The 144,179-nt window shown below is 45.1% G+C and overlaps 1 pseudogene; it reads right to left on the bottom strand.

Moving 5' to 3' along the window:
• Positions 1-30,915: 30,915 nt before the first annotated feature.
• Positions 30,916-34,128, bottom strand: LOC147665069 (uncharacterized; annotated as a pseudogene).
• Between the last annotated feature and the right edge of the window lie 110,051 nt (positions 34,129-144,179).

Genomic DNA, 144,179 nt, shown 5'->3' with positions numbered 1-144,179 from the left:
CTAAAGTCTAGATATCCTGAGAGACGTTATGTACCCTCCAAAAAAGGCTTTATAGGCATCCCATACAATTCCTATTGAAGCACTATCTTGATTAATTGCAAACAAATCTTGTATCTCTGTACTCAACTTCTCAATCACTTCTAATAAAATAGCATGGTCTGGAGTTCACCTATTATATATTGGCCTAACTGCTAGATCTAATACTACATTTATTGCAGAGTGGTCCGAAAGATGTGCCCCCAGATGCTTAGCATCTTTAACCCATCTTTTCAAATCTTGGTTAACTAAAAAGATATCCAGTCTTGATTTATATCCATACTTTCTATTAAAGGTATATCCCCTTCTGTTTCCCATTTTGGCTCTCCATATATCCACCCATCCGAACTGCATCCTAGAAGCCTTTATTATTGACCTTATCTTGCAATTTGATGTTGCTCTGCTTTTTAGTGAGCAATCCCAAGTCGGATCTAAAACCACATTAATGTCTGCAGCAAGTATTTATAGGATCCCAAAATGCTAACAGCTCCATAAGCAAGCCTCTAAAAGGGCCAGGGTCATCTATGTCTGGCCCATAGTATCCCATCACCCTGAATTTATCAAATCAATCAATCAGGTGAACAATATCAACTGTGGCTCTTCTGTTTCTGTTTCTGCCCGACTTAGGCACTCACGTTGGACTGCCCACCTCGGAACTTCTTGACGCTCGTTCTCCAACTTCCGGTCCCGGCTTCCCAGAGCGGTGCAAACGCTATACTAGCCGTGCCTTCACCCGCCGCAACCGCCGCCTTCACCCCCGCGGATCCAAAGCCGAATTTCATTGGCATTTGAGCGGCAAGTTCGGAAGCCGCGTTGTATTGCCTGGCGCCCGTACCCCCCTGTGGGGGGACTTGGAAAACGGCACGCTGATTGAGATTGCCGCGGGTGAAGCGCCAAGGAAGGCTATAATCATGCAAGGGATGGAGTGTGGGCTGGACAGTCCGAGTCAGCAAGAAGGGGACTGCTGGTGTGAAACCCGTTATGCTTGGTGTGAAACCCGTTATGCACACATAACAGAGAGGCGGGTGATGTTGGAAGTAAAGCCACGAATTACCTGGAGAGGAGAGTACTGCCATTAAAGTAGTAAAGGTGCCTGGATTTCGAATGGTGAGGTGAGGAGGGAGTGTGGGCTCACAGAAACAGAGGTAAGTGAAAGGGGCAACCCCCACTAATTTGACTACTTTGCTCTAAAAAGTAAATAATAAAGGGAAGTTAACTGGGGGTGAGGGTTGTTGCACATACCTTCCAGTGTAACAAAGCACCCTTGCACCCTCGGCCACGTAGTTAAGAAAGAACTGGAAAAGACAAATGGCCTTAGGGAAAACAAAACCACGTAAGGCCCAGAAAAACTCCAAAAAAGCAGGAAATAAATCTGGAATGGTGGATGTGACCAATGTATCGAAAAGCTTGGAGAACGTAAATAAAGATATGGCAACACCAACCGGTAGCAGAATAATGGTTAATGGAGAAACTACACCCCCGAGTTCAACCCCTTTGCCAGCGCTTGAATCCTCTAAGTCAGCTGGCGCAAAAGGGGGGTCAGCGGTATCAAAATCCATTAAGGATTTTATCGGGAAACATTTTAAAGGGAAAGAGACAATATGTAAGGAGAAAAGTGTATTAGAGATCCCGCAAACCATCGAAGACTCGGTAGAATCCAGCACGGAACTCCTGAACCAGTCCGATTTCAATATCGCTGAGAAACCATTGGAACCTTGACTGTCCTCCTCACCAAGGATGTGGCAGTCACTATTCACCCAGGATATAGGAGTAGAGGCGGTGAACGAAGATATAATAATCAGTAGCAATCACTTGGGCGAAGGGAATCCTGTTGAGCGGGATTTTAGTTTTAATGGTCAACAAAGTGTAAAGAGCCCAAATGCTATCGGCCTCAATGCTACAGGGGTGCCTTTATGCAGTTTGGAGGTGACTGGACCAACCATCTTATCCATGCTTCAAAAGACTTTGCAGGGTATTTTAGAGGTTTCAGTCCTGAATAATGATATTATAAAAAGACAAGGTGACCAATCCAAGGATATAATTCAAGAATTGGTACAGATTAAAAATGTGATGCCCGCATTAGTAAGACCAGTAGAAGCCCAGGAAGAGAATACAGTGGATAGGGAGGAAGTAGCGAGAGGGGCAAGTAGCCATTCGAAGGATGTACCCATAGAATATATATCCTATCGCCCAATGTTAATAAAAAGGTATGGGGGAAGGAGCTATAGAATGCAAAAAACAACAAAGCAAAAGAGGGGAAAAAAGGCTCCAGCTAATTGCAACCCCGAAAAGCAACAGGAGTATGGGAGTGGGGCCCCTCCAGCCCATATGACAAAGGATAAGGAGTTAAGGCAAGGAGCCAAAAAACTAAACTTCGCTGAAATAAGTGCAAGTAGTAATAACTCTGACGATCTAAGCAGGAGGATAACAAGGAATAGCTTGGGAAAAGGTGAAAAGGCTAACAGGAGGACCCAACCAGGGGTTAAAGAGAGTACAGTAGTAGATTGGGGGAGGGACACGTCTGTAAGTGCGGGGCCCTCAAACCCAAGCCAGTTGAAGGGGGCTAGAGACAGAGTTAGAGAAGAAGCAAGCAGGCTTACTTGGGGAGAGATGTCAGATGGTATATTACAACATCGGCAGCCAGAACTGCCTACAGACAACTGGGTTTTTGTAGAACCATTAGGACAGGAAAAAGGGGGGAAAAGAACTAGGAAATTAATCCCTTTAAAACGCTCACAACTCCTATCAACCTTTGCAAACTGTCACAGCTTAAGATATGTCAGTACTGCAGATCTAAAAGTGAATAGTACGGGGGAGGAAATAACTAAGGTCCTACTCCACTCAGCCTTAATAAAGGATGCAATAGAAAAGGCAGAGTCTGAGATGCTTTGGGAAGGAATTAGAATTCAATTAAGGGAAGAGGTGTTACTGAATAAAACAGGGAACTCTTTTCTTAGGAACCATGCAGCCCTAGGTGAAAGACAAATAAAAATGATCAGCCTGGGAGAGGCAAGAAAGATGCCCTTGAAATTACAATAAAACCAAAAGATCAGAGGTGGGATGTGGAAGATGTCCTTGCGGGGAATAGATATAGAGAACTAGCATACATGAATGGTGAGGAAGATGGCTACATGAGCAACATTGACTAGGAAGCAGGGTCGTTGCACAGCCTATCCATTCTGTTCTGTCCTGAATGTAAATGGATACAATAGAATAATGTCACAGGAAGATTTCAAAAACATCTTGAAGAAAAATGACATTGTATGCCTCCAGGAAACATGGCTGTGCGACGAACCCCTGTCACGGAAGGCTTCACTCACCACGTAAAGCCAGCAAAAAAGAACTTATCAGGTAGACCATCTGGTGGCCAGATGACGCTGGTCTCAACAAGGATAGCCAAAGACATGGACTCCCTTGAACTCAAGTGTAATTGGGCTTTGGGTAGTAGAGTATGTACCCCAAACAATGTGTTGGGGGCTGAAAATCTATGTATTGCAAATGTGTACATACAGAAAGGGAAAACGAATATATGAATGATCTAGAATGTTTAAAATCAGACCTGGAATACTTATGCCATCGCTATCCAAGAGATGTGTTAATGATACTGGGGGACTTCAATCATAGATTAAATGCCATTAAAACGGACCCCTGGTTGAGGGATATGCTGGGAATATATAAAATAGAGCCCGCACATTTTCCCCGCTGTGAGTTCTCTACTCAAGATGATGAGCTTGGGCAATTGCTAGGGGCTATGGGTCTGGTCTGTATAAATGGAAGAAAGGAAGCAGACCGGCCCGCTAATCGTACTTTTAAGGTAGGACAACAATTGTGCCCAATAGATTATGCATCTATTCAGGCCTGGAATTTTTATCTAATTAAACAATTTGAAATTCTCAGACTGGAGGGTAGTGATCATTATCCACTGCAGGTAGACCTCCAGGTACTTAGCTCCCCACATAGACAAAAAGTGCTATCGGTAGAAGTGGAATACCCCAAACACCAGTTAACTCTGAAATTAGATAATCTAGCACCAGAGGAGGGCATAACCTGGTATGAGGATACAATAAGGGATATGGTGGAATGACTCAGGATAAAACTAAAACGCGGTAATCGTAAAGTAGTAAATAATGTGAATTCATACCACAGTAGTAACATCCATTGGTTCGATGATGAATGTCGGAAGGCAAAGGCTAGTATCAGAAAACAGGAGAGATACCTAAGTGTAAATTATAGTGATGAAGCGGTAATAGAACATAAGAAACTAAAAATAAAATATAAGTCCACTATTAGAGATAAAAAAAGGACTTTTAAGGACAAATGTTGGGGGAATTTACTTGAGACAATTGAAGAAAAGAATGTGAGAGGCTTTTGGAAGTTAATTCAGGAATGTACGGGGAAAGTCTCAAGAACCCTACACTGCTCGGTGCAAGAGGCCAAGTGTGTAACATATCTGGAAGAAATGTATGGCATATGGCCTGACAGGGAGGGAAAAACGGCCAATGACTGGCCTGGAATATGGGAAGAAATTAAAGTACACTTCTCCCCTGAGGCCATTAGAGGTATAATAAAGAGACTAAACCTAACACGGGCTGCAGGACCTGATAATTTACCAGCAATTATAATAAAAACGAATATAGATTGGTGGGTAGAGTTTTTCTCTAATATGTTCCAAGAAATCCTAAACACAGGCAAGTTCCCAGATAATTGGAAAGGGGCAATTGTCAGGCCAATACATAAGAAAGGCGATGTAAACTCCCCAAAAAACTACTGCCTAATAAATCTGTTGGATATAGGAGAAAAGGTTTTTTCTAAAGCAATTTTGGGTATATTAAAGATCTGGGTCGACAACAAACACATAGTACCTCCAGAACAGGGGGGGTTCAAAGAAGGCCACTCAACGGTTGACTACTAATTTGCTCTTTGGTCCATTGCACGGAAGTCGATCGATCAGGGGGGAAAACTATTCACCTGTTTCGTGGACTTCCGTGCAGCTTTCGATCTGGTGGACCGGGAACAACTGTGGTCAACATCGGTCGGGTATGAAATACAGGGCGACCTGCTAGCTCTAATTAAAGAACTGCATACAGAAAACTGGGCACAGATAATTCTGGATAAGGAGGGAGGATTGACGAAGAGAATACCAATTGGGAACGGATTAAGACAGGGATGTGTACTTGCCCCCCTACTATTTTCTCTGTTTTTAGCTGACCTACCCCAAAAACTAAGAGAGGTTAGAGGGGCAAACCCAAAATTAGGAGGAAACCAGATATCATGCCTCCTTTACGCTGATGATCTGGTAAATATGGATAACACGGAGATTGGGCTCTAAAGAAAATTAAATCGATTCAAAGAATACTGTACTACCAAAAAACTTGTAGTAAACATGGAGAAAACAAAAGTTGTTTGCTTTGGCAGGAGAAAAACAAAGATTTTTTGGTACTTGGGTACGGTATTGCTTGAGAGGGTAGCTGATTACAGATATCTGGGAATGTGGTTCTCTGATACCCTAAAATGGTACACTCATTTGCAAGCTTTAAAAATGAGGGCATTGGCTTCAGTGAAAGGTCTAAAAAGATTCAACAATACTTATGGAGAAATGTCGGATAGACCGGTCCTGAAAGCCTATCAAGCAATGTTGCCCCCTCAATTCTTGTATGGAGCCGAAGTAATTTATTTAAGCGGTAAGACCTCCTGGGATAGAGAGGAGGGCAATATATTAAAAAGCCTATTTGTACTGCCCAAATCTTCTATGGTACAGGCGGCCAGACTTGAGTTGGGAATTACCTTGTGGGAGATAACCGCCTGTATGGCCCTTGTACGGTTCTGGCAGCGATTGGGAGCAGATGAGCTCCTCAAAATCTCCCAGTGGACCAAAGTGGAAATTACAAAGAGTGAATTACCCTGGGCCAAAGACACAAGAGCATCAATAAGGAATGCTTACAGGGTGCTCGATGTAAAGGCCTGCCCGCTACAAGATCATACAATAATAGGTAAGAAAGAATTAAGGCTTCAAGGAACCGATATGTCCCGCACTTATGACCGGGAGTACCTTTCACAAAAAAGCTTGGTAGCCCACATGACAGCTGCATGGGAGCTTGACCAACATTTTCCTTATGTGGACCGACTACCAAGTCATGACTTAAGGCGGGAAGTCCTAAAAATGAGAATTGGAATAAGCTAAGGTTATGCTAATAATGGAGCTCGAAATCAAATGATAAGTTGTAACGGGATCTGCACCTGCACTTTAAGGCACTACCTGTAATATTATACACATTTTACTGGATTGTATATGGTTTTTAGATCTACGAAAGGAGTTTTTATGCCCGATTTTTAAAAATTATAATATTACAAATAGGATGCAAGCCGCTAAATTGTTGATGGAAATGGAGAACTTAGATATAGCCTGTGCTTTGGGGAAATACAAGAAAAAAGTTAAGGTGTCCCTCAATTGCACAGAGTAAGATCTAACAAGATAAGTCCTCGAAATTAAATAAGTGTGAAATAACTAGTGTTTAAAAAAGTGCTGCACGATTATGGAGGTGTTGTATAGGTATGAAATAAGTGTTTTTAATTAAATTAATTGTTATAATACTCCAATTTTAAAATGATAGTTAAAGTATACGTATATCAAGTGATAAGATGCTATTGACACCGCCGTGCTATGTATTATTGTGTTTTTATTTTCTGTTGTTTAGTAAGATAAGAAGTAAATTGTACTTTTATGGTTGTAACAAACCAAAAAAAGTTGTTTTGACTGACTGACAATCAGGTGTTTATTAAGCGTGACTACTCACCTGTAAGGGTCTCAAGGCACTGGAGGGGGTCGCATGTTCCAGTCCATCAAGGACCGGGTCAGTCGAAGAGCCAGATTTTGAGGTTTCTTGCGAACATGGGGAGCGAGGTTGTCTGTCTGGGGTGGAGCGGAAGATCGTTCCTGGCTCTGTCTATGCGAAAGAAGAAGGAGCGGCCTCCCGATCTGGTCTTTCTGGTGCGGGGGACCATGGCGTAGGAAAGCTGGGCTGATCGTAGGGTCCTTTGGGGTGTGTGGAATTTGAGTGAGCTGTTCAGATATGCTGGTCCGGTGTCGTGATCCTTGTGAGCGAGGGTTAGCATCTTGAAGGTTACTCTAGCTTCGATGGGGAGCTAGTGTAGTGTGCACAGGTGCTGGAAGATGTGGCAGTGTCTTGGCAGGTTGAGTACCAGTCTTGCTGCGGCGTTTTGGAAGTTCTGTAGCTAGCGGGTGAGAATAACATTTGATCTTGACTATGGCCCATCTCCCCATTTTATCAACTCTGCTATTTTCTACAATGATGTACGGATTTATTTAAATTAGGATTGCCGCTCCTTTTGTTGTTATTCGCTGAGTGGCACAAATAAGGTCCTGGACCCAGCTTGGAGATTTAACTAGGTTTATCATTTCTGTATCGATTATATGTGTTTCCTGTAATATGAAAACCTGTTTTGGAGCATCATTTAGATATTTTAAAATCTTTTCCCTCCTATACTTTAATCTTAGTCCATTCACCTTCCCTGACAGAACCCTAACCAACACACTTTGATCACTTGTCTATTGTGTCATATCCCCTTTACCAAAAAAGTATTAAATGTCATACAAAGGTGAATTGGACACATTTATTAACATTTTCTTCCACTGCTCCCCACCCATTACACCCTACCTCCACCCCCCCTTACCCCTCTGTTCACCCCACCCTGGAAAACCCTCCCTTCCTTCCTTCATGGCCCTATGCTGCCCTATTGGGCCCCCCTCCTAGAGTCAGAAGAATATTAATTTCATGTTTAAACTGTTCAATGCTCCTTTCCCATCATTATTTGTTACCTTGGCTAAAGAGAGAGAAGGCATTTTTTATGTCCACCAGCTTACCCCTCCCTCTGACATAGAATATAGGACATTTTCTGCGTCTTCTACCCACCTGAAGACTTGCATTTTGTTGTTAGGCATCCCCTTTAATGTTGCAGGGAATTTTAATTGTGCAGTAGCACCCTGTTTCCTCTGAGGGTCAAGGAGCGTTCACAGCTCAGATTGTTTAGTTTAGGCCTGGGTGGTAAATTCCATTCCTCTTGCGGAATTTGCGGAATTTGGGTAATTTAGCGTTCCGTGGAGAACACGAAATTGCCCAAAATGCTCCGTTCCGCAACTTCACAAAATGTTTACTTGTTCTCGTTCTCAAAATGTGTGTTCGCAAGATATTTCCCCACGAGCACACAAACAGCGATTGCGAACAGTAAAAAAGCATTGCGAACAAGCAATTCCGCGTTTTCGCAGAATTTCAGCTTGTTCGCAGAGATTTTTCACTATTTCGCTGAGATTTACTTAACGCGATTACGCAAATTCCACCCACCCCTAGTTTAGTTGCAGTAATCGATGAAATTGCAGTAATCGATGAAACATCAGAACTTTTTCAAAAGTTGTTCCATCTGCTATTAGTTAATTCATCTTGAGAGCTTTATTCATAATCTCTTCCTTTAGTTTATACGTCAAAAAATGGGCCTTGCTTTATTCGGAGTTCACCTAAACGGGTCTCTATGAACTAAGCAGGTCTAAATGAACCCCCTGGATATTGGCCATAACAGCTAGCTCAGTAATGTCAATGTGTGTACCTTGTCTGATCAATTGGACTACATACTCTTTGAGATTATTCCCTTCGGCCCCCTCTGGAATCTTTAGCAACCATATATTGTTTCTCCTTTGAAAATTTTCAAGATATTCAAGCTTTTCTTGAATACCCACTTCTTTTTCTTTTATCCAAATTATCTCTTTTGTATTTTCTTCTGTTTGGGTGACTAACGCTATCATAGTGGATTCCAAGGCTGCTGTTCTAGCCGTTAAAGAGTCTAACTTCTCTTTCATCTTTTTACAGGTCAGCATAATATCAGCTTAATTTTTTCGATACTTCGAATCTATTTCTAATTCTATTGTCAGCAATTGTACCAATCTGAGACTGATTGGGAGGCTGCCTGGTCTGATGGTTTGTTCCGCTGATCCAACATTGGTACTAGACCAAGGCCATTTTCACTTATTTCTGTGTCCCTCCAGACCCCTGCTTCCCCTTGAATCGGCAAGGGACTCAAAACTACATCTTTATTTTTGTTATCCACCATCGGAATTTCCCCAGTACTTTGCTCTGATAGCCTAGAGTCACCTGCAAGCACTTGAACTCTATTGGGGCTAAGAATATCTTCAGGTTATTTAAATGTCCAGGGGGTACTGTTAGGAATGGAAGTAGGTTTTAGTGTTAAGATTCTGGGCATAAACTTGAAGAAACTCCTTAACGAGGGGGTAATTTGTACCTTAAGTTTTATCTGAGGGGTGCAGGGGTTGCCTTCCTTGATTTTCTTTTTTTAGGGTTAACCCACTCCTCCACCTCAGCTACTGGCTGGGAAGGCCGGGCGATTATATATTTTTGCTCTATTAGGGTTTCCTGCTTCTCAGCTAAGTCAGAGTTGTTTTCACAAAGTTGGCAGTCTATTTTTGAAAAGTCTTTATGCTACCTTGAGCCAGTACTCCACAGGGCATATCTCTTTTGCTGCCCCATACCTCTGATGCTAACTCTCAATTTCTCCAGAAATCACCTCTAGTGCTAAAATCCCTTCTTTGCCCCCGTGATAATCTTTCCTCCCTACTTGCTTCAGTTTCCATGCAAGCGGGGACCCTTCCTTAAGCCCTTGTACTTCCTGGATTTTCTCTCGGCTCCTGTGTGGAGCTGACTGTGTTTGTACTGCCTCTGCAGCCCTGGACGGGGATCCGAGCCACAGCTCTCCTCGCTCAATCCAACTTGATTGCTGAGTGGTACCAAAACAGCTCCTGGGTGTCCCGGACATACCCCTCCACGGCCATCGCCTCAAACTCCTCCGACCCTGCCACCATCGCAGCAAGGGGAAAGAACAAGTACACAGAGGAGCCTTCCTATGTAAGCCTTCCCAAAAAGTATTACTTTGCCTAGCGCTGTCCACACAAAACAGTTTAGAGCATTTTAGGGCATGTTTGGAGCATTTTGAGGTGAAATAAGACTCCCTACTCCTGGAGCCTCTGCGACCTGTTACTCACTGGCCACCATGTTCTCCCATTTTTGCTATGGCGTGCATTTATTCAGTAGAATGTATTTATGAGGAGTTTAGTTATGTGGCAGTGAGTGGTGATATTTTGAGTGTAATTATGTTGTGTGCAGCCCAATTGAGTGGCATTCAATTGTGTGGTGTGTGAAATTATGTGGGGTGGTTTGGGGTATTATGTGGTATGGTGTGGAGTAGTATTATATGCTGTGGAATTATGTGGCATGTTGCGCAGTTGAATTTATTTTGTGCAATGCTAAAGGTTTTGCATTTGGGAGAGTTAGAGCTATTGGCATTGCAAGTTACATTGTAATTTACCCATGTGTTGTAGAGTGAAGTGGATGTATAAGTTGTGGAGTGCAATTTGTGAGTTGGATTACAATTGTTAGTTGTGGAAATGTGTTGTGTGGTGTGGAGTGGAATTATGTGACATGGTGTACAATGGAATTATGTGCATAATAATTGTGTTGTTTTGAGTGAATGGGAATTATGTGGTGTGGTATTGTGTGTTCAAAAGACTGGAGCAGCTGGGGCAGTGTTAGTGGAAGAGCTAACCCTGCTTGATGTACAACTCACTCCCACTGTTAAAGGCAAAAGCTATGGTGCGTTTTAGTAAAAGTAAAAAATCCCATGTTACTTTGTTGGATGTAGTAGAAGGGCTTGGACCGTGTTAGTGGCACAGGAAGTCCTGCTTAAATTGTATGCTATTAGGTCAAACTCATGTTTTGTATTTGTACAGCTGACCTCATGCAGTCACATATTTGAAGGTGCTCCCTTCTGTGACAGTGAACAATAAAGAAGGCTCAGCAAAATAAAGGATCATTCCTTCCTAGGGACGTTTGCGACTTTACTTGCTTCCTCCGCTGTTTGTTTTTGTGAGCTCGGATCCCAGAAGCCCAGGCTTCGTCAACCTCTGAGCAAATAACTTGTTGTACAACAGTGTCAAGCCTGCCTGTGTTGGTGGGTTGCATGAGAAATGCAATGGCCATGAGTCCACTCTGACCTCATTCTCTTGCACAAGGATTGCGGCTGACTCTGGCCCCGCTGTGTCAGTGCCACTAGGTCCTACATGTTAAGTGGTGTAGAGATACTCCCTGACCACCTTTGGTCAGGGCTGACCTGGCATTGCTTGGATGATGGGAGCCAGATCCACTCCACACATCTGTCCAACAAGAGAGTTTAGATTCCAGCTGTCCAGGGTTCTGTGTGCTTCAGCTTGTTTTCAGCCTTCCCCCTCCCGATGGACCACTGTTTCACCTCACTTTCACTCTGCCGTCCCACTCCCCCATCCTTCTAAGTGCAGTTCTCACAGGTTTTTAATTACAATTGAAATGAATAAAGAACCAAAGAAGGGACAGAGAAGGGACAGGGCAGAAAAACTCACCATCCGAGTTTGATGTATTCTTCTCTTAACTTCCCACATTTGCCTTGCTGCACCCCATCAGTTGGAAGCCGGCCCACCAGCTGCTGAGTGAAGACTGTGGCTCAAACTAATGGCCTCAGGATTTCCCTCTCCGTTGATGTGTTCTCAAGAAGGGCTGTGGACTGAAGCGGGTAAGCAGGCGAGTTACCATGCTTCCTGCTGCCACCTTCAGTGTGTGGGACTGAAAAGCAGTGACAGAGGTGCTAACAGAGGTAGGGGGGAGGTTAGAGGATGGGGTGAGAAGACCTAGTTTGAACACTCAATGTAATTATGTAACCAGATCAAGGCAGAAGGCTGCTGAAACTGAGGGGTAAAAAGTTCAAACCCATGCAGAAAGTTTAGTGGAAAAGGCAAACGAGTATGCTTACCTGTGCTTAACCACCTCTAATCTGCCCTTAAAAATACATCAAATGCTGGTAGAGCAAACCAGCTGAAACATTAGATGTAATCAAATCGAGGTAGGTTGCTTTAGAAAACTAAACATTTGCAATGCAATATTTGTCGCATTTACGTGAGACCTATTGCATTGCAAATGGTTGGCATCACTGACAATAGGAGGGAGGGAGGGCGGGCGGAGGAGGAGGCACGAATAACGGGAGGGGTATGGTGGGCGGGAATATTTTGATGACGCAAATAATGGGAGGGAGGGTGCGGTGGACGAGAGACGGCACAGACAACAGGAGGGAGGGCTGGGGGAAAAGAAGGCACCAAAGTATGTTGTGCTGCAGTAGGAGAAACCCATTAAAGAAAATAGTGCTCACAGTCTAAAAAAGGCATACAGTGCAACTTCTGACGTAAAAGTGCCAGTCACCATGGGAGGTGACAGATGAAGACAAGGCAGTACTAAGTAGAGACTAACAAGCATCTTTACGAATCAGACACCAGTATTTACGTAGGACACTGACACAAGCCAATGACAAATCTGGGTGGCGGAGAGTGGGCAGGGCTTCTATCACGTACTTCACTACAACAAGTCTCCCAGAGCAGAGCATGTGCGTTGACTCTAGGCTCGACCTAAAAACAAGGAGAAATAAAGATGCTTTTCCTTGTTATGCCTCACCCAAGGAGGCATAAGGATTTTGCGCTTCTCCATGTGTACATGATTTTGTGAATCTAGTGCAGGGTGAAAATCCATGGGTGTGCATGGAAACACCCACCGCAATACCTCCCAAGCGCTGAGTAATTTGATGCAGCAATTTGCGCTGCATTGCCTTCCTCAAGATTTATGAGGCCACTCAAAGCCACGCAGGGTGACTTTGCACAGCTTCATAAATCTGGTTCAGAGTCCTACATCACGCACGTACCACATTCATGGTGCAAAAGGGGTGCAAGGCTCTCATAAATGAGCCCCCTAGTCTCCATTCTTTGGCTAGGCATGCACATTGTTTATTTACCTTGGAGTTTATCTCCTTTACTCAGACTGACAGTAGAGTACTTGGGGATTGAAGTATTACCAAGACTTCTTCAATCCAAAGTGTTGAAAAGGAGGATTTGACATTGATTCCTCCCCAAAAGAAATGTGGGTTCCTACCTTTGCATGAAAAACGTTGTCAATGTGGTTGGAGAATCTGAGTCTGTGTTTCCAAACCATCATTCCAATGTTGTTTGTTGGTGCTTCAGCTTTACCGATATTGGTTTAAATATGAATAGGACAGTGATATTTATTGTATTGCTTACTACCCGCAAGTATTTGAAGAATTCCACTTCTTTCAATTTGGTACAATTTCTGTGGTGGTACTTCGGTTTTCCTGAGTCATGAGTTTTTTTTCCTGCAATATTTTTTATTTTATTTGCTCTACAGTATTATTCCCTAGCTGACAATTTAGCCTGAAGACCATGTGCAGGCTTGTAGATAAAGATTGAATCAACTGCATTTAAAAGATCCAGGATTTTAAAGCCATTTATCACAGGGACATGCGTGTAGCCATTCCTACTTCCTTAGGAATGAAGAGAGAAGTGGTATTTAGTAGAAAGTGCTTATCTGCAAAAAACTCAAGAATGTCCCATTTGCATTTACAATTTTTTTCTTTCTAATTTTGCACTATGCAATGCTGGTCAAACGTAACCCCTTCGCTGCTAGGCCTCCCCCCTCCCTGTGCTAAGCCTTTTCTTTGCTATTTGGGGTGGTTTGCGCTTAGGTGCCTGTAAATTTAGTTCACATAAGGAGGCCATGCCAAATTATTAGTGGAGGGTTTAAAAAAATGTATTCCCACTCAAGTGCAACAGTAGGGAGAAAGTTCTGCAGAAGAAGCATGTGTTTTGTTCCTTGCAAATGACATCAACAAAGGGATTATGGTGTTGAAATCACCATCCTCTCAGCTTTCAGAGACAGGTAGACATTGGTATGTGGTGAATTGGGATAATCCACTGCTCCGTAACTTTCACGCAATGAACAAGAATATGAAGGAGTCATTTTTAAAAACATGTACAAACAAAGCTTTGAATAATTTGTTCTTTTTCTTGAAGAAAGAGAAACATGGTTTACAGTTCAGCCTCACAGCCTTTAATAGGCTTCTTGCAGAAGCTGCTTGGACAGAAGGAAACAAGGTGTCCTTAATTTCCAGGGGCTTGAATTTACTCCAAAAGTACAGTTAGTGAGCAGCACTGTATAGTAAATGTTGTAGTACTGCAATATCACTACAAACATACTACAAAGTGTAGTTTTTGAATTAGGCCCAGAGAAGGTAAGTTTATAGGTAAATATAAATTTACTATTTGTACCTCTACATACACTGAATCTACATATCCCTCTCTCTATCTTATTGTACAGGAGGTATTTTTACATAAGAAGTCAAACTGTCATAAGAGTATAATACTGGAATATTGAGATTCTAATAGTGTGCCCTTATTATAGATTGAATTTTTATCTAAAAATCCTCATGTACACTAATGACAACAAAGATGTTTTTATCTTACACTATTATTTTATTTTTGGGCATGTGTAAAGTAGCATACATGTTACCAGTGCTACAACATCAAAGTCTAGTTCAGCAATTCCATTTACATTACTTGTCTCTTTTCTTACACTTCTTCAGGTCAAAGGCTAATATTATTGAACGGCGAATGGCAGACAAGAATTCTGCAGTAAAGAATTTGAGTTCATTAGATGATTTCCTGATTGTGGGATTCTCAGATCTCCCACGGATGCAAGTACCACTTTTTGTGATATTTTCCCTGATGTACCTGATGTCACTTGCAGGGAATCTCATTATTATGGCAACAATATACTCCAGTGCACAACTTCAGACTCCAATGTATTTCTTCCTCACAAATTTGTCCTTCCTCGACATAAGTTACACCACTGCCATTTTCCCATAAATGCTATCCCACTTGCTTAAGCAAAGCTTGCACATCTCTCTTACGGAATGCATGCTACAGATGTATTTTTTCATGATGTTCATAACTTCAGAATTTTTCCGTCTCACAGTTATGGCATATGATCGGTATATGGCCATTTGCAACCCATTACAATATGTGACCATTATGAATAGGACTTTTTGTATGCAGCTGTCCTCTGGGATCTGGACACTTAGCTTCCTGGTCCCACTTCCACACACTGTGGTAATGTCTAAGCTCACCTTCTGTCAACCCCATAGACTCAACCACTTCTTTTGTGATGTGGTAGCTCTCCTGAAGATTTCCTGCAGCAGCACTGACACAATTGACTTAATGACCTACACTTTCGCATCTCCATTATTGCTGATGTCATTTTTATTAATCATCACATCTTACACCAAAATCACTATGTCTATCCTGAATATTAAGTCTAAAAGTGGTAGACAGAAAGCCTTCTCCACATGTGCCTCCCACCTCACAGTGGTAATTGTATTCTATGGATCTCTTTCTTTTACGTATGTCCGACCTTCATCAACAAGCGCATTGACGAATAACAAAGTCATGTCTTTATTGTACATTGCCTTAACACCTCTTTGTAATCCTATTATATATGGCATACGAAATACAGACTTTAAAAATGCTCTCCGGAAAACAAGGAACAGTCTATAGACCAAAGGCTCAATGACATGGACTGTGGGATGAAAAGGACAACATTGTTTCTTGACCCTTTGAGCTGTCAGATGGCATCCATGCAATAAACAAAACTAAAAGTTGGCTTTGATTCAAAAAGGAGGTAACCATCATTCACTGTAAAATCACAGCAGACTTAATCAGCCAAAACATATTTCGCCAAAGGCACAGTTCTCCATTTCCAACAATGTGAATGCCACCTCAGTGCTGCCACACTGATGTTTCTTAAGCATTCCTACATCTTGACTTGATGTGCAGAACTCAGAAACTCCTCTTGTTTCTCTGGTGGTGCCTGATGACACTAGAAAATGCCTGTCCTGGGATCACCAATGAAAACTGAATGGTACAGCCATAGATGCAGAGTCCAGTGACAGTACATTCATGCACAAATATCATAGAATTACAAACTGAGGGGCCTATTTATGAGCCAGTTTGAGTCGCTCTAGCACCACACATCACGGTGCAAGAGCGACGTAAACCCTATATGTGATTTATGAACTCACATAAGGCCACTTTTAGTGGCCCTGCGTGGCTTCATAAATCTTGAGTAAGACAAGGCAGCACAACTCACTGCATTGTCTTACCCTACCCTGAGAAGGCACTCCATGGGCGTTGCATGGGTGTTCCCATGCAAGTCTCGTTATTTTTATGCATTCCTACGTTTACCAGTTCTGGTGATATAACACCTTACCAGTATTATATTCCCGGGTTGGACCCCTGTAGCAAAGCAACTTATTTCCTACATTGTCCTCACAAATAACATTTCCAACCTGTGACCTTTTGCATACATTTACATTCACAACAATGTTGAATTTGTTTCTCTGAAATTAAATTACATTTCTTTTACATCCAGCTTCACACATCATTATCACAATGCTGTGAACTTCATCTACAAGTTCTCGTTCCTTGCCACATACAAATGTCATCACCATCTTCATACATGGGGCAACAGAGTTATCTACATATCTTCAACATCACTAATATATGCATACATAGCAAAGCTGCTCTCTATTATAAAAGATGAGCAGCCAATAGATTAGCAGAGGAGGTACTTCTGCTGACACCGAGAGATCGTGTATGCTGATAGATCACCATGCAGCGGCCTGATATCTTGTGAGGGGTGTCCATCTCATGACCAAGACACATGGTCCTTCACTCTTTTTCATCAGGCAATGGAGTTGGATCGTCCCTTGGGGGATTCTTAGCTCTACACCTACACACACTCTTGGTACACTTAAAGTAGGGTTCACATAGTTTGCCTGATTACTGCTTTGATTATATACCTGCATATACATTGTTTTAGCACCATGGTGGAACTCTACCTACTATTAATGCTTTATAGCTTGTAATCACGTTTAGCTGATTCTGTCTACTAATCTTTGCAGCACACATATTTTATGCAAGAATAATGTTGGTTCAATACATTTCATTGAAATCAACCATCTGTGTATTCTGGTCCAAGGCTGACAAAAGGGTGCCAAAAGGTTGCCAGCGCATGGGAAAAGGCAGGAATGTGCTGTGCTGCCTTAAATACAGCATATTCATGCCTTTCCCTGTAATGCAGACCAGCAAGGTGACTTGCTAGGCAGCTCTGCATGAGATTCTTGTAAATAGGCTCATAAATACTTGCTAAACAACCGATTGATTTTAAAAGGATGCAACAATCCACTCATCTTGGTTACTTACTCTCTGTCTCTCAAAAAGTAACCTGAATCACATTTAACTACTTAGCAGACACTACTGGTATTTGATGACTGTTGTTTCAAATGTTGTCAAAAGTTGGAGTGCATGTTCTCGAGCAATAAAAAGAAGATTCCATTGCATACATACTCAAATAATTATCATAAAGAAATGAGATAATACATCTCCACCATAAAAGAAAACAAACAAGCACCTCCCCAAGTAATAGCAAAATATAAACCTCCAACACAGGTTAACATACAAAACCACATTGACAATGTTCCTCTTATTATTCCTCAGCTATTTTAACTCCTTAGCTGCTAAGTCTTTCAAATCCCAGAGCTACCCCTTTTTTGATGATTTGGGTGCTTTGTGCTTAAGCCTTTACAACTATTTTTTCATAAGTTCTGTTAGATTTGCGGGTCTCTAGTTGACTAGACTATGAAAGACGTATCATGGAACTTCTTTCCATTGTAGAACATTATCGAAAGGCACCAATGTCAGAATGGACCAAACTATTAGGTAGCTTAAAGAGTCTCTTGTCCCAAGCTCAAAACAACAGCTGGATAACAGACAAAGAACATAGGTTTCTATTAAATGAAAAAGCAATCATTCCAGCAATATACGGACTACCGAAAGTCCATACAAATTTAACTAACCCACCCCTTAGACCAATCATCAGTTGCATAAACTCTTGCCTAGAACCGCTGAGTCATTTTGGACACGTTCCTCAAGCCTTTGGTTCAAGATTTGAGATCCTACATTAAAGACTCGTCCCATTTGATAAGTACAGTAGAAGGCAGAGATTACAATTGTAATACACAGATTTTGGTGACCTTAGACATCGAAGCCCTCTACACCAACATACCCCAGGATGCGACCATTGACACCATCTGGAGCATCTTGGGGTCTGTTGGATGTAGAGGAGCAAATATAGAGTTCATCATGTCATGCCTAGACTTGGTTCTGAAGAGGAATTTATTCCTCTTTAAAGATCAACTTTACTTACAATGTAAGGGTACCAGTATGGGGGCTACTTGTGCCCTCAGTCTGGCTTGTCTTTATGTGGGACAATTTGAGTGTGTACATGTGTTCAATGAATCTGCTCCATTGGTATACAACCGTTACAACGCAACTTTTACAACGGACTCCTTTTACAACACAACTACTACAACGCAGGATCCTTTACAACGAATGCCATTACAACGCATGACATTACATAGCAGATGCTATTACAACGGATGCCATTACAAAGTAAGTATAGGTAAGTATATCATTAAACATTTATTTAATTCCAAAAAAGTATTTAATTAATTTAATAAATATTACAAATGAATTAAATACATTAATTTAAGTAATTTTAAAAAGTAAGTATGAGCATAGGAGTATATGTTTTGGGGTACTGAGGTATATGTTTTGGGGTGTTTGGGTATTTTAAGGGTTCAGATATAGTTTTGGGTTATGTGGTACAGGGGTAGTTTTAGGGTTTAGGGATAGGTTTGGGTTTTGGGGTACAGGGGTATTTTTAGGGTTTAGGGCTAGGTTTGGGTTATGGGGTACAGGGGTATTTTTAGGGTTCAGGGCTAGGTTTGGGTTATGGGGTACAGGGGTATTTTTAGGGTTCAGGGCTAGGTTTGGGTTATGGGGTACAGGGGTATTTTTAGGGTTCAGGGCTAGGTTTAGGTTATGGGGTACAGGGGTATTTTTAGGGTTCGGGGCTAGGTTTGGGTTTTGGGGTACAGGGGTATTTTTAGGGTTCAAGGCTAGGTTTGGGTTTTGGGGTACAGGTAACTCCCCATGGAGTTAGAATATTATTTTAAAACACCTACACTATTTTTACACTAACTGGAGTTAGAATATTAATTTAAAACACCTACACTATTTTTAAAATATATATATATATATATTTACAAATATATTAATAAAAAATTAATTTCATAAATAAAATTAAGTAAATATTTATTAATTACATTTAAAAAAAAATAATATACTTACCTAGACTTACGTTGTAATGGCATGCGTTGTAATAGCATCTGCTATGTAATGTCATGCGTTGTAAAGGCATTCGTTTTAAAGGATCCTGCGTTGTAAAAATTGCATTGTAATGGTGTGCATTGTTAATGTATGCGTTGTAACGTCATACATCCGCTCCATTCTATGAAAACATTACCTTATGGAGCAGATTCATTGACGACATCTTCTTCATCTGGGAGGGGCCCGAGTATCTCCTTCAAGAGTTTTTGGAATGGCTCAACTTGGGTGATGTTAACCTAAAGTTTACATCAGAATATAGTAGAAAGAATGTCCATTTGTTAGATCTGAACATTAGGGACATGGGTGGAAAACTGGGAGTTGAACTATTCTGCAAGCCCACGGATAAAAATACCCTACTGCACTGCTCCAGTTTCCACCCCAAATCCCAAAGGGATAACATCCCCTTTGGGCAGTTTCTGCGCATCCGCAGAAACTGCTCCAACTTGGATGATTTCTACAAACACTCAGAGAACTTAAAGTCCAAGTTGAGGGACAGAGGGTACCCTAAAAAACTAATCTCTAACTCATTCAAGAGGGCCAGATTCTATAACAGGAAAGTATGCTGACCAAGAGTAAATCCAACATTGGGGACAATAAATCCAATTCTAAGATTAGATTAGTGTTTGTGAGCCAATACTCGAATTTGAGTAACAAAATCAAAAACATTGTTAACTCAAATTGGAGTCTACTTAATGACAATACACTCAGCAAACTAGATAAACCTTTGTTTGCGTTCAAAAGAAACAAGAATATTAAAAAAATGTGGTTCACACATATAGAGATGGCTCCAAACAACAACAGTTGACGATCACTGGCACCATGGCAGTGGGCAAATACAGGTGCGGTATTTGCCTAATGTGTGACCAATGTATTCAGGGAAAGGAATTTGTACATAAGGGACACACATTTCAACCCAGAACATTAAACAACAGCAGGACGAAAAATGTGGTGTACCTCATAGTTTGCCCCTGTAACCTGGTATACATTGGTGAGACAGGACGCGAGATCAGATTGCGACTATTGGAACATAGATCGGCCATCAAAACGCAGAAAATGAATGCCCCATTGGTATGTGGTAAATTAAATATTACCCTGTCATATTTTCTATACTTAAACAAAGGGTCATGCATATAATGAGAGGCAGAGTCTGTGGTGTCCGATTCAAAAGGGCTTTATTTCAGTAACTCGAGTTAAGGGAGAATCGGGTTCCGTCACCACTAAGGTTCAGGAAGGATCTTCTGAACTTTATTCACGGAGTACAATATTTATACATTGAATATACATTGAATTGCATAGAGAAGGAGGAGCGCTCCAGGCAGAGCAAGAGAAAGAGAGAGATAAGAGCATGTGGGCGTGCAAGAGGGCGTACATGTGGGCGTTCCTTGAGGAGTCATAGGTGAGTCATAGGTGGGTGGTTACATGGAGGGGGTCTGCATGGCCAGCTGGAACCTTTGCCCTACTTGTGTGCGCATCTTGGTCATGACGTGCAACTAACGTGTAACTGGGGGGAAGCTGGGGGGAGCTGACTTTCGATCTAGTAGAGAGGCCTTCAGTGTCAGGACGACCTGCTCGTCTGGTATTATCTGATAACTTGGATCCGGGGATGTATTATCTGAAGTAAAGGTCGCTCAAGCAAAGATTGTTCATCACCAAGAGCCGGTGTGGGCATATATTTCTTCGTGCATTGCGTGGGGGCCATGGGCTTTCTATGGATGCAAGCTCTGTAAATCACTTAAACGGAGACAGAAAGGCTAGGCCCTATCTCTGCAGAAGGGTTCTGTTTACCTTCTTCACTAGGCAGGAATGTGTTTTCTGTGGAGCAGGCAGATAACCGTGTGCAAAATACTTTCTTGGCACCCCGGGCTGGGCCCCTGTCGGCTGAGCCAGAAGTATGCGAGAGGTCAGGGATACGTAGCTGCAGCCCTCAGAGTGTCTGGAGGCATGAAAAATCTTAATTCGGGAACTGGCTCAGACTGAGCCACAAAACGGGTTCATCTCGACTTTTAAACGTGCACCATGCAAATACATTGGCAACATAGGCCTCAGTGCAGAATTAACGTTTCTTTCATGAAAGGCTGGGTAACTGACATTCTAATGTGGGACGGAAATGCAGAGGCATCATTATTGCAGACATGAGAGGGAAAGATGCATGGGTGTCATGCACATGCACTAAACGTGGGGTACAAGCAGGGTACACATTGGCCATGTAAAATTTCTATTTCCTCATTCCCTCCTTGTCCCCTACTTTACCCTTCAGGACACATCTATATTCACGAGACAGTATATCTGATCATACAGCATCATTTGTTCGTCTTTTCTCTTTTTTATACGTGGATGGGAAATACAGGCAGTGGCACACAGGCCGCAAATCGCCGGGCCACATTGCAGACAGAGACAGCAGCCGAATATCATAAGCAGTATCATTCCTAGGAACGACAATACTTTCCATCCCCATGCCGATATTACACCCCAGAGCCAACCGGACCAAGTCCATGTGCCTGGGTCTTGATGTATCTCGTGAGCTATCTTGTGGAGCCTTGTTATTGCTGCATACACAGATGGCGCGTTATTCGGAATAAAAACGCAACAACTGGAGCCGATCACTCTACAAGCCCCGCCCCTATCTGCCAGGATGACGTCAAGAACAAGGCGATTCTGAAGAACAACAAGTTTAATGGCAGACTGTTCCTGGGTCAAGTTAGCTAGGGCAGATGCAGTCTCATTTACTACTGCTTCTAGAGTTCTTGTTAACCTGCGTATGAGTTTACTGTTTTGGACGGGACCTATGAAGAAAAAGAATCCTCTATTGAAATCTGTATATTGTTCCCAAGCTGTCTCAGTCTGATCAATCACGGAGGAATCGGTCTCTCTCCGGTGTCTAACATGCACTAGTCGTGAATCTCGATGATAATGGGATGGGGCTAGAAAGACAGGTGGCAACAGAAACGCTATATAACATGTCCCACCCCAGTCTAAGGGCAGATGTACATAGGCTGTCTGACCGCAAATGAAATAGGTATGGCGAGATGCTTTGAAAGAAGATTTTCCTTTATCATTAAACTCGACTACAGCATTACACTCGCTGTGTCCCATATGTACTGATCCTTTCTTTCTAACGCACAGATCACCTTTTACTGGAAGGACTGATATAATCCATGGACTTGTATTTTGCTTGGGCTGAACATTCAGAATCATAAAGCTAAGGGAAGCATTTCCTTGCTCGTACTCTTCATTTTCTAGATCGGTCCCCTTCCTTTGGGGAAGACCGTCATCGTCTGGAAAACAAGCCTCATTCATTACTTTATTCAAATCTCCCCATATCCAGTCGCCCTGGGAAACTGTGGACTTTCTGTCTAGTGATGTCATTAAAGCAAACCATGCTCCGCACGAACCATTGTGCGAGAACGGAAAAGGGAAGAAGGGCAGTACTCCCTCCGTCTTTTGATAAGGTGGAAGTTGGCCACATACCCAGCAATCTGTTGCATTGCTAGTCTGATGACAACGGTGCAACATTCGAATAAAAGTATTGTTGCGCAGGGCTAGTCGATATGACAGTTCATGGGGAGGCAGATCACTGAATGTATGCTCTACAGTGTCATAAAAGGAAAAGTATATATGTGAGGCAATAGGAGGAAAGAAAACATGTAGTGTCAAGCTGATACATATTATAGTGATGCACAGAAGAGACATAAAAATCAGAGTTACTATACATCTACTGCGTATTATCTTGCAGTATTTCTCTCTCATCTTGCTCTTTTTGCTATTCTGGTCTACGATCCTATACATGTCAGGAACCTGTCTAACCGATTCACCACCTAGTGGACTTAAACAATTAAACGCTGCCTGACTTACTAGACCGTAACTTGGACCTGTATTCTTGTTGTGAAGTCTTTTCTAGCAAAGGGGGCTTAGAGTCCGTACTATCGGTACTGTCTTTCGTCTTTATCAAGGTTCCAGAATCTCCAAAGAATTTCTTGCAATGTTGGGCATGAAGCCATCCTTTACGTCCTTCGACCTTGACGGCAGTCCTTGTGGTGAGCAATACTAATTTCGGTGTCTTCCAGCGTGGCTCAAGGGGGCTTGATCGATCAAAGTTCCTCACATATACGTAGTCACCAAGGACGATGGCGTGTTCCTTGACCTGGGTGTTGTCAGGGAAGGCGGCGGCAACCTGTGAACGACAAGAGAGTAGTGCAGACATCAAGGAAGCCAGGTAATCTGTCAGCATGTTACTGTCAACATCAGTTATTTTCTTAGGCATAGGCGTACCCCACATATTCGGTGGTCTACCAAAAACCACTTCATAAGGAGATAGGCCTGTTCTGGAATGAGCTACCATACGCATGTAAAAGAGGGCAACCGGCAAGGCTACCATCCAATCCACGCCTTTTTCTGCACAGATTTTTGCTAATGTTGTCTTAAGTGTCTGGTTATGGCGCTCTACGAGTCCTGCTGCTACAGGGTGTCGTACACAATGAAACTTCCACTGGTATCCTAACAGAAGGGACACATGTTTCATTAATTCAGAAGAAAAAGGCTGACCGTTGTCTGAGTACAAGACACGTGGCAATCCATACCGTGGGAAGAATTCACGCACCAATTGCCTGGCTGTGGTCACAGCAGTATAGTCTGGGACTGGATACGCTTCTGTCCATGTAGATAGTGCACACACAACTTCCAGGACATACTTGTAACCTCTACATCTATCCATTTGGATATAATCCATCTGGAGGACCTCAAAAGGATGGTCAGGAGGATGAAATCCGCCTTGTTCCACCGGAATGCCTTTGCCTGGATTGAACTGGCAACAGATCATACAGGTACGTACTTTCTGTTTCGCTGCTGCACGTAGGTGCTTGTTAAACCAGATATTCTGTAAGCTGTCTAACATTGCCTTCTCTCCCAAGTGTGCTGGACTATGTGCTGTGTTTATGATCACTTGTACCATAGAGTCTGGGAGAAACCATGTAGCTTTGCCTTTAGTCATCCAACCTTGGTCAGTCTGGACCCCTCCTTGTTCAGTCCATTTCTTTATTTCATCTGGAGTGGCATGTGTCTGTATGTCGAGTACATCTTGTGAAGGATCCCTGACTCTCATGCTTTTTGTCAGTAATGGTACTTCTGTCTTTATCGCGTCTGTTGGTGTCTGGGCTGTAAGTTTAGCTGTTCGGTCTGCCAGGTCATTACCCTGGGAAATGGTGTCTGTAACTTTGGTGTGTGCTTTGCATTTCAGGATGGCTATGGCTGTAGGTAAATGTATTGCTTCTAACAGAGCCTGAATAAGCGGACCATGCTGAATTTTAGCCCCATGAGAGGTCAAGAAACCTCTCTCCCTCCATAACACTCCGAAATCATGAACAACACCGAATGCATACTGTGAATCTGTATAAATGTTCACTTTCAAGTTCTTGGCTCCTATGCAGGCTTGCGTCAGAGCGATGAGCTCTGCTGCTTGTGCTGACAGTGTATCTATTCTTTGTGTCTCTATGACTTCAGTAGCAGTGGTCACGGCATATGCGGCCACTAACTCTCCTGTACTCGTTCTCATGCATGAACCATCTACATAAAGTGTCAGGTCAGGGTCTGGCAATGCAATATCTGTCAGGTCTTGTCTTGGTTTCGTTACTGTATTCATTATTTCCACACAGTCATGTGGTGCAGTGTCTACTGTATTTGAGGGCAAAAGTGTAGCAGGGTTGAGAATATTGCATCGTCTAATTTCTATGTGTGGCTGAAATAATGTCAGTTCATATCCTGTCAGTCTCGCTACAGTCAAGTGCTGTGTCTGTGTCCTGTTCAAGAGAACTTCCACTGCGTGTGGTACCTGTACTGTCAAGGGATGTCCCAGCACAATGGAGTCACTTTGTCTTATGGCTAGGGCTGTTGCTGCAACTGATTTCAGGCACGCAGGCAGAGCCTGGGCCACTAGATCCAGTGTACTAGAAAAATAAGCACACGGCTTGTGTTTTCCTGCTTGATCTTGTGTAAGGACAGATAATGCTGTTCCATCTCTCTAGAAGTATATCGTCCAGTAATTTATACAAGTGACCAGGATCAGAATATTGACTCTCATACAACGTTATCAAATGTTGAACCATGTAAATACCGGCCAAACGCTGTTCGTTCGGCGGAAGGCTCAAGAAAGTCTGAGCCACTATGTCATTACTATATATATTGGAATTGGACACCCACTGGACGGCTGACCGGACCAATTCCTTTTCGTGTGGGGTGTGGGATCGTTCGCACTCTATCCGTCGTTTCAAAGCTTTTTCAGTAGCTTGGAATAGATTTTCAAGGAAATATCTTTCTTTTATAGCCTGTCCCTGTTTACGGTAGTCGAGGCACTTGGGCCTGTCAAACTGTCGTGCTTTGCCTACATAATTCATTTTGTCCTGTTCCTCTTCTAACTCTTCCGTTGATGACTCAAACTGCCCGTCAGACACTTCACTGTATATTTCTAAGATCTCCTTTCGTATTTTCTTGTACATGCTTTCTGTCTGTCCCAGTCTATCATGCCGACCGGCAGCTATGTTGTCACTCCAATCCATCAGACCTTTCTTTACATCTTTGTCTGGTTGGTCTTGTTCCCTGATCAGACAATTTATCATAAAACGTAGAATGAAGTTCTTGACCTCCACCTTTCTGTGGTCCATGGCCTTTTCTATACACTCGGGTCCCTCCCCCGTTCTAATGAAATGGTATATTTTATCTAGGTGTTCCTTCATGTCTGGTAATGTGACCAAATAGTCGACGGCATGTCTTAATCTTAGTGAAAACACAAGCATTGAACCCTTTCCTGGTACTGGATCGTATATGCAACGTGGAATTGTTACATCTACAGAAAACTTAAATGGCGTTGATGACGTTTGTGGCGTTCGTGGCGTTGGCGGTGGCCCTCCCCCTCTTCCTGGCCCTATGTCGTCTTTCATGGTCTGCTGGAGCTGTTGGAGCTGAGCCTCTGATGGGGGTGGAGGGAAATCTGCATTTACGTAATCAGGTGCGGGCTCTTCTAGATAGGAGGAAATAAAAGCTTCTGAGGCTGTCGGCTTCGTTCTACGTACTCTAAAGGGTACTGGTGGTGGCGTACGCGACCTACGGGGTATTTCTGAGGGGGTCACTCTAGCTAGTTCTTCTGAGAGGACGGGATAAATACCAGCAACGAGGGCATTTCTTTCTCTATCTGCCTGTTCTGCCTTGACCCGTTCCCCCTCTTCCCGCAGTTCTTTTTCTTTGGCTTTTTCCGCTGCTTGTTTACTTCTCTCTGCTTGGTGGAATTCTTTCTCTGCTCTCCTATGCGCTTCTTTACGCCATAACTCAATGGCATCTTCCCGAGACGGTCTTACTTTCCTTTTCCATAGCGCTTCCTCTACTTTCATAATGCATTCAGAATCCCATGTTCCTGAGGCAGGCCATCTGTACTTCTCCTCTAAATCCTTTGTGTAGCCTACCCATAAGTCTAAAAACAATATGGCATCTAGCCCGTGTTTGTTATACATGAAATGACCAGGTGTGTCTCTAGGCGGGACGGGAACTGACTCTTCGAGTATTCCTTTCCTGGTCCCTATCTGACGTAATTTCGAAAACAGTGGCATGTTGAAACTGACTTAATGAACAACACAATAAACACAAAAATACTCTGACTGGTACAATCATTCACACTACAACACTAAAACACTAAAACAGATACATTCTAACTGATACATGGGGAAAAACATGAACTTGAAAACAGTTAACTTTATCCACTGGAATACAGTACAACCATACCGGTCTCATAAAGAGACACGTCTTTACCGTGCCCACGTTTACCGTGGGCCCGTCTTTACCGTGCCCACCGAAATGGACCCGTCTTTACCGGTCTCATAAAGAGACACGTCTTTACCGAGGTCAAATAAATGAACCCATCTTTAATCTTTATGCATTCCCAATAACGGTACTCACCGGGAAGCAGAACTTGAAGGCCTCGGAAAACTTGATACTGCGTGAACTCGATACTGCACATGCGCCTCGGAACAGGTGGGCCTCTGGAAACCTCGGACCTTGCTCTCTCACGGCTTGGGCTCTGGTTGGGATGATCCGCGATCCTCACCGCCTCCTGTGGATGCCTGGTCGCAGTCCGTCTCCTCCGTGAGCCTGAGGGAGTAAGCAGGAAATCCCGCTGTCGTGTACACTTTGAAGTCCGTCACAGCTGTAGAAGGGGGCAAGGGCTGGACCTACATCACCGGCGCGTGGGGAGGGGGACTTGTCCCTATTCGGGCGCCATAATTATGTGGTAAATTAAATATTACCCTGTCATATTTTCTATACTTAAACAAAGGGTCATGCATATAATGAGAGGAAGAGTCCGTGGTGTCCGATTCAAAAGGGCTTTATTTCAGTAACTCGAGTTAAGGGAGAATCGGGTTCCGTCACCACTAAGGTTCAGGAAGGGTCTTCTGAACTTTATTCACGGAGTACAATATTTATACATTGAATATACATTGAATTGCATAGAGAAGGAGGAGCGCTCCAGGCAGAGCAAGAGAAAGAGAGAGATAAGAGCATGTGGGTGTGCAAGAGGGCGTACATGTGGGCGTTCCTTGAGGAGTCATAGGTGAGCCATAGGTGGGTGGTTACATGGAGGGGGTCTGCATGGCCAGCTGGAACCTTTGCCCTACTTGTGTGCGCATCTTGGTCATGACGTGCAACTAACGTGTAACTGGGGGGAAGCTGGGGGGAGCTGACTTTCGATCCAGTAGAGAGGCCTTCAGTGTCAGGACGACCTGCTCGTCTGGTATTATCTGATATCTTGGATCCGGGGATGTATTATCTGAAGTAAAGGTCGCTCAAGCAAAGGTTGTTCATCACCAAGAGCCGGTGTGGGCATATATTTCTTCGTGCATTGCATGGGGGCCATGGGCTTTCTATGGATGCAAGCTCTGTAAATCACTTAAACGGAGACAGAAAGGCTAGGCCCTATCTCTGCAGACGGGTTCTGTTTGCCTTCTTCACTAGGCAGGAATGTGTTTTCTGTGGAGCAGGCAGATAACTGTGTGCAAAATACTGTCTTGGCACCCCGGGCTGGGCCCCTGTCGGCTGAGCCAGAAGTATGCGAGAGGTCAGGGATACGTAGCTGCAGCCCTCAGAGTGTCTGGAGGCATGAAAATCCTTAATTCGGGAACTGGCTCAGACTGAGCCACAAAACGGGTTCATCTCGACTTTTAAACGTGCACCATGCAAATACATTGGCAACATAGGCCTCAGTGCAGAATTAACGTTTCTTTCATGGAAGGCTGGGTAACTGACATTCTAATGTGGGACGGAAATGCAGAGGCATCATTATTGCAGACATGAGAGGGAAAGATGCATGGGTGTCATGCACATGCACATGCACTAAACGTGGGGTACAAGCAGGGTACACATTGGCCATGTAAAATTTCTATTTCCTCAGGTAGACCATTTTAGAAAACAGGGACACTCCTTCATGGAATTCAAATGGTTTGTAATTGAACGCATGGAAGGCAATAAGAGAGGAGGAGATCCGACCATAAAAAGAAAAAATCGGGAACAATGGTATATCTCCATTCTCAACACCATAAGAGAAGGTCTGAATACTAAAGAGAATTGGATGCGTTTAATTGAAGGCTAGGAAGTAGGGTGAACTGTTGTCCTGCGAGTGCAAGATTGTGCACTGGTGGACCATTTGTGCGATCCAAAATGAGTTCAATGCATTACAGAACTTGTCAATAGGGGCGGTCTGGTTCCCGGAAGGTAGGTTTTGACAGACTGTGGTTTGAACGAACCGGCCGTTCAACCACGTCTGCTAGCCTATCCGTGGGCCCCACCGCAACATGAATTTGTGATTAGAACTCAGTGATAGGGTGAAGATGATTTGCTTAATAAACAACATCTTTCATTTTTATTGCCAATATAATTAGTTGGCCAAATGAATCCTCTAGATTATTTAATTCATGACTGGTAGATAACCTACTCCAGTCCGTGATATATAATGCCAAAGATGTTAACAACTAACAAGAAAGGGAATAATGCCCTATTATGTTTTGAGTGAGCCAAATAAGAAACTAATAAACTGGCCACACTAATGTCATCACATAACCTTACATGGTTTGAAGATCATTGGGGTTTTCCCTCATGTTTTTATACTTTTGTTTTGATAACATCTGAGTAAACATAGGAGGGACTGTTGTAACAGAGTCTATCTATGACCTGCATTGAATGGCTCATGCACGCAATATTCCATATCCCTCTAATACATTACCGTTGTGTAAGGGTCATGGGGCCCACATCGAACTGACATCCACCATCGCCCCTTTAATTAGGAAACATGCGGTCGCCACACTTTATAAATAGCAGGATAAAGTGGAGAAACGCTGCGGTACTGTTTTGCCGCGAACAAGCCACTATAGAGAAACCATCTATTTCATTTAATAGTATTATGGCTGCATGGTCTGAATGTAAGTGACATTTATCAATTCTCCGCTAAATAGGAAATATGCGGTCGCGTAAATAAACATTACGTCATGTGGAAGCGCTACAGTCCATTTTTTTGCACAAATCGGCCACCATAGAAAACTTGCCAGCTTCACTCAAAGGTGTCTCCACTCAATAGGTGTATTTAACCTGGGTGGGCTTGAACCGCATCTAGGGCCTTATTTATGAAGGGCTTGCGCAGCCGGTGCGTCACTTTTAACATAGGAAAAAGTGACGCACCGGTGGCGCAAGGCCTTCATAAATAAGGCCCCTAGTTTCTTCCGCGGTACGAACAAGCAAACAGGACAGCCGTCACAAGAAGGTGAGTACCTTATGGACCAAAAAATAACCCACGGGTACCCCTCCATTTTATGTTAATAAGGGAAGACACAGGAAGAAGGGCTGGATAGAGAGAAGTGAAATGTTGGACTTGGGTGGTATAAATTGTTGTTTCCTCCGCTTAATTAAACGGCTACAATGAAGGACGGATATTAATTAAAAATTTGCAAACATTCGTGACAAGAATTTTCAATTCTATTAAGGACATGGAGGCGAGGATTATGCTTTCTCGATTTCTTTACTACCAACAGCAGCCAATAGGAACATAGTAAAGAAAAAACAGCAAACTACAACTCCCATGAGCCCTTAGGCAACCATAGAGACTACATGCTATATAAACCACCATAGAGGACAACACTTCCTCTTTATTTGTCCAGGAAATCATAAACAGTCAAAGTCATTGAAGAAAGTACCGCCGACCATCCAGAAAGAAAGTCCGAAGGCAACCGCAAAAGAGGCCAACAGGAAACAGGCAACCATCCAAAAGCGAAGAAGTCGCATCAGGAAACACAGCAGATCCAGCATCCAAATGAGCGGAAAACAGTGCAGGAGAGACCATGACGAAGGATCACTTCTGGTCCGAACCTGAAAGAAAAACAGAGCCGTAATACACATCCCCAAAACCATGGAAAGGTAGCATCACATAGGGTGGGGAAAAATCAATGCAAGAAACATTGCAGATCATAGCAAAGCAAAGATGCAATATAAACAATGCAGTAGAATACAAATGGGTGGGATAATCCTCGCCTCCGTGTCCTTAATAGAATTGAAAATTCTTGTCACGAATGTTTGCAAATTTTTAATTCTATGGCAGGACAGGAGGCTCAGATTATGCTTGTTCAAAGCTTGTCCACCACAACAGAGGCAATATCCACAATGGGTTTGAACTAATATGTCTTAAACACAGTATCGGAAGACCAATCAGCCGTCTTCACAATGTCTTGCAAACTGACACCAACACGAAAAGCCTTAGAGGCCATGGCACCCCTTGCGGAATGAGCTCCAAATATGGAGACATCAATTCCTGCCTCGGACATAAGCCAGCGTACCCAACGAGCCAGAGTAGCTGGCGCCACAGGCTTAAAAGGCTTTTGCAAAGCAATCAACAACTGTCCAGACAAATCCTGACGAAAAGGAGCAGTACTCACCTCATAATCTTTTATGCAGCGGACCACACACAACTGTGGATTGTGAGGAAAAGCTGGATAAGTGACAGTAGACAGATTAGTCTTTGTACGTCTGGAAACCGTAAAAGTAACGCCTTTGGGGGAAAAAGAACGACCCGCGAGATCTAACGCGCGTACATCCGAAACACGCTTACAGGATACCAAGCATAAAAGCATTGTCAATTTTGCAGACAATTGCTTACGAGACAGAGAAGCATTGGGAGGCCAAGCTTCCAGAAAACGTAACACAACGGAGACATCCCAAAGAGCACCATACTTCGGACATGGCGGCTTAGCCATCCGAACTCCACGCAGCAATGAGATGAGATGATGTTCCCCAGTAGGCTTCCTGTCGACAAAATCATGGCCCGCAGAGAGAGCAGAGCGAAAAAAATTGACAGTCCTGTAAGCAGAACCAGAAGAAGCGATGGAAGCAAGAAAATTAACAACTAGAGAGACATCTGCTGAAGCGGGATCCAGGTCTCGTTCAGAACACCAATCACACCACCGACGCCAAGCTGACGCATAACGCTTGCGCGTGTTGGGGGCCCAAGCTTCATTGATAAATCTCTCAGCGTCTCCAGATAAGCCAGGGACTTTCCAGCGTTCCCCGAAAGACGCCACGCCACCAGACGGAGCTGGCCCGACAGAATTAGAGGATGTGGATGGAGCAGAGGATCCAACAGCAAGTTCCACTTCGTTGGAAGCAGGAACGGAGTCGAGCAACTCATTTCCAGAAGGTCCGGAAACCACGCTTGAGCCCTCCAAAGAGGAGTGATCAGCATGATCTCCGATAGAAACTGCTTCGTTCTGGCCAAGACTCGCGGGATCATCGCGAACGGGGGAAAAGCATAGCAAAGCTGAGGAGGCCAAGCCTGGAGAAAGGCATCCGTGGCAAGAGCCTCCGGATCCAGACGCCAGCTGTAAAACTTGGGCAGTTGAGCATTGAGGCGAGAGGCGAAGAGATCGATCAAAGGTCGACCCCAAAGGCGAGACAGAAGTCGAAAGACCCGTGGGTGAAGGCGCCAGTCGCTGAAGTCCAGCAGATGGCGAGAGTTCCAGTCGGCCACCTGATTCTGGCGACCTGGGAGATACTCTGCAATAAGAGTGATCTTTCTCTGAAGGCAGAAATGCCAGAAATCCTTCGCAATCTCAGCTAACATTCTCGACCGTGTCCCCCCCAGTTTGTTCACATACCTCACCGCTGAGATGTTGTCCATGCGGAGCAAAATGCAACAGCTGGTGGCCTGTGGAGCAAGGCTGCGGATCGCAAAAGATCCCGCCAGAAGTTCCAGGCAATTGATGTGAAGGGCTAATTCGTCCTGAGACCAACGGCCGCCCGTCGTCAAGTCTCCGCAACGGGCTCCCCAGCCCCATAGACTCGCATCTGACTCCAACACCAAGTCCGGAGTTGAGCCGAACAGGGCTTTCCCGTTCCAGGCTTCCATGTGATGGAGCCACCACAACATCTCCGACTTCGCGTCCTGTGACAGAGGAACAAGGTCGGAATAACGAAGACCCTTCTGCAAGTGTCGGATCTTGAGACGCTGCAGGGCCCGATAATGCAAGGGACCCGGAAAGATCGCCTGAATGGAAGAGGCCAATAGTCCGACAATCCGAGCGATCGACCGCAATGATACGTTCGGTGCAGACAACAATGACTTCAAATCCCTCTTGATAGACCTGACCTTCTGGGCAGGCAAGAGAAGTTGGCAAGAGACCGAGTCCACAAGGAAACCCAGAAACTCTATCGACTGAGTGGGTTGTAAATGAGATTTCTGAGGATTCACTAGAAATCCGAGAGACTGAAGCAGATCGATTGTCCATGATAAATGGGAACGTAATTGCAGCGGGCACTGAGCCATCAAAAGAATGTCGTCCAGATACACGATTAGCCGCACCCCCCGTGCACGCAGCGATTCCATAACTGGTCTCAGGAGCTTCGTGAAGCACCATGGGGCGGACGATAGGCCGAACGGGAGAATCGTGTACTCGAACCACTCCCCCGACCACTGGAACTGCAGAAAGCGGTGATGAGGCGGAAAAATGGGAACGGACAAGTAAGCGTCCTTCAAATCCAGGTGAACCATCCAGTCGCCCTTGCGAAGAAGATCCCTGAGAAGATGGATGCCCTCCATCTTGAAGTGGCGATAGACCACTCCGTTGTTGAACTCCTTGAGATTGAGCACAAGGCGAGATCTTCCCCCTTTCTTCTCCACCAGAAACACATTGCTGACGAACCCCTGTGGATGTAGGGTCGTGCGCACAATGGCCCCTTTGAGAAGAAGAGAATCGATTTCCTCTGAAATCACCTCCCGATCTCGTTGGGAAAAAACAAGGGGAAAAGGGACGGGACCCTGAAGGGGCGGGTGATAAAATTCGATGTGGTACCCTTGAACTGTCTGCAAGATCCATGCATCGTTTGAGATCGTGTGCCAATTCTCTAGAAAAAATTGCACCCTGCCCCCCAGAACAACACTGTCGTAAGGAATCAAGCTCACCTGCTGAGGAGAAATCCTGTTGACCTCCCTTGTTTCCACCGTAGCCTCCTTTGTTGCCTTGACCACGACCTTTACGGGAGGGGTAGAAGGTCGTCTTAGAACCGGAATAGGAGGACTGTTGCTGTTGACGCTGTCCACCTCCACCCTGGTGGGACTGCTGGCCACGCTGCTGACCAGAACCTCGGCCGAACGAACGTCCCCCAGAACGTCCGGCCCTGGCAAAAACCGGGCGGAACGCCCTGCGCAAAGAAGACTGCGCCTTGTCGAGGCCACTAAAGGTTGCAACGAACTTCGTCAACTCCTTTAAAAATGGTTGGCCAAACAGGAGACCCTGAGCCAAGGGGCCCGACTCAGACGTTGCCAGTTCAGACAACCGGGGATCCATTTTCAATAAGATGGAATGTCTACGTTCGGTGGACAGGGCACAGTTCGCGTTTCCCAGGAAACAGATAGCCCGTTGTGCCCATCCAATAAGTTCCTCCGGGTCGATGCCAGATGCCGACCCCTGTGCCTGATAACCCAAATCCAGGATCTTCGTTAGGGGGCCAAGAAGATCAAGAAGCTTATCCTGACACAGGCGCCAAGAGCGATCAATCCCTTTCTTCGGATCTTTTGTGAATTTTTTGAGGTATGTCAAAATAGTCGGATCTACCTCTGGGGTGTCAGCTAATTTATCTTCCAATTCAGGGTGAGGGCACTCGGACCGTAACCGAGAGCGCACCTCCTGATCAAAGGAATCACGGATATGAGCCTGTATGTAATCAGCAACCCTTGGTGCAGGGGACCAAGTTTTGGAGTTTGGATGGATGATATCAGTTGGCTCAAATGTCAGGACCGGTGGATGGGAAGAGGCGTCAACAAAATGTTCTTTGCGTGACTTTTTAGCAGGGAGAATACCAGAGGGACCTGAAGAGGAGGAGGTGTCCTCCGTGTCTGGGGGAGGAGGATGGGGTCTTTTAGATACAGTAGGGGCAGATAAGGACTTAGCCAATTTCATAAAGTCCGATTTATGGGGGTTCTTAGGCGATTTAGAGGAGTGTTTGGCAGAAGAGGATGGAATCCAGCCTTGTTGCTGAGCGTAATCTGTCAAATGGCGCTTCAGAGGCCCTATTGCATGGACTAGCGCAGTATTGACTGAGTGTCGAACCCCCTGGTCAAGGGCATCGACCAAGTCGTACTCAAAGGACTCCTCGGGTACCTCATCATAATAGTATCCTCATACTCAGCCATGGTGAAAGTAAAAAAGAAAAAATACACACCACTGAGGAAATATATATATAAATATATATATATATGGACACCAACAAGCCCACAAAATAATAACAAAGCAGGGTCAAGGCGGAAACCAAACGACCCAGTCAGGGGGAGTGACAGCCCTAAGCAAGCCTAACAGGCAGAGCAACTAACTCGACCAAAGACAGTTAAAATTAAAATTAAAAGTGGAGGGACACACTTGCAAAATAGCCACCCTAGGCAACGCCTCTATTAGTTATACAGCCCTAAACCCAATCCTGAGGGAAAAAGGCGTCTTGAGGGGCTCTCCGGCAGGCAGTGGGCTGAGGCAGAACAAGCAACGCCGCCTCCGAGCGTGTCTGGGCTCCGTGACACACACGGAACGTAAATAAAGCCAACGCGCATGCGCGGAGGCGTGCCTGTCACTCCGGAAGAGGAGCGACGCGTGACACCAGCGCGCGAGCTCCTGACCCCCGTCCCGCTCCACAAACACAGAAGACACACGGGCACAATGCGCCCGCAGTACAAGAGAGGTGTCACGCGCTCTCAAAACGGAACAAAAACAAAGCACCATACGCCGAGAAACGAGCACCAGAGGCGAACCACACGGCAAAGCGGAAACAATGAAAGGGAGCAGCTGAAAAGCGGCATACAACGCGTGAGTAAACGCACAAAGTAATAATACAAGCAATGCAAGAATCAAACATGCAAATTGTAATAAGAAAGAGAAATGGACTTAACTGGCTGCGAAGCAGCAAAGAAAGAGGAAGTGTTGTCCTCTATGGTGGTTTATATAGCATTTAGTCTCTATGGTTGCCTAAGGGCTCATGGGAGTTGTAGTTTGCTGTTTTTTCTTTACTATGTTCCTATTGGCTGCTGTTGGTAGTAAAGAAATCGAGAAAGCATAATCTGAGCCTCTTGTCCTGCCATAGAATTCAAAACTAAGCTCGTTCCTGCACCTCACTGTTTCTTTTTGTCTAATAATAACATGACAACAGTGACCGTAGACAGAGAGAAACGCAGGGTTCGCATTGACCTTACACCGTGCGGTTTTCTCTTTTAAATAACACAAGAGCACTAGATATTTCAAGGGAGCTAATCAATGCGGTAATGGAGGGCAAAGTTAAAGCATGCGCAGAATTACCGTATCTTCATTTTCATCAGCTCATTGTGTCTTCCTTTAAGTATCCTTAAGGAGCATGTGAATGTGGGAGGGGAGAGAATATTACCCTCCTGACCTCAGGAAGACACGTTTGAGGGAATAGCGCTGCTAGAATTACAAATGAAAGCAGATTCCTTTTTGAAATAACATGGAGTTTCACTTATATTTACATTTATAGATATTGTGGCTGGAGAGTAATATCAAAATACCTCAAACCCGTGTGAAAGAATTAAATAGAGGATAATCGACCCTCTCTGACTGGTATAATAGTGACGTGCGAAAGTACTTACAAAGCTAGGTAAGTCATTGAAAATAGGTGTTTCATTCAGTAAATCCGGTTACTCGAAAATTAGAATATAGAGGAAACTACATTATAATAAAATAAAATCACCCCTACTATGCTTACAGGATTCCGGAACAGGATCCAGTACAACAGGCCTATTGAATAAAGCGTCCTTATCACCTCCTTCACTCCTGCTTCTTCTATTTTTATTTTTTTTTTCTCTAAGGTGGGTAAAGGCTCTTCACTTTGAATTCTAACAGGATGATTTAAGGGCTGATCATAAATAGAAATATATATATAAAAAAACTTTTTTAACATCCTTCCTTTAAGGGAAACCATTGGAGAAGGAAGCCTGAGGCCGGATGAAGGCCCACACGCTGGTGCATAGAAATATCAGATTTCCGGTGCCAGAATTGAAATAATTGAGGAGGGTCACGCAAGCTTTTTGATGATTAAAAAAAAAACCCTCATCTTCCCTCTATGCACAGGGACTGCATGTATGGTATATGAGGTTATGAATAAATGGAAAACAGTATGAGTGAAGGTCAAGAGTACCCACGTGGGAATGAACGGATAGTTGGCATGAAGGCGATCAGACCCTGGTCTGCAATTATATAGAATGTTTCATGTATAGGTACCCACTTTGGGGTTCTTTTTGATATGTGAAATGGAATTACAATGTCGCTACTAGAATTTTGTTTTAGTTGGGGAACGCCCTGAATATATCTTTATATTGCTCCACTGAGAGGATGTTATACTTGTGGAGTTCCATTTCTAGTGAATATTGCACTTTGGTCATAACGAAATGTATCTGTATAAACATTGTCTATTCAACACTTGGAACTTTACAGTTTGGTCACAGAAAGTGGGGATAACGCATCTTTTAAATGTATACAGTTAGTTTTTTATATAATGTTCTGTTTAATCAGTCATTGTACATTTTTTTGTATATATGTTTTTTATATATGTTCTTTACTCTGTTCTTATAGGAAACTCATTATGTGATTTGTACAAGAGAGACTATAATACACTTGTCTTAAAAAAGGTGATTCATGACCAAAAGTAAATCACTGAAACGCGTCGACGCCTGTGGCTCATCTTGGTTGTATCCCAGGAACATTTATATACCCAATAGAATAAGAATAACTGTGGTTATATACCCAATAGGATTCAATAGGAAACAACACTCTATAGATGCAACTAGTTATTTGCACAAATCCTTTGTCTCTCAAATGCTCTATATTAATGTTTTTATCTTGATGTATTGTTTTTATTTGATATTCTCTGACAGATAAATATTGATAGATTTTGACAAGAATAAATGAGTTTTATATTATATGAATTTGTTGGTATTATAATTGTTTAACAGGGTCTGTGGCCAAATGTATGAATGAATTTGATGGTGATACATTGACTAATGGTTGATAGAATTTATTGATTGGATATTGATTGGAAGTATACAGTTTCCTCTCCAAAAGAACTTTGTTTTTTTTACTTACGGGTCTCTAGTTGGCACAGGTAGGTACGTGTGATAAATAGGGACCCTCTCCTCTAGTCAGGGTAAGAAGGTACACTCTTAAAATAAACCCTGCTCACCATCTTGGTAGCTTGGCACGAGCATACATGCTTTTATCAGAGGCAGTGTTTAAAGCATTTGTGAACACATACAGGGGTCAAATGACAACACGACAAATGGACACCACACACGTTGTATATTTATAAAATAAGTATCTTTTATATAGTTACCACAAGACCATAAACGACAAAAAAAGAAAATCCACAATACTACTAGAAATCAAGAGTTCTTGTTAAAAAGGCTTAAATCAAAGTACTGTGCGAGTATGTAGCCCTGTCTGGCTACAGCGTTGCTGAAATAACACAAAGTCTAACAAATCCAGCGCACCACGTCTGTCCGAGCCCACTCAAGTTTCGACAGACTCGGTCACAGTACCTTTACTTGATGCGGTGGCACGGGTGTGCGAGCCGGTCCTGGCGTGCGTCGCGTTGCAGAAAAGAAAGCGTTGCAGGATGCGTTGTCCCTCGATGCATTGCATGCAGCGGCCCGTTGACGGAGTTGGTGGGTCCAAGGCGTATGTTACAGGGCAAGACGGTGCTTCGATGCGGTGCTTGCAGCTTGCGGCGCGGCGACAGATCTGAAGTTTGGGAGCTGGCGTCGATCAGTCCGGACAGCAGTACGAGTCGGATGGTGCGTCGCGAAGCGTGCCCAACTCTGATGCGTTCACAGGACTGTAAATCAGCAACAGGGACCACGACGGTCAAACAAGTTTCTATTTGGTGTAGCGAGGCGTTGCACATCACGGTGTCCACAAGTCGCGGTGCAGGTAACGGCTCGGTGACGCCGTCAGGATGGAGTCAGTGAGCTCAGACCTTGTGTTCTTCGATGCGGACGTTGTTCGATGCAGTGCCTACAGGACACCGGGCCAGTCGTGAAGTCGGTCACAGCTCCCTGCCTCTGTAAATACTGAAACAGCAGCAATCCACAAAGGCTGTTGAAATCTACTGGTCCTGAGACTTCGGTCAGGGGGCAAGCTCGCTTCCAAGCCCTTGGAGATCCTTCACAAGTTGAAACAAAGCACGCAAAGTTCCTTTCTCTTTCCTTTGGCAGTCAGGCAACCAATGCAGGCCACATCAGCTTAGGGATAGTCTCTCCTCAGTTTCTTCAGGTTCCTCTCCTCAGCAAAGGTTTCTTCTTGTAGTCCAAAAGTAATCTAATTTCTTGGGATCTGGGTCCCAATATTTATACCCCAAACTCCTTTGTCCTCTGAGGGAAGAGGGGACTTTGCCCAGTTCAAACTAGCTCTGGAGCACTCTGTTTACATGACTCCTTCCTTCCTTTCAGAGTGCAGGCCAGAGCCACCCGACCGCACCACAGGGGGTGGAGCCAGCACTGTTGGGGGCAGGCACTGTACTATTCAGGTCCCAGGTACAACTCCTCCCTCCCATCTAGATACAGATCTCTCTTTTCACCACTGGGCTGACTCATTCTGTCTCCTGGAATCCCCCAGCCCTGTCACTCAAACTCCAGACAAGGAATATACAACCTAGCAGAGGCGGGTCTGGATAGTTAGACAAGAAAATTCCTACTTTTTAAAAGTGGTATTTTCAAACACAGAATGTTAAAACCAACTAAAAGACATATTTTATCATTCTGAGTTCAGGCATTCTAAACTCGATTTCCTACCATGTTCCCTGAGTAAGTTAGGATTATAAAATGTAATAATATAACTGCCTATTCTGGCCTATGGAGAACAGGTAGACTTGCAATAGTGAAAAATTAAAACGGCTGTGATTCACTATTAGGACATGCCACACACATCAGGGCTTGTCCTACCTTATACACTCAATGCACCCTGCCCTTGGGCCTACCATAGGGGTGTCTGATATGAAGAAAAGGGAAGGTTTAGGGGCTGGCAAGTGGGTGCACTTGCCCAATCAGCATGACAGTACCAGACTGCACACAAGCCCTGCAATGGCAGACCTTAGACACATTTTACAAGGCTGCTTCTGTGGGTGGCACAACCGGTGCTGCAAGCCCACCAGCAGCATTTAGATTTACAAGCCTTGGGCACACTCAGTGCACTGTACTAGAGTCTGACAAGTAAACCAAACAAGCCAATCATGGAATTACTAATCCATAAATAAATGTATGATAAGGAGAGCATATGCACTTTAGCAAAAAGTTCCAAGTCCCAAAAGTTCTATCCGCCCCAAATGTATGTCCTTTTCCAGCGAAACCTGGGAATTCTAAAGGTATCCAGGGTTTGTGGATTTCCCTAAGGGGAACACAGAAAAATGCCAAAATATAACCACATTTATTTTCCTAAGTGCTTGTACATTTTCCTATTTTTATGGTTTCAACCTGCTTGCAGCTTGTTTTGGAAACAAGTGTGAATCCCAGCCGAATGGGTGCACTCAAAAAGCTACACATTTCCAGAAATCAGGTAAGGGGGTGTCTTTTGTAGATCGCTCCTGGCTTCCCCAAAGAAAGATGTAATTGAATTAAAATAATTAAAGGAACAACATTTTTTTAAATAGCTGACATTTTTATCTATAATTTATTACCCCGATGGCTGCTTTACAAAATCAATATAACGTTATGGCTGTCAAGGATAGTTTTTTTTTGTTTGTCCAAATACATGCGATACCTCAAGACAAAAACTGAGCTGCTGTTATTGATACTTTGTTTCTAAAAATTCGACTGTAAAGGAGCCAAGGCTAGGGTACCTTGCATGTATCTCATTATATTTTCTTACCCAAAATGCCTTGCAGACCTCAGGCTTTGCCTAACAGCACACATTTTACTTACGTTTCTGTGACAGAATCGTCTGGAAAAATTCCTCCTTTCCAATATTTCCACAGTTCTCCCATAAAAACTGTACCCCAATTGTGTTCCTACGCCTAGTCCTCATTACAATAGTGGATCAAACTAGGCACCATGCAAAATTGGGTGAGGTTTGCATGGTGTCTGATCCACTCCTTTCACAGGTGCCAGGATAATCACCTCAAATATGGTACTGTTTTTATTGGGGTAAGCATTTGAAATATTAGATAGTCAGAAATGTATAGATCCCACCAGATCTAAAAAAGAAATATGAAGAAAACCCATGATTCCTGCAAGGTATTGTGGTTAAGAAAAGGCACACCACCATGGTCTTCCCTGAATGTTTAATTTTGAGAAATGCTGGGTTTTGTATGTTTGTATGTTTGCCGAGCAGAGAACCCACTACCCAAGTTATCCATAAGACCAGAGTGGAATTATTTTGTTGGTGCAAATTGTATGCCTACACATTGTGTTTTGGGGCCATTTATGTGTACCAGACTCTCGGCCAAGCTATAATATGGAGTATTTTTTGTTAGAAGTGTGGTAATGCTGGGCAGTAAGTATTTACTGGAGCTGCCCTAAATTTTCCTCATAGAAATGTAAAGGAAATATGTGTTCTTGCCAAAGCTTTAGGTTTGCGGGGAATTTTGGCAAAACAAAAATTGTGGGAACTGACATAAACCAGGCATGGGCGTAGTTCGCAGAGTTTCGCTACGTGGAACTCCGCAAAGAGACAACAAAAGTCCACAGAGTTCCACAAGTGGCAAAGTGCACTACGAATTGCTGTTTGCGCTGGTCTTCCTGCTGTTCAATTAGAAATTCTACCTGATCTGCAGATTGCACTCGTGAACTTAGCATTCGCCAGCACAGGCAGGGAAAACTCCCACTTCCCGGAGCGGACATTTCTGCACTCTGTGAATGGAGCTGAGTTCACCACCCACCCCTAACATCAACTCCAGTGCATGTCTAGTTTTCTTAAATGCTTATATTTAGTAGTATTATATCTTTACTGGCTGATGCACCACTATGCATGGCTATATGGCAAAAGTACACCCCCAAAAATCTATATTCCCTCTTGCACGCCATTGAAGTGGGGATGAAGTAGGCCCCAGGTAAGCAAAAAGGTAGGTGAAGTTTTTGGGGTGAGGGATGGCCCAGTGCTTGGCCAACCAGCCTCACCCACATATTCTTCCTGAAAATAAATATACATTTCTGGTTTGTAGTGGTTTTCTGGACCCCTGAATGGAAAATGTCTGGTAAACAACCCAATCTGCCTCTGAGCAGCAGAACAACTACTGGACCTATTCTCGACTGAGGCATAGAACAATAGTTGGGAGGGCTACACCCAACCCTTTTATTTGCACCTAAATAAAAAATACCCAGGTGCCTAGTAGGCTTTCCACTCCAGGGAGGCAAATTGGTGGCAATCCCTCTATCTGTCCTTTAGGGCTAGGAAGACTGTTTACCCATTCCGGGAAGGGGGCATGCCGCAATGCCAGTGTGTGGCTTGCCCCTTTGCCTTTTTCTGCCATGCATAAATCCTTGGGGGATCATTTACAAGCCTGGCACGCTGCCAGAAAGAAACTTTTAATGAGACTCTTGTTTTGCATAAAGCGGAGCCACGTCTACAAGGCCACGTAAAGCCACCCTATGTGGTTTTTCTTGGCCTTGTAGAGAGTGGAGCAACACAGCACAAGTTGCTGCATTGCCTCACACTGTGATAGAGAGGAATGCATTGGACATTATGGTTAGTGATTAGCCAGACCTTAGGGTCCCGAATTGAGGGTTATGGGGTCTTTCCCTCACCTGTGACACTGCATGGTTACTGTTTTGATTGTGTGTACACTTCACACTATTTGGTGAGCCCTGCTCAAATACCCTGTGAGAATTAACTCCCCCCTCTTGCTGGCAGTGTTCCAACATCACGCCAATGGCATTTGACACAGTCCTAGATTTACAACATGCTGTAACCCTGGAAATGGGTCAGAAGCCTACGCTTATCTAGGGGTGGCGTGACAAGATAAAACATGGCAGCAGTGTCCCAGACCCTTGATTTGTAATTAAGCAGCCATGACACAAGTTCTGCACCCCAGAATTGTGACATTTTTAACAAAAATGTGACAAAACCAAGAAAATGGAGTTGATAGGGAATGGTCCTCCAGTTAGGACAAGGTGCTGGACGTCCATAGACCCTTAACAAATATTCTTTGAGCAGGTGAGGATGCTAAGGTAATAGCTTACATCCAGTTTTTGGAGAAGATTATTTCAATGCAATAAATAAATATGTATGCATCATTACTACTTTAGATATTGCACATGGATCCCTCATGAGGGTTTTCATGCAGGATACAGGGGTTGCTTCACAACCTCACTACTTATGTCATGAGGCGCAACAGGGTCCTCTCTTATTCTCAATTTTAGCTTCTTGTTTCTGCTTGACATATTTTCCTTATGGTGAATTTGTACACTTACATAATGATATAATGAAATTCTATTCTGCATGCAATTTATTTCTTAGTAGGCATTATTAGCATGTGGCTTGTACATTCTGTCAAAGGCTAGGAACACAGAACACAATGCCCTTGGATTTGGCTGTCCAGTGGTAGGCAGGTCTAAGGCTCAACACACACCATTTCATCAGCTCTGCACCTTTGGCACAGTACAATTGAAAAAGCGCTTTTATTATATGAACAGCCTCTGCATTACATTGCTTGGATTGCCCTGGAAAATATTTTGCTGTGACGGAGATGACATCCTGCTGACTTTTACCTCTGTCCTGCAAAGGACGAGAACCTATTCTACACAGTCTTCCTGATAAGTCACACCCATGTACAGGAAGTTAGGATCTGGCAGAGGGTACTCCCAATATTCTCTTGATACTATAGTAAGTGTTAGGTAGGAGTTTACTAGTATAATCTCATAGTAATGTTGTAATGGCTGAACTGTTTATAATCATTCTTGTAATGTTGGCTACAAAGCTTTGCTTCTTCTATCTAATAATTTAGCATTCTCTTTTGATATAAGAATATGATTGTTTCAATAACTGTTTGAAAAGCCAATTTGTATTTTTCTTGTGTTTAACTTGGGCATGAAAAAGTAAACATCTAAAGGGTAGAGTTTCCACCTTTTCCTTAAAATGGTAGTGACTTGGGACCGCCACAGAGCCTTCCAGCGCGACTGGACTGTGACTTCCATGTTATGCTGTAACTGGGGATGCATGCATATAGGGAGCACATTATGTGCCCCCCTGCATGCATCGTATGGCCCTGACACCACATGGGGGTGTATCCACTTTTCACAGCAGGCTCACCACCATGAAAACTGTGGCAGTAAGGAAACGTGTATGTGCTTGGCTGTGCCTCAGCAGCACCACCAAGCTTATTGCATGTCTCAGACCACTGCACCATCCCAGTTTCCACAGTCCTATTGTGGTCTGACGGCAAACTCATAATTAGTCCCTATGTATGTGATACTGTGGGAAATGTTTTCACTGTTTATTGTCTGCCCGCCATTTATATTGTTATAGTTTGCCATTATTCTTGGAAGTGTCTAAGAAAGGCTCTTGTTTCTAAAATGTGTCACATTTGAATTCATTCCACTTGGTACTTCCTCCCTGGAGTGCAGCTCTGTTTCTTTTTGGAGAAAGTTGGCTGATTTTGAAAGTATCAGCACCAAGTTTGAAAATCCTTAAATCATGTGTTTAAAAAAAAAGAAAAGCTGATGTGTTTCATTCTGAAATTAACATTGCATTTTGAATAAGGTACACACGTTTTACAGATGATCCAGCAGTGCTTCATTTGTAAAAGAATAAGTGCTGCAGTCCATAGTTTTACTCAGATGCCCTCGGCCAATGCCATTAAGTTCCAGGGTTCCAAATATCAAGAATGCTTACGGCCTCATTACGAATTTAGTCGGTAAGCTTCAGAGGCTTACCAAGCGACAAAGTAGGTTTACAGTCCGACCACCCTATTTCAATGTTGGCAGTCAGAGTGTAAACCGGCTGGTGAAACCAATTTTGTTCCAAAGGGCTCAATGAGCCCATCGCCCAGTCCGATACCCAGGATAACCTCTTATGGACAGCGTTTCTGCCGTCGGGATTATGATGTCAGTTTCCAACAGTCTTTCCATGTCTGGCATTCTGACATGGAAAGGCTGTCTGAAAGTGACTTTAGGGGCCCCTAGCAGGGGCACAATCCCTCTGCGGCCTATGGTTGTTGGCCTGGGGGGCACCATGGGTGCCTGCCACACAGTGCAGGGATTTAGTCAAACTCCCATTTTGCTATGGGAGAATGTGCTTTGGGCTGTTTCCGCCCACCGCACAAGCTACCATAGAGGAATGGGAGTTTGTGACTGCACCATGTGTGGTCTCATTGTAATACGGTGTTCAGAACCACCGACCTATGGTTGGTTGGTTCCCACACCGAGATAGCCTTCGACTGATATTGTAATAGGGCCCATAGCCTTTATTACATATCATGCCCCTTTAATGGACCAGCAGACACTCTTTGCCTCTTCAGCTTCCACTTGCACTTTCTATTTTCTCCCTGCTTCCTATGTTACTGTTTTTCTGTCTTTATTTTCCTCCTTTTTAAGACCCAAGGCCTGATTTAACAGTTTCTCATGCAGAGAAGAAATGCAGCTGCAAATGCTGGCTGCGATGACTGAGAAGGAGAGAGCAGGAGAGCACCATATTTACAGAAATATGGCACTCTCCTCTCCCGAACACCAGGGCAGAAATGTGGGTATGTGCGCCAAAGACACACCTTAGTACAATAGTGCAAGTGTGTCCCACTAGGTCTAGCATAGGTTTTGTACTGGAAGGGTGCCCTTCCAGTACAAAAGACTATGCTTAGACTAACTTGTAACATTTTCCTACTTTGGGTGCAATTAGAATCCCGTCAGGAAAGCATTCCCACCAAATTGGTTCCAGAATGCTTTTCAAACAACTTGATCGCGAGCTGCCCAAGCAACGGATTACAATGCAATGCATGTTATACTCCCACCGAGTCATTCGGAACGCAATTAGTCCGACCAAATTGTCCCAAAACAAGCCCAATGCAACCGACTCATTTGCAAACTCTAAAGAATACCATTCCTGTGATGAATCATACTCGGTTCACCCCGCAAACAGATGACGATGCATCCGGCTCGTTTTTAACTCTGTCAGTTTGTGTCACAAATGGCAAGTGGGAATTGTAAAAAACAGTGAAAACAAGCATTGGCAAAGTCACATTCAAAAATATACATATTAGCCACACCCACCGATCCACCTATAAAAAGGGCCAAACAGATTACCATGATCTTTTGCGCTGAATGAACTGCTCAGAGGTCAAAGGAGTTGCCCCACATTCCCTGCTCTCTGACTCATACATCAGCAAGCACACAACTTGCACAGATCTTTTGTGTTGCAGAACAATTCTCTCAAACACACTCTCACTTATTTACAATCTGACTCACCGTCACACTCGCCCTCACCTACATCTTCACACCCAACCACATCATGGTCCCAAGGAAACAGCCAAGGTTCACAGAGAAGGAGTTGGAAGTGCTTGTAGATGAAATAGTCAGGGTAGAGCTACAGTTATCTATGAAGACCACCCTGTCTCAGAGAAATAGGATGTGGAACAGGATAGTCAACACGGCGAATGCTCAAGCGCACGTACAGCGCACAATGGATGATATCAGGAACAGGTACTATGATGTACGAAAGAAGATAAAAAAACTGATAGCAGTGGAACACACCCAAATTCAGCAGACTGGTGGAGGCCCTCCTGCACCACCTCTCCACTTCACTTCCTGGGAGGAGAAGGTGTGTGACATCCTTTCACCAGAGGCATCTATGGAATACCAGGAGCACCAGAGTCTGGTGAGTAACTACCCCACATTCCACTAATGTTACCAATTACGCACACACAGACATCACTGTCAAGGATACAGTGATACAAATACTGTTTTCAGTTACAAAAATTTAGAGTAAATGAGCATATGATGTGTATGCCATTTTGACAAACAACATACCTGCAATGAAAATAACAAATTATTAAATTCCTACCATGTACATAAGTCTTACAAACTCACAGTAAGGCGTTGTGCTCCAAACACCAGTCACCAGCGTCAGACATCTTGACAGCACAGTTTTATTCACTCCCAGGAAAGCGATGGCTGTTTTATGTCATTCCTGTGAGCAATAAAGATTACCTTGGATACATTTTGGATGAAATGGACTATTGACTGTGGATATTGGTTCTTGTGGTGCACTTCCCATTTATGTGTTGAATTGTTCTGATTTTTCGATCGCTGCTTGGAAACAGTAGGAGCAGTGAATGTGTATGCGATGTTGTTTCTAATATCTTGTTTTGGACTTTATTTTGGGAAATTAGGAGCAAGGTGTGATAGATATATGGGCTTGCTGTTTCTTCACTTTGTGCATAGATTGGTGTTGCAGTCAAATCGAACAGCAGACACCAGTGAATGTACACTTTACTCATTGTCAGGACATCACTCTTCCTGATTGCCTAATGGGCTTCCTGGAAGGAGCAGTGTTTGCCCTTACTACATCTCCCTTCAGACTCTGTCCTGCACACAACTTCTCACCCAGCTGAAACAACACACCTGTGACTATGCTGTCCCTGATGGTGAGTGGAAATATACTGCCAAGATGGCTGACACTGGGGACTGGTGTGAGGAGCACAAGGCAATGATGAGAGTTGTGGTAAATCCAGAAAACAGGAACCAGTGTCAGACATCTTGATAGTATGCCACCCATCATTGTCAGGACACCACTCTTCCTGGTGTGCTCTTTGAGATATGTGGGAAGGTGTGTGCACGTCCAGGCCTGATGAGAGTTGCAATGACAGTAATCACTCCTCCTCATACTCATCCCAAATATATCATCTGGTCCTATGGCTACCTGACAGTGTGGGGAAGTGTACTTGAAAGATGGCTGACACTGCTCTATGGCGTTGAACATGAAGCCAAATCCCATCAGGGCCCTGTGCTTCAAATAACAGGCACCGGTGTCAGCCATCTTGCCAGTACATTTCCATTCACTGTCAGGGACTGCATGGTTCCAGGTGTGCTGTTTGGGCTGGATACGAGGGTGTGTGGAGGACAGGGCATGATGGGAGCTGAAGTCTGTGCTAACACTCCTCCTCCCACACAGCCCAACAAGCCCACCTACAACTGTGTTTCACTTGCAGTCTATGAGAATGTACTGGCAAGATGTCTGGCACTGCGAACTGGTGTTTGGAGCTAAAGGCACTGTTGGGAGTTGTGGATGAATCGGACAAAAGTCCCCAGTGTCGGCCATCTTGCCAGCACATTGCCACTGACTGTCAGGAAAGTAGAGTCACAGGTAGGATAGTTGAGATTGGTAGAAAGGTGTGTGGAGGACAGAGCCTGATGGGAGATGGAGTCAGGGCAAACACTCCTACTCCCAAACAGCACAAACAGCCCATCAGGAAGCATGCTTACCTGATAGTGAGAGGAAATGTACTGACTAAATGGCCCACAATGGGGACAAGTGTTCTGGACCACAAGGCCCTGCTGGGAGTTGTAAACAAACAGACATCAGTCAGTGTCAGCCATCTTGCGAATACAGTCCCACTCACTGTCAGGGAAGCAGAGTTACAGGTAGGCTTTTCGTGCTGGATGGGACGATGTGTGTGGAACAAGGCCTGATGTGAGTTGTAGCCATTGCACATACTCATCCTCACACCCAGCCGAAAGAACTCCTCTGGGCCTGTGTTAACCTCAAAGTGAGGGAAGGTGTACTGGCAAGGTGGCTGACACTGTTGCATGATGTTGAACTTTAAGCCAACTCCCATCAAGGCCCTCTGCACAAAACACCATGCAACAGTGTCAGCAATCTTGCTATGCACTTCTATTCACTGTTAGGTATCCATTGGCCCAGATGACCCGGTTGTGCTGGGTGGGGGTTGGATTGTTTGCCCTGACTACATCTACGGTCAGGCTCTGTCCTACACGCACTTTCGTATACATCTCAACTAGCTTACTAGTGACTCTGCTTTCCTGACAGTGAATGGCAATGTGCTGCCAAGATGGCTGACACTGCTGCATGGTGTTTGGAGCAGAAGGCCTTGCTGGGTGTTGCAATCAAGTCAAACAACAGGCACCAGTGTCAGACATCTTGCCAGTACACTTCTTACACACTTTCAGGAAACCATAGTTCCAGGTGGTCTGTTTGTGCTGGCTGGGAAGTTGTGTGGAAGACAGGGCCTCATAGGAAATGGATAAATGGCAAACACTCCTACCCCCACCCAGAACAACCAGTTTGACCGGCCTATGACTACCTGACATTGAATGGAAGTGCACTAACAAGATGCCTAACACTGCTGGATGGTGTTTGGTGCACAATGCCTAGTTGGGAGTTGCCTTCAAGTTTATCATCATACAGCAGAGTCAGCCTCTGTGCTAGTACACTTCCCCTCACTGCCAGTTAGTCATTGTCTTAGAGGAGTTAGCAGGGATGGTTGGGAGGAGAAGTATTTGCAATCACTACAACTCACATCAGGCACTGTCCAGCATACACCTACCCACCCACCACAAGCAGCCAATCAGGAACTAAGCCTTCCCACAGTGTTTCAAAATGTACTAGCAGGATGCATGACACTAGACGCCAGAGTTTGATTTTCCACAAATACGAACACAGACTTGTTCTCCAAAGAACAGGCACCAGTATGAGGCAACTTTGTCACTACATATACACTCACTCTCAGGAAAGCATACTTACAGTGGTGCTGTTTCTGCACGGTGGAACCTGTACATGGCCTGATGGGAGATCTGGCCATTGAAAACACTCCAACTCCCACATAGCACTACATGTCCACTATGAAGCATGCTTAGCTGATAGTGAGTGTAAATGTTACTACAAAATGCCTGAGACTGGGGACTGTTTCCTGGAGCACAAGGCCCCAATGTGATTTGCTTTCAACTTCAACACCATGCAGCATTGGCAGCTAACCTGTTTGTCCACTCACACTCACTGGGATACACATAGGCACAAATGAGTTAGCAGTGATGGGTGGGAGGAGGAGTACTTGTCGTCAATAAACTACCACCATGTCTGGGCCCACACACATATTCCCACCCATCCCAAAACGCCCACCTGGAAATCCACTCTCCTGAAAGTGATTGGAAATGTACTGGCAAGATGGCTGACACTGGGGACTGGTATGAGGAGCACAAGGCACTGATGGGAGATGGTCTAAAGGCTGACACCTTTCCCCAGTGTCAGACACCTTGTAAGTACATTGTCACTCAATGTTTGGAAGGCATATTTCAAGGTTGGGTGGTTTGGCTGGGTGGGAAGGTGTATGTAGGATTAAGCCTGATTGGAGTCGGAATAACAGCAAACATTCCTCCACACACATAGCACAACCACTTCATCGGGTGGTATGTCTACCTCATAGTGAATTCATGTGTACTACCAAGATGTTAGACACTGTGGACTGATGTCTGAACCTATCACAACTATCATATTTGCCTCTGTGCTAAAAAACACCAGCCACCAGCAACAAATATCTTGCAAGTACACTTCCCAGCATTGTCTGGACAACACACTTCCTGGTGGCCTGGTAGGGCTGGGTGGAAGAAGGGGTGGAAGTTTCACAATCAGAACACAAACACTCAAATCTCTGTTGATCAACGTTCTTTGTCACAAAACGCCAGAAAATATGTTAGGTAAACAATGGGGTGACCCTGTGTCCCTCAGAACCTGGGTATAAATTGCAAAAGGTACAGTGGTTCTGTCGGGTATTACCACAATATTGCTTCACATTACAATTGAATCTAAAAAGAACAAATTATTTAAATCTACAAAAAAATGTGCAAAGGAAATTATTGGGAAGCAACACATGGAATAGCAAGGATAGAGTAACCACAAGCGAATCAGGTTTGCTGGGTGTAAAGGTATTTTTATATAAATTGCATCATGTATACTTTCACCCATATACATGTAATTCTTTGTAGCATAGGAGGCTGCCAACACTGTGAAAGTTTAAAGTGAGTTGTGATTAGGAGACATGGTGAAGTAAGTGACACAATGGGTGCGTAATATGTACAAGGTGATTAAAAAGTTATGTACAAGTTTTTAAGAGGCCAGTATGAGAGACAGTGAACACAATGACCCTGCTGCTCTAAATAATTCAGGTCTTTTGCAAGCAGGGCCTTGAACTGGGCCAACATGTTTTCGACGTTTCAACACTATGTATGCGATCTTAAATCATCATGTGGGTCTTCATCAGGACTTGAGTGTGGGATGGCAACCTGCAGGGGTAATAATTAAGGCGCTTGTCAAACTCATTATTCATCAAGATGTCATGTGTACCTAATTCCACCGGATTGTGGTGACAACGAAAGTAGGTGAAAACTCATCTAACGAATAGCGAGGAAGAGGCCTGGTTAGGCGCAATTCAGTGTAGATGACCCGTCTGGTTGGATTCTGCGAGTAAAACATACTTCATCAGTGTGGGGCCACAAGTTAAGCGATTAAATTAGACAGGTACATTGGGGGGAGTTCCGCTGCATAGTTTAGCGAAACATACTTGATCAGCGTGGGGCCACCAGTTGTGCAATTTAAATTGACAAAGTGCATTAGTGGAAGTATGCCTTTGAGGATCCGCCACATGGTTTAGCGAACACAAGCACAAGCACTCTTGATTAGCAAAAAGCCGAGTAAAGAGGCTCATGGTTGTGGCCTGTATTACCAGTGTGTGGGTGTTAATTTAGTAAAGATGAGACTTTCATGCAGTACAGCCATGTTGATGACAATCTGTGCGTTACCTAGAGGGTGGCCGTGGCTTAAATATGGTGCAGCCATAAAATAATGCGCTTAAGCACGACCACGTCCATGCAGTGTTATGGGACTCAGAGGGTGCCGCGCTGGATATTGCAAACATGCTCCCTGTTTAAAAAACGGGAATTTGTGAATCAATGACGCTCGGAAAATACCTAGAAGTGTTGTCGGTCAAGGCAGGTGTGAAAGATGGCCGGGCGAAAATCCTCTGGGCTCACCTACGGACAAAGTCAGAAGCGCCCCTGATTTAGCACTTCAGAAGGTAACAGGGGAAGCAATTAGAATCGATTGCCTGACGGCAGTGTCAGGCTCACCTTGGGGTTGTATTGAGAAATTATTCGCGATTTCAGCATTGCGAGCAGTGTTGAATCCTGCCGCGTAACCGCCTTCATTTGGTGTGGAGAACCGCGCTTGACAGGCCGAGAATAAAACACCCAATACGTTGCATGGCGTCAGCGTGCACGTCCGTAAATGACGTACAATGTGTAGAGGCTGAGAGCCTGCAGCTCTCGTTGGTAAGCACTGAGGTTATGTTGTCCTATTAACTAAGTGTTCAAAGTGTGTGGAATACCATATGGCTTATTATAATTACGATTCCTCAAAATACAATGGTGCAGTACAATGGTATAGGTATGTTCATAGAAGCATGTTCATGTGTGCAACATTTCACACGGATATTGAATCCTTACAATACAACGGTGCACATACGATTGCCTGATTTAAAACCCCCAAAACACAACAAAGTATTATGAATATGCCACAACTAGTGAGCTAGATCATATGGTTCTACAGCTTAAACAATGCACGTTAATTTGCTATCAGGTACGTGTAGGATACAATGGTACAGTACAATGGTATAGGTATTTTTATAGAAGCATGTTCATGCGTGCAACATATCACAAAGATATCGATTCCTTACAGTATAATAGTGCATGTATGATTGTAGTTACATTGCCTGATTAAGGGACTCAAAAAGCCCAAACAATACATTTTGGATATGTCACAACATGTGAGATAGCTTAGATGGTTTTACGGATGAAGCAATGCACGTTATTTTGCTGTCAGGTACGTGTTCAATATTAAAACTGGTTCAATATTAAAGCTACAAATGGGGGTGGGGTCACACACTACTCACACACCGGAGGTGTCGCCCCTAAGGACTCTGGTCAATGTAGTAAAGTGTTAGCGATGCATCATCTTTCGATCTTCTGCTATTTCCGCTGTCTTCGCCATCCCTGGACACGTGTTTCGGGGTTTCACCCCTCGTCAGCAGGGATAGGCAGTGTTCTGTGGTTGCCGATGGCTGCCAATATCTGCCAGGTATTGTACCACTCCGGCACGTAGGTGCGGGATCCCAGGCTCGTCAGCCCGCTGCTCAAGGGAGCTTTAAAGTTACAAATGGAGGTGGGGTCGCACACTACTCACACACCGGCGGTGTAGCCCCTAAGGACTCTGGTCAATGTAGTAAAATGTTCGCAATGCATCATCTTTCGATCTTCTGCTATCTTCGCTGTCTTCGCCATCCCTGGACACGTGTTTCGGGGTTTCACCCCTCATCAGCAGGGATAGGCAGTGTTCCGGGGTTGCCGATGGCTGCCAATATCTGCCAGGTATAGTACCACTCCGGCGCGTAGGTGCGGGATCCCAGGCTCGTCAGCCCGCTGCTCAAGGGAGCTTTAAAGTTACAAATGGGGGTGGAGTCGCACACTACTCACACACCGGCGGTGTCGCCCCTAAGGACTCTGATCAATGTAGTAAAATGTTCGCAATGCATCATCTTCCGATCTTCAGCTATCTTCGCTGTCTTCGCCATCCCTGGACACGTGTTTCGGGGTTTCACCCCTCGTCAGCAGGGATAGGCAGTGTTCTGGGGTTGCCGATGGCTGCCAATATCTGCCAGGTATAGTACCACTCCGGCGTGGTGGAGCGGGATCCCAGGCTCGTCAGCCCGCTGCTCAAGGGAGCTTTAAAGTTACAAATGGGGGTGGGGTCGCACACTACTCACACACCGGCGGTGTCTTCCCTAAGGACTCTGGTCAATGTAGTAAAGTGTTCGGGATGCATCATCTTTCGATCTTCTGCTATCTTCGTTGTCTTCGCCATCCCTGGACACGTGTTTCGGGGTTTCACCCCTCGTCAGCAGGGATAGGCAGGGTTCTGGGGTTGCCGATGGCTGCCAATATCTGCCAGGTATAGTACCACTCCGGCGCGTAGGTGCGGGATCCCAGGCTCGTCAGCCCGCTGCTCAAGGGAGCTTTAAAGTTACAAATGGGGGTGGGGTCGCACACTACTCACACACCGGCGGTGTCTCCCCTAAGGACTCTGGTCAATGTAGTAAAGTGTTCGCGATGCATCATCTTTCGATCTTCTGCTATCTTCGCTGTCTTCGCCATCCCTGGACACGTGTTTTGGGGTTTCACCCCTCGTCAGCAGGGATAGGCAGTGTTCTGGGGTTACCGATGGCTGCCAATATCTGCCAGGTATAGTACCACTCCGGCGCGTAGGTGCGCGATCCCAGGCTCGTCAGCCCGCTGCCCAAGGGAGCTTTAAAGTTACAAATGGGGGTGGGGTCACACACTACTCACACACCAGCGGTGTCGGCCCTAAGGACTCTGGTCAATGTAGTAAAGTGTTTGCGATGTATCATCTTTCGATCTTCTGCTATCTTCGCTGTCTTCGCCATCCCTGGAAACGTTTTTCGGGGTTTCACCCCTCGTCAGCAGGGATAGGCAGTGTTCTGGGGTTGCCGATGGCTGCCAATATCTGCCAGGTATAGTACCACTCCGGCGCATAGGTGCGGGATCCCAGGCTCGTCAGCCCGCTGCTCAAGGGAGCTTTAAAGTTACAAATGGGGGTACTATACCTTGCAGATATTGGCAGCCATCGGCAACCCCAGACCACTGCCTATCCCTGCTGACGAGGGGTGAAACACCGAAACACGTGTCCAGGGATGGCGAAGACAGCGAAGATAGCAGAAGATCGAAAGATGATGCATCGCGAACACTTTACTACATTGACCAGAGTCCTTAGGGCCGACACCGACGGTGTGTGAGTAGTGTGCGACCCGACCCCCATTTGTATCCATATTAAAGCTGATGCTAGTTTTTAGCAGTAATATGAAGCACACCTTTGTTTGCAATGTCATGATACAAACATGATACGGATGTGGCATAAGTATTGACCTCAGAGTTATGTGACATATGGAAAGGGGCGACCACTCGGTCCCCCCGAACGTATGGCAGAGTGCCTCGATCCCCCCGGGAAGCCATTTTGGGCGGGAGGCGCGTCTCGGCTGGTATGCCCGAAGCGGCGTAGCCGGGGCGCGCTTTTTCCCGCCCTAGAGTGGGCTGGCCTAGACACTGACGCGGCTGGCCACGCCCTCGGGGCAGGCAGGGGCGGGTTTACGCCTGCCCTGAAGATGGATAAAAAGGGACGCAAGACCAGAAGACATCCTCTTGTTCCTGTGCTCTGAAGCTGCACCTCCTCGCTGCACGTGAGCTCGAGACGGAACGAAGAGCCAATTTTGAGCGTTTTAATCGTTCTTGTTTGTTTTACAGTTACTTTGTTGGAGAATGCCGAAGAAGGTGGGAAAGCGCATGACTACTGACCAGATGCTGCGCGTTCTCATGAAGGAGATGTCCGAACTAAAGAAGCGGGTGGACAAGAATGAGGAAGGGGGTCCAAAACGTCCTTTGGCGGGAGCAGCCCCGGGAGGGAAAAACAAGAGGCCCAGGAGGGGGGCAGCGGGTGAAGACATCCCGGGTCCCAGTGCCCCGCTCGAGGCTCCAACTCCCGTGCCGAAGGAGGGGAATCCAATTCCCGTTGTGGTCACCCCCGTGTCCGAGGATGATATGCCGCCCGAGCTGGCGGCACAATTGGCAGCGTGGTTGGGTAAAGGTAACGAGGGCGCCACGGCTGTCGATGCGCAGGCGCTGATAAAGCAATTGCGTGAGAAACGGGAAGCAGCCAAGGTGCCCGTGCCGGCTGCAGTAGGGGACAAGACACCAGGGACGATTGCGACCACAGAGGCAGCGTCAGGTGCAGGTAAGCGGCCATTGCCGATCGCGAGGGATGAGTCAACACCCTCTCGGAGAGAAAAGTTGGGGCAACATGTTCCTTTGGCAATTAAGGAAAAGATTTGGGCGGGGGAGTATGTGAACATTTTCTCACTGCTTGTTGATCATTATGAGGTAGAGCATGTGAAGAGTCAGAAGGACCTCATGCATCCGAGTGTTTGGCGCGCAAAAATGGCCGCCTTTAAAGTGAATGAGAATATCGGCAATTGGGGCAATGCTTGGGGAATCTTTACATCAATCTTGGGGGAACGTAGACCTGAGTTGCTTTCCGAGTTCCCAATCTATCAATCACGAATCATGGGGTACTCGACATCGCACCAGGGTAATCATTGGTTCTGTTACGATAATCTGTTCAGAAAGGAAAAGGAGCATAATAAAAGTTTAACCTGGGATTGTTATGATTCCTTGACTTGGGATAAAATGAAGGAGTTGGGAATGTTGAAAATGCCGTTGGTGGGAAGTAATGTTGGCGAGTCCTCCCGGCAATATGCGGGGACGCCCTTTCGATCAGGTACGGGTGCCGACGATTACTCGAAACCTGCCGGCAATACCGGAAAAAGGGGTTTCTGCTTTAATTACAACAGAGGTAAATGTACTAGACCCCAGGGATCGTGTAAATTCAAACATGAATGTAGTGGTTGTGGGTCGTCCCATCCTGAGTCCTCGTGCAGAGCCAAAACGGGTGATAACGGGGGGAGAGGAGGTGCCAAACAGGTCTAATATAGTCCGAGGGGCGCCTTTACCTACCCCAATTGATACCCTGGCGATGATTCCCTGGCTCAGTGAATACCCGGATCGTACTTCTGCTGGGGTGCCGCGGAACGGTTTTTCGTATGGTTTCCGCATCCCGGTAGGGGACTTTCAGGGTGTGGAAAAGTGTAAAAATCAACTTTCCGTCCTGCAGCATACGACCGTAGTACAGGATAAGATCCGGAAAGAGGTGACTCGAGGTCGGGTCGCCGGCCCGTTTAGTTTACCCCCGGTCCAGAATTTTGTTTGTTCTCCCTTAGGGGTAGTCCCCAAGAAAGACCCCGGTGAGTTTCGACTGATTCAGAATTTATCAGCTCCACAAGGTCTTTCCGTAAATGATGCAATCGATCCAGAAGTGTGTTCGGTGCGGTACGCATCCTTCGATGAGGCCGTAGCCATTTTAAATCGCCTGGGGCCCGGGGCGCTGATGGCGAAGTCAGATATCGAGTCAGCGTTCCGATTGCTCCCGGTACACCCAGACGACCAGCGTCTCCTAGGATTCATGTTTCAGGGTTGTTATTACATGGATAGGTGTATGCCAATGGGGTGCTCTATATCCTGCGCTTATTTCGAGAAATTCAGTAGTTTTCTACAATGGGTCTTCACAAAGAAAACAGGTTTCCAAGATGTAATGCACTACCTTGATGATTTTCAGTTTCTTGGGGCAGCCGGGGATCTTGAATGTGCCCGGGCCTTGGCCGAATTTTGTGTGTTAATGAAACAGTTTGGTGTGCCATTGGCGCCGGGTAAAACAGTGGGTCCTACGACTTGCCTCGAGTTTCTGGGGATCGAGTTGGACTCCATTGAAGGGTGTTTCCGTTTGCCAGCTGAGAAGGTGTTGAAGTTCAGGGCTGCGCTGCAAGGGTGTATAAATGCATCAAAAGTTACGCTGCAACAATTACAGCAGTTGGTGGGACAGTTGAATTTTGCCCTGAGGGTAATACCAATGGCCCGCCTCTTTTCCCGTTCAATTGCCCAAGCGATGGTCGGCCTTAAAGAGTGCCACCATCGCACGAGACTATCGGCCGAGATCCGCCAGGACATGCGTATTTGGTTAGCATTTCTGGCGGACTTCAATGGTAGAATCGTCTGGAATGAACCAGCCGTGTCTTCTGAAGAGCTGGGGCTGTGGACAGATTCAGCAGGAAGCATAGGTTTTGGCGCCATTTTCGGCACGAAATGGTCGGCACAAAGATGGCCGACATGGTGGCATGAGAATGGCCTGACGAGTAATATTGCTTTCCTGGAACTGTTTCCCATCTTGGTGGCCTTGAGAACATGGCCCGATGGGTTCAAAGATCACTCTGTCATATTTTGGTCTGACAATATGACTGTGGTCGAGTGCATCAATAGTCAGGCAGCACGTTGTAAACTGATTTTGAGACTGCTTAAGGAAATTGTTTTACTATGTATGCAATTGAACGTGCTATTCAGAGCAAAACATGTTCCGGGGGTGATGAATCAGGCGGCTGACGCACTGTCTCGTTTTCAAATGCAGGCTTTTTCGGGTTTCCTCCCCTCAGCGGACCCAGAGCCGGCACCCTTTCCCGAAGCTCTCTGGTCTCTCGGTGCCCCGAACTTCGTCACCTCGTGGGAGAGAGTCTAGCACCAAGGACGAGGAAGGCATACGAAGGGGCGTTTCGGGCCTATTTAGCCTTTTTGGGGAGTGATAGAGAGCGACTTTGGGGTCACGAGGAATGGGTAGTGAATTTCCTGATGTCCTTACGTAGGGCTGGGAAATCGGTGGCTACGGCCCAGAGGCATCGTGCTGCCATTTCCTTTGTTGCCAGAGCACACGCTATCCAGGACCCAACAGCGTCTTTCGTGGTACAGAAAGCGCTACGTGGGTGGCAACGCCTTGAGGGTCGCAGAGTAGATGAAAGGCGCCCGATAGGTTTGGATAGATTGTCCCAGTTGTTGGCCACACTCCCGGCCACATGTTCATCTCAGTTTGAGGCGTTGCTGTTCCGAGCCGCTTTTACGCTAGCATTTCACGGAGCAATGCGGGTAAGCGAACTAGTTGCAAGGAACAAACTGGATGTGGCAGGGGGTTTGTGCCAGGAACACGTTCAGATCAGGGGAGAAACAATGACTGTCTCCTTTGTGAAATCCAAGACTGATCAAGATGGGATGGGTGACTGCGTCATCATACGCAGGATTCCTGGGTCCTCCATGTGTCCGGTACAGTGTTTAGAGGATTACCTAGCACGAAGGGTGGCAGCATGGGGGGGGACTTTGTTAAGACACGCTGACGCCACCCCACTGACGAAATTTCAGTTTCAGCGGGTGCTTGCGATGTCAATTGCCGCTGCGGGCTTGAACCCGGGCGAATTTGGGACCCATTCCTTTCGGATAGGGGCTGCTACGGAAGCTACAGCCAGGGGTCTTAATGTTGAGCAAGTGAAACGAGTGGGGCGTTGGTCCTCCAATTGTTACAAAAGATACGTGCGGTTGCACATGTTGTGAAGCTGTAATAATGTACTCACGCTTCTTGTTTTTGTTTGGTTTTCAGTTACGCAAGCCTACGAGGCGGGGCGGACTATGCAGTCGACCCTACACCGGGCCAGCGGTCAGACATCACCGGCTGTGAAAAAGGAGGTGTGGGTCGTGGGCCACTCATACGTGAGGCGTGCCGCAGACGTATTCAAAGCAGGTGACATGATTCACGTAGCTGGGGAATACGGGTACAGGATGTCCTTCTACGGAAGGGGCGGTCTCTGTATTGACCAGTTTAAAACATTTTTCGAGGGTTTGTTAGGGCGGACAAGGTCACCGCCGTCTATAGTTATAGTGCATGTTGGGGGTAATGATTTGGTCACCATCGGTAGACGACTACTCCTGGAGGCAATGCTTTCCACCGTAAGTTGGTTGGCGAGGAGAGTTCCGGGGTGCACGATTGCATGGTCCCATTTGATTCCACGAAAGGTGTGGCGGGGGGCTATCTCTATTCCTGCTTTGAACCATTCTGTTAGAAAGCTTAACAATAAAGTGGGTAGGTTGTTCCGTTCCAGGGCATTGCATTCTATTTCTCATAGCTGTATTAATGATGACAGTATGTATTCGGGGGATGGTGTGCATTTGTCTTGGGTGGGGAATGAGTTACTCTTAGGAGACTTCTTAGCATGGTTAAAATCGTTGAAACATGACCTTTAGGTAGGAGTTGTGTGGGGGGTCCGGATAGCCGGTCAACTATCCGGCCTGTGGCGGTAAGGTCATGATCGGTGAGCACTAATTGGAAGATCCCTATGAGTGGGCGTCACCCAACACGGATGGGAGCGCTCGGGGGAGGTGGCCTTTGGCCCCTCAACGGGGAGGCGGTCCCTTCTAAGGATGGGTCGCCGAAAGAAGAGGAAAGGCGGTCAAGGCCCCTTCCTGTGTAGGAGGGGTTACAGCCCCCTCCTGGGGAATTTCCCGGGGCCAGTGACATCTGCGACGGCAGATGCGGTAAGTTGTGTGGGGTTGGGGGGAGGTCTACGATACCTTCTAGATACCTCACACGAGTCTTCGAACGACCTTTAACTGGCGTCGAGTTGATAAGTGCCCCCGTCAAGTCAAGGGAAATTGGTAGTAGTTGCACTTGAGTACGCCTCAGTGCTGTCGCCCCTCCAAGTGGGGGGGGTATGTCTGGTTAGGGATCTTGACACCGGTTACGACCTTGCCGTTGGCCCTTAAACGTTAGGATGTACAATTTCAATATTTCAAGTAAATGTTTTGTAGGATGATAGTTCGGCTAGGAGAACCTCTGTATTAGAGAATCTGTTAAGGTTAGCCAAACATCGCAATGTGGTATGAAATTGTACATTAATGTTTAAATGTTTATAATTTTTTGTTTTAATAAATACGGCCGGGAGGGTCACTCCCTCCCACTTCCAAAAACTTCAAGAACTGTTTCCGGTTTCCCTCCTTTGGGGATTGTGTTGAGAGGGGGTGGCGGGTATCTCAGCCATATGGAAAGGGGCGACCACTCGGTCCCCCCGAACGTATGGCAGAGTGCCTCGATCCCCCCGGGAAGCCATTTTGGGCGGGAGGCGCGTCTCGGCTGGTATGCCCGAAGCGGCGTAGCCGGGGCGCGCTTTTTCCCGCCCTAGAGTGGGCTGGCCTAGACACTGACGCGGCTGGCCACGCCCTCGGGGCAGGCAGGGGCGGGTTTACGCCCGCCCTGAAGATGGATAAAAAGGGACGCAAGACCAGAAGACATCCTCTTGTTCCTGTGCTCTGAAGCTGCACCTCCTCGCTGCACGTGAGCTCGAGACGGAACGAAGAGCCAATTTTGACCCACCCACCAGCCCCTGAGGACAGCCAGTGGTTTTAATAAATTTGATCAATTATTCTATTTCATTTACAGGTTATTGTAGTTTTGTGTTGATGTTGAAATGCGTAATAAAGATTGGTCTAATTTTACAAGTTTGCGATTAAAGAACTTCGGATGTAAGGTCCATTTATAAACAGGTTTTTTCGGTCATAGTGGCCAATGTAGTTTCGTTTAGTTAGCATTTGTCGTATTTATTTTGGTCGGGCGGTAAGGTCATGATCGGTGAGCACTAATTGGAAGATCCCTATGAGTGGGCATCACCCAACACGGATGGGAGCGCTCGGGGGAGGTGGCCTTTGGCCCCTCAACGGGGAGGCGGTCCCTTCTAAGGATGGGTCGCCGAAAGAAGAGGAAAGGCGGTCAAGGCCCCTTCCTGTGTAGGAGGGGTTACAGCCCCCTCCTGGGGAATTTCCCGGGGCCAGTGACATCTGCGACGACAGATGCGGTAAGTTGTGTGGGGTTGGGGGGAGGTCTACGATACCTTCTAGATACCTCACACGAGTCTTCGAACGACCTTTAACTGGCGTCGAGTTGATAAGTGCCCCCGTCAAGTCAAGGGAAATTGGTAGTAGTTGCACTTGAGTACGCCTCAGTGCTGTCGCCCCTCCAAGTGGGGGGGGGTATGTCTGGTTAGGGATCTTGACACCGGTTACGACCTTGCCGTTGGCCCTTAAACGTTAGGATGTACAATTTCAATATTTCAAGTAAATGTTTTGTAGGATGATAGTTCGGCTAGGAGAACCTCTGTATTAGAGAATCTGTTAAGGTTAGCCAAACATCGCAATGTGGTATGAAATTGTACATTAATGTTTAAATGTTTATAATTTTTTGTTTTAATAAATACGGCCGGGAGGGTCACTCCCTCCCACTTCCAAAAACTTCAAGAACTGTTTCCGGTTTCCCTCCTTTGGGGATTGTGTTGAGAGGGGGTGGCGGGTATCTCAGCCATATGAAGATGTCGCTAATAATGCTGGGGTGACAAGGATACTACATGCCACTCGAGCAGTCAGGTTCTAACAAAGGCCTAAATGTGTGACCAGAGTGATATAAGTTAGAGTTGGCCCATCTGTCTGGATGTCTCTTCCAACTCATTCAGACCCTGCATGACAGTGTTAAGGGAATGTATCCACCTACATTCTTTTCTATTTAAGGCTACTGTGATCGACCCCTCTCTTGAAGCAGGGCTGACTTTCTCCAAAACCCATCATCTTATACTCTCTGGCTGGTGGTTCTGTGAAAGGAAATGATCAACCACAGGGGCCCCCTGTATCTTTCATCTTATGCCACTCATGTGTTGGAATATCCTGGCTTTGATATTCTGGGTGGTGTGTCCCACATATAGTAAATCACAGGGACAGCAGATGGCATCAATTAAGTTAGTGCTGTTACAATTTGTGAAGTTCAGTGATTTATATTTTCTATCGCACACATGAGCCATATAACACATGAGCCGCATAAGATGCAAGGTACAGGCGACCCCTATGGTTGATCATTTCCTTTCACAGAACCACCAACCAGAGAATATAAGATGGTGGGTTAAGAATCTTTTAGTTGTCCCAAGAGATTTCTAAATCTTTGTGCACCATATTTAAGCCACCCTCTAGGTAACGCACATGTTGTCACCAAATTAACACCCACACACTGGTAATACACGCCACCATGAGCCTCTTTCCTCTGCCTTTTGCTAATCAAGAGTGTTTGTGTTTGCTAAAATTTAGGAGAAACATGCTGCACATGCTTGTAATGTGCAGGAAGAACACTGTCTCATCAATATACCTGGGTACATATGGAGTTTGACTACATGGTATTGACTTTGGACACACACCTGTACACAACGTGATGGTGCAATACTTGTGTGTGACTTGATAGTGGTGGACCCATGTTTGTCTCTTTGTTTGATCTGGTAAACTAGTGGCAATGGTACCTTGCCACAGGTGGCATGCACGGTTGGCAAATCCCCTTTATGGCTATGTACTCATCCGAAGCATTTCCTAAGCCCATGGTGAGTGTAAGGTGAGCAGTATTCTCACAGTCTTTTGACCCTGTTGCCTACAATACTCCACTTTCTGCTGAGATACATGTTTAGCCAGGTGTGTGGTATTAATAGTTCATTATTTTCTAATTTATATGTCATCATGCCATCCTTGTTCGGGGACATCACATGTATGGTGTGTTTTGGCTGTCCATGCCTGGAATTTCATATTTAAACCACACACCATTCACAGTTGAGCTTATGGATTGTGCTTATTTTCTAATTTGTGGATGGCCTACAATGTGTTCCTATGGAGTTATAATTGATGCTGTTCCAGAGCACACAGAGCTGAACTAGGAGTGTGTTTATGTCTGTTGCAATGCCCAGTGATACATGTGTTAAGCAGAGTAGACACAGAAGTATTGTGGGTCCCTGTGGGGGCAGATGATACTGGAGCCAGTGTCATATCCATGCTCTTTATTAACACACAAGGAAGGATGTGTATTTTTTAATGTAAGGCCTAGTTTCAGGTGTGTTATCCAAGGTTCATAGTGCATGTGCTGAGCTTGCTTTAACAAGGGTAAAGGTGAGAGAGACTAGTGTTTCCAATTTTGAAATTGAGTGGAAATTATTACGTCATGGTTAAATCCTCTGCAAGGTATGGTGTGAATAGGTAGATGTGATATGCGGTTTAATTAGCTAGACACAGTTGGATTTTGGCAGGAAGTGAGAGCTGTAGTCTGTGTCACTACAGAGATAAATGACTGTAACAGGGTAGTTTCAATGAATGAGAATAGTTGTTTATCTACATATGTCAATGGTGGTATGGAGCATGGAATTAATATGTGGATGTGACAGGGCCACAGTGAGACAAGGTTAAAATTATCATTTGTAACAAAGTGAATACATGTATGTAAAGGGTATAAACCAGTTGTGTAATTTAGAGTCCTGAACGGTGACATATGAGGGGTTGTTTATTTGATGTATGTTGTTTTTTAATTTGTGAATGCATTTATTTTAGAAATGATAATCTGTAGAACTTAAGCAAAGTATGGTATGTGTATGTTAATATGCAATTGACCGAGGGCATATTCATATATAGCAATGTAAGTGTTTTGTTGTCAGATGTGGTGATGTGTTAAGTGAGCATATCAGAGTGTGCTGTTATGCTACACGTTGTGATATGATTGCAGTCCAGAACATTACTGAAGAAAGAAGGTGCAACTGTTGAAGAGAGTGGTCCATTTGACGAGTTACGTTTGACGTGTGCTGAGGAGATGATGAGTAGAGCTTAAGGCAAGCTCGTCTGCGCTCGTCCGCGCCTCGGCAGCGCCTGGTGAGCCACTGTCGGCCCTGATATCCCCGTCCACCAGCAACACACCTCACTTGACGCGCGAGGCTCTACTCCTCCGTAGAGACTTTGCCCATGAGGGGCATTTGACCTTCCAAGACACCGCCTATCCTCTGCACGACTTCGCGCGCAAAGGCTTAATCACAGCAGGCTTGCTGAATGTAAGGTCCTTGCCCAAACACTCCCACGAAATCGCCCTGCTCATAGACAATCATCATCTTGATGTTTTATTCCTCACGGAAACATGGACCCACTCCGACTGCAACATAGATCTGGACTGGGCCTGTCCACAAGACTTCAAGATCCTGCATCTCCCGCGTCCTAAGGGGCGGGGCGGTGGTGTTGGTGCAATCTACAGAGCATCTTGGTCAGCCAAAACTATTGCCATGGACCCAGTGGTCGGGACCGAAATACTCGGCCTTTCAATGGACTGTCATCTTGGTACTACCTTCACAGCGGTGATCTGTTACCGTCCGCCGGGAACGTTTAACGCCACTCAGCAGCAGTCGCTTCTCACCACCATCACCAATATGGCTACCTCCCACAATAACTTGATTGTCCTGGGCGACTTTAACCTTTGGCCCAACGGCAGCCTAGATTCCGCCCTCAACAATCTCCTAGTGTCCTGCGAAGGATTGAAACTCTCCCAGCTAGTGGACAAACCCACTCACATAGCAGGGCACCAACTAGATTTAATTTTTTCCTCCCCACAGCTGGCTATTCTGAGTGACATTCTACCAATGTGCTGGACTGATCATGCCCTGATCAAATTTCACATAGTAGGCAGCAGGTATGGCAAACCGGCTTCCCACGGTCATATACCTCCATACAGAGACTGGAAGGTCCTAGACAAACTCAGGCTGAATGGCCCAGTGTTTAAGGTAGAGGACACTTTCTCTACTACACAATCGGTGGAGGCTAACTATCTATCCTTTTGTTCAAGGATTTCCAGTACTGCGGATCACCTCGTCCCACTGAAAAAGGGTAAACCCCAGAGACGAGCTCCGGCCCCCTGGTTTGATGACTCTTTAAGAGCTCTCAAACTAGCTTGTAGGCATGCTGAGAGAAAATGGAGGCAGGATTACTCTGACACTCATAAAACCATCTGGAAAACACACCTCCGGAAGTATAAAACTGCCATTGCCCTTAACAAGACTAAACATTATTGCTCCATTATTTCCAATGCCACAAACAGCTCAAAGAGTATTTTTCAAATACTCAAAAATCTGTCCAACCCGGACTGTGTCACCACCACACAACCTCCCACCCAAGCCCTCTGCGATGACCTTGCAGAGTTCTTTATTACTAAAATAAACACTATTATCCATAACCTGGAATCACCCCCCTCACTTGAAACCAATGAATTGCCGAGACCAGACACCAGCCCTCGGAACCTGTCGCTCCCTGGCTCTGGCCCTCTGGCAAAAATGGAGGCATTCCCTCCGATCCCGGCTGTCGAGTTTGAAAGACTTGTGCTTGGTATCACCTCAGGCTCCCCACTTGACCCCCTACCTCCAAAAATATGGAAAAACTTCGGTACGGAACTTTTTGACACCATGCGCCTAATCTGCAATCAGTCCCTGCAGAGTGGCCTTGTTCCCACCCCTTGGAAACAGGCACTAGTCACTCCCCTTTTAAAGAAACCCTCCCTGAGCCCAGACTGCCTTTCCAATTACCGACCCATCTCCCTGCTGCCATTTCCAGCAAAGGTCGCCGAGCGTTGGGTCAGTTCATGTCTGTCTACCCACCTGGAACAAAACAACCTCCTTGACGACTACCAGTTTGGTTTTCGTCCCGCTCACGGCACAGAAACAGCAGTTTTGACTACCATGGAAGACCTTCGAATGCGAGCGGACAGGAACCAGCCAGTGGCTTTGATACTGCTGGACCTGTCTGCCGCATTCGACACGGTCAACCACGCCAGGCTGATGCAGAGACTTATGGAAGTAGGAGTGGAAGGCACTGCATTGCTTTGGCTTCACTCCTATCTTCGGGACAGAAGACAGGCTGTCTCTCTCCCCCCCTTCCGGTCCGCCTGTGCAGCAGTTCCCCAGGGAGTCCCCCAGGGCTCCTCCATCAGCCCTATCCTCTTCAATGTGTACCTTATACCGCTAATTAAATTGATCCAATCATTTGGGGTCAAAACAATTAATTACGCGGATGATACACAGCTCATTCTCTCGTGGGAAGGTGAAGATGCCATTCCGTTCTCAACATTCCACGACTGCTTAAGAGAGACGGCCAGATGGCTACATAGTAACTCCCTCCAGTTCAACGCCGCGAAAACGGAGGTCCTGTTCTGCTCCGGCTCTAAGATACCCCGTCAGTTCCCACATGAATTCTGGCCCCCGGAGTTCAGTGTCAAACCTCTACCAGTGCCTTCCGTGCGCAACCTGGGAGTCATGTTGAACAACAACCTAAGCATGGAAACCCAGGTGACAAAAACTGTGGGGATCTGCACTGCCCTGCTCCGATCACTGCGGAAAATCTTGCCTCTTCTCCCGGCACAAGCCAGGGCGTCGATAGTCAGGTGCACGATACTCAGTCGCCTTGATTATTGTAACGCCCTGCTCCTGGAGTCTCCAGTTACGATCCTGGATCGACTTCAGCGAATCCAATCTGCCGCCGCCAAGCTGGCTCTTGGCTGGACGAGGAGGGCCTCAGCCACAGCTGCTCTGGCAGAGCTCCACTGGCTGCCCCTGAAACAAAGAGTGGCATTCAAGTCCCTCTGCATTGTCTTCAAGGCTCTGCATGGACTTGGACCCAAACCTCTGCAAGTCCTGTTCCAATGGTACACACCTGCGAGAAACCTACGTTCTTCTTCTGCTTGCCTGGTAAAGGTACCCAGATTTAACAGAACTAGAACAGGGGGCCGATCGTTTAGCGTAGCCGCGGCCAAGCTTTGGAACACCCTACCCACTGACATACGTCAGACTCCACAGCTTCTCCCTTTTAGGAGACGCATTAAAACTTGGCTCTTCCCCAAATAAATTGTCAGCCCAACTATTCTCCCGGTCTACCGTCAACAGAGTATTTTCCAGCGCCAGGAAGCCTGCAAGGTGTCAGTTCGCGCTTTACAAATTCTCTAAAAAAAAAAAAAAAAAAAAAAAAAAATAGAGTACATTGTGTACATGTCATGTATGTGAGAGGTGTTGTGTACATAGTGATGAAGAATGGTTCTGTGAATGTAGGTGTGGAAGTTAGACGCGCAGTGCAAGTGTGAAATTGTAAGGATCAGGTTGGATCAGTTGACTGGGGGTGAGTGCTTGCAATGTTCAACACTCTGTCCATCATCCCCTTTGTTTTTGCTTTGTTCACCCTAAGTTGGCAGGGTATGCCCAGACGTGGGTCCCTTGCTCACTTTGCCACTGGATTCAAGCTAGCCTGGATGATGATGGCTGATTAGCCAGAAACCGGTCCCAGGATGCTTGTTTCTGGTCCAGGGAAGACATGGCTTGGCAGTCGGGCTGGACTGTTCCCATGAGGCACTGAGTCACACTGATTTGTATATGGCCATGTCTGAACAGGGGAGGCGGAGTGAGCTAAAGAATGATGATGGATTAAACCCAGATCAGTTGACTGGGGGTGAGTGCTTGCAATGTTCAACCCCTTTGGAGGAGTTTGAATACAAGGCTTGAGCTTGTGGGGCAGACATGCTTTTCCGTTTAGATGCACTAGAGTGTGCTTATGTCATGCATGTGTGTCTATGATAGTTTTGAGATATGAGCATGTACTTTGATGTGGATGTGAGAGGGGTCATACCTGCACAATCATAGTTCATGCAGACCCTGAGGTAATGTTGAAATTTACATATCTGTAGATTATGTCTATTTCAGTATGCCAAAACAGTTGCCAGATGAAAGATGATATGTAGTATGTGTTTGCTGTAGCTTGCTGTCTTCCACTAAATGTTTATGACTGATTGTTGTAAAGTCCGCTCTGACTACGGTGGTATGTGCAACATCTATAGTCCTCACAGTACAATTTTCCACCACCTAGCCTTGCCTTGTCTGAGTTGTGTGTGGGCATCTGTTGGGAGTTACCCTTCTGTGGGTAGGTGTAGTCACTGATTGGTTATTCTTGCCCTTGCTTACTGCCCTTTATTGGAGGTAGTGATTGATTATAAGGTTATATCCTCATGCAGGAACATTGGTAGCAGTCCATTGCTTAGATGGGTATAGCCCCCCCAAGTGAGAAGTCAAGGATGGTTGTTGTTGTGACACCTGGGGACAGAATACTCCAGAGATGTATCCCCACACTTCAAATTCTGACTTTGAGTGTTAGAGGTAGGCAGCACCAAGGGACATGGACACAGAGTGATGATATATCTGGTTGTGCTGAGTAAAACATATTCCACTGAATGAAAAGACACATGTGATACTAGAACATCAAACCCAGTTCCAATGAGTGTTTGCGTTGACAATATTTTGCTACCTCTGATCTGGTTTTGCAAGGGTGGCCCTAGTGTGGTGGTGATCATTTTGCCCATTAAACTCTGCCCTAGAGCTTGAGGGCATTATGTCTTTGTGGAAGGTCTCCATGACTTTTTTTATTGATTTTGAGACAGTGTTTGAGTACCAAATGTGTAAAAGCAGACTAAATTCTGCACATATCCCTCATCCTCACAGGATGAAACAATATCCCCTGGCTTGAGGATGGGTATGTTGATTGTACTTGGGAGCAACAGATTGAAGCATCCTCACCAGTGTTGGCAACTTATCTTACACAATAGGCTGTGCACTAGATCCTCCAACACTGTTGGTGGATCCTATGTCTTGAGACTCATGCATACTCCTACTACTCTCCAGTACACAATCTGCAAATTCTGAATGTTTTTGTTGTTGTTGTTTTTCTTTGCAGCACACACTACAGCCTGAGGGGCTAGATGAAGAATTGGGGGTAATGACATTCCAAAGATGACCGTGTACACATCCAGATTGTGAGTTGTGTGCAGCGCCCCCATCCACACATGCTGACTGTATCCTACCTTTTTTTGGTCCATGCTTCTTTCAAAACCAAGATGCATTTGATCTGTAAATAATTCAATGACAAATGTGACACAACCACTTCTAGGTTATTGTATTGGGAGGCACAGAAATCAGTACAGAGTGGCTGGGTCAGTAGAGTAGTGTGTTGCCTGGGCCAATATCCTTTATTGTACACAGAGGCATCCCAATGTCATTCTTTTGTGAGTACATTGGAGTTTAGTTTCCCTGCGATGTTTCAGTGTGTGTTGTGGTGGACTCATGGACTAACGTTGTGATACATACATATGTGTGGTTATGGCAATTCCTGTTGCACCATCAAAAGTTTGTTTCTACTAGTATTGGCAGAGTAAGTGTACTTATGTCAAAAAAGGGAAAAGGGGGGGGGGACCAGGAGCCTATTCAGGTCCAGTGTCCGTGCTCCAACAAGTTACGTATATCAAAAAAGGGCACTGTTCCAACAGTCAGGTGTGAATTATCACCTGCTCATCAAAAAGAGAGAGAAAGAGTGGTAAGGAGAGATGTAAAAAGAGAGAAGGAGGAAATAGACAGAGGCATATGTTAATCCCCGGTCTCAAGAAACTAGTCCCGAAGGGGAGGGTCAGGTCTTGCCTCTTTTGTTAGCCCTCACACTTCCCGAAGGGAGTCATGTTTCATCTCTGGGCTTATGCTCCTCGTCGGGCCGGCGCTACAATGCCCCACGGGACACCTAATCAAAGGGTCACTTTTACGGAGATCTTTTAAGAGAAAAGCTAACAGGTGAATGCGGGTATGCGAGCTAGAACCTGGGATAGAGGCAGGAAAGTACGTGCTGTGAAGATAAGGTAAAAAAAATAGATTAAAATACCTAAGGGTATCCACTTGGAGACTTTAATTGTGTGGTACCTATGGTAGGATCAAAAACCAAACGGGTTAGTGGGTTACTGTGGGGCTCAATGTGCCCAAGTAACTGTTACAAGACCGACATGTTTCATGCCTGGTGTGTCCGCTGTAGGATCAATGGTGTTTCTTCAGGACCTGGCGTAAGGTGTAATGGTGCACGTGTGTGGAAGAGTTCCCAGAGAAGAAGGTAACCCAATGAAAGTGTAAGTACTCTAGTAACAACCATGTGGCTGCAATTAGTGCTCAGATGGTTGGAGTCTTGACTCGTAGAAATTCCTACATGAGAAAAAGGACCCTAAAGACGGGGGAATATTATCCCTTGGCTATTCACATCTGATGTCCTGCACCAGTTGCGTTCGGGTGCTAGGTCTGTTGCACCTACCCTACATCAGTGGTTGCCTGTCCATAAGTGTACCTACCTGATGATGACATTCTCTCATTATACATGCACAACGTACTAGGGACCCATGGTCGGATTGGGACCGAATGATGCTCGTTCACTGTGTAAGTAAAAGGCAAACATTGTATGATAATCTCTTTCATTGTAGCCTCTGTGCTTTTATCTATCAAGGGAGGTTTTCAAAAAGGCACACTGCTGCTGATCAATGGGGTGGTGTGTATGTTAGGCTGTCCAAATGAGTCTTGCCTCCCTGGAAGGCCCCTACATACAACACAACCTCCCTGTGCCTGCCATGACCTGAAAGTGATGGGCATGTAGGGGAGTTGACACTGCTTCAAGACAAGCACAACAATGAGCCAAGGTGACTATGCTCCAAAGGCTGTGCCCCAGCCTCAATGTACAGCACAACTGGGGAGCAGACAACATACTGGAACCACATTGCAATGGCCTGGTGGTGACTGTGGAAGTGAGTCAGTCTTATGGTGTGGTTTAAAAAGGCACAACAACTGTGGCCCACAGGTGACCCTGATTCCCCGGCCCATCAACCAATGTCCAATTTCCTGCATACCCAATCCAAGCTCTCCAGAACCCTTTCTGATCAAACTAACCACCCATAGGGCAATATGGGTTGAAGCCCCCCCAGTGTGTGTGTCAGCCAAGGCTGAGATAGCTTCCACCCACACTCATATAGTCATTGATCTGCTGTGGCCGGCTGGTCTGTCATGTTTGTGCTTCAGCACCTGAGTATTTCACAGGTTTTGAAGGGACCATTCACTAGATGATGAGGCTTTGTTTGTTTTTAAACAGTTCCTAGAGCACCAGCCTCTCTACTCTGCCCATCTGTCAAACTTGCCAGTTACTCTTGCTGCCACAGTGTGCAAAAGCAGCTCCGGAAAAAGGACCTTTGGCTTTGTTTGTTTTTAAGTTCCTGCTGCATGTACTCCATCTGTGGGTAATGAGGCACTTTGCATGAACATCAGTTACATTGTTCAGGTATACAGTGCTGGGGGTAATAGCCCCAAGACCAGATTTGCCTCTACATTTGCCTCTATATTGCTGGGGGTATTAGCCCCCAATCCCAGATTTGCCTACATTGTTGGAAGTATTAGGCCCCCAACACCAGATTTGCCTCTACATTGCTGGGGATATTAGCCCCAACCCCATATGTGCCTCTACAGCCGCTTAGCCACACATAAATGTAAATGTAGTTGAGCTTATATAGCGCACAGCTACCCACAGTGGGTTTCCCGGCGCTTGGTTAGGGAACCCGTCCTGGTATTCCCCTGTGAGATAGCAGGGTATCCACAAGGTGAAAGTCAGGCATCCCGCCGCGAGGGGCCGTTGTGGAGATTAAGCAAGCTGTTGCCCAGAGTCACAGAGTGTGAACCCGTGAGTCGAGGAGACACCGGGTCGAGAATTATCGAGTCCATGGAATTTTTAGCCCAAGACCCGCCGAGGCGGGGAATTGAACCGTGGTCCAGGACCGATCTCAGCTTCCGGGTCTGCCGCCTCTAACCCCTGAGCCACACTTCTCCACACATACGTTGGTCTCCAAAATCTGCTTGATGAAATGCAGAAATACACTGCAGTGAGTACTCTAAAAATGTATTTCAAGAAAACTCGGACTATGACGATAAACAGTAAAAAAGGAAGAAGAAGAGGTGGCACCTGGGAGGTGCTCCTATTTAATCCACCAATGACTACAAATATCTAGGTGTCATCATCGATAATGAAGGGTCCTTCACACGCCATAAATAAGACATCAAAAGGAGATGCCTGGTCGTAGCAATACCTTTGAAAAACCTGTCCACAAAACTGATGGGGGCCTCACTATGCCCCCCTCCCAAAAGTAGTACAGGCCAAATTACTCCCCATGCTAACTTATGGCAGCAAAGCAATGCGAGGGAGAGATGCCAAGCAATTGGATAGGTCCCTGGTAATTGCATATAGAACGATGTTCAGCCTACCAAAATACCTTTCACCAGCTCAGATAAGGCTGGAATTCGGCTCAGTGAAACAGTCACTGGCCAGGCATGGTGCCTATATCATCTGCTGGAATAAGATAAGGCTCTCTGCTGCAAACATTCTAAATCAGCTGCTATGATAAGAACTCCAGGATAAGGACAAGAATCTCTAGAAATCACAAGACTCACTTATCTCTGGAACACCAAGATACAACACACATCCTTAAAGAAATCGGTCTGGAAGTCAGTAAAACTACTGTCACTGCTGGAAGACAAGGCCCTGTTCTCAGGCAGATCTCATGCCTGGATGATCCTGAACTCTTATAAAACATCTACTCCCCAAAAATACTTAAATCACGGTTACCCCAAAGCTATCAAAATAAAGTTTTTAAAGAACCGCCTGGGTCTTTTACTGTGCGCCAAACACCTTCCACCATGACAGAGGGCAAACTCATCAAGCGCTTGCAGTCTGGGTGACACAGACCAAGGACATATCCTGCACTTGATGTGCACATGCACGGCACTGGAGCAAGAGAGGATACAGCTGCTTAAGATACAGCTCAAACAGTTGGAGATTCACATCAGGCGCAAGTGGTGTTGGCATGTTTTGACTCAGGGGCCACACAATTGAACTGTAAAGTGGCCAAATTTCTCTTCAATGGCAGAACAAAAAATGGAAATAAAAAAATTAAATACAATTTGACTTAACATCTTAGGAGCGGAAGAAGCACCCCAGCAGTAACCAGATAATTAAGTGACCGAGATGCCAGTCAGAGGCTGCTTCTTAAGACTCAATGATTACAACTTAAAAAACAGCTGCCAAGATGGCAAATCCCAGCCTGCCACTAAGCTCTCTGGGGTCTCCTCCTGAAATTGTCCCCACTTCCTACAACCCATGCTGAGGCCGAATGGCACTATTGTTATATACTATAGCTGCACACCACCAGCCACACCAATCAATCATCACAACTGCCACAAAGTACCGCAGCATACACTTTTTAAGGGTTCTTGTTTTTATTGTAATATTTTAATGTCATTCTGCGAATGGTCTTATTAGCTTTTTTGTATATTTGTATGTAAGCACCGCATAGCACTCTTAAAATGTGTATTAATGCTTTTATGGCAGTACCATAATGATTTTTATCTTGACAGCGTTCAACTGTGCACTGGTTTTTATTAAATGTGCTTAATAAAATAAACTTACACTTAAACTAGCCTCTACATAGCAGGGGGTATAAGCCCCTCAACCCCAGATTTCCCACTACACTGCTGGGTGGTATTAGCTCCCCAACACAAGATTTGCCTCTAGATTGCTGGGGGTTGTAACCCTCAACACCAGATTTGCCTCTACATTGCTGGGGTATTTGCCCCTCAACCCCAGATTTGCCTATACATTTCTGGGGTCTTAGCCTCCAACCCCTAGATTTGCCTAGGCATTGCTGGGAGTATTAGCCCCCCAACTTCAGATTTGACTCTACATTGCTAGGGTATTAGCCCCCCAACCCCAGATTTGTGTCTACATTGCTGGGGGTAGTAGCCCCCAACACCAGATGTGCCTCTACTTTGTTGGGGGTATTAGCTCCCAACACCAGATTTGCCTCTACATTGCTGGGAATATTAGCCGCCCATCTCTAGATGTGCCTATACATTACTGGCGGTCTTAGCCCCCACCCCCAGAATCGCTTCTACATTGCTGGGGGTATTAGCCCCCAACCCCAGATTTGCCTCTACAGTGCTGAGGGTATTAGCCCAACAACCCCAAATGTGCCTATACATTGCTGGGGTTATTAGCTCCCAACCCCGGATTTGCCTCTACATTAAGCCTGGGAGGTAAAATCTACTCCGCTTGCAGAATTCCGGCAATTCTGCGTTCCGTGGAGAATGCAGAATTACCGGAAATTCCGTGATCCGTGTTGTAGCGGAAATATTTTGTTGCTCGCGGTTTAAAAATATGTTTTTGCATACGCTGTAGCGACTTACCAGGATTTCTGCATTCGCTGATGAGTTTTCCTATCCATTCACGTGTGCCACGAGATTTTGGTAGCTGGCCGCGTGATTCCTCTAAAGTTGGGCGATCGCGAACACGTCATTCGCCTCGCCAACAGACACCACAAGAGTGTGTGATCGCGAACACGTCATTCGGTTGTGCCATCGGACATCCGGCGGAAGTTTGGTGAATCTCGCGATGCCAAACATGCACAATTTACAATCTGAAGAGGAAGAATATCTTGAGCAGTATAAAACCTTTTCTAAAATTATGATTTGGATGAAAAAACCTCCTCAGATTGTGTACTTTTTTGAGCAAGGAGTCCTTTTTTGGGGGGAGAGTAAGGAAGTGCCACAGATTCTCCAACTTTTTGTTCCTGTCCAGCAGGCTCCTCCCAGTGTTTTGGGATTTGGAGATGGAAGGATCACTCTATGTGTCTGTTCTCTGCTGCATCATAAATCATTGGATTTAAGGACTTTTGGATTTGAGATTTTACAAGTAAGTTGGGGTTGTTGTTTGTTTGATTGGGGCATTACCGTTGCTGCAACTACAATTTTGGTAATGCTCATCATTTTTTAATAAAATGTATTGTGGGTAGCCAGTAAGCCCAGAGCGAGTCATGGGTGCATGATGAAACATCTGTCCCTTTGGTGTGTGTTAAATAAATGCATTTTTTGTTTGTGTGTGGTGTGTTGTGTACCTTCCTTGTACACCTTGTTCTGTGAATTTTAGTTTTTGCATTTTATTGCATTAAAGCTGTGTTGTTTAGCATGTCTCCTTTGCCTGGCTATTATAGGCCTGTTTCAGTTCAAGGTTTTCCAGGCCTCCTGCTTGTTGCTTGTGACTGTGAGTGTCCATGTGGCTGGTGGCCATTTTGTGGTGGTAGTTATATAAGTGTGCTGCTTTTGCCATAAAGGCCCGCATGTGTTTCATGTATTCCTTTTTGGCCTAGGCTTCTTGTTTTTGTGGGCCTGGCCATGTGGCTGGTGGCCATTTTGAAGCCAGGCAGTGTGCTTTTGCCATAGCCCTGTAGTGTCTGTCTTCGCTTCCTCATTGTTGTTGTGGGCCTGGTCATGTGGCTGGTGGCCATTTTGAAGCCAGGCAGTGTGCTTTTGCCATAGGCCTACAAGCTTGTGGCCTAGTCTGCCTACAGGCCTTTCATCCAGTAGGCTCAGAGGTAGTCATGGGTGCATGAAACAACTGTTTACGTGTGTTTTGTTGGATTTAAACATCATTTAGGGCATGGGTGGCATTGAATTGAACTGCAAAATGTGTTTTTTTGGGGTATTTCACTTTTTTGGTGTGTGTTAAATAAATGCCTTTGTTGTGTGTAGTTATGTTATGTTATGTTATAACCCATTTGTAAAGCGCACGTAGACCAAGGTTTCATGGCGCTGTTCAGAGTAGGATGCGGGCAGGACTAATTTACTCATATGCCTGTGTGAACAGCCAGGTCTTAAGCTGCTTTCTGAATCGGAGTAACTCAGAGCAGGAGTGGATCTCTAATGGAAGCGTGTTCCAGAGTTGTGGTGCCAGGAACCCGAAGCGACGGCCGCCATGTCGCTTCCGTTTGAACCTGGTACTCACTAACAGATTTTGATATTTGGAACGGAGATCGCGAGTGGGAGTGTGCCTTAATATCAGGTTATTAATAAAGATGGGGCTATAGCAATTTAAGGACTTGAATGTTAGGCAAGCTGTTTTAAAAATGGACCGTTGGAGCAGTGGAAGCCAATGTAGCTTCTTTATTAGGGGTCTTGCTGATTGCCATTTAGGCTGCTGATAGATCAATCTCGCAGCCTGGTTCTGTACCAGCTGAAGCCTCTTGATCTGATTCAAAGGGAGTCCTAGATAGATTGAATTTGCATAGTCTAGGTGAGACAGGACCAATCCTATCACAACTGGTATCAGTGCTGCCTGGGTGAGCAGGTGGTGTATCTTCTGGATCTTTCGCATTTGAAAGAAGCATTTAGATATTACTATACCCACCTGAGTATTCAGAGAGAGATCTCTATCAATAGTTACCCCTAGACTTTTTACAGAGGAGGAGGGTTTAGGAAAATGCCCTAATTCTGTAGGCCAATAGTGGGGGCCCCAGGAGATGCAGCTGTCTCCTATCAATATCACCTCCGTCTTCCCGGGGTTGAGCTTCAATTGATTAGGATCCATCAAATGACGGATAAACACCATAGCTTCCTGAAAATTAGTGATAGACTCAGTTGAATTATCTATGGTGAAAGAGAGCTGCAAGTCGTCCGCATAATTAAATGTGGATACTTTCCTCTGTTTTAAAGCTTTAATCAGGGGGAGAAGGTAGAGATTGAACAAATGTGGGGACAAAGAAGATCCCTGTGGGACTCTACATGTGGTGTTCGACCAAGAAGCAGTGAAATTTGGTAGGCGAACTGCCTGCGTGCGATCTTCCAAAAAGGAGGCAATCCATTTCAAGGCCTTGCCCTGAAAGCCTGCCTGTCTGACATGGTCCACCAAGATCTTGTGGTCCACCGTTTCGAACGCGGCAGACAGATCTAAAAGGACCCGTGCTTGGGGGATTCCAGCATCAGCCTTCCTTCGGAGCTCGTCCAGGACTGCCAAGATAACCACCTCCGTGGAGTGACCTGTCCGGTAGCCGGATTGGTGGGAGTCCAGATATCCAGTGTGTTCCATAAAGTCCAACATACATTTTGCCACGTGTGCCTCCAGCACCTTAGCCAGGTAAGGGAGCAAGGAGATGGGGCGATAATTGGAAGGTTCCGAAGGATCGGCACCAACCTTTTTTAACAGAGGAACCACTATGGCATCTTTAAACGATTTAGGGACACAGCCTTGAGTTAATGAGGAGTTGAGCAAGGACAAGGCAGGCTGAGGAGTGATGGAAAAAACCTCCCTCATTATGTGCGGTGGACAACAATCCCGGGGGGAACCTGATTTTACTTTAGACAGTAGAGGAGAGAGTGATTCAGCATTAATTATAGGGAAGATGTCCTTTGTAGAAGTATTCATGATAGTATCAGTCGGAGGCTCAGTTAATGGAGAGCATACAATGCTAGCTTTAATAGCTACAATCTTTTCCAGAAAGAAAGTGTTCAGCTTGTCGCATAGCTCCAATGAAGGAGTTGGTTTAAGTGACAGTCTATCCGGGTTAGATAGCTCATCCACAATCAAGAAGATCTCTCTTAACTTGTTGGAAGAGGTAAGGATCCTCGAGGAAAAGTGTTCTACCTTAGCTGCTTTAATGGCTTTAATTTATTTTACCTGCTCTTGTTTATAAAAGATCCTGTCCCCTAAGTCATAATGTGCTCCCCATTTTCTCTCCCTCTGGCGGAGTAACAGTTTGATTTCTTTTAATTCCTTGGTAAACCTCTTATCAGCTTCTGCCTTTCGATTAATCCTGATCTTTTTTAGTGGTGCAGAGTGGTCGCTCGCTGTTGTTAGCCACAGCGAGATCTGAGAATCGTAAATGTCCACATTCTGCACAGGACTTGGCATAGAGCTAGTTAGAATGTTCATAAATTCTGGCTTGCCAATAGTATTCCAGCATCTCACTGAGCCACCCTCAACTAGGGGGGGCTTGACTCTTATGGGCAGAGTTAGTTGGAATGTGACCAAAAAATGGTCATACCATATGCATGGGAGTACCCTCAGGGCAGAAATAATCGGGTTTGTCATCCAGATCTGGTCCAGTATATGGCCTTTCTGATGCGTTGGCGTTAAGAGATGTTGTGTAAGATTAAAATTTGTCAAGAGGTTAGTGAATTCGAGAGAATGAGGGCCGCCTAATGGATCGCCAAACCAGTAGTTAAAATCACCAATGAGCAAAATATTTGAGTATTTAGTAGTTAAGTTTGCTATCTGCTCGCTCAAGGTGAGGGGGAAGAGGGGCATAGGCTGAGGGGGCCTGTAGACAATGATGCAGATCAGAGAGGTGTGATCAGAATCTAACTTGATCACTACATTGTCTGCAGCAACCAAATTAAGGGGCGTAATAGTCGTAAAAGTATGTTTACGCTGAATAATAGCAGCCACTCCACCACCCGCTTTTCCTGGAGAGCGATCAGTGTGGAGTATATAGTAATCTGTAGAGAGAGCGGTCAGTATATCTGGAATGGAATCAGGAGTCAGCCATGTTTCGGTAAGAAACAGAATGTCCTGTGATTCATTCGAGAGTAGTGTAAAAATCTCCAATTTATGTTTCACTAATGAGCGTGTGTTTAAGTAGGAGATCCGAAGAGTCACCTGTTTTGAGGGAATAGTTGTGGAGTTTTTCCCCTGGACACGCAATAACTCCGGAAATCTGCCACGTGATTGCAGTAATCCCAGATTTGCAAGATGGTCCTGTATATCCGCGTCTAACGTTAGAGGTGACTTGTGTAGACTGCAGAGGTCCTCAGAAGAGTATTAAATAAATTGCACAGAGTGAGGTGCCCCTTGCCCCATACTGGCACGGACGGGCGCAGACGGGCTTGCCTTTGGCGCGCCCTTTGCGCCCGCCCGCTGCGCGGGCGAATGGATGGTGTCATTTGTAGTGGAGGAGGTTGGGAGGGGCCAGGCTGCTAGAGCGCAACCCGCGTTCTACCCCCAAGATGGCGGCCAGCTAGAGTATCGATCTCAACAGCAGCTATTCGGCTGCGAGACTAAACGATGTGGGGGTGAGCAGGGTTCGAGTACCCGTGATGGTGCCACAGATTAAAGAGCAATTCAATATTTTAAAAACACAGTAAGCAATAAAATAACACTGTCACGAGTGCTAAGTGAAAATAAAGCAGCTTCTGGCTACAGCCTCCTCTCAACACCTAAAGCTCATGTGAGCTCGAGTGCGCGCGGTTCCAGGCGCTTTTTAAGTCCGGGAGGTCGGGAGGGGCCAAGCTGCTAGAGCGCAACCCTCGTTCTACCCCCAAGATGGCGGCCAGCTAGAGTATTGGTCTCAACAGCAGCTATTCGGCTGCGAGACTAAACGATGTGGGGGTGAGCAGGGTTCGAGTACCCGTGATGGTGACACAGATTAAAGAGCAATTCAATATTTTAAAAACACAGTAAGCAATAAAATAACACTGTCACGAGTGCTAAGTGAAAATAAAGTAGCTCCTGGCTACAGCCTCCTCTCAACACCTAAAGCTCATGTGAGCTCGAGTGCGCGCGGTTCCAGGCGCTTTTTAAGTCCGGGAGGTCGGGAGGGGCCAGGCTGCTAGAGCGCAACCCGCGTTCTACCCCCAAGATGGTGGCCAGCTAGAGTATCGGTCTCAACAGCAGCTATTCGGCTGCGAGACCAAACGATGTGGGGGTGAGCAGGGTTCAAGTACCCGTGATGGTGCCACAGATTAAAGAGCAATTAAATATTTTAAAAACACAGTAAGCAATAAAATAACACTGTCACGAGTGCTAAGTGAAAATAAAGCAGCTTCTGGCTACAGCCTCCTCTCAACTCCTAAAGCTCATGTGAGCTCGAGTGCGCGCAGTTCCAGGCGCTTTTTAAGTCCGGGAGGTCGGGAGGGGCCAGGCTGCTAGAGTGCAACCCGCGTTCTACCCCCAAGATGGCGGCCAGCTAGAGTAACGGTCTCAACAGCAGCTATTCTCTGTAGTGTGTTTGTTGTGTACCTTGCACACCTTGTTTAGCCCTGTGGATTTTTGTTTTTGCATTTTGTATTGCATTAAAGCACTGTTGTTGTTTAGCAAAGCATGCCTCCTTTGCCTGGCTATTATATGCCTATTTCAGTTCATTGTTTTCAAGGCCTCCTGCTTGTTGCTTGTGACTGTGAGTGTCCATGTGGCTGGTGGCCATTTTGTGGTGATAGTTATATAAGTGTGCTGTTTTTCCCACATAGGCCTGCATGTGTTTCCTTTGTTCCTTTTTGCCGTAGGCTTCTTGTTGTTGTGGGCCTGCTCAGGTAGCTGGTGGCCATTTTGAAGCCAGGCAGTGTGCTTTTGCCATAGGCCTGCATTGTCTGCCTTTGCTTTCTCGTTGTTGTTGTGGGCCTGGCCATGTGGCCGGTGGCCATTTCGAAGCCAGGGAGTGTGCTTTTACTATAGGCCTGCATGTCTTTCCTATGTTCCTCATGTCTTACTGCTTCCATCCATCCACGTTGCCAGCTGCAGCTCCATGAATGACACGATGGGCAAATATTTTAATGCCAAACAAACAGGTTCCACTTCCATTACGTTTGTATTTTTGTTTTTGTTCTTCTTCTTTCCTATCTTTCCTGAGTGTACACAGTATACCATGAAAGCCCTTGTTGTCAAAGTCTCACAAATGTATAAGTATAACTTAAACTGAGTTAATACAATTTAATAATATATAACACTAACAAGTGTGACCACCACACACTAAGTCATATATATTATATTTGTTTGTTTGTACTAGTAGAATTGAACCACAACAACAAATGCAACATTTCACTGATGTTCTTCTCCTGGCGTCTTTGCTTTTAGGTGCACAAAAAGGATGAGGTGTCATCATCTCATCACCCATTCTACTGCCAGACAGAAGTCCTGCTGCGCACAACTTCACGTGACGTGTGGCCGCAGACATCTTTGCAAATGATGAACTGAAAAAGATGGCCCCAAAAAAAGTTACCAGGTCCTCCAGTACCAAGAAAGTTGCCAGTGAGAAGAAGGAACAGAAGAAGGAAGTGGCACTTGCCGGGACAGGTGTGCCGCCCTCGTTGTTTTTTGGGTAAAAAACGTACCCCTGCAGCAGCTGGGTCTGCACCCTCTCAACACAGGTTGAAACTCAGCAGATAAGTGGGTAACAATAGCTGCAACAACAACCTCAACAACAGCTGCAACAACAGCCGAAACAACAGCCGCAACAACAGCTGCAACAACAGCCCACAATAGTAGTTGTTCCTCCTGAAGTAGGGGCAGTTCAGGAAATTCCTTTACATGGGGAAATACCACAATGCTAAAGTTTATGGTAAGGGAGACCTCCCTGGACGAGTACTAGCGCAAATGATTCTACCCCCATACGCCAAAGCGTACATCACTGAGTTGAGTTCCGAATCAGGGCACTCAATCACAGATCCACTGCTGATCCAGAAATAATTTTTGTCATATTTCAAAACACTGTATACTACCAAGCTGGGACGTGATCGAAGTGATCAAGAGTTTTACCTTTCCGAGATAGCATTTATTTATTTATTTATTTATTTATTTATTTTTTACATTTATAAGGCGCACAGATACCCACAAAGGGTTTCCCGGCGCCGGGGCTTATGGAGACAGAGCTGTACACAGAAGGCAGAGGACAGAAGGCCCCCTACTTATCGAAAAGCCATGTCTTAATGCTTTTCCTAAACGCGGCGAAGTTATCTTCCTTCCGGATGCAGAGGGGGAGGGAGTTCCAAAGGTTCGGGCCCAGATAGGAAAAGGACCTTCCTCCAACTCTAGCCAGTTTAAATCTAGGCACTGTGAATTTTGCTGCATTGAGGGAGCGGAGGTTGCGTTTAGGGAGGTACGGCCTAACCAATTCCTGTAGGTACTTGGGAGCAGTACCCGCTTTAATTCTAAACATATAACTCAGGGCTTTAAACCTAACCCGGTTTTCCACCCTGAGCCAATGAAGATCCCTAAGATGCTTAGAAATCCTCGCTGTTCTGGGGATTTTACACAACAACCTGGCCGCGGAGTTTTGGACCAGTTGAAGACATCTCACGACAGCTTGGTTGGAACCCAGGTAAAGGATGATACCGTAGTCAAGACGGGATGTAATTAGTGCATTGACCACGGTCTTCTGGGTCGCAGGAGGCAGCATCCATAGGATCTTACGCAACCACTTGAGGATGACAAAACAAGTGCCCGTTACTCTACTAACCTGTTGCTTCATCGATAGGGAATCATCGATGTAGATCCCCAGGTTTCTAACCTGGGTAGCTGGGGTAGGAACAACACCCAGGGATGACGGCCAGTGAGTGTCGTTCCAGAGATCTTTGTTTTTACCAAGAAGGAGGATCTCTGTTTTCTCCCCATTGAGCTTCAGCTGGTTTTTAGACATCCAGCTGAAGACTTCATGGAGGCCTAGTTTAAGAGCAGATGGAGATAGAGGATCAGATTTAGATAACGACAAAACAATCTGCGAATCATCAGCATAAGTCATCAATACTAGGCAAGCTCTCTCTGCTAGATCAGCCAGGGGGCGGAGGTACAAATTGAAAAATAACGGACTCAAGATTGAGCCTTGTGGCACACCGTGAGGCGAGCTGAAGATGTCCGAATGGGCCTGAGATGACGAGATCTGAAAGGTGCGATGGCTCAGATAGGATTCAATCCATTTCAGCGCCATACCTCCGATACCATTCTCCCCCAGCCTAGCAAGTAGTTTGGAGTGAGAAATGGTATCGAAGGCTGCACTTAGATCGAGCAAGACAAGTGCGATCGTTTGGCCGTCGTCAAGAAGCTCCCTAATCTTCTCAGTAACTCCAAGAAGGGCAGACTCAGTGGAATGCCCCGCCCTGAAGCCCGACTGAGAGAAATGCAGTACACCATTATTTTCAGTAAACATAGTGAGAGCACCATGAATATGCTTCTCCAAAATTTTTGAGAATGCGGGAAGCAGGGAGATGGGCCGATAGTTTGCCAAAACCTCCGGGTCAGCTGTCGGTTTTTTGAGTAGGGGACTCACCATGGCATGTTTCCATGCCGATGGAACTTTGGCGAGTAGGATAGAGGCATTAAGTGTCTCCGCAATAGTGGCCAAGGAAGAGTCATCCAACTGACTCATAATACTAATAGGAATGGGGTCACAAGGAGAACCTGACTTGATGGAACGTGATAGAGATTTCATAATGTCTAGAGTGATAAGGGGCCAAGATTCAAGCCGAAACCCTCCTGTCAAAACTGGAGAAGTGCCTACTTGCTCGTCCATAATTGTCGAGGTTGTGTTAATGTTTGAGATGATAGTCTCAATTTTCTCCACAAAGAACGTGGCCAAGTCTTGGCATTGCTGGGTATTAAGACGACCTGCCGCAGCCAAAGAATTTCCTCCGGCTAATTCCTTGACAGTATTGAAAAGAGTACGGTCTGTTAGAGGCTGCGTTAATAGTCTCAGTCACATAATAGGCTTTGGCTTTTGTACATGCAGAGTGGTAAATATTCCTAGCTTTACGGTAGATCTCTTTTTTCCTAGGATCATATTGTTTGCGCCATTGCCTTTCGAGCGCCTTACACTTTGATTTTTCTTGTCTAAGACACTCGGTATACCAAGGAGCAGGTGGGCGGTGCATGTTCCCTCCACAACGAGTTAGAGGCAAGCAGGCATCGACCGCATTCTCCAGCCATTTTTGAGTCACAAGTGCATTATTTTCCATATCACTGTCCAAGACAGGGATTTTTTTCTTCAGGGCAGAGTGAAGCTCAACCATGTCTAGCTTTTTCCAGTTTCTCATGAGAGCCCGTGGTCGAGCCGGGACCAGGCGTGTGGGTACTCTAAGGGAGATGCTAAAGAGTGTTAGGAAATGGTCTGACCAGAGAATAGAGTCGGTTTTTAACCATTTAAGTTCCGACATATTAGATATGACAGGATCTAGCAAGTGGCCAGCTTTGTGGGTAGGGCCCTTATTACGCAGCGTCATGTTAAAAGCGGCAAGATCCTCTAACAGGTTCATACCGACGACATTTGATTTATCCTCTAGATGAAGATTCAAGTCTCCCAATACGGTGAAATTTTGGGCATTGAGATAGTATGGCGAGATAAAATTTGCGAAATTAGCAGCCCAGGAATTACCATTTCCAGGTGGCCGATAGACTAGGAAGCCAGAGAACATAAAATTAGAGTTCAGAGAAATTTAAAAAAATGCTGCCTCACAGTCCGGTATGTCAACAGACTCAAGATTACATTTCAGGTCTCTATTGTAGATCACTGCAATTCCCCCCCCAACTTGTCCCACTCGGTCTATTCTAACAATAGCGTATGTTGAAGGCAGGGAGGCCGCTACGTCTGGCCCTGCACTATTGTGGAGCCAGGTCTCTGTCAAGAACACAGCACTTGGTTTTTCCTCAGTTAAAAGATGAAATATATCTAATTTGTGCTGGGGTAGTGATCTGCAATTAACAGTATAGAATGTGTAATCACGGTGACTTTTGTCTAGAGGAGGTACTGTTCTGCTGTGGCTGTTTTTAACCATAGGATATGGCTGGATGTTGGTCAAAGTTAAGGCGCAATGTACACAAGATTGTGGGCCTGATAGTAATGGCTGTAAGGTAGTACATTTCTTATGTCTACTAGGGTGGAGGGCTCTTATTTGATCTGCAGATAGCATACCTGGACCAGAGTATCCTGCCCGTGTCCCAGCCAGGCCCGGACGGGTACAGACGGGCTAGTCTTTGGCTTGTCTTCGGCGCTGGATAAGGCGCCACCCTGCGCGCCACCGCTGCGCGCTGTACCCGACGAGTACTTGCATTGGTATACTTAGAGAGATTCATGCAAGACTTTTTAGCAGAGCCCATCACAACAAATAGTATAAATGAAGCAATTATGGCCCTAAACTCCTCCACTGCCCCTGGACTGGATGGGTTTAAAGGCGAATTTTTACAAAGCCTACAAAGATCTCCTAACTCCCCGACTGTTAGACGTTTATGCTGAAGCTCTAGAGACACAGCTGCTCCCTCCTACCGTTTGAGAGGCAGTCATTATTCTGCTCCCCAAGCCAGGCAAGGACCCACTACTATGTGGCTCATATCGACCCCTGTTGCTGCTGAACTTAGATTATAAAATCCTTGCTAAGGCATTGGCATGCCGCCTCTCATTGCTTATGGAATCTGTAATATCCCCTGCTCAATCAGGCTTTGTCCCACACCGATCCACCGCCTTCAACCTCTGCACCCTCTTTAACACTTTGCAGAGGATAAACCCAGAGGTTCATGCGACAGCAATCCTGTTAGATACCGAAAAGGCCTTTGACTCCTTGGAATGGCCTTTTTTTCTTTCCAAAATGTAGCGCATGGGCATGCCACAAGGGTTTATCGCCACCACAGAATTGTTACACACACAACCTACAGCTAGGCTTCAGCTTATTGGTACCCTATCAGCACCCTTTCCCTTATCATGCGGCACAAGACAAGGACGTCCACTTTCCCCTCTATTATTTATTTTAGCGATGGACCAGTTGAATAGACATTTCCAGGAAAAATACCTACACAGAGGTCTACAATTCAACACGGGCCCGCTACTGGTTTCCTTATATGCTGACAATACGATCCTATATGTACGAGCCCCCCAAACCAACCTCGATCCACTTCTCAGAGAAATCCTCCACTTTGGCTCCTTCTCGGGCTTGGGGATAAACTGGCGTAATTCGGTTACCTTCCCCCTCATGGTTGGAACGGCCCGGTGGGTTCCGGAATTCCCACTGGACTGGTGCACTGATTCAGTAAAATATCTGGGGATACATATCCATCTCGATACAGATCAGATCATGCGACGTAACTATGGAGTGGCGATCTCCACACTGGAGGCTCAAACTCCCACTACCAATGGCGGGGCGTGTTGCCCTCATAAAAATTATTGTACTCCCGAAGTTCTTATATTTATTTCACAACATACCAATCCCACTCATGAACAAATTCTTCAGCACTCTGCGGTCACACCTTATCTGGCTCGTATGGGGCAACAAGACACCCAGGTTGAGATGACAGATATTGACGCTCCCCTGTGATAGAGGAGGATATGGGGTCCCCGATCTACAATTGTACTTTCTGGTTGCACAATGTAGTTTCGCACAGACTTGGTACCACCCGTATGCCAGGATTACATACTTGCGCCCAGAGTCGGACTTTGTTCTACTTAAAACCCTGGCCACCGTTTTGCCTGCAGGTATGCCTAGAGACCCCAAAGATATACAGCCAGTTTTCACCACTAGTTGGGCATGGGCTAAGTTGAGTCGCATTACACACACCCAGACACTTACTCTTCCTCCCTCCCACTCCCCAACGCCAACCTATTACCTATAACTGGCGAAAAGCTAGTTCAGAGGACATGCATTAAATTCAACATCAACACAATGGGGGATCTGTTTCCTGCTGGCCACGTCTTTGATACAGACGATGTATCCACATTCCCTGATGCCACATTTATGGATAGTTTTGTGTTGGCTAGATTGTGCTCCGCTCTGCGGGCACTGCTCCCCGACTACCCACTAAAGCCTCCCTCGTTCCCTCCCCTCACTATGGTGATAAGTAGCAGCAAAGGGATCCACCTTATCTCCCAATTATATAGGGCATGTGCCGACCTGATTCCAGTGGATGATGAAAGAATACGTAACGCATGGGAATCCGACTTAGGTAACCCAATCACGAATGAGCAGTGGTCGGCCTGCTGCAAGGTGACTAAAACGGTGTCTCTCAATAGCAGACATAAATTGATCCACTTTAAGTTCTTACGCAGAATTTATGTCACACCAGCCCGAGCACACAAGATAGACCCCGCCAGACCACATTGCTGCCAGAGTTACCAAGCCCTACAAGCAGACTTCGCCCACCTTGCCTGGATGTGCCCCCGCATCCACACTTTCTGGGTTGAGGTACACAAAATTTTAAGCAAAATGATACAGGTCCTGATGGAGCCCTTGCTGAAATTGCCCTCTTGGGTTATGTAGTCCAGCTCACCCTAACACTCGCAGATTTGATGCCATCGCACTACTCCTGGCTAAAAGAGAAGTTGCAATCCACTGGGGTGGAAAAAGGGCCCGACGACACATACCATCTCTTGTGGAGAAGTTTGGCTCAATGGTTAGAGCGGCAGACCCTGATGCAGAGGTCTAGCCCGGGACCAGGGTTCAATTCCCCGCCTCGGCGGGTCTTGGGCTCAAAAATTCCACGGACCTGATAATTCTTGCCTCAGTGCCTATTCCAATTATGGAGTCCCACTCTGCAACTCTGGGCAATAGCTTGCTTAATCTCCACAACGGCCCCCACAACGCTAAGGATGCCTGGCCTCCACCTTGGGGGTGCCCAGGAGTGGACACCTCACAGGGAAAACCTTTATGTGTTTAGGTCCCCTCACACACCAACAGGCCCCTTGGTGTCATGCTTCATCATCGGGGTCATCGTACCCCTCTACGGGGTACGGCGTGCTGCGACCTAAGGAAACGTGGGAGCACTTGTTAGACTATGTGTGGTGTTGGTGAGGGGGTATTTTGAATAAATGTGAGTGTATTGTGGGGTTTGGGAAATAGTGATAGTTAAAAAGAACCTGGCTCGTGGGGTGACTAAAAATTATTTAATAAGCCCCCGGGCTGGTGCTGTTAAAAATGAGGGTGGGAGGTCACTACGCTGACAATGTGCGTTACCTCCTTTTTGTGTGTGTCGACATGTTTCGGTGCCAGAAGCACCTTCTTCAGGACGGGGTGCACAAATCCCCACCTTACTCACTTTTCTCTAACTAATACCAGAATTTTCTAATAAAAGTGAAGAAAGATTACAGTGCAGGTAAAAGTTAAGTACCTAGCAAAAAAAGACGTTGTCTATTGATCAACCTGTAAAGGAAAGAAGACAAAAAATGTTTTTGTGTCCAGTGGTTACAGGTGACATACTATAGCTGTATTCCAGTGCTTATAGTGGGATAAAAATATTTTACAAAAAACACACTAGACTCACTGACACACAACATAGAGCACACACACTTAAAGAGAACATTTTTGATCAGATGTTTTCAAATCATTTCCTGGTCGTAACACTATTGTTGGTAAAGAGGGAAAGGACAAAGTTTGTGTTATATCCCTGTAAAGTGAGGAGAAATGTCAATTTCATGCCATTACTATACATTACTATACTAAGAAATATGTCAACCGACAACTTTCTGATTACCTGGAAACCAACGGTCTTCTGGAGCCTTCCCAGACGGGATTTAGGCCTGGCCAGAGCACAGAAATGGCGATACTGGCGGTTGTTGAAGAGGCAAGAAAAATCATGGACTCAAGAGGATCAGTGGCAGTGAACATAAAGGTGTTCCCCACTGTGGAGGAGACACCCTTAATCTCAAGGAGTGGATTCTAACTGTTTATTTAAATATGCCCAGGGAGAATGAATCCATTTTGATTTCTCTCTCTCCCCCCTCTGATTGTTAATTATACCTCACAGGGAAAGCCAGGATGGGTTCCACAGCGGTATTTGTACAAGCGCCTTGAGACCCTTGCGGGTGAGTAGTGCGCTATACAAGTATCAATTTACATTTTTACATTACATTACATTTACATAGCTGGATCCAAAGCTTAGCCACCTGCTCTATGAGGAGCGACCTATATGCTAGTACCATCTCGCCTTCTTCCAGGCCTAAAGACATATGGGATCTCTTCCGAACTTTTCTTTCCCTACAGCAGCAAGACTTGTATATATTTTTTGCCGGGAGTACAGGGAGGGTGTCAATGCACTGGCACGCTGGAGTGGCACTGGATAGGGCTCTGGCATGTACTAGATACATTGTTTCAAGCAACTGTTGGCCTATTGTGCTCAAAGGAAAATGCTGTACCTGCTATGTTGAACTTGTACCCTATATATCACACAATTGAACTCAGTGCTCTGCTTTATATTTCGCAAAACGATAAATAAAGTTTTAAAAAAAAGAAAAAATACTGTGCACAAGTGCTCGTGAAGTGTGCTGATGGCGCAAGTGACACATGACGTGGTATAGATAGTGAGAATGATGGGCGCAACAGCAAGTAAGATAAAGGACACAATTACATGTTCAGGATATCGTGACAATAAATGTCAAGAGAAATCAAATTTAAATGTTTCGGGTATCCAAGGGTATGGGCGCCAAGAGTTCCACTGTAGGAGTCGACGGCATTTCGGTCTGCAAAAGCCTTAGGCCATCATCAGGAACAGGTTACATTAGTTCAAGTGCAGTGCTGAGGATAGAATGATAAATATGCTGGGCTCCGTAAACTCAGTGGACCAAGAGGGACACGTAGATTAAAATAGGGGTAGAAGGGTAGAGGTGGAGCCCTGAAAGAGTCAAGGGTTAAAAAGAACGCTGCTTGTAAATTTGCATGTCTAGGCTCCTGAAGAAATAGAAGAAAGGTGGGAAAAGCACTTGGGAGGTAATGAGTAAACTCACTCGTAATAGCCAGGACGGATTAGTCCAAGAAGTGGTTAAGTCCTCGTAGGCTTGGGATGTTGTGAATGCTGCTGGAGAACATCAAATGCAAGGATATCTGCGGGAAAGAATTGACATTCAGGCAGGCAGGCGAGAGGTAGGCATGCGTGTGAGGCATCTATCATGTGTTGAATGGATCAAAGGGATGACGATGGTGTGGAGTGAGGAGTTGGTGATTAGTATCGTGGCAACGGCGTATGTCTATTAGGAGTGAAGGACAACAACAGACGTGTGGAGAGATGGAACCGGTACAGATGGTGGTTGCGAATGAAAAGGGGGTGTTGCGGGTGGGGGGTGGGGGAAACCAGGTCAAAGGCACAGGAGAGGTCCATAAAAGTAATTTGTAGTGAACCTCTCCTGGCCTAGACACATGTTCCCATGATAGCGGATAATTTAAGTGCCTGCTCATTTGTCCCCACACCAGGATGAATCCCATATTAGGCCTTTGAGAAGAATGAGTTCATATCTGGCCATGCTTCTTGTTTGTCCAAGATGACACATGCTAATGCTTTACTTGTGGCATTTAGCAATGATTTCAGATGGTAACATGGGAGAATTCCTGTTCCCTCTCTTAAATATGGGAACTATAATAGATTCTCTAAAAATATAAATTGGGGCCCCATTACTACTGTGCTCTGAGTACATGGGTGACTGGTGGCCCCCAAAACTCAATGATACATTTAGGCATGTCATTGGGGACTCCAGTGGGCCCAAAGCCTTAGTAGGGCAGCGCTCTGAATATCTTTGGTGACTGCTATTAAGTTATAAATTCACTTAAGACATGCCATAAAAAAGAGTGGATTGTTTTTTGGTTCCTTTACATTGACTTTCTCATTATTAACAAGTGTACAATTCCACATCACTTTCATCTTCCACTACCTCCCAATACGAGGTTCCCTATCCTTCACTTTGTCCTTGGTAAAAACAATACTAAATTTACACATCATGAGCAAGCCGGTAGAATGCAAACACACTAATACACCTTCATTTAAACAGCGGATTATTACTAATGTATTACTCTTCATTGTAAGGATCATTAAGGACTTTTCTGAGCACACTCTTAGATGAAAAAGTTATCACCAAATTGGCCGGATTACTACAAGTTTCCAAAACCACAAATGTTCTATCCCCTAGCAACCTATATTGAATGGAAACAATATGTCCCTTCTTGTAAAGTTTGTCTGACTTAAATCCTTCTGTTCTCCATAGAGTCCCTGTACTGCTTCACATTCCACTTCAGTTGAGTTGCTTGGATCGAGTCACTTGGTCAAATCCCTTCTAAACTGCACTCCATGTTTTTCCCACTTGAAAAGTTACCCCGAAGGCCCATTATGTTTATGTGTTCCTTTCGAATCCTCAACACCTAAGGTACACACACACATATATGTTTATATACCAAGGGGCATATTTATAAGGGTTTTGTGTCATGCTTGCACTACACTATGTGCAAAAACAACAATTGATGGACAGAATGCAGAACAATGTCATACATTCACCCCAGTACAGAGATCTGGGCCTAAATCCATCGTTTTTTGCACTCCACACCACCCCAGTTCAGACATGGCCATATGCAATTCAGCCTTGACCCTGTGCCTCATGGGAACAGTCCAGCCCGAATTGCCAAGCCATGTCTTTCCTGGACCGGAATCAAGCATCCTAGGACCAGTTTCTGGCTATCAGCCATCTTCAGCCAGGATAGCTTGACTCCAGCAGTGTGGGGAGCATGGGACTCACGTCAGAGCATACCCATCCCACTCGGGGTGACAAATGCTAAAACAACAGTTGATGGACAGAATGCAGAACAATGTCATACATTCACCCCAGTACAGAGATCTGGGCCTAAATCCATCGTTTTCCTTCACTCCACACCACCCCAGTTTAGACATGGCCATATGCAAATCAGCCTTGACTCTGTGCCTTATGGGAACACTCCAGCCCGAACTGCCAAGCCATGTCTTTCCTGGACCGGAATCAAGCATCCTAGCACGGTTTCTGGCTACCAGCCGTCTTCAGCCAGGATAGCTTGACTCCAGTGGTGTGGAGAGCATGGGACTGATGTCTGAGCATACCCATCTCACTCGGGGTGACAAATGCAAAAACAACAATTAATGGACAGAATGCAGAACAATGTCATACATTCAACCCAGTACAGAGATCTGGGCCTAAATACATCGTTTTTTTGCACTCCACACCACCCCAGTTCAGACATGGCCATATGCAACTCAGCCTTGACCCTGTGCCTCATGGAAACAGTCCAGCCCGAACTGCCAAGCCATGTCTTTCCTGGACCGGAATCAAGCATCCTAGGACCGGTTTCTGGCTGTCAGCCGTCTTCAGCCAGGATAGCTTTACTCCAGTGGTGTGGAGAGCATGGGACTCACGTCTGAGCATACCCATCCCACTCGGGGTGACAAATGCAAAAACACCAATTGATGGACAGAATGCAGAACAATGTCATACATTCACCCCAGTACAGAGATCTGGGCCTAAATACATTGTTTTTTGCACTCCACACCACCCCAGTTCAGACATGGCCATATGCAAATCAGCCTTGACCCTGTGCCTCTTGGGAACAGTCCAGTCCGAACTGCCAAGACATGTCTTTCCTGGACCGGAATCAAGCATCCTAGGACCGGTTTCTGGCTATCAGCCGTCTTCAGCCAGAATAGCTTGACTCCAGTGGTGTGGAGAGCATGGGACTCACGTCTGAGCATACCCATCCCACTCGGGGTGACAAATGCAAAAACAACAATTGATGGACAGAATGCAGAACAATGTCATACATTCACCCCAGTACAGAGATCTGGGCCTAAATCCATAGTTTTTTTGCACTCCACACCACCCCAGTTCAGACATGGCCATTTGCAAATCAGCCTTGACCCTGTGCCTCATGGGAACAGTCCAGCTCGAACTGCCAAGCCATGTCTTTCCTGGACCGGAATCAAGCATCCTAGGTCCGGTTTCTGGCTATCACCCGTCTTCAGCCAGGATAGCTTGACTCCAGTGGTGTGGAGAGTATGGGACTCACGTCTGAGCATACCCATCCCACTCGGGGTGACAAATGCAAAAACACCAATTGATGGACAGAATGCAGAACAATGTCATACATTCACCCCAGTACAGAGATCTGGGCCTAAATACATTGTTTTTTGCACTCCACACCACCCCAGTTCAGACATGGCCATATGCAAATCAGCCTTGACCCTGTGCCTCATGGGAACAGTCCAGCCCAAACTGCCAAGCCATGTCTTTCCTGGACCGGAATCAAGCATCCTAGGACCGGTTTCTGTTTATCAGCCGTCGAAGTACTAGAAAAATATACCATAGAGCAATACTTACCAATAGCCCATATATCTCATTTACCATACATAAATCAGTTGGCAATGGAAAAGGTTCAATCGTTTATTTCGCAAAGCGCCCTGTACAGGGGAGCCCCCCTCTGGTCACAGGTCGCAAAGGTGTACAGAGGAGACTGCTGGATCATGTTCAAAACAGTGCATATATACTTTCAACATTCCCATAGAAACCCCATACATGGAAAATTACGAAATCAGAAGAAGCCAACAGGAACACCCATATAAGGCACAATAGATTAGGCTTGAAGCTCTGCAGAAACTATTTCGGGGGTAGGTCAGTGAAGGTAGCTCCCTTTCGTTCTGGTGCATGGGAGTACAGGTATGGTGCCTGCAAGATTGTGCTCATCCTACAAGAACGGGCAGATGTGACCTTGGGCTCCTAACGTTAGTAGCAATGCTCTGTTCATAGCTTGGGCCGACCTTTCAGTATCTCCTCTCAGCAGTATGGCACGTCCTTTCCTGACTAACAAGAGAGAGCTCGGGAAACGAAACCAAGATAGCGTTTGCTCGATTTGGGCCTGATTCTTAATAGGTACATGAATCGAGCATATTTACAAGAGGCTTTACAGGAGAGTGCGAATATACAATGGATATGTTATGACAACATTAAATGGTATCGATTTTATATTCCTTCAGACCGCCCTTTTGGCATAACATAGCCAATATACATAGAGGCTACCTGTTCAATCCAAGAACACACCCTCATCTATTTGCATAAGGTCGGACACTTCTTTCTGTACTAACTGCTTTTCATTTTTAGCCTGTTGAGAAACTGTCAAAGAGGAAGTAAGTTTGGCAGCACAATAGGAGCAACATGCCGGCCACAATGGAGACACAGGCAACAAACAAATACCACTCCTAGTGCTCCAGCCAGGATCATGAAAATCTTCCAACCCCAAGTAGAGAGGAGATCCCAGAACTAACCGGTAAAGGACCAAGTGCCAGTGTCAGAATGCACTTCTGCAGCCAAACGATGTAATTTCTTAATAGCTAAATGTATGGTGGGAGCCGAATCTGGAATATATACACAACAAGAGCTACCGATCACACGGCATGCTCCTCCTCGATCAGCTAGGATGACGTCAAGCACCATCCAATTGGAGCGAAACAAGCCTCGTTGCCTGAAGCTCCACGGTAAGGTTAGTCAGAATTCCAGCAGTAGTTTGGACTACATTTTCTACTACTCGAGAGAGACGCCTGACATCTCTACTAGTGAAAATGGGACCCCATATTGGAAAGAGACCCGTGGCTATGTCCATAAACTGCTGAGCAGCAGTATCAGTCTGATCAGTGCCTTCAGTACTAATACTTCTATATACTTGGGAAGGACCAGGGCTCCGTATAGTCAGCTGGTGCATTTTGTGGTAGTCAGACGGAGCTATATAAACTGTAGGATACAGGAAAGACAAGTAACATTTTCCAGCCCACCCTCTTGGTAGCCAGGTATAGGCATTTTCTCCACATACAAAATATACATTGGGAGGAGTAATTAGAGGTGGGGTACTGGTGGTATGCAGGATGTAAGTATAATTACACCTACTATTCCCTACATTAACATGACCCTTCCCTTGGATGCAAAAGGAAGCAGTACTATTCAAAATAGGAACAGGCATTGCCTTATCATCAATGACATTTCGATCCTGGAAGTGCTGAAAATATTGGGTAGAAATGAATTGTTCAAAGTCCAACATTTCCTCCTTTAACCAAGTAGCATTTTCATAGGTGGTATACATATTCATACAAGCATCGGGGTCTAAAGATCCCTCCCCTTGGTTCCCCTGTGCATCAAATCCCTGATGTTGTTCTATATATTTTAAAACGGCTTCATAATCCTTTTCAGTATACCGTTTATGGTCAGCTACATAATGCAAATACATTAATGACAATAACTGGAACCAAGCTTCACAACTTGCCAAATGCGATAATGGTAAGGAAAGAACCAAATCATGGCGATGCATTACAGATGGCAAGAGACCACAAACCCAACAGTTCATCTTATTCGTAGTGCTATGAGCCTCATGCAACATTTCAATGAACTCATTTCTAACATAAGTTTCTCGATGTCGTTCTTATTGGGGAGGCAAGGTATAAAAATAATGCTCGGGTGGGGTTGCGGTGTTACTTAAAGCATGGTGCATTGGATATTGGAATTCTAAATATATAAACGCACTCATTAAAATGATCATAATCAATGCAATCGTTATTTCAAAGGCTACCTTCACTCTGGTAGCCCAAGCAGAAAACATAGGAACATTTTCAAGGAAAGGTCGAGGTGCAAGAGGTCTCTCATCCTCAAGGGCAAAACGGGCAAAGGGATACATTTCTAACTAAAAGTCCAAACTAATCTCGGAAAAGAACGCAAGCCAGCCGCCAGAGGGTTTCTTCTCCCTGTGTCCGTTTAGAGCCTCACAGGCAGGCTCTCGTTATCCATCCACAAGTTGATTCTCCAGGAATTTCACTGTTGCAATTTAAGAATCCCCTTGTTAATTACACAGTCTTTCTTTCTGAACAGAGCAATGTGTCAGTTCCAAGTTCCAAACTCAAGTCTTTCCCTTTCTCCTATATTCCGGAACTGGGGTATCACGTGGTTTTCGGGGCCGTAAATTGTATCGCAAATGGCCAGGTTGTTCCTGATCATGGAACAACACAGCAGCATGAACATTTGGTGCAACACAGCTTCCAGAAGCCTCAGGGGAATCAGCTGTACTATTTTTTTCGAAAACCAAAGCTGATTTGTCTCCTTGCGGTATCGACAACCTTTTCTCCTGCCCAATTTCGACGACAATCCGAGAAAGGCACAAACCGTACCCTTTGTTCTCCCTCTTGTGTTAGAACTCCTTCTCGATTCTGCTGATCAGAGGGAAGCGGCAAGGGTAGCTTCTTTAGATGGGAAACATGAACCCACATTTTTCTTCCCATCTACTTTCACTGCTGTTCCGTTGACCAGAAGGATTTGATAAGGGCGCCTCCACCTCGGTTCCAGACTCGATTTTCGTTGATAATTCCGCACAATGACCCACTGTCCTGGTTCCAGGCGATGTCCGGGACCCTCCGGCAGCGGCTGCAGTACTGCTGAGACCTGTTGATGAACCGAACGCAGATCTTTAGTTAAAGCGTACAGGTAATCTGTCATCATGGGGTAATCAAGATCACAAAAGGATTTGGGTCTTAGGACACCCCATACATTAGCGGGCCGTCCAAAAACGATCTCATAGGGTGACAGCCCGGCCCGAGAGTGGGGGGTTACTCGTATTGACATTAATGCTAGGGGCAATGCATCTGGTCAACTTAAACCCGTACTTTCCTGTTTCTTTGCCATTTTCAATTTTAATATACCATTGTATTTCTCAACTAATCCTGCAGATTGTGGGTGTCGTGCTGCATGGAATTTTGCTTTATCTGCAGCCCTGCACAAACATGCTTAATAATCTCTGCATTAAAATGGACCCCATTGTCTGTCCATATAATCCGGGGTAAACCGAATCGTGGCAGAAATTCTTTAATTAGGGCCTTGGCAGTAGCTAGGGCAGTATTTTCTTTGGTGGGGTAGGCTTCAACCCATTTGCCGAAAGCACAAACAACCACCAGTATGTATTTAAGGTTGTTCACTCTATCAAATTGAATGTAATCCATCTGTAATAATTCAAAGGGTAACGACGGGGGTGCACAATTTCCACTTAGAACTGTTTCTCTTCCTCCTGGGTTATGCTGCAAACAAACCATGCAATATTTAACTACATGGGCAGCAGTTTTAGGGATATTAGGGTTATTCCACACTGGGTCTAATAATGCACAAATTCCTTTAGCTCCAATGTGGGCAATACCATGGGCCATTACTACGACTGCATACACCAAGGCATTGGGTAATAGCCATCTTTGTCTGTCTGTTAAATCAATCCAACAATCATTCTTGTCTAACCACCCTATTTCCTGTTCCCATCTTAATCGTTCATCAGCTGTAGCCTCTTTCTGCAATTCCTTAACACTTTCAATAGTGTTATCAAATACTGTAGCCTCCGCCACCCATCGAGTTGTTACACTAGGGAACATTGTGGAGGTTTTAGTTTGCAATGTTTCCTTCGCTACTTGATCAGCAAAAGCATTTCCTTCTCCTGTAGTGTAGGAGAGTAGGGTCTGCTATCCTATGGTCACCCCAAATTTTTGCTTTTTGCTTCACTGCTTTATGACTTAATGTGGCTGTGGGCCTGCTAATCAGACCCACAGCCTGCTGTTCTCTCTCTAAATTACTGCCAATGCACTCTAGATGCATTACGAATTGGAACTGGTTCACCTTATTGGCCCCTGTAACAGTGTACCCTAGGTACCCAGAGCATAGGTGTTTCCAAAGCCTACCAGGGGCTGCAGCATGCATTGTGCCACCCCTGGCCTGGCCTCCATATTTTGACACAACTGGCTGATCACTCAGCTGGGGCAAGTTGGTGTAATCACCTCTTGCTTAGGTGTAGTATACCTATACCTAACCTAAACTGGACACATATGTTCCTATCAGCCACTCCTATGGAAGGCCTCATTAATCCTGGAGACAGAGTGCTTGTAAATATGTGAGATGGTGCTCTAGCATGAGCTGAGCCTGTCTGTCTGCAGCTGTCAGGAACAACTCCCTTAGCTGTTCCGGGATATTGCCATACCATATACTCTTAAGTGCATTATAATCCTCTCGGTTATATGCTAACTTTGGTTTGGCTTTATCAAAACATGTCGAGTAAGGTGTCATACGATTTGGAATACTATCCCCTCGACAGTTCTGTCGACGGGGATAGCATTTCACCCTTCTAGAGGGACACAACATGTACCTAGCCTTAACCCCGGTTAAAGTTAACCAGAGCCTCAGCATCACAAAATGGATGCTGCCACCACAGACACAAGTCTGACCTCCTGCTGCTGGGAGTCCTTCCAGCGAGGAAGGCTTGGACAAAGGGTTTCCTGCCTTGGGAGGTGCGAGCACCACCCCAGACAGGATTTTGTGTATTGGGTAGGACAGGGCTGAATAGATTGAGACATGCCCGGGGCACACAAGGTGTCCTCGTGCATAACTATGGGTCTACGTGAAACTAAGGTCTCTGTATTCAAAAAGTGTCAACTTTATTGTAAAGTATGAAAGGGACTAATGACATTGTGATATATGTACCCATCAGTTACGCACTCTGAACCGCCCTGTTGTCATCATTTGGGCGATTTCACAAGGAGGTATGTCCTCATTGTACATACCACAAGTCAATACAGTGGTAACCGGAAGCAGTGCTCAAAATAAAAATATGTGAGTGAAAGTGTAAAGATAAAAATGGATAGTGGATGCACAAAATAATTTTAATGGGAAGGCAACCACTTCCAAGATTAAAAACCAGATAGATGCAAAGTAACAGTAGTTTATAATTTTGTAATATTGTTATAAACTACTGTTACTTTGCATCTATCAGGCCTGGCGAGGAGCTGGACAAAAGAAAGGGGGTGTAACCGTCTCCCTTCCTGGTCCCACCCAGAGGAGGGACCCTGCAGGTGATCCACCCCTCAGATTGGGAATAAGAGTGGGAGCAGTGCCATAGCACCTCAGATCATCCTGAAATCAACTTGAAACTATGAAGACGACTGGACTTCGACATTCTGCTGCACATAAGACTGAAGAGTATCTCCCTTCGGGCCTAGGAGTGGCCACCCTGTGAACACAGGTACCAACCAGCAACTACACATCTGCTTTGCCGCCGCCTCCCACTGGAGCCCGAGCCCAGAGCCCAACAAGACCCAGACTCTCAGACTTCTCACAGCCCGATCCACAGTCCCTACAAAGAAGGGACACGTAGAGGCACCGAGAGATGTGGGACCGGACCTCTTGGAAGACCCCCGAAAAGCTGACAGCGCAGCATCCGAGGCACCCTCGACGTTGTGCTTAGGGGACTGAGAACCCCTACCAACGAGCAGCCTTTGCACTGAAGATCAGCCCCCCAGCATCTCCATGATTTGCGTGGGGCCCTTTTGCATCGTGCCACTCGATGCGCCATCCTGGCCACTAGCCACGTGATCAGCGGCCATCTTGGTGACCAAAACTACAAACTACACTGCGGGTCTGGTTGCTCCAGACTTGCCCTCGCTCCTGTAAAAGGGAGCACCCGCTCTGACCATGCTGGTTCGAGTGACAAGCCTTTTTCGATTCCTGCGTGGCTTGTATTAGCCAAGGCCTGTTTGCTCCAATCAAGTTGCCGACACCACCAACAGCGAGAAACCTGCGTGGGACAGCTCGTGATCGACTCCTGGATGTCCTCGACCTCTTCGTGTCCACGTGGCTGCAGAGAGAAGCTACACCTCAATGCCTGTTTGCACCCAACATCGCCTGGTTCCATCCTGGTTCCACGGTAGTCACTGGCTAGTGACTTTGAACATTGTCCCCTCTGCTTTCAGGTCTTCACAACTTCAGATCCACCCTTGGATCCACCGGAACTCTTCACCTCGAGCCACCTGCAGCATCTTCAGCTCCAAGCACCATCGACCAGCGTGACGAAACCCGACACTACTTCGACCCTATGCACCTGCGTCCTGTGGGTGAGGTAACTCAGCAACGCCGGTGTTCCCACACTGGTACACACCTCTATTGTCTGCGTCTAAAGTTTAATTCCTCTAGGTCACTCGGAAGGTTCCTTTTTAACTAACTGTGTAACTTTTAAGCACCATAGACATTGCATTGTTGAGTGCATGCACTTTAAACACTGCACCCGAGTCCCCGCGGGCTTTTCCCGACTTAGTCACTGCTAGTCCCGATCAGCTCCAGCGATTCCCAAGGCCCTAGGCCTATTTCCTTTTCGAGTGGTATCTCTTATACCACTTTCTTAGTATATGGTTTAGGTGGCCCCTAGGGCCCATCCATATTGTGCAACTTTTGTGTATTATAAACTGTGTTTTGTTTAACGCTCGTGCTTCTGTGCTCATAAAGAGTTCAGGGGATATTTGTAGTTAATAAATATATATATATTTTCAATATATATCTGTGTGGTGTCCTTTCATTTGGTATTCAAGGGGGTTGTATATGGTAAAACAGCTTGCTTCACATGCCTTCCAGAGTTTAGCCTAAGACTGCTTTGTCCACGCTACCACTAGGATAGCTGGTCTATGAGGTTGACTTACAACCAATCATCATAAGGGTTGCTTGGCATGGTACAAGGTGATCACTAGAACTAGTGAGCATCATATACCAGGCCAACTTCTCACATGTAGTATCAGTGATTTTCTTATGGGCACTACACTTGACAATAGCTACCTTTTCTGGTAAGGTTAAAGCATATAACAGTCTCTCGATCAACTGGCCATGTTGTATTCTTTGGCCGTGAGAAGTAAGGCATCCCCGTTCCCTCCACAGCCGCCCAAAACTATGGGCCACGCCAAAGGCGTATTGGCTGTCAGTGAAGATATTGGGGTAGATGTATCAACATAGCCCTTTGCGATTTCTAAATAGCGATTTTTAAGGAATCGCTATTTAGAAATCGCAAAATGGCATGTATGTAAAAAATCTCTATTTTTTAGCGATTTCTTAATCTTCCTTATTTGCAAAATCGCAATTTGCGAATTCGCAATTAAGGAATAATTTCCCATTCATTCCTATGGGCCAGGAGGCCCATATGAATGATTGTGAAATAAATCTCAATTTGCGATTCGCAATTTGCTAATCGCAAATTGAGAATTATTTCAAGGGTGCAGGGGTGTCTCAAGGACACCCTGCTGCACCCCTGAAATGTACATGTGTGTGCATATGGCGCACATGCATGCCCTATGGGCATGTGTGTGCGTCACATGCCACCTTAAAAAATGCCAAATTGTGCATTTTTAAAAGAATTTGCAAATTACCATCAACTACAAGTTGGTGGTAATTTGCGATTTCTTAACCAAAATTTGAAAATGAAAAATGATGCATACATAGCATTTAAGGAATCGCAAAATTGCGATTCCTTAAATGCTATGGCAAAATAAAGAATCGCAAATGTTTGCGATTCCTTAATTTGCGAATTTTTTGATACATACCAAAACATGCAAAAAGACCGTTTGCAATTCGCAAAGGCCGAAATTCTGCAAATTTCGACCTTTGCGATTCGCAAACGGCTTGACACATCTAGGCCATTAACTCTTAACCCTTCACTCAGTTCACAGGCCCTTAGTAATGCTATTAGTTCAGCTGCTTGTGCACAATGCTGAGAAACCAGAGCGGTTTCTACTACTGTTCTAAGGGTCGTTATAGCATAAGCAGCTGTTGTAGTGCCATCTGGTAACTTGAAACAGGAGCCATCCACATACAATTCCCTTTGCGGGTCACATAAAGGGGAATCAGTGAGGTCTACTCGTCCCTTCGTTTCTTCTTCAGTCTGAAATATACAATCATGGACATCGTCCTTTTGATCACTCGAAGGAAGGGGTAGTAACGCGGCTGGGTTCAGAGTGGCACATCTTTTAATGTGGGGTACAAATAAAGTCAATCGCGCACTCGTGAGGTGCTGAGTTTTAGTTCTGTTCAATAATATATCCACAGCGTGCGGTACCATCACTGTGAGGTCAGTATTTAAAATAATCCCTTCCGAATGTCGAATAGCCACTGCCACAGCAGCAGTAGCCCTTAGACAGCTAGGGAGGGCTCGGGCAACATTATCCAATACTGCCGAAAAGTATGCACATGTTTTCCTCCAAAATCCTGAAAGAGAACAACCGTCTACCTCATGCACATAAAGTACAAAAGGTTTCCGGTAGTCCGGGGTACTCATAACAGGTGCAGAGCAGAGGGCAGATTTGAAAGATTTAGAAGCATCTTGACATTCATCCGTCCAGGGTAAGGGTCCATGCACATCTTTCGAAACCAAGTACAACATGGGTTTAGTCAGAAGAGAAAAATTAGGAATCCATTTGCGACAGTAAAAAGTTATGCCCAGAAAAGCACGAACATCACGTTGAGTACGAGGCACAGACATGTTAGCAATAACAGATATTCGTTCAGGAGTTAATCGTCTCCCCGCTTTCGACAGTAAGTGACCAAGGTAGGTCACTTCCTGTTGACAATACTGAAATTTAGACAGAGACACTTTATTGCCAAGAGCAGCCAGGCGATGCAACAATTTAACAGTTGCTTCCTTACAACCGTCCACCATATCAGATGCCACCAGAATATCATCAACATATTGTATGAGAACATTACCAGAAGGGAGAACTAATTCGTCCAAGACAGTTATCAGAGCCTGGCTATAAATGCTAGGACTCTCAGTATAGCCTTGAGGTGCGCAGCAGAATCCGAAGCTTCGGCCAGATAATGGGAATCCGAAGACATGACGGCTGTCAGGATGTATGGGGATACTAAAGAACGCATTCTTTAGATCAATCACTGAGAAATACTGTGCGGTAGGGTGGATAAAACAGGGACCACAGGATATTGGGGAACCACTAGGATGCTTGATTCCGGTCCAGGAAAGACATGGCTTGGCAGTTCGGGCTGGACTGTTCCCATGAGGTACAGGGTCAAGGCTGATTTGCATATGGCCATGTCTGAACTGGGGTGGTGTGGAGTGTAAAACAACGATGGATTTAGGCCCAGATCTCTGTACTGGGGTGAATGTATGACATTGTTCTGCATTCTGTCCATCAATTGTTGTTTTTGCATTCGTCACCAGGAGTGGGATGGGTATGCTCAGACGTGAGTCCCATGCTCTCCACACCACTGGAGTCAAGCTATCCTGGCTGAAGACGGCTGATAGCCAGAAACCGGTCCTAGGATGTTTGATTTCGGTCCAGGAAAGACATGGCTTGGCAGTTGGGGCTGGACTGTTCCCATGAGGCACAGGGTCAAGGCTGATTTGCATATGGCCATGTCTGAACTGAGGTGGTGTGGAGTGCAAAGAAACGATGGATTTAGGCCCAGATCTCTGTACTGGGGTGAATGTATGACATTGTTCTGCATTCTGTCCATCAAATTGTTGTTTTTGCATTTGCCACCCCGAGTGTGATGGGTATGCTCAGACGTGAGTCCCATGCTCTCCACACGACTGGAGTCAAGCTATCCTGGCTGAAGATGGCTGATAGCCAGAAACTGGTCCTAGGATGCTTGATTCCGGTCCAGGAAAGACATGGCTTGGCAGTTCGGGCTGGACTGTTCCCATGAGGCACAGGGTCAAGGCTGATTTCCATATGGTTATGTCTGAACTGGGGTGGTGAGGAGTGCAAACAACTATGGATTTAGGTCCAGATCTCTGTACTGGGGTGAATGTATGACATTGTTCTGCATTCTGTCCATCAATTGTTTTTGCATTTGTCACCCCGAGTGGGATGGGTATGCTCAGACGTGAGTCCCATGCTCTCCACGCCACTGGAGTCAAGCTATCCTGGCTGAAGACGGCTGATAGCCAGAAACCGGTCCTAGAATGCTTTATTCCGGTCCGGGAAAGACATGGCTTGGCAGTTCGTGCTGGACTGTTCCCATGAGGCACAGGGTCAAGGATGATTTGCATATGGCCATGTCTGAACTGGGGTGGTGTGGAGTGCAAATAAACGATGGATTTAGGCCCAGATCTCTGTACTGGCGTGAATGTATGACATTGTTATGCATTCTGTCCATCATTTGTTGTTTTTGCATTTGTCACCCTGAGTGGGATGGGTATGCTCAAGACGTGAGTCCCATGCTCTCCACACCACTGGAGTCAAGCTATCCTGGCTGAAGACGGCTGATAGCCAGAAACCGGTCCTAGGATGCTTGATTCCGGACCAGGAAAGAAATGGCTTGGCAGTTTGGGCTGGACTGTTCCCATGAGGCACAGGGTCAAGGCTGATTTGCATATGGCCATGTCTGAACTGAGGTGGTATGGAGTGCAAAAAAACGATGGATTTAGGCCGAGATCTCTGTACAGGGGTGAATGTATGACATTGTTCTGCATTCTGTCCATCAATTGTTGTTTTGCATTTGTCACCAGGAGTGGGATGGGTATGCTCAGACGTGAGTCCCATGCTCTCCACACCACTGGAGTTAAGCTATCCTGGCTGAAGATGGCTGATAGCCAGAAACCGGTCCTAGGATGTTTGATTCTGGTCCAGGAAAGACATGGCTTGGCAGTTCGGGCTAGACTGTTCCCATGAGGCACAGGGTCAAGGCTGATTTGCATATGGCCATGTCTGAACTGGGGTGGTGTGGAGTGCAAAAAAACGATGGATTTAGGCCCAGATCTCTGTACTGGGGTGAATGTATGACATTGTTCTGCATTCTGTCCATCAATTGTTGTTTTTGCATTTGTCACCCTGAGTGGGATGGGTATGCTCAGACATGAGTCCCATGCTCTTCACACCACTGGAGTCAAGCTATCCTGGCTGAAGACGGCTGATAGCTAGAAACCGGTCCTAGGATGCTTGATTCCGGTCCAGGAAAGACATAGCTTGGCAGTTCGGGCTGGACTGTTCCCACGAGGCACAGGGTCAAGTCTGATTTGCATATGGCCATGTCTGAACTGGGGTGGTGTGGAGTGCAAAAAAACGATGGATTTAGGCCCAGATCTCTGTACTGGGGTGAATGTATGACATTGTTATGCATTCTGTCCATCATTTGTTGTTTTTGCATTTGTCACCCGAGTGGGATGGGTATGCTCAAGATGTGAGTCCCATGCTCTCCAAACCACTGGAGTCAAGCTATCCTGGCTGAAGACGGCTGATAGCCAGAAACCGGTCCAAGGATGCTTGATTCCGGACCAGGAAAGACATGGCTTGACAGTTCGGGCTGGACTGTTCCCATGAGGCACAGGGTCAAGGCTGATTTGCCTATGGCCATGTCTGAACTGGGGTGGTGTGGAGTGCAAAAAAACGATGGATTTAGGCCCAGATCTCTGTACTGGGGTGAATGTATGACATTGTTCTGCATTCTGTCCATCAATTGTTATTTTTGCATTTGTCACCAGGAGTGGGATGGGTACGCTCAGAAGTGAGTCCCATGCTCTCCACACCACTGGAGTCAAGCTATCCTGGCTGAAGATGGCTGATAGCCATAAACCGGTCCTAGGATGCTTGATTCTGGTCCAGGAAAGGCATGGCTTGGCAGTTCGGGCTGGACTGTTCCCAAGAGGCACACGGTCAAGGCTGATTTGCATATGGCCATGTCTGAATTGGGGTGGTGTGGAATGCAAAGAAACAATGGATTTAGGCCCAGATCTCTGTACTGGGGTGAATGTATGACATTGTTCTGCATTCAGTCCATCAATTGTTGTTTTTGCATTTGTCACCCCGAGTGGGACTGGTATGCTCAGACGTGAGTCCCAAGCTCTCCACACCACTGGAGTCAAGCTATCCTGGCTGAAGACAACTGATATCCAGAAACCGGTCCTAGGATGCTTGACTCCGGTCCAGGAAAGACATGGCTTGGCAGTTCGGGCAGGACTGTTCCCATGAGGCACAGGGTCAAGGCTGATTTGCATATGGCCATGTCTGAACTGGGGTGGTGTGGAGTGCAAAAAACGATGGATTTAGGCCCAGATCTCTGTACTGGGGTGATTGTTTGACATTGTTCTGCATTCTGTCCATCAATTGTTGTTTTTGCATTTGTCACCCCAAGTGGGATGGGTATGCTCAGACGTGAGTTCCATGCTCTCCACACCACTGGAGTCAAGCTATCCTGGCTGAAGACAGCTGATAGCCAGACACCGGTCCTAGGATGCTTGATTCCGGTCCAGGAAAGACATGGCTTGGCAGTTCGGGCTGGACTGTTCCCATGAGGCATAGGGTCAAGGCTGATTTGCATATGGCCATGTCTGAACTGGGGTGGTGTGGAGTGCATCGAAATGATGGATTTAGGCCCAGATCTCTGTACTGGGGTGAATGTATGACATTGTTCTGCATTCTGTCCATCAATTGTTGTTTTTGCATTTGTCACCCCGAGTGGGATGGGTATGCTCAGACGTGAGTCCCATGCTCTCCACACCACTAGAGTCAAGCTATCCTGGCTGAAGACGGCTGATAGCCAGAAACCGGTCCTAGGACGCTTGATTTCGGTCCAGGAAAGACATGGCTTGGCAGTTCAGGCTGGACTGTTCCCATGAGGAACAGGGTCAAGGCTGATTTGCATATGGCCAAGTCTGAACTGGGATGGTGTGGAGTGCAAAAAAACGATGGATTTAGGTCCAGATCTCTGTACTGGGGTGAATGTATGACATTGTAATGTAATGTAATGTAATGTAAAAAGGATTTGTATAGCGCTGCGTTCACCGGACGGTTTCTTGGCGCTGATCACCAACCCAGGAGGAGGCAAAGAGGGGAGAAAGAAGAACTTTATGTATAGACACCGCGGAAAAGGTGAGTTTTTAGGAGAGAGCGAAAGTGGGGATAGGAAGAGGAGAGTCTGAGGTCTAAAGGTAGGGAGTTCCAGAGTGAGGGGGCCAAGAAGGAGAATCTAAGACCTCCGTGCTTTTTACGCCTGTACCTAGGTGTCTGGAGGAGGGCGTGATGGGAGGAGCGGAGGTGTCTGGGGGGGGCGTACGGATGAAGAAGAGAGGAGATGAAAGTGAGGCCGATACCGGCCAGGGATTTATGGGTTAGGCAGCCAAGTTTGAACTTGCAGCGCTCCGACACAGGAAGCCAATGAAGGGCTTTGAGGAGGGGACGGACGCGGTGATGTTTTGGCTGACGATGAATAAGACGGGCGGCCTGATTCTGGATTAACTGAAGTCTCTTTATTTGATATTGTGGAATGCCTGCGTATAGGGCGTTGGCGTAGTCGATCCGAGAGATGACTAGCGCCAACAGCGCCAGGGTGAGAGCTTCAGTGGTCAGGAAGTGAGCTATTTTCCGGATTTTTCTGAGCTGGTGGAAGCAGGAGGATACTGTAGCGCTGATCTGATGATTCATGGAAAGATCTTGTGAGATGTAGACCCCTAGGCTTTTTACTTTTTCAGCGGGACTAGGAGGGGGGCCAAGGGAGAGGGGCTAGAAGGTGGAGTTCCATGGATTGGCTGGGCCTCCGACAAGAACGAGCTCCGTCTTGTCGGCGTTAAGCTTAAGGTGGTGAGCGCCCATCCAGTCGCTGATATGGCAAAGGGTGGACTGGAAATCCTGGGCCGCTTCCTGCGAGTCAAGGTTGAAGATGAGCTGAATGTCATCTGCATAATTAAATGCAGCGACATTCCTTCCCCGGAGGAAGCGGATCAGGGGGGAAAGGAATAAATTAAAAAGGAGTGGAGACAAAGACGACCCCTGCGGGACTCCGCAGGTGAGTTTCATCCTGTCCGCCGAGAATTGGGAAATTCGAACAGATTGGTGGCGGTTCGTCAAAAAGGAACGAACCCAATCAAGGGCCGTCCCTCCAATACCAGCCTCCTTGACACGGTCGACCAAGATGGAGTGGTCGACCGTGTCAAAGGCTGCCGACAAGTCCAGGAGGATTAAGGCTTGGCTGGCGTTAGAGTCCGCACCTCTGCGGAGTTCCTCCATAGCAGAGAGAATGACCGCCTCAGTTGAATGGGCTGGTCTAAACCCAGCCTGTTGGGGGTCCAGGAAGTTGGAGTCCTCAACAAAGGAACTGAGGATGCTGGTGACATATGACTCAAGTACCTTACTAAGGTAGGGAAGGAGGGAAATGGGACGGAAGTTGGCCATGATCGTAGGGTCAGCGCTGGGTTTCTTCAAGATGGGTACTACTTCCGCATTCTTAAACTGACTGGGAACCTCACCGAGCAGAAGGGAGTTGTTCAGGAGGGCCAGTGGAGGGGTGGGGCAGGCTGAAAAGGCAGCCCGGAGAATCGCGGGGGGGCAGCAGTCTGTGGGGGAGCCAGAGGAGACTTTATTAAGCAGACTGATGAAGACTTCTTCTGATATCGGGGGGAACTGAGTCAAAGAATGAGGGTTGACAGAGGGTGCAACCTCAGTTAATGGTGTAGCCGGGGGAGTGGAGGAGATGCTATTTTTGATTTTAATAATTTTTTCTATAAAGAAACAGTTGAGGGAGTCGCAGAGTGCTTGAGACGGAAGAGGTTTGAGAGTTACCCTATCCGGGTGTGAGAGCTCGTCTACGATTGCAAAGATATCTTTAGATTTCTGCGCAGAGTTAAGGATTTTGGTGGAAAAGTAGGCAGTTTTTGCAGCGGAAATGGCTAGTTTGTACTCTCCCAATAATTTTAGAAAGGGTAATTTCTTTACGGGGTCGTAGTTTCTGCGCCAGTGGCGCTCGGCCTGGCGGAGACCTAGTTTTAAGGTTTTAAGGCTATCAGAAAACCATCGATGTGCGTCGTGGGGGCGCTTGGATCTTATTAGTTTAAGAGGGGCAACCTTGTCGCTGGCATGTTCTAGCCAGTCGACTAGTGCAGCTTCTTAGGAGTCAATGGGGCCAAGAGCGGCCGGGACCGAGGATGATAAAGAGGTGAGGAATAAGTCAAGGTCTGCTTTGTTCCAGTTGCGAGCTTGGAGGCAAGGGCCTCAGCTGCGAGGGGGCGGGGGAGGAACCAGGAGGAGAAAAGAGATTAAATGGTGGTCGGACCAGAGGCAAGGTGAAATCGTGAGCGACTTGATTTCAATGTTATAGGTCCACACCTGGTCAAGGGTGTGGCCCTTGAAGAGAGTGGGTGAATGAATGTGTTGGATACCATTAAGCCCAGTTAGAAGATCGGTGAAAGCCAGGGATTGGGGGCTTTCATGGGTGTCTGACGGCCAGTAATTGAAGTCTCCCAGGACTAGGAGTTTAGAATTGTTGATGGTGAGCTGGGAGAGCAGGTCACCAAAGTTCGAATAAAAATTGGGCATAGATTGTGGGGGACGGTAAACCAGAACACAGGTAAGAGGGGAGACAGAAGATTCGAGTCTAATTCCCAGACAGTCCACCTGAGGGATGTTAAGGAGGGAGAGGGAAGTGAACCTGAGGGAGAGATTGATAATGGCGGCTACGCCGCCTCCTAGTTTGCCGGCAGGCCTATTAGCATGGAGTATATAATATCCTGGAGGGATGGCTGCTAGAATGTCGGGGGAGGAGTCCTCAGTCAGCCAAGTCTCGGTTAGGAGAAGAATATCGGGTCGGTCCGAGTCTAGGAGGTGGAAGATGTCCACTTGGTGTCTGACAAGTGAACGAGTATTAAGGTAGATAACCGCTAATTCCATATTAGCGGGTACCTGAGCGAGTGGGGGTTTAGGAGGAGCAGGAAGAGCTGAGGGTTCAGAAGTGAGAAGGGACGGGAGGGACTGTAGCTCAGGAAAGGTACTCCGGGGTTGATAAATACCTAGTTGTTGCAGGCATATAGAGCTGGTGGTGTCCAGTAGCCTCACAGAGTGTAGAGCAATCAGGTCCCTGGGAGTGAGGGTAGTAGTAATTTGGGCAGAGTGACATGGCCCGGGCCCAGTCCGGCCGCGGACGGGCGCAGACGGGCTTGCCTTAGGCGCGCAGTCGGCGCGCCCGCTGCGCTCGTCCGCTGCGCTTCCGGTATGGACACATCCTATATACAAGTGAGTGGGGGGTTGGAAGGGGGCGTGGCCTAAATAAGTGGGCGTGGCCTAATCACGCAAGAGAGGCGGCAATTGCAATCAAGGCTGGTCTCGCCCGCCCGCTGCAGCGCTGAGTCGGCTGTTTGGGGGGTCTGGGAGTGGCCAAGATGAATCCTTCGTTGCACACAAGGTAAACAGTGTTTTAAAATCACACAAATCACACAAGTAATCAATTTTAAAAGCAAATAGAGTAGCGTGGCTCCCGGCTGTGCCTCAGGAGGGGAAGTGGTTCAAGCGAGCGCTGGTTCTCAGCGCTTAAATACGCTTGGCGAAGGGGGCGTGGCCTAAATAAGTGGGCGTGGTCTAATCACGCGAGAGAGGCGGCAATTGCGGTTCTGCATTCTGTCCATCAATTGTTGTTTTTGCATTTGTCACCCCCAGTGGGATGGGTATGCTCAGACGTGAGTCCCATGCTCTCCACACCACTGGAGTCAAGCTATCCTGGCTGAAGACGGCTGATAGCCAGAAACCGGTCCTAGGATGCTTGATTCCGGTCCAGGAAAGACATGGCTTGGCAGACTAGGGTAGGAACCATAACCGGGGGGTCCAAGTAATAGTTATAGAATGGCAGGGAGTTTTCTGAACAGAGACGTAAGTTAAACTTTCACACTAATCGTATGCATTTATTTATAGAACATATCCAGTTCTGAACCATTTTTGGACATAAAAAGTGACCTTCACATAAAAAATGAAGGTCACCCTAATCTTGCAGTCAGCAGCGTGTGTCAACCCACGGGGAGATAGCAGCCCAGCATGGCCAGGTAGATCGATAAGGTCAAATAGATAGTAGATATATGAGAGAGGAGGGAAGGATAATAGGAAAATCGTCTTATGGAGACATCGTATGTCATATTCTCATATAGATTGCAGTACGGGGCAGCAGAATCAACCGGCGATAGACTCTTTAAGTGGACATAAAAGCAAAAGCAAAAAGTGGAGCGCAGTTCCCGAAAGGACACCTATATTCAAGGTAATACGTGGAAATTTAGGTGAAAGTGACTGTAACGAGTGGATGGACTAATAGACAAATGTTATGTTATGTTTTGTTATGTCTTCTTATATAGAGCTCGAATCACCGTGAGGCATCTCGGCGCTTGCTTTGGAAACCCGTCCTGGCTTTTTCCCTGTGAGATAACCCGTACTGGGCATCCCCAAGGTGAAAGCCAGGCATCCCGCCGCGGGGGGGCCGTAGTGGAGATTAAGCAAGCTAATGCCCAGAGTTGCAGAGTGTGAACGCGTGATTCAAGTAGGCACCGAAGCGAGAATTATCGAGTCCGTGGACATTTGGGCTCAAGACCCTGCCGCGTCGGGAATTGAACCCTGGTCCTGGGTCTGACATCTGCTTCAGGGTCTGCCTCCTCTAAACAGTGAGCCATAATTCACAAAGATTAAATATTAAATATTATACCTTCCACTCACCAGGTTTTTTAAGTTAATTCATGGAAAATCATCCAGACTCTATGTGAATAAGACGTCCATTTACTTTAAAGAAATCCTCCCAAAATTGAAAAGGTTAGTACCTGGATGTACCACAGTGTGCGAATGCAAATACGAATGACATGAATGGATAGACATTTTTAAGACTGGCTGACCACTAAAATGTAACGTAGTTACGATAGGAGATGTATGGACTGTTAGAATGACATGTAACGTAGCTACAATAAGAGACCTAATGAATGTTAGAATAATATGTCTCTCCCTCACACATATGAAATATGTTGTTGTGTTGAAAGATCTGATCAGCGGGCTATATCATGTACAGCTGTCATCATGTATTTAAATCTGTAGTCTTGAGCAAACATAAACAGGATGGAGTATCTAACCATATACCTTCTATGAGAGACAGTATTAGGGGGTGTGTAATAGAGACACTTAAAGAATTGTTACCAATCGTTAATAGGGGTACCGCAGCAGAAGCTGTAAGGGCTGACAACCCATAGTGACATCTAGTATTCCAAATAGAACACAGTACATGGCAAAATGGTAGCATGTCCCATAATAGAGCGAAAAGCAAAGATGCTACCATGGGCCATAGATACGTATATCACAGATTATGAATGTGGATATATAGCGTAATGATAATGGTTGGTAACTCTCATATGATGAAAAGCAATGTGAGGGCAATATGCCATAAACCAATACTGATTCTTATCTTTCCACATATACAGAAGGATTCCAATACACTGTAAACAGTGACCCCAAAAGAATTTTTGTCCTGAAGAAGGTGTTTCCACATCCATTGGCTTCAAACACCGAAACGCGTTGACGCATTAACTTCATTATAGAATCCAAGTAAAGCCTAGGAAGCCTCGGAAAAACACAAAGTTTGATATTGTAGGTTCCACAAAAAAAGATAAAGGGCTATTGGATCTGATTAATTTGGTAGGAACAACATTAGAACTACTTAATGAAGGGGTTTTAGGAGTAATTGTGATATTGTTGATTTAGTATGATGTAATTGAGAATGTTTTCCATTTAAAACTGTTTGCTTCTGATGAAATATTGTGGACAACCTGTCCTGATGTTATGTACTGTATTTTACAATGTATTTTTAATGTATATGTTTTCAGGAATATTTCTGAAATTTTAAAATTAGACAGATTTGAAAAAATCATTTTCTTTTTAAATAAAATAAACACTGTGAACGTTACATTTTAGTGTGTCAAGTATACTTGGAGCTTACTGTGAAACTCCGTATTAAGAATGAAATTAAAAGAATGAGAGAGTGATGTAAATAAGAGTATATTGGACTTTCCAGGGACACTTTTTCTGGCTTTATTTGTCTCTAGCACCCTGTTCCCCGGAACAAGTTGGGTCTTCTCTCCTCCCTTAACTATATCAAAATATAAACAATATTAAACAGTAAAATAAAATTGTATTTTTCGAAATAAAACAAAACGTATGATAAGATGGAAAATAATGTTTATATTTATATACTTCTACTTTATTTATAGGCTCAGTTGCACGATTTGCAGTTTTACCCAAATGGTCTTTGGAAAATTCGGCACTTTGAAAATTTCTGTGGTGGCCCCTTTCCCTTGATGCCATAAGCACATGCTTATTTTGCTTAATGGTTAATCCAGCTCTGGTGGTAACAGTGAGCAATTGTCTAAGAGGGGCTATATATTGTTCGACATTAATGCTTGTGTAGGTCCAGTCATACCACCTTTCTGCCCAATGCTCTAAACTGTCATTTAATAAAGTTGCAAATTCTTAACAGAAATTTGTGATAGATACCACTTTAGGTAACATTAATAATACACAGTGGTAATACATTAGCATGCAGTGCTAGATTCCTATCTATCAGGCAGGATCAAAGTTGCAAACATTTGAAACATTTTGAGTGGGGAATGTAAAATAATTAGCAATTTCTGTGAAACCTTTATGTATGTCTCCCTTATAAAACTGAGACATACATTTAAGACTACATAGATGACCTGATATCTGGTTTTTTAAGTAGTCAAAAATATATTGTGTCGATAGAGATAATGACTATGGTTTAAACTAAGTACTTTGACTAGGGGCACACTGACAGGGCTGCCATGAGTGTCAGTGAGAGCGTGTTCTTTGGGGATGTATGTTCATGTTTGTGTATCAATGTCATATTGTGTATAGGTGAATAAAAGTTTGTGTCATGTGTACTTGCGCACCGGACATACCTTTCGCCACAAGTGCCACTGTTAAATGCATAACACAAACATGCAACCATTTTATTTAACTGGGTGAAATTTAAAGGGCAGAAGAATGTTTTGCAAAAATGTTTTTCATAATATGGAACATTTTTCTGCAATTTAAGTTTCTTCCACTCAAAAAGGTGGCTGTATTTTTCAGTTGTAAATATGACAGAGCGTCTACCAGCCACTGGGAGCATGATGCCTTCTGAAGAGTATTCTCTTGTATGTTCAAATAAATTACGTACAACTAATTATGTACATTTTCCACCGTGTCAAAGGGTAGCACTTACAAACGCTACCAAGTGGTCTGTAAACACAATGACATATTTATAACAAAACAATGCAGTCATCTGTTTAAATGGTAGGAATTCAAAGTAAAGAAATGTGCTTCATAAAATATTAAGGAAACACAAAGATGGATGAAGTGCTGAAACTTTTCAGACACTCATCTCCAATCACAGATCTGGGTTGATTCCATCGTCGTTCTTTGGTTCACTATGTCACACCAGTTCTGACCCAGCAATATGCAAATCAGTCTTCACCCTGTGCCTCATGGGAACAGTCCAGACTGAACTGCCAAGCCATGTCTTCCCTGGAACAGAAACAAGCATCCTGGGACCGGTTTCGGGGGAACAACGCTCATCAGCCATGCTAGCTTGAATCCAGTGCAAAGTGAGCAAGACATAATTGGCTTAATTATTAGTGGAAAAAACATTGAATCAATGTTTCATAGACATATTTTGTTCCTCTCTAACTTCCCCCCATTTGAAAAAAATGATTGAGTGCAGACATAAATATAGTATTCCTAAATGTCCTTTGTGAATTACCAAATTCGTCAACATGGACGTTTGGCCTAAGTTTAGACTAAATGCCTAAGTTTGCCTTTGTGTATCGAGTCCATAGTTTGTGAATAGCAAAACAATAGTAAAGCTAATACAGCAAGTGTAAACTTACACAAAAGTGTAAGCTTTTCATAACTTTACTACTGTTTTGGGATTAACAACTATGAGGGCAATTTTACTGCTAGCAATTTTACAAGTGTAATTGTACTACTAGTATAAGTACTAGTAGTAAAATTATACTTGTAGTATATCAATATCAAAAAGCAGGCAAGTTACTACATGAAGTGTAAATTACACAAAAGTGTGAATTACATTTGTAAATTTGGCACAGTGATCTTAATGGGTATGTACTATATAATATTTTCATCCAAGTTTTCATGTGTGCTAGATGTGATTATTGTATTTGAAATTACAGCTGGTCTTTAGGAAATCTACACTCGCAGCTAGAAGAGTTTATTAATAAACATTACGTTCTAAACTCCCAACAATTCAATTTGATGGTAAATCCCACAGAGCTCACTCCAAATTGTCCCACATAATGGTATGTGGAGTTGCGTAACTTTTTTTAGCAAGAAATAAAAATAAAAAAAAGAAATATCCTTGTGTATAATCCTAGCTGTTGGACATATGCTGTGTCTTCTAACACAGCTCATTAAAATGTCCATGAATCTGTATGCATTTTGTTTGTACAGTGATAATGTGATACCTAAACTGATAATAACATGATCAGCCACTAGATAGCTTGATATTGTACCTTTGATGTTTCTAGTGAAGACAGGGAAGTGCTGATGCATTATATGGTAGAACGAGTATGTTTTTCCAGAGGGTGTTTCCATCTCTAAAGGTCAGCCACATATGGGATTTGACATAGATAGGAAATGGTGTTTCATACTTAGCTCATTCTTCAGTGTAACTTAGTATTGGTAGTATTGAGATGCCGAGAGCTTGTACACTTACGGTCTCCTGCTATCATGTAACTTCTAGTAGTAGTAGGTATATATTATTTAGTTCATCAGTTTTAAATATCACTATTGGGGCCATATATGGAACAGATACACAGCATTTCACTCCCCAGCTTGATTATAACCATAGTCCAGCGGCCAATGGTGTCTGACATATTCTGAATATCATTTAGGGAGACATCAAATATTAGGATCATTGCCACTTTAACCAAGGTAACATAATTTGTCTTGGCAACCTGTTCATAGGATATATTGTGATCTTAATATGCCTATTTAGTTTCCTGGAGACATGCTAGATGTGGGTGGTTATGCTGACTCAGATTCTAAGAGAACATGCCATTGTTGTATAAGCAAGTAATAGTTGTAAGTAAAACCTACTGCTGGTAGGCATTTTTCTCTGTTCATAATCTGGTTCACCTTCTATCCCTCCCTCTCTTTGTTCCTCCCCCAACCAGTAAGGTCCTTGTACTAATTTTGGTGCTTTGTTGGAATGCTGCTTTGCGGTCCTGAAGATGGCAAAGCTGCTGCTCCTGGTTTTCGAGAAAAAACAAAACAGAATATTGGGGTGGGGTAATTCCTTAGACACACATTGACCTAGGCTCAATTGTCGTTATGGAGTACCTTGATGCATTTTATCGGCTTCTTCGGGCTCCTCAACAATTTTGAAGCCTCCATGCTATTCTACTTTCAAACTAGTCTGAGCCACCTTAGAAGAACATCCCACTGTTTTCATTTCAGTCTGACAGTTACTCATTTTCATTTATTCTTTTGGCTGTAATGAAAGGCTAGTCAAGTTAAATTGAAAATGAGTCTCTTGTTGCTGGTGAAATTTTCCACATCATCCTTGCCTTCTTTAGTACCTTGTCTTTAATGAGAAAATCATGAAAAATACATTAGAATAGAATAGGTTCTTATATAGCGCATGGCTACCCAGAGGCATCCCAGCACAGCACATGACGTTTTTATGGGAAGAGCCATGTTTTCAGTTGTCTGCGGAACAAGAGATGGTTGGTTTCCTGATGGATGGGAAGAGGCATGGAGATCCAGAGCCTGGATGCATTGTAGGAGAAAAGGCACCCTCCTGTGCGTCACTTCCTAATTCAGGGTACCTCGGCCAGATGTAGAGCATTAGAACGAAGACTCCTGGTTGCTTTATAGGGTTTGATAATGTTGTTAAGAATAGGAGGACCTTTGCCTTGCAAATTTTTGTGTGCGATGCACAGAGCTTTAAAGCAAATTCGCTCTTGCATCGGGAGCCAGTGGAGAGTTTTTAGGGCCAGTTTGGCTGAGGAACGATTGTTTGTGCCTGTAAGGAGTCTTGCTGCTGAGTTCTGGACTACCTGCAGTTTGTGGATGACTGAGGTGGGGGCTCCTAGATAAAGGGCATTTCCATAATCCAACCTCGATAAAATGAGCGCTTGGATTAGGATTTTCTTTGAGCTATCAGCTAGGAGGGGCAGTACTTTACGTGTTGACCTCAACAGGCCGAAACAAATGGCAGCTGTTTTTCTGGCTTGGGCTCTAAAAGTGAGTTTGTCGTCAAGCCAGAACCCCAGGCTCTTTATTTCTTTTTTTGGGATTTGGGGAGGTCCCATACACGACGGACACAGGGTAAGTGGATTGAAGATAGCTTGGTTACCCAGCAGCATGAGCTCCGTCTTGTCGCCATTGTGTTTAAGGTGGTACAAACTCATCCAGTTGGCGACTTCTTTAAGATAGGAGCTCAGGTTTGTGGGAGCCTGCTCTGCCTGGTTCAGTGCCACAACAAGCTGTGTATCGTCCGCATAGCTGATGAGCTGAATTCCAAAAGGTGCAGCTATCTCAGCCAATGGGAACATATACACGTTAAAGAGTGTGGGGCTCAGGGAGGCGCCCTGAGGAACCCCACACTGCATAGGTAGTGGTCGTGAATGGGTGCTACCTTCAAACACCTGGAAGTATCTTCCTTCAAGGAATGATTCCAGACAGAAAAGGACCCTGCCTGTTACTCCCATTTTTTTTTAGCCGATGTGCCAGGGTATGTTGGTTCACCGTATCGAAGGCTTCACTAAGGTCTGGGAGGATGATGGCAAAGGAGCCTCCGATGTCCAAGATCTTTCTGGACTCCACCACCGCCATTAGTGCAGTCTCCGTACCTTGGCCCGGGCGGAAGCCCGTCTGGGAGCAATGGAGTATTTTGCAGTTTTCAAGATGTGCAGAGAGTTGGCGGTTCACATATCTTTCCGCAACCTTGCTAATACCAGGGATAAGGGAAATGGGGCAGTAATTGGCCAGCTCCCCGGGATCGATATGGGTTTTTTTCAATAGCACTTTCACCATAGCAATCTTTACAGTCCCGGGGGACTGAACCAGATTCTGGAGAGATGCTTACTAGATTGACAATGGGAGGGATTATAACAGGCATGGAGGACTTTAGAATGTTAAATGGGGCTGGATCCAGCGGGGAGCCACTCTTGATCATATTAAGGAAAGGAAGGAGGAGTTCCTCAGTGAGTGGAGCAAAGGATTACATCTTAGGGGCATTATTCAGGGGTTCTACTCCAAGCTCTGTGGAAAAGTGTCAATTATTAACCGGTGGAAGGAGGTTAAGTATGAGCTGAATTTTAGTGGAGAAGAAATCCACTAGCTCCTCACAACTGAGGCCCAAAGTATCGGGAGCCAGTGGGGGATCTGGGACTTTCATAAGTTTATTAACGATCCTGAAGATTTCTTTGGGTGCATTGGAGGAGGATGATATTTTTTCTTCGTAGTAGGATGCCTGTGCTGATTTAAGTGTGGCCTTATAAGAGATGATAGATGCCCCATAATCAGATTGTTTATCGGTTGAGAAATTTTTCCTCCATATTCTTTTTAATCTTTTGCACAGCTGTTTTAGTTTGCGGAGGTCGGGTGTAAACCATGGTGACTTATTTGAGCCAGCTTTTTCTATTGTGGGTCTTCTGGGTAGTACTGTGTCCAGTGAATTCTCCATCCAAGAGTGGAACTCGCCACTAGTTATTACGGAATCAGGGTGACGTAGAGGTATGGTAGATTGCAGTTCCTGGATCCATTCCTCTATACTTAGCTTAGGCCATTGGCGAGAAGTTAGCACAGTCAGGTGTGGGGAAGATGACTGCCATGCGAAAGGGATTAGGAAATGATCCGACCAGGGGAAGGGAACGGGCTCCTTTCCTTTTAGTTCTGCAATATTTGAAAAAATCGGGTCCAGGAGATGCTCTCCAGTGTGGGTGGCTTGATGAACCTTTAGAAGCATCTCATATGCTGGAAGGCCATGGGCAAGATCATTGGCTATTATGTCCTAGGGGTTATCGAAATGCAGGTTAAAGTCTCCCAAAAGGTTCAAATTAGATGAGGTACTGGATAAGTTTACCACTGATTCAAGCAGCAAAATGCAGAATTGTCCCAGTGCTCCTGGGGGGCGATAGAGTAGAATACCGGAAAACGTGATCGAGGGGGTGAGCGTGATGGATAAATGGGCATTTTCATAGTCTGAGAGGGGGCTACCCAAAATACGGCAAACTAGATGGTCTTTGTAGATAATAGCGATCCCTCCCTCTTTGCTACCTGCTCTATCGACCCGGGAAAAGTGCTTGGACAACATCTCGGTCGGAGCTAGGTGCCAACCATGTTTCCGTAAGGAATAACAAATCAGGTGAGGTCTCTTGTAGTAAAATGGCGTTTTCTTTGGTGTGCTTTGGAATGGATCTGCAATTGAGCAGTGCCATGTTAAGCTGAATCCCACCCATCAATTGGTTTCCTTCCCTTGGAGATAATTCATATGGGCAGTGGGAGCATTTTGGTTGCCTTTCCTCCAAGGCGATGGAGTATTTACATGGTGAAGTTAGGGCTTTCCTGATTTGGAGGAGTATGTCCCGTGAGTATTGAAGGGGAGTGGGGGAAAAAGGAGCAGAGGTTCTGGGCCGAGGGCCCGCTCTGGCGCAGATGGGCGCAGACGGACTTGCCTTTGGCGAGTCTTCGGCACGAATCTAGAGCGCTAACTTCACCGGAAGTGAAATTATGTTCCCGAAGAGCCCTCCGAGCAAATGGCACTTGCCGCAATTGACCGGGGCCAGGGAAACCAGGTAGGTGATGTACAAAGCGCAGGTATTTTTTTTTAAACAACAACCAAAGTTAAGAATGCTCAAGTATCAACACGATGTGCAAGGTAATTCGGCAGAATGTGATTTTAAAAGTGATTCGCACTGCAAATAGCAGCGTACCTGCTGCGTACGCTGTGGGGGACATTGAGTCTTCCTAAATACTGGTTGGGGCGTGAGTCAGGAGCGCTAACCTCACCGGAAGTGAAAATATGTTCCCGAAGAGCCCTCCGAGCAAACGGCACTTGCTGCGTTGGACCGGGGCTAGGGAAACCAGGTAGGTGATGTACAAAGCGCAAGTATTTTTTTTTAAAACAACATCCAAAGTTAAGAATGCTTTAGTAGCAACACGATGTGCAAGGTAATTCAGCAGAATGTGATTTTACAAGCGATGGCACCACAGCTAGCAGCGTCACTGCTGTGTCCGCTGCGCGTGTGCATAGAGTCCTTCTAAATACTGGCGGGTGCGCGAGTCTAGAGCTCTAACCTCACAGGAAGTGAAATTATGTTCCCAATGAGCCCTCGGAGCAAACAGCACTTGCGACGTTGGACCGGGGCCAGAGAAACCAGGTAGGTGTGGTATTTTTTTAAAAACAACAACCAAAGTTAAGCATGCTCTAGTAGCAACACAATTTGCAAGGTAATTCAGAAGAATGTGATTTTACAAGCGATCGCTCCACAACTAGCAGCGTCCCTGCTGCGTCCGCTGCGCGTGTGCATAGAGTCCTTCTAAATACTGGTGGGTGCGCGAGTCTAGAGGGCTAATCTCACCGAGAGTGAAATTATGTTCCTGGAGAGCCTTCCGAGCAAACGGCACTTGCTGCGACAGACCGGAGCCAGGGAAACCAGGTAGGTAATGTACAAAGCGCAAGTATTTTTTTTAAAACAACAACCAAAGTTAAGCATGCTCTAGTAGCAACACGATGCGAAAGGTAATTCAGCAGAATGTGATTTTAAAAGCGATCGCACCGCAACTAGCAGCGTCCCTGCTGCGCGTGTGCATAGAGTCCTTCTAAATACTGGTGGGTGCGCAAGTCTAGAGCGCTAACCTCACCAGAAGTAAAATTATGTACCCGAAGAGCCCTCTGAGCAAACGGCACTTGCGGCATTGGACCGGGGCCAGGGAAACCAGTTAGGTGATGTACAAAGCGCAAGTATTTTTTTTAAAACAACAACCAAAGTTAAGAATGCTCTAGTAGCAACACGATGTGCAAGGTAATTAAGCAGAATGTGATTTTAAAAGTGATTGCACCGCAACTAGCAGCGTCCCAATGGGGCTCCCAGCTGGGAAGGCTTATTAGGAACTCTATGTGCTCTGCAATGGTAAACTGTTCAGGATGATAGTCTTTTTCCTCTTCCCCGGACCAGCGCCCACCAATACAGGCGACAAAGCCACTGATGGCCAACTCCAGTGCCTCGGTCCTGCTGAACCTGTTATTCCTGGATGGCTTGCATGTATTGTACTTGGAGGGTCTTTACTTCACTTGCCATTCCTTGACTCACAATATCTATAGCTGCCTAGACCAGGGGTCATGCGCCAGTGTTGCTTCACTTGCACTGTGGCGATGATCCTCGCCCTGCTCGGATTTGGTGTATGCCTACTGAGCTGCTGACTTATGCAGTTTGTAGGGACTCACTGGCGACTAAGCTCACAGAGTATCTGTTGCTGAATTGGAGAACCACTGACGCCAGGGTTACAGAGTGGGAGGCTTTCAAGGCAGTTATGAAGGGTGTATGTATAGGGATCACCTGTGGCATTCAGAAGCAACTGGAGGCAGATATCCATGTGCAGGAGCACAGTTTAGCGATGGTCAAAGGTCAAAGGCAGTATCTGCCTGGAATCGCGCTGAGGTGATGAGAACTCAGCAGGCCATCCGGAAACTCTGAGATTCCCTCAATAGTTGCACTCTTAAGGCCTTCTGCCAACAAGTGCATAGGGAAGGGAATAGTAAGGCAAGCTTCTAGTTTGGACACTGAGGTGTGAATTGGAACACCTCGCCTTCTGAATCTTTGCTCATTGGATGGGTATTTGGTGATGAGTAAGCAGGATATCCTGCACAACCTTGAGGTGCACTTTTGAGCTGTGTATTGCGCAGGTGCAGTGGAAGGTCTGGGTGTGGAAGATTAGTTTCTCAAATCGTCGGGTTGCAGTGCCTGACACCTGATTCTGTAAGCTAGATGAACTGTTCACTCTGAAGGAGTTTGATGTGGCTATGGGTGAACTCAATAAATCTTAGGCCCCCGGTGGGGATGGCTTCCCTTGGAGCTCCAGGAAAGCTGATTGAGGTGCTACTTGAAGCCCAGAAAGCATAGATTCTTCCACCCACTATGTGTGTAGGTATTATATGTCTCATGCTGAAGCAAGGTGTGGAACCTCTGGACACTCACTTTTATAGGCCACTCATTATGCTCAAGTCAGATGTTAAGATTCTTTTGTAAAATGCTGGATAACAGGCTGGGGGAGTAGCTCATCAGCTGGTGCATGAAGACCAGCGTGAGTATATTCCAGCCCATAGTATCACCTTTAATCTTTCTTTGCTCCCCCACATTTTACATAAAACTGGGGGGATTACTAGAACATGGCCCTTGTTTCTATACTTATTGTAAAAGCCTTTGACTCAGTGGAATGGAACTACCTAATGTCAGTGTTACAGGAGATGGGATTTGGACCCGTGTTTTGTGGTTGGTTGCAGCTACTTTGCACTGATCCTGTAGTATGCATCAAAGTTGGTGGGGCCCTCTCGGAGCATGGGCAGTGGGGAGGAGTACACAGCAGTTTTTTCCCCTCTATCCGCTCCTATTCACTGTTGAAATGGAACCCTGCAATCTCATTGAGCAGGGAGCTGGAGCCCAGGGGCACTCCGGTGGGTGTCTCTAACCATATTTGTTTGGTCTATGCGGATAATACACTCATGTATCTTCATTCTCCTGGAGAAGCAGTGCCACACCTGATGAGACTATTGACTGTCTTTGGCTCTGTCTCTGGCTTGAAGGTTAATGTTCAGAAGATGCTGCTGTTCTCTCTGCAGTGGTTGGTGGGAAGCCCTCCTGGGCAGCTAACAATCCTGGGGATCCTTTGGGAATTTGAGAGTTTTCAATATCTAGGCATTATGTTCACACACACAGAGGGCTCTCACTTCTTCAGAATGTAGAAAGGTACTAGGGGTCTGGCAGTTTTGATTGACCTCTGGAATAAGTTAGCCCCATCAGTGATGGGTAGAGCAGCGATTGCCAAAATGATCTCGATTTCTCATGATTTATTCGTCAGCATAATGGTCTGTTGATATCGCTGATCTTGGCTGGGCAGCAGAGCAGGGAGGCCATGCCAATCCTCAAGAAAGACATGGAGGATGGAGGTTTGGCCCTTCCAGATATGCAATACTACTAAGTTGACACACACTTTTGGAGTGCTGCTCGATGCTCTGTAAAGCCTGACAATTGGGAGAAGGGACTTTTCTGGGAGATGCTCGAGTACGATACATTGGCCTGGGTATTAATGCCTAGGGGCAAGATCTGTTCAATATCTGTCCAGGCATAACACTGAGATATGGGAGACAGTAGTTAAGAAGGTGCCTTCCATGGCTCCATTTGATAAGGAACTGGTTGTATGGGATTGGGCAGACTTGTCTTTGACCCAATGGTGAGGGAGTGGGAGGCTTATACCAAAGTGAGTTTCTTCCCTCTTTTCCAGAGGCACAGGGGACAGATGTAAAGTCAAAGGTCCTACTGAACCATGCTTCATTTCTGCCAATGTTTATCACTTACAGCTAGTAGGGCCTAACGTTTTTGTCCAATTGAAAGGATGCCTCTTCCACAATGTCACACTGGGCTAGTGTTATAGAAGCAGTGAGCAATGCCTGATTCCTTTCAGTGGCAACACAGGGGTTGGAGACCACTAGAGCTGTGCAATAACCAGTGCATACATTGTAAAAAGAAGTGCCAGGGCCCCTGTGAGGAGGCCGCTGAAGCTTGCACCCCCAGTGCCCCCGCCAGCACTGCCAATGACAATACTATCACTGCTAGCCAACACTCTCAAACACATGTGACAATTCAGACTTTAAAAATACATTTAAATGTATACTACATGCCCCCTCAAGATATTCTTATGTGTTTAGGTGGCAGGTGTTAGAGAGCTTAATGTATATTTAATTATCAAACAACAGCTGTTGTTCTCCTAAAAATATAAGACAAATAGCACTACTATCACAAGAGCCAGCGTTGACAATAAAGTGCCAGTGCTGACCACCAGCAACCACCGGCTCAAATTAAGCACTGGGATGACCTTGAGACACATGTGACATCAGACAAATAAACCACATCAGGTGACAAAGATCCTCATTCAGATAACAGCTCATCCTGTCCTAATGCCCAAAGCAGCTCCTGCAATGAAAAACAACTTTCTTACATCACTTTTATTGGAGTAGAGCCATGGAAAACGTTTAATGAACAACTAACTTTCTCGAACTTCATTTCCTCAGCTGTGTTTGCTTGTCCAGCTTTGGGTATAAACTCCCTGCGGCCTGAAGGTGGCCTGGAACTGTCTTTATATAGCTGTGGATTTGTGCCAGTGGTGCAGAAAGAAGCAGAGAGAACTTTTCCAAGGTGAATTTCTGCGTTTGTTCTCTGCCGTTTGAAATGTTTCCTTTTTTTATGTTTATTTCCTTTCTCCTCCTTCCACCTCTCTTCGGTACACACATGCCTCTCCTTCGTTGAAGTCAGCACTGCTGCTGACATCAAACTCTGCTCGTGCCAGACTGTACATTGAACGACATCCACTCTTCTGCTCCAGTGGGCGCGGCTTTTGTTTGTAAACAAAGCGCCGCTTTCCTTTCAACGGTAGGTGGAGGAATTTCAGAGCTGGGGGTGTCAAATAAGCAAATAGGGAAATGCAGTCGGGTGTTTAGGATAGTTGCAACGAATATGTATGAGTCACATTTTCGTTTAATGGATTTAAAGAGTTTATTTCCATGCTTGTTCGTCATTTTCATGTCCTTGTTTATTTTCATGTGTGTTTATATTTTTTAAAACACAGCCCGTTTTACTTGTTGTGGGTTGATGTGCTCTGGTGGAGATATTGTCTCATGAAATGATTCTGTGGATAGTCCCTGAGATGGCGAAAGGCTGTTGACGCACGTCATAAAGGGCTCCATTTAAACAACATATAGTGCTATTGGAGTCCCATATGAAACCGCCACAATGAAAATAATAAAAAGTATGACTTTTTAATATCTTGTGAAATTAGCACAGCCAAACTATTTATTAGCAGCAACAACATAGGGGCAGCTGTGGCGACAGATGTGCATTAATCCTCTGTAATTAATTACCATAAAAGCAGGTGTTTAAAATCTTCAGAAGATGTTTAGAGCATCTCATGCCAGACAGGTGAGACGAATGCACAAGGAGAGGACATGTTGCAGCAAAAACCTTCAATGCGTCATTAGTGTGCGCTGTAAAGGGGTTGAGTGGATACCGTGGCACACACGACAATTCAAAATGCAACCACCACGAGGCGCTGGCATGCTGCCACGTGCGGCCACGGGGCTGAGGGTGTTCTTGAGAGATGATATGAATGAGCTTTACCTATTGTAGGGGTGTAGGTAGAATAGAAACAGTAGTATCGCACATATGTCAAATGTGCCAAGTGTCCAGTGGGCATTAATGCCACCAGGGCAGGAAGGGAACAGCATGCACTTATACCTATAGATCTGCTCCGTTCTTTACACATACAGGAAACACTTAAATCAAACTAAACACTGGTGGTCAGTGTGTGGTAAGAAAACATCACTGTAACCCCTGGACAGAGCACAACTGATCTGATGATCCACTTTCTAAAATATGGGGCAGTGAGAAGGTTGTGGACCTGAGAAAACGTCTCATGGTGCTGGCACTGGTGCTTTAACACAGTGTTTGATTGTTGTCAATTTACATTTGTCAGATCATGTCGTTCCTGTGCGTAATGGCAAGTAAGGGAACAAAGAGCGCTTTACATGTGCACCAGTTGCGTTACAGGACCACGGGGAGAATAAGTGATTTGGCCAGAATCACAGGATGTTGAGCGTCCCTGCCGAGACTAGAACCGGGTTCGCCAGCTTGGAGGACATATCCTCCCCGTTCATGTGTGTTCTATCTGGCACCACGCTCTATCCTCATGTGCCAAGAATTCAAGACAAATCATTAACATTTGGTATAAAATGAGAGAGGGAAAGAGATACTCAGTTAGTGGCTAAACTGCACAATAAAAAATCCTAGGATCAATCCTGGCTTCCCTGTTTGACTAAATTGTGTGTTATGTGGCAATTGTAGTAGTAGTAGTCATTTATTGCGTGATTACTTAAAATCATTACAAAATTACATAAAACAAATTTCACAATAAAAACCGTGGTATCACATAAAAAGAATCATTGGTACATGGTAAAATGAAATATTAAATACAAGATGGTTTGCCAGAAAGGCAAAATGTCTTTTTATATTCCACTAACATAATAAAAAATCATTATCACAAACCGCAACTGTCTCTTATTTGGGGATGTGCAACGAGCACTGGCGGATGATAAGCTTCTAGTTTAAAACTAACCATGCGATTAAAATGCCTTCAAAGTGCCTAGTGCTGCATAGCCTGTAATGTTCGGACAACCTATGATTATGTTTTTTCAACCAGCGTTCATATTTACTTGATCTGCTTATCGGAGTAATTTCCTAATATGGGCAAAATATTTTACACCTCGACAAGACAGCATGATTGATGAGCCCTCCATCCTTCTAATCACAGCTTGTCTGCATGTAGGAATATTTAGCTCCTTAAAGGTACATTTTAAAGAGGATTTCCTTAGGTCCTTTGCAGCTGGGCACAAACAGAGCAATATTGGGCAATTGTTTCATTTCACTTGCCTCCTTTTTCTTTGTTATCACATATGGAAGCACGCTGAAATACATGACTTAAGGATGTGTGCTGTACAAAACATCTCTTGTGTTTGATTTAATAGACTTTAATATTGTTCCAGGTATAAAAACAACCTAGACCATCCAGAGGGTGCACGTGACAACTGACTCGCCTCGGAGTTCACATCAGAGTAGGGGGAGAGAATTAATGTGTTTAAGTTGATGTTGGAAAACTATTGCTTTTGATAAATGGCACTGAATGCAGTGAAGTAATCTGACGTAATAATTTTTAAATGCTTTCACATGTTAGAATGCACTTTTTTTAATTTTAAGAGGCTTTTTCAAATTTTTAAATGATTATTTTGCCATGTTTTAAACATACAGAGGAGCTTGAAAGTCAGTGACGATGGACACCGTCTGTGCTTCTTCTCCTTTACATCTTTTAAGTTTACGTTCATGCATGCTTCTTTCTGGATTTTATGGGCAGTCGAATATACAGCAGCCCAGGGCTGTGTAAACCAGTGGCCACATGTAAACATCAGGTGGGACCCATGCCCCACTGATTATCCCTGGCACAGGGGCACATCTATTCCAGATCCAGGCTCGGACTTAACTCTTGGCATTTTCAGGAGTGCCTATATTTTGCTAGTTAATCCTGGATCAACTGTGCCTTAATGTACACGATTATACGGCTTGTGTAATTAACTGTCTGTTCCCTGGCTTCCTGTCTCTGTGTTTGATTGACTCGACTTCCATTACCATACCCACCTGCCTCGTGCTGGGTGACTCTGCCTGCCTGTCTCTCTGACTCTCTCTCTGCTTTCCTAACTCTTCCTGCCTGACTCCACCCTCCTCTCTTATGTTGATTTGTAGTGCTTCGGGCAGTTCATTTCGCCCCACATTTAGCCATTGTCAACATGATAATTCCTTAGCTCAGGACATGTTGAACTTTAATATGTTTGTGCACTTTTTCTCAAAGTTTACAAAAATCCATCACTGCAGCTCTTTTTGTAGTTTTCTCAAGTTCGACCTGTTTTGTTTTATTTAATGCCGGTAACTGACGAATTTGCGGGGCATATTTATAAAGGGATTTTGACACAGGAACGTCACTTTTACCATCGTTCCTGTGGCGCAATGCCCTGCTCCTTATGTACAAAGTGGCGTTAAGACAATTTCTGCAGCTTAATGCCACTTTGTAAATATGGTACCATTTTGCACATTTATTTTGCGCGAAAGGAGCGTGCAATGGGTGTTCCTGTGGGCGATCCACTGCAACACCCATTGCTTTTGGACACTGACCCAAATTTACAAGGATTGGTAAATCTGAGGCAGCGTCAAAAACTAATACCCACCAATAGCAGATGTTAGAATGGTGCGACAAGCTGAAATACTTTTAATTCTCCTTGTTTTGGATTTTTCTACGTGAGATGCATTTTGCAGCCACGTAGAAAGAGCAAAATGCCTTTACTGGTTGTTTATATGCAGGAAGGTGTCCCTGCGTTCACATAAACAATCAAATAATAATGTCGATTTGCTACTTCTATATGTGACTCCGCCACTTCCATGTAAATATGCTGCCACGTGTTTTAACTTGGTCTGTTTTTTATCTGGCACTTTGCGATTGTGAAAAACGTTATCTGCTTTTTATCGTAGTTTATGCATCTTGCATCAGGTGCCTATTGTGAGTTCCCTGTTTTATATACACATGTGATGTTCTCCTTTCTACCTGATCCATCCTCTATGAATGACTTTCTCTCTTTCACTCTTCCTTGTTGTATTTCTATTTAGGACCCTAATTCGATATTCCCGATTCATGCCCTGGTGCGGTTATAATTAATAACATCCTTATAAAGGCATAAGAATCATATCTAAGCATGAGCGCAAAATCCGTTCCGCTTGCGGATTTTGCGAATTTTTGGTAAATTCGCGATCCGCGAACTCCCGCGAATTTACTGAAAATTCGCAAATTCGCGAGCGGCGGATCCGGGGGGCAAAAGTTCAAGCCTTCAAGCTTGTAACTATTGTAGGATGGCGCCGGCAAGCTGCCAGCGCCATCCTAAAATAGTTACTAAGTTAGCTTCAACAGGAAGCACTTATAGATAAAATAAAGCAGGTGCTCGAGCACCTGCTTTACTTTATCTATTAGTGCTTCCTGTTGAAGCTAATTTAGTAACTATTTTAGGATGGCGCTGGCAGCTTGCCGGCGCCATTCTAAAAGAAAACAGGAGTGGGGCAGGCAGAAGGTCACAGAGTGGGGGCAGAGTGCAGAAGGGCACAGCAACGAGTGGGGCAGAGGGCAGAAGAGCACAAAAAACGAGTGGGGCAAGGGGCACAAGGGCACAACAACGAGTGGGGCAGAGGGTAGAAGGGCACAAAAAATGAGTGGGGCAGAGGGCAGAAGGGCACAAAAAACGAGAGGATGGCAGTGATGAACCAGAGGGTGCATTGCGGGCTTGCACTAAAAAACCCAGCGAAGACGCAAAGCGCCCCGCGAACACGCAAAGCGCCCCGCGAACACGCAAAGCGCCCCGCAAACTCGCAAAAAAAAAGAAATCCACAAATTCACGAGAATTTGCGAATTTTGCGAATCGCGAATTCGCAAATTCGCAAATTTGCAAATCGCGAATTCGAAAAATTCGCCCATGCTTAATCATATGTTATGTTATGTTATGTTAACTATTTTTGAACCGCGCACAGCTGCCCCAGCAAAGGGGCGTCCTGGCGCCATAAGAAGGTATCCATATTCAGTAATAGCCCATGCAGTCCAAAGCACAGCACGGCTACTCCCATCGACTCCTAGAAAGCACAACGCGTTCTTTAAACAAACCAAGCCTCCAGCAGCCCGGGAAATTCCCCCCTTCTTTTGTTTTGATTTGAGCATTTGGAGTCCAGAAAGAACTGTTAGTTCTTAGTGACGTCTTATGTCCAACCTTACATCAAACCCGGCACCTTTCAGGTATAAAATACCAACAGTTGCCTTAAGCAAACACACGGTGGTTTGGAGCAGAGCGGTTATCTACTTGCCCGAGAGCCCAGCTGATGCGAGAGCCCACGGAAGCCGCCCCTCCCCTTTGACTCGCTGGAGAAGCTACTTTTTCTCACGCCGAGAAAATCCAGCTCCGGTGTTCCCGAGTCACCCTTGCGGGTTGCTGGGAGATCGAGTCCTGAAGAAAGAGATACCAGACCTCCCACATTCTATTACCAAGGTACGGAGCTAACTAAACTCTTAAAGAGAATTCTTGATTCAGATTCTTGGCAAAACCAACTTGCCAACTTAACTTAAACTGCTACTTACTTACTCCATCCCAAGTATTAGGCTTAGGTCAGGTACACCGGGATAGGCGTAGTTAGAAGCACTAGTTGAGTACGTTAGTCAATGTTTTTATGTATGTATATATTTTATCTATTTTAAAGTATCATATGGCTAAGAAACCATATCTATGCTTTTACAGTATTATTTCATAATACTACTTTTACTGTACGCACTTTACTTCATAACAAGTATTGCAATTGTGACAATTCATTTTTCTTGCATGAGAAACAAGACTGCTCAATAAAATAACACCTTTTATTGAAAAACGCCCGTCTCTCTATTTCTCTGCACTCTGGTGAAACTAAGTATGCACGATTGACTGGGTTAAATAGCTGCCTATTGTTTTCACACAACTCTAGAGATACACTCTATTCTGAGGGAGCAAAGTTGTCATGTTTGTATGGTTGTCAGAAGCTAATCCCTTCTTGTCTAATCCGGAGAGTTAACTCTTTCCTGAACATTCGAGAAAGTTTCTAGTGACCTCTGAGCTAGCTGGCAAAACTAATTAAGTCTAATATAGTCAGTAGAGACCTAGTCGACCTCAGTCCTACGTCTACACTGCTGTTTATAATATTCCAATGCGCAGAGCCTATTGGGAATATAGGAACTACCCTACATGGCACCCTACGTTTGGTAAGGCGATAATCTAACGCAAGACACTAGAGTAACTCAGTCGTACTTTTTCACACAGAACCCTTTTTCCGTAAAAACTCCAAAAGACGTCTGGAGTGGGTGAAAGGTTAATATCCGCCAGAACTTAGTAGGAAGAGATGTCTATGTATTAGTTTTTGGTTTAGTCAACGTTGAAGGATACAGTGTTCCAAAATATTGTGCACCTAATCTTTGTTTCCTTGAAACTTGATCTGCAACAAAGAGCTTTCTGTCAGTAAAAATGGGAGAAAGTGACGAAGAAAGGGAGAGAGCTAGAATAGCAACTCAACTGATAGAGGATGATACAACCATCCAAGAAAACGACCCAAGTGTTATACTCATTCCGGTCAACGTAAGAAGAACTATAACTATTAAACTTATAGAAAATGGACTGACATCACGAGGTGGTACAGTCATATTCGTGGTAGAGGCCCATGAAAATCGGCAGACAGAGGTATTCTATTTGTAGATAGACTTTCCAGCAGCAAACGCTATAACAAAAGAATTACACTATTACAAAATAGAGGAACCTCCGCATATATACACTCCTTTCGAGGACGTTGAAATCCCACTAAATTACCAAGAGCATCTGCTCTGGTTTAATGGCGCCCTAAAACATCAAAATCACATCACCAGGCACGGTCCACTAGGTAGACCAGGAGTCACGGGACCGGTTCTAGCGAGTTTCGCAACACACCCAGACATTGAAACAATGTCAAGCGAAGAACTCCTAGTTAAACTAAAAGAATTAACAAAGGCATATAGAGAATTAGTTCAATTGGCAAGGGACGATATAAAGATCCACCAGAAATTGAAGGAGACAGATATAGCAGACCAACCATTTGAACTTGCCAGAATCATAGAAAAATCCTATGAAGAACTAGGAAGAGATAGTTTGGGTGGGAAACTGGTAAACCCCAAACTAACTGAAAATCCTGAAAAAAACCTTTATTAAAAATAATCTGAATACTCCAAAAAAGAGTTGGGATGGTAATAAACAGTCCACTCCCAGGGAAAAACGATTCCAGCCCAGAGGAAGGTCTCTTCAACGGAGAGAAAAATCTCCAGACCGAGGAAACAAGTCTCCCCAAAGGGAGCCCTCTGAAAAAAGATACAACCTTAGAGATAGGGATAAATTGAGAAAACCTGATAGATATCGAGATATTGATACACGTCCCTCTCGATCCCTCTCACTCAATCTTTCTCGATCTTCCTCACAGAAATCGGAAAGACGAGGACGATCAGAACACAGAGAAGAGCACGTCAAGTCCAAAGACAAGGAACCTGCTCATCAAAATAATAAATCACAATATCCCAGAAAGAAGGTAGCAAGTATTAAAATTAAACATGCAGAGGATTCTGAGGACACAACTGAAAAACGGAGAGTGGGCCCAGACAATGCTAGACAGCGCAGCAGAAGTGACCATAGCTCGGAAGATCCTGATGAATGATCTGGAGACAGTGGTCACGAATGAATACAGTCAGATGGAAGCTGCAGATACCAGAGTTAGCAAACCCCATAAAATATACGAAATAACATTACGTATAGAGGGGGACAAGACGAGGAAAGTAAGGGGTCTCTTTTGGGATAACCTTTCGAAAGGCTATGACATCCTGTTAGCTGAAAAAGACTGGCCACCAGAGTTTGTCAGGGAGTGCCCTCATGGCGAAGAAATAATTATGCCTGCCTTCTCTAATCATATACCAATTCATAAAAAATATACACTTGCAAGAAAATGGGCAGTAGCCCAAGCTCCTGCATTATATAAAAATCATGTAGGATGGGATTAGGAATCGCCTCACCACAAAATCCAGTTAAAAAATCAACCCACTGCACAAAGACAGTACCCAGTTAAACAAGAAGCTAAAAAGCAAGTCAAGGAGATTTTAGATCAACTTGAATATCAAGGGGTGATTGAAAAATGCACCTCACAAATGAACAATCCTTTGTTTCCTGTCTCCAAGTCGGACGATTCATATTGTCTAGTTTTGGACTACAGACACCTCAACTCCTTTTGTAAAACATTTGCAGTACAAAACTCACACAGTGCAGCACTAATGAATAACATTGTGCGCAAAAAATATAAAACAACATTAGATATCTCTAATGGATTCTGTTTTCAAAACATTGCAGCTGAAAGCAGGTATTTGACCGCTTTCTCAATAATGGGGTCACAAAAACACTTCTGTCGACTCCCACAGGGATTCAAGAATAGCCCAGGATTATTCTCAGCAAGGGTAACAGAGTTACTACAAATATACGACGATGAGGCATTATCCTATGTCGATGACATCTATCTCACAGATGATGACCTGGAGACTCACTTGAAAAGAGTGAACACCATAATACTTGGGTTCGCTTTAGAGGGTTACAAATTCTACTTTAAAAAGTCCCGAATTGCCCATCTAACTGTCCTGTTTTTAGGATATGAATTATCAAGTGAAGGCAAGAGCCTAGCTGACAATTTCTTAGAGAAATGTGCTGTACTCCAAGCACCAAAAACGCTGAAGAATTTACAATCAATACTAGGTTTCCTGAATTTCGGAAGAACATACATACTAAATTATGCAGAAAGAGTTAAACCTCTCAGAAACACACATCAATTTTAAGATCACTACAAACAGACATGTTAACCAAAACAAAATTGCAAACACGCGAAAACACCCGCAATCTTGTAATCCGAGTCATCCCAGGAAGATGCGGATTCACAATCCTAACCTCTAATGAGGGAGAAACGGTACCTATAGCTTACAAATCACATTTGTACACTAAAACTGAAAAGAAATTCAGTTCAACTGAAAAAATTCTAATAGCGGTTCAAACTGCTGTAGCAAAAGAAAGAGCCTAAGCCCAAGGCAGAAGGATAACTGTTTTAACAGCAGAATCAGCCCTTGAGGCATTAACAAGCCCACGCAATTTAAATGCTGTGGCATTAGATCCAAAATGGATGCAATGGGAAAATTCTCTTGCTGCAGAAGACGTTAAATACTATTTTGACCCGAAACTGAAGAAACTAGAGGATCTAGAATACGAACAAGAATATCCTCTGCCAATCGTAATTCTGCCTCTCGAACAGTACACATGTGTAATCTATATGAACAGATTTGCACAACACTACGATGTAGAGGAAAAATCCTACAATGCAGTGTGCGCGATTGTTAAAGGTCGCTGGCGCTCTGGTAAATTCAAACCGATGATTACCAAAATTGAATCACTCATAAACTGTTCAGCACAGCGAGCTGAAATAAGATCTTTAAAGATGGCGCTTGAAAATGCCGATCGTGAATTCCAGACACTAATAGTGAGCGATTCGCATTTCTGTGTCAAGTCTTACAACAGTGACATGCAGACATGGAGTAAAAATGGTTACAAAGATGACACAGGTGCCACAATAAAGCATAAAACGCTTTGGGAACAAGTAGTTCTTTTAAAGAAAGAACTACAGAAGACTCACATGATACACGCACTGAGTCATCAATGTGATGGCGTTCACGTTGAAGGGAATTCATTGGCTAACACAGCCACAGCGGAAGCGGTTCAACCGGCTTCCATATCCACAAAAAAGCGTTCTAAAAAACACATAGACGGAGAAACCATGCTGGCGGTAAAAGCGTCATTAAAAGGCAATTATGCAGCATTACCTGTTAAACTATCCACTCAGTAATACATACATAATTGATGCAAACTCCGTTCCTTTTGCTTAAATCCCTGGAGTGGGGGATAGAGTAATTCCAAACACGAACCGGAGAGTTTTCTTGATTGAAAGCGCACACATGGGACTGGGTCCGAGGCACCAACAGATCTTGAAATCTTTAATAGAATTACAATCAGAGTACTGGTGGCTGGGAATGAGCGTGCAAATTTACAAGTTTGCAATGGATTGTCCAGACTGACTGCAACAGAGATGGCAGCTGTGAACCGGACCAGTCTATTGCCCGGACATCTTTGTTAGAAAGCTTCAGGCTATCTATAATAGAGAAATCCAACCAGAGAAATGCATCCCAATAATTATTAAGACAAATTAACTTGAAAATGTAGACTAGCAGCCCTCGGCTGACGCCAGAACTGTTATAAAAAGATTTGCGAGTCTTTATCGGCATATATGCAATTGGCATGCTACATTCTGATCAGGGTCCTGCGTTTAGCTCTCGAGCTTACAAAGAGGCCATGAACAGCATGGGCATTGCATTGCGGTACTCTTCTCCCTTCCATCCTGAGGGAAATGCGGTAGTGGAAAGAAAAAACCGGGACATAAATCAATCTATAACGGCGAGGGTATTAGGTTCAGGTGATGGGTGGGTCAAACATTTAACAAGTGTCCAACGTAGTCTTAATAATCTGATAAGAAATTCTCTAAAAGGTCTCACTCCATACGAACTATTGTTCGGTACTAGAATGCACATTCAGGATCTTGATAGTCAAACTTTAGTGGTAGAAGAAAAAGCCTGAGTAGCATAAAGTTGAAACAACAGCCGACAACCACTGAAGAAAAACCACCTGTCCCAGCAAGACCTGTCTGGATTCCAAAGATTGGGGATCTGGTCAGAGAGAAGATCGTGGTGAAAAAGGAATTTGGGCCTTCTTACAGAAAAGCAGTACCTGTCTTAGCTGTCAGCGGAACAAGATCAGTTGTACTACCGCCCCTTGCTGGTAAAAAGGAGAACAGAGTTGTATCCATCGACCTGGTAAAACCACAATCATGTGGTCAATAATAAGTAGTAGGCCCAATGGACTCCCAAGAAATAGCAGAATACCGACATTTGCTACAATCCAAGAGGCTCATACTGAGAGACTAATCACATTTGATAAACCTGCAGTGAATAAAAAAGGATTTTGCAATAATGCCATGGAACTTGTGCCTCTTGAAACCCAAATTGCAACAGTTCGTCAAGAAACACCAATCTACAATGATGTAGCCTCTGACTATTCTAATGAAACAAAGAAAAATGCAAAAGCAAATGAAAATCCGGAAATAATTCCAACAATTGACAGAACTGCATCTGGCTACTTCATCAATTTCGATGACTTTTCTGAAGATCCAAGCGAGCACGAAGAAACGCCAGCAACAAAAACCTTCAAAGACAAAGTAATTGAACTTTTTCACCAACTAAAAGAAACATATCTGATTTCACCATGGATTGAATTTTGGATTGTGTTAGGTGTACTTACTCTCCTGCTTTGGCTCATCATGGTTCTATGTTTGGGAAAATTCATTGATGGAAAATATAGTACAATGGACATAGCAAGTCAGAACATCAACTTGGTCCTAAAGCCTCACACATTCTCCCACATCGAGAAAAGAGAACTGTCATCAGTGAATATCACAGCCAATCCAATGCCCGGTGGGGTAGCATGGGACAGAACTGATTATGACATTTTTGGCCCGGTTGAGTTGAAATATCCACACCAGTTCAAGGTTTCATTAAGTGACTTTGTTGCACCAAGTACTTTCTCTAATGATTGGGACTTTGAAAACATTAATAATATGATGTCAGATTTAGTAATGTCAGCCAAATTTACTGAACATGATTACTTACAGGGTTCATCGAATTATGAAGAGTTATACTGTTATAACCACTTTGGTGATCACTATTTGCATAAAACTGCACAGCCTAGAAATGTTTTATCTAATTCCAGTACTTCTCAGGGTTTAACAACAGTGATCCAGAAACGTTTTATTTTAAAATGTTAACTAGGACAGGAATGAAAACAATGTTGACAAATACTAAATTGATTTATTCAGAAAAATTTTATGACAAAATGTCTACATTTGGTTTAGAATTTTGGAAAAACAACATTGAAACAAAAACGATCTGGGGTACCAAAGAATGGCAAGTACAAGGCCTAGAAGCATTATTTTAGGGCATACATGATCACAGAACAAATGATATTTTTGAATGACACAATTCAACAAACTACTTGTCTTGGCTTAGCTAGGATAAAAGACTTAAATAATCTGTCTATTCCGAAACCCATTACTGATAGTTATAGCACTACGGATGTGGAGATAGACGTATCCCATATTTTACACCAAAATAGAACACGTCCTGATTGGAAATAAAGTGGTTGATCTGGCCCACAGACACAAATAACTGTCAAGATAGATTCCTGAACAAAACACAGGGGCTCAAAATGACCAGTCCAGGCCCAAGATACTCCCAGAGACAACATCCAGGGATAGTTACAACATACAGTGTAGGGAAACTATGCCTTGAGTGGCTACAGAAATCCACACTGGCTGAAATTAAGTAACACTGACTTGCGTGATTTCATATTGGGACCACGCAAACAGCGTCAAAAATATTTCATGGTGGCAGGTATATACGCTGCGTACAACAAAGCTTGGAAAGTAATCCAAATTGAAACAGCAGAAAAAATACGAGAAATTGATCGTATTAATTTGGAAAAATCACTTTCTGTGGTGGACAATGGGTTAACGACTCTGTCCTCCAGAATATATTCATTGGACAGCATTGTATCATCTGCTGTTGATATAATAGAGCAGGACTTACTAATGTTACAACATGGTCAGTCTCAATTACGTTCTATTGTACAGCTTGGCTGGATGTTGCAAAATCTGCGTTCAGGCTACGTACCATGGCATTTAATCAACACAACGTCATTATTCTGTATCTTTAACCTTACTGATAAACAAATCAGTTTGGCACAAAAAGGAGCAGATTATACGGTTCTGAGCATTGAAAAACCTGAAAGATTACCATTGACAATGTCAGAGAGACCTGTCATTGAATGGATAATACACAGAACAATTTCAATTCCGATAACAACTTTCCAGTTTAAATACTGCCAAGAGTATATACCTGCAGGCCAGTATGAAAGGTTGGGCAAAGAATACATCAAATCAACATGGGATTTACCCTATACACACAGATGTTAGAGTGAAGGGAAAAAGGATGTATTCCTTAGTGGTAACAAATGTAAAAAATCACTAAGCGGTACACTTCTGTGTCAAGGTATTAACTTGCATGGAGCCTGCGAAGGGTCTTCAAATAACCTTTCATGTCACCTGCATGGCACGCCTGCAAAACAGATAGAGCCATTTTTTAGACAGCTTAGTAACGGGAGTTACATTTTAATAAGTGACCACAGCTGTTGTGGGATGGTGCCAGGGAAGGTGTGAGGTTGGTGGCTGCTTGCTTTGGGTCCGATGATATGGCAGGGGGGTTTTGGTGGAGCGAAGTGAAGAGCTGGTTGGTGGTGATTTTGTTCCAATTTCTTCGAGGAATAGGATGTGGGGGGTTGTGGGTCCTGGTCTTTTTGTAGCTGAAGTGGACGCAGCTGTGGTCCGTCCAATGGAGTGTTGTGGTGTGATCGAAGGAGATGTGCTTGCTGGAGGAGAAGATAGGGTCGAGCGTGTGCCCGGCAAGGTGGGTGGGGGTGTCAACAAGTTGTTTGAGACCGAGATTGTCCAGGTTGTCCAGAAGGGCGGTGGTGTTGCTGTCGTTTTTCTTTTCCAAATGGAAGTTGAGGTCTCCCAGTAGAATATAGTTTACGGAGGTGAGGGCATGTGGGCTGATGAAGTCAGTGATGTCTTCACTGAATTGTGTGCGGGGACCTGGTGGTCTGTAGATGAGGGTGCCTCTGAGTGTGGTCTTGGGGTTGGTGTGGATCTGGAAGTGAAGGTGTTCGGCGGTAGCGAGGTTATCGTCGGAGCTGGATGTGATGCGGATGGTGTTCTTATGGACGATGGCGATGCCTCCTCCTGTTTGGTTGGTGCGGTCCTTTCGGATGATTTTATAACCGTCCGGGATGGCTATGGCGATGTCGGGTGTTGAAGAGGCGTTCATCCAGGTTTCTGTAAGGAAGGCGACGTCCGGTGAAGTGGTGTCGAGTAGGTTCCAGAGTTCAATGGAGTGTCTGTGGACCGAGCGGGTGTTCAACAGGATGCACTTGAGGTGGTTAGAGACAGAGTTATGTCTGGAGTTAGTGGATTTGGTGTGGGTCCTGATGCAGTCGAATTTGCAGGAGTGGCAGGTAAAGGGTTCTTGGTTGTGTCCTGGGGCAGCTTGGTAGCATTGTGGTGTGCGGCCGGGGTTAAGTGCTGAGAGGGTTGCGGCGTCGTAAGTAAAGCGGGTGGAAAGGATTTTGCGGGGACCAGGGGGTTTGGCGCTGGGCGCGGTCCAGGTGCGGACGGGCGTAGATGGGCTTACCTTTGGCGCACTTTTGGCGCGCATGGGGCGCGACCGCTGCGCGTGAACGCTGCGCGCAAAAGCATCTGTCATAAGAGGGTAGTGGATGGGGAGGGGCGAGGGAGGAGCAGCTGGGAGGCGAGAGCAGGGTGGAGATCCGGGCAGGGAGGCACGACAACAACAACAAAATGGCAGGCAGCCTAAAGCGAAACAGGATGCAAATGCGATGCAAATGGCAGTGGCACCGGCACAATCAGGCACACACCAAATCTACAGGCAGCGCAGCACAATTGAAACCACAGCAACAGCGCACTTTGGCAATCTAGCGCTACGATCTAAAAAGGAATTCAATGTATAAACAATCAAGGCAATCTAGCGCTACTATGAAAATGTGCAAATTAATCAGGCAATAACAGCAATCTGGCGGTGAAGCGCTACGATACCAGGCTGCAGGCAGGGCGGGGAGCAGCGTGGGGAGCGACCGCTTCTGTTGGGAACAGGACGGTCACAGCGCTACAGCGGGGGAGCGAGGCTAACAGTATCAGTGGGAGGGAGGAGCAGCTGGGAGGGGGGAGCGGGGTGGAGATCCGGGCAGGGAGGCACGACAACAACAACAAAATGGCAGGCAGCCTAAAGCGAAACAGGATGCAAATGCGATGCAAATGGCTGTGGCACCGGCACAATCAGGCACACACCAAATCTACAGGCAGCGCAGCACAATTGAAACCACAGCAACAGCGCACTTTGGCAATCTAGCGCTACGATCTAAAAATGAATTCAATGGATAAACAATCAAGGCAATCTAGCGCTACTATGAAAATGTGCAAATTAATCAGGCAATAACAGCAGTCTGGCGGTGAAGCGCTACGATACCAGGCTGCAGGCAGGGCGGGGAGCAGCGTGGGGAGCGACCGCTTCTGTTGGGAACAGGACGGTCCAACCGTTTGAACCCTGCATGTTCTCTTGCACCCAGGACTTCCAGAGAGATTCCAAGAGCTGGCTTGCAGACCTCCTGTTCAGAGCCACATGTACACAAAAGGCTCCCTCAATTTTGAGCCCGCACCTGGATCCAGCTTGAGTCCTGAACCCAAAAGTGGTATCCCAATAGTCCTGGACCTTCGGTTCTGGTTTTAAAGGTGCCCAGATGGCCAAAATCACGAACTGAATACTATTAGGGCCAAAAACTGCTCTGATAACCAGGAGGGGACCAGGACCAACCAACGTGTCGATCCACACAAGATGCATCGTCAGTTGGCCTGACTTTGTTGCTGCTCCCCTTTTGTTCTTCACTGTAGCTCCAAATCCTGTTCAGCACTCCTTTGCCAATGGAGTATGTGGCCCCCTGGAATTGTCTTTAGCTACAGATTTCTGTTTCATCCCTCTGGAAATTTTCAAATTCAAGAAAAATGATTAAGTCTGAATGTAGGAATCTTCTCCATAGGTTTCGATACTCCCTCCCTGGACACAGCCTTCAGCCTTGCTCCACTGAACTAAACTTCTCAGGACATTTTTCTCAAAATTTCTTCCAAGTCCGAAAGTAAGCACTAACTGGCCCCAATCCACTCCTTTTATCCATCCCGCGCTCTATCGTGGTCTGCCATATTTTTCAACTTTGACTCAGTCTCATGCGATTGGATGTCCATGGTTGGTATTTTGATCTTTTAGAATCTAGTTTTTGGTAAAAACTTTTAAAATTCATAACTCTGGTCCTACTCATTGAGTTTTTCTCATTTTGTTTAAAATGTACTCTATTTTTCAAAATTTGTGTTGAATTTTTCTTGTGTCTGTATTCACTTAATTACTGTGTGTGTGCTGCATAAATACTTTACACATTGTCTCTAAGTTAAGCCTTACTGCTTTTGTTTTGCAAGCTACCCAAGGTTAGACAAAGGCTGATTTAGCGAGTTATGCTTCACCCTGCAAGGAATTGAGTCTGTTGTTGGACCAGTGCTCATATCCCTTTCAACTAACAACCCAATTTCTCTCAGGTAGTTTCATATGAGCATTAAATACTGCCTGATTGTGTTGGCAAACACAAGGGCTTGACAGCAATTGCCCTGAGTGACTACCTTGAAACACATGTGACAAGAGCCAAATAAACCCTCACCAGGTCACAAAGTCCTTATTCACATAATAGCTAATACTGCCCTTATGTCCCAAATACTACATTCATTACAAAACAACTTTTGTTACACTACTTTTATTTGAGTAGAGCCATGGAATACGCTTAACGAACAACTCAAGTTGTAAAACATAACTTCTTCAGCTGTGTTTGCCATGTGCAGCTTTGGTGACAAGCTCCCTGGGGCCTAAAAGCAGAGTGGAGCTGCCCTTATATAGCTGTGCATTTGTGTATTTGTGCCAGTGGTGTAGAAAGACAGAGAGCAATATTCTCCAAGGTAAATCTCTGTTTCTGTTTTGGCTGTTGGAATTATTTCTTATAATTTACTTTAATGTATGTCCTTCTTCATCAATCATCAAACCCTTGTGTGGCTTTTACCTCTAAATTAACCAAAACTTTATTTTCCATGGTAAATAGATCAACTTTAGAGCTGGGTTTGTCAAATGACCAAATAGGGAAATGCATTTTGATGTTTAAGATATTTTCTATCAAGATGTAAGATGTAAGAGTTTCTTTCCATGTTTTTGGGTAACTTTTATTTCCTAGCTTGTTTATTTCCATGCTTGTTGGTGATTTTGAAAACTTGGTGGGATGACGTATCCTTTTCTGGTGTAGTTGTTGTCTTATAAAAAGATTCTGTGAGATGCTGGTAGCTGAGAGTGGCTTCTCCTCCTGTTTACTTTTCCCATCTCCTGCTCTGTTCCAAAAAAGGGGTGGGTGCAGTTCACCGAGTTCCATTAAACGGAATTCCACAGAGTGAAAAAAAACTCTGAGAAAAACTAGATATACACGAAAACTTTAAAGGCCAAGTTGATGCAAACCTGCTTTGGCCATTAAAGTAGTTAAAGCAAGCAAAGATGCAAAGGACTGTGAAACCTTGAGTGTCTAATTATAGGACAAAGGAAAGGTTGTCAGTGTTCTCCTTCTGAACCTGTTTGGAAAGGTGGCCCCAGCTTTTCCTCATATGCAATAAAGTTTGTTTTGCACCAACACCTTGCTTAAGAGGACCAACAATTGTTCATCTGGGTCATCTAGCTGTTCACTACACAGAAATGTGCTGCTTTTAATCAATCTTATGATGTTATACAGATTTTAGTTCACCATGAAATGTTTCAGGTCTTCTGTAGTGTCATGCAGGCATTTGCACAATATCGCTCAATTTCTTCTATGCAAAGGCTTCATTTAGCAGTAAAAATAAATTCCCCTCTCGCTATGGCACAGAACATCCTTCCAATTTAGTTAGAGAGCAGTATTAGGTATTGCTCGCCACCAGGAGACGCTTCAAACTTCCTGATGTGGTTTCTAATGGATAGTTTTTCCAGTGCTCCTTGGCCCTCATTTAAGGGATTTTGGCATATGGTAGTGAGTGCAGCAAGTTTCCTTGCTGCACTTCCTTATGCCAAAGTGAAAGGGCAGGAATGCACCATATTTATGCAATATTTTGCATTCCTGTCAATCCTCCATGCCCTATCACCATTTCGGCACCCTAGAGCCAATGCAGGCACACTTGCACCATGGTGCAAGGGTACATGCAGGATGGTTTTTGTGCAGGAAGGGGTACTTACCTTATTATAAACAATCCTAAGAGGCATTTTCCTCTTTCTATGTATGAACCAAAACGCAGCACACGTAGAAAGAGGAAACAATGAGGAGAAATAAAGTTATTTCTCCTTCTTATGCCTCACCTCAGGATGAATAAGGATTTTGCACTTCAGCAGGCTTACATCATTTTGTTAATCTATGGCAGCGTGAAAATCCATTGGTGTGCATGCAAGCACCCACCACATTGCCATGGAATACCTCCCAAGCGCTGAGTAAAGCGATACAGCAATGTGTGCTGCATTGCCTTCCTAAAGATTTATGAGGCCACTAAAAGCCACGCAGTGTGTCTTTGCATGGCTTCATAAATCTGATTCCAAGCCCTACATCATTCATGTACAAATTTCATGGTGCAAAAGTGATGCAAGGCTCTAATAAATGAGCCCCCTACTTTCAATTCTTTGGCTAGGCATGAACATTGTTTATTACCCATTGAGTTTATCGTCTTCACTGAGACTGACAAGAGAGTACTTGGGGCTTGAGGTAATACCAAGCTTTGTTCAATCCAAAGTGTTGAAAAATACATTGATTGTGAAATGTTCCTACCATGCCAGTCAATCAGGTTGGTATAACGTGCTTTCAGTCTTTTTAGGACATACTCTGTCGGAGGCTGCTGTCTTCAGTAGGACTGTAGCCTAAATCAGATTCCAATACTTCTGTGAGAAATCATGATGGCAGATTGAGGATTGTTTTCCATAATTCCCTCTCAAAGCACAATTGTGGTATTAAATCTTATCCAGGCCCCAGGGCTCTGCTTCATGAGATATTTGGTTTCCTACCTTTGCGTGAAAAATGTTGTCAATGTGGTTGGATAATCCGAGTCTGTGTTTTCCAACCATCCTTACAATAACTTTTGCTAGTGCCTCAGCTTTACCTAGAGTGGTTTAAATATGAGCTGGGCAGTTAGGGATTCTATTGATTACTAGCGCCAAGTATTTCAGGAATTCCATTTCTTTTAAATTGGTTCAATTTTGGTACTCTTTTTAGGGTGGTACTTCAGTGTTCCTGAGAGTTTTGAGTTTTTGTCCTGCATTCATTTTTAGTTTATTTGCTTTACAGTTTTTTCTTTTAGCAGAGAATTGAGCCTGAACACAAATTGCAGTATTGCAAGATTGAATCATCTGCATTTGAAAGATCCAGGAGCCATTTATCACAGTGACATGTGTATAGCCATTCTTACTTCCTTAGAAAAAAGTGGCATTTAGTGGAAAGTGCATATCCGCCAAAAATTTAAGAATGTCCCACTTGATATTACTTAAAAAATGTTTGCTAAGTTTGCACTTTGCAATGCAAAACAACTATGCTTACTTCAAAATGAAGATTTTTATTTTCTGAGTCCATGAACATGGAATAGTATCCTTCAAGGGGTATCTCAGGACTCATGTGAAGTGGTTGAATTATTTCTTGCTTACATTTTATGAACCACAATATTGGGGATGTTCATGAAACCATTAGTATAGCGAGTGAAACCAGCTGGCAGGACCTATACAACAGGGCACATTTGAACTCCACTCACGTCTCATGGTGCACTGGACAGTCTTAATAAAGTCTTTCTCTTGCAGCCCTCCACCTTCCCAAATGCAGGCTCCACATGGAAACTGGGGGCGTATTATGGTGTAGGCGTATTTTCATTGTTTGTGCGGGACGCACCTTTAAAACGGTGCAAGCTATGAAAATGCGTCCTATTACCATGAATTTGCCGCCCCCAGGGCAGTGCATTCTCATGAAATATGGAGCAGCTGCTTTAAAGCCGTTCCATGTTTCACAGTGCCTGCACTTTCATAGGGGACTGGAGATCGCCTTACAGACGGGTGCAGTCACTGACTGCACCTGCCTGCAAGGGGATGTCAGGGGGTCCACAGGACCCCCTGCAGAGGGATGCTCTCAGGCAGAGCACTGACAGTGCACCACTATTTAAATGGTGCATTGTCAGTATGCCTTTTAAGGGCTTCTTTGCCTCTGCACCCACATAGGTAATATGGTGCTGGTGCAGAGGCAAAGGGATTCCCTCATTTGCATGGGGCACGCCCTCATGCAAATAAGGGAACACCACCTTGAGGATAGCGCTGTCGCTTTATGTGCATCAGCAGTATTTGTATTCCAACAGGACCATACAAGTGTCTGCTGTCCCTTCTGTAAAACCTAAGTGCCCCAGGGAAGCGCAAATGGGCACAAAAGCCCTTTGTACCCCCGGGGCACTTTGTGTAATACAGCTCCAGATATTCTCTACATCCTCAATATCCTTTGTACCTGGTTATCTTGCCATCCTCACTAACACCACCCACCCTCACAACCACACTGACCCATCCTATCACCAGATGGACCCTACCCTGCTCTCGGGTCTCCTATTGGCTCTGTAAAATACAGTTTTGTGCACATCCTCCACCTCCTGCAGGAGGTGCATGAGAACCAGTTGTATTTAAACCTCAGCTCACACTGTGATTGGTGTCTTTGCTCCAAAATTTTAACCTGGTAATCCCCTATGAACCTTGACCTTTGGCCTATGTCTGTGCTGGTGGCCACTATACCCAGCAACCAGCACAAGCATGCTTCAACAATCCCAGAGACCTGTGAAAGAAGAGAGTAAGTCAGGCGTTATAATGCAACATGCAGCCTTGCACTTTTGAACACTGCTTCACTTACCTGCACAATGTAAGTGCTGGCATGTTGGGCCAACATACATCCAATCATATGTACCATACCAGTGCTTGCATGTA

Source organism: Lissotriton vulgaris, unplaced genomic scaffold, assembly GCF_964263255.1.
Source record: "Lissotriton vulgaris unplaced genomic scaffold, aLisVul1.2 SCAFFOLD_1771, whole genome shotgun sequence".
In the NCBI taxonomy this organism is placed as follows: domain Eukaryota; kingdom Metazoa; phylum Chordata; class Amphibia; order Caudata; family Salamandridae; genus Lissotriton; species Lissotriton vulgaris.
This window is presented reverse-complemented; position numbering and strand designations above follow the sequence as displayed.